Source organism: Castanea sativa, chromosome 1 (assembly GCF_040712315.1).
Source record: "Castanea sativa cultivar Marrone di Chiusa Pesio chromosome 1, ASM4071231v1".
Taxonomy (NCBI): domain Eukaryota; kingdom Viridiplantae; phylum Streptophyta; class Magnoliopsida; order Fagales; family Fagaceae; genus Castanea; species Castanea sativa.
In genome coordinates this window covers 63,205,415-63,327,310 of record NC_134013.1, presented here as the reverse complement: position 1 = coordinate 63,327,310, position 121,896 = coordinate 63,205,415, and the positions used below count along the sequence as shown (strand labels likewise).

Genomic DNA, 121,896 nt, shown 5'->3' with positions numbered 1-121,896 from the left:
CAAGGGAATCTGGTGATAACCCTGGAAGGCGTCCAAAAAACTCATCCGAGGATGTCCGACAGTGGCATCCACCAATTGATCAATACGTGGCATTGGGAACGAATCTTTAGGGCAGGCCTTGTTCAGATCAGTAAAGTCCACACATACCCTCCACGTTCCATTTTTCTTTTTAACGACAACTGTATGGGCCAACCACTCGGGGTAGAAAACTTCTTTGATAGCCCCAGCCCTCTTGAGTTTAAGCACCTCTTTCTTCACAGCCTCGGAATGTTCTCTGGAGGAGCGCCGAGGTGGCTGCCTTCTCGGAACAATAGTTGGGTTGACATTTAAATGATGACAAATGAAGCTCGGATCGATGCCTGGAGCTTCATAAGGATCCCACGCAAAAACATCAATATTGTCCTTCAGAAATTCTAACAATTCGATCTTCTCTTGGTGTGGCAAAAGTATGCCGACCTGGAAGAACCTCTCTGGATTATCAGCTACTGGGAACTTCTCTAACTCCTCACAATGTGTCTCCTCTCCTGTCACCATCCTAGATGAACCAGGAGTTGTTAACTGCTATAAGTCTTTGGTGATTAAAGCCGAAGTCTCGGCTTTTGTCTGATGCAATACTGCAGCCGATATGCACTGTCTAGCTACCGATTGGCTGCCGAGGATTTCCTCAACACATTCCCCCGAGGGGAATTTAACTTTAACATGTAAGGTAGAGGAGACGGCTCCAAGCGCATGCAGCCAAGGCCTGGCGAGGATGGCCGTATATGGAGAGTACGCGTCAACCACAATGAAATCCACCTTAACCGTTTCTGAGCCGGATTGAACGGGCAAACGGATCTGTCCTTTCGGCACAACGGCTCTCCCCTCAAAGCTTATAAGCGGCGAACCATAAGGAGTAAGATCTTCCAATTTCAACCTTAACCCCTTAAATAGATCAGGGTACATGATATCTGCACCGCTGCCCTGATCTATCATCACCCTTCTCACATCATAGTTCCCTATTCTGAGGGTGACCACAAGAGCATCGTCATGGGGCTGGATAGTCCCTACCTTATCCTCCTCGGAGAAACCTAAGACGGGCAAAGTGCCCTTCAACCTCTTCGGCCTGCGACCCACATCCTCTGCCTGAGGATCGGAAACCGCCATCACCCTAGTGGGGCACGAGTCTGCCCCAGTGCGGCGAAGATAACATTAATTGTTCCCAATCTTTGGCCGAGATGTATTGTTCCTCTGGTTGTTTGAGCCAATTTGGTGACACCGCCCGCTAGGTTGGCACAGTGCTTCGGTTTTCCTTCAGCGACGGTCTGCTCCAAGTGGTTCCAAAGGGTCCCGCGGTTCTCGATAGTATAGCCCACATCCCGGTGGTCTTGGCAAAGAGGTTCGATTCCTCTTCGCGGGGTCTCCTGCCATCTTATCGAGGCCATTTAAAGAAGGGTTCCTTACGAACTTTCTCCGGCGGCTGATGTCTTGGTTCCGAGGAATACGGTGTTCACGGCACGAGGTGCCGCCGAGGCGATTTGTCAGACGTAATCTCTCCTCGGCTGTTATTGTGGTATCTGTCCCGACCACGAAATCCTTTCTCTCATGTGGGATAACATTCTCCTTTCCCTTTCCTTCTTGTTGGTCTTCCTCCACTCTATACTCGTCGATACGGTCCATGAGGCGACGTACACTGCGAACAAGCTTTTTAGTCAAAGACTTTCTCAGGTCGTGATCAGTAGGAAGGCCTACCTTAAAGGTATTAAGCACCACCTCATCAAAGTCGCCATCTATTTCATTAAACATCTCCCAGTAACGGTCGGAGTATGCTTTCAACGTCTCCCCTTCCCTCATGGTCATGGATAACAGCGAGTCCAATGGCCGTGGTATTCTGCTACACGTAATGAACCGTGAAGCGAATGCTCTAGTAAGCTCCCCAAACGAACTTATAGACCCCGACTTAAGGCCGTTGAACCACCTCATAGCAACAGGTCCCAGGCTAGAGGGGAAAACTTTACACATCAGGGTCTCGTTGTGAGAGTGCACCGCCATCCTCTGGTTAAAGTGACTCACATGCTCCACCGAATCAGTCCGGCCATTATAGATGGTGAAAGTGGGCTGGGTAAACCTTCTGGGAAGCCTTCCTTTTTCAATCCTCCGTATAAATGGAGATTTGGAGAGCTGGTGCAATGCCCTACTCATAGCATCGTTGCCTAAGCCCCTAGAATGAGGCTTCTTACGTCTGCGAGTTGGCTGGTCGTCCTCCTCACCGGAGGATGTTGCACTGGTGGGAGAGCGCGACCTTGAGCTGTAGCCAGCTCCCCTATCCTCCTCTGAGGAAGAGTTGGATGAGGACGGTGAAAACCTACGCTTGGCGCGGCGTAGCTTTCTCTTTAAACGGTTGATCTCCTTCTGCATGACTTTAGAACCGTCCTCCTAGGGGGCGCTACCCCCACCATGAGTATGGCTAGCGTCTGGGTATTCTGTATGGACACTCCCCTCACGATCCCTTAGATGTTCAAGATGTTCGAAATGATCTTCCGGCTGTGATCCATGTGACTCTGCATGGTGAGCACCTAAGCCTGCCATAGTATCCCTACCTCTTCTAGACTAGATTCCCCACAAACGGCGCCAATTGTAAGTACAGTGCACTTGGCCCCCAAGAACGATTACGGGCTCGGAGCCAATGAGCCTTAAACAATATGAATTTGTAGAGTGTGGGCTTGAAACCCAGGTTAGAAGGGTTTGAAGATTAAATGACAAGTCAAAGATTGCAAACACTTGAAAACAACAAGGAATATTGTAAATCAACCTGCTCGGACGTAAGCCGAGAGATGTTCTTATATTCTCTCTTTCTCTTTTTTCTTTTTTCTTTCTTAGATTACAAAGAAGGAGCCCCCCCTTTCTGTTCTAAGTTGCTCCTTAAATACTCCTCTTTTTGATACTTTGTACACGTGTTGCCCCAACTCCCCCTTAGCCTAGATATTTCTTTTCTCAGTGCCTTTGAATAGTAACCGAAGTTTCCACTTCCCTTCCACTGTTCAGGTGTCACTTCCCCATTAATGCGGCCAGGGTGGTAGGTGCAGGATCTTTAATGTGGAGGTGGCAGCCTTTATCTTTGGTATTTCCTTAACATCGGTGCTTCTAGGACATTCAAGGGTTTCCCCCCTTTAACCATCGATCTTGACCGTGTCATTCCCTAACCTTTATCATGAAGTCCCGGGTTCTCCGCTGTCCGTCCGAAGAGAAATTCACCCTCGGCTGGATCCTCGGATCCTCGGCGTATGGGCCGACCCGTAGTACTAACAAGTTCTAAACCCAAGAGCAAGTCGGCCTTCCTTAGTATGGCCCAAAGGCCCACATCTTCATCAGGGTCTTTTTACTCCCCACAATAATAACAACAACAATAATAATAATTAGAGTGATTTTTAAGATGGGAAAAGAAAGAAAAAGAGGAAGGGGTTTAATTTAAAACCATCCTTCAATTATAGGATTTTAAATGTAAAATCCCATCCTTTTTATTCAAGAAATGTGAGGAACCCGGTTAGGCCCTTAATTATATTTTTTATATAAAAATAAAATGTGAGGAACAAATATTTTTTACAATTTTTTTTCATAATATGTTAAGGTTATAAAGGACAAAACTTATGTATAGGACCTTAGGTGTTGTTCCTTAGGTTCTCTTTTTAAAATTCTATTATGTGGCTACTTAACTTAAAAAATACACTTTCATCTATAAGAAAAAAGCCACATAATAGAATCTTAAAAGAGAAACTTAAGGAACAACGTCTAGGTACTTTATTTAAGTCTTGCTCGGTTATAAATTATGATTGAAACAATATCACTCACATGGGTCTATATTAAATTATTAACAACATTTTATTATACACCAATCTCTTGGGGAAAAAAATGTAAACATTTTTGTGTATGTAAATTTTATTGTTGGCTAAAATGTTGTTTTCATACCTAAAATTTGTATAAATTTTGTTTTCTTCCTTGAAATTTTTAAATAGTTTTTTTTAAAATAATAATTTAGGGATAAAAAATGAAAAATAATAATAATAATTTAGAGACAAAAAAAGTTATTAAAAAATTTCGGATGAAAAGTGTAACATTTTAATAGTTTAAGGATAAAAAAAAATTAAGAAGGAATAATGAATCTAGTGTGCATTTGCCAACATCATTTTTGCGTTTTAAATCTTAGGTCCCATGACACTATTTATGGACCAGCCAACTTATGAAAAACGTAGCAATACTTTTGTTTTCTATTTTTAAAACCTTGTTTTTAGGAATATGAAGAAAAAAAAAATTTCTTGTATTTTTAAATTAAAAACATGTTTGGTTAGTTGAAATTAAAAAAAAATTATTTTAAAGAAAAAAATAAAAATACTAAAATATGTTATTATTAGGATTTGAACTCTAATGCTAACTCGTTATATGAGACAGATGCATTAAATCAAATGCATGTTTTCTTTGACTTTTGAAAAATAGAAACTGAAAACAGTCTTTTGCATGTTTTCAGTTTCGTTTACAAATTGAGTTTTTTTTTTCTGTCCATTTTAAGTTGTCAAACAAGTTTTTTACTTTCAAAAATAGAAAATTATTTTTGAAAACAGAAAACAAGGGGAAAAATTAGTAACCAAACATAAGCTAAGTTTGCTATAGTGTTTTGCATTTTAAAAATTATTTTGCTATAGTGTTTTCAGTAATAAATTTTCAGTTTTCGGTAAAATAAATGGTATCCAAACAGACCTCTAATATGAAAAGTCAAAATAAAAATGTTGGAGCACAAAGGGTTAAAATAAAAACACTCCCAATTTTTACGGGTCAAAACTATAAATTAATCTTTTACAAAGGAGTTCTTAATCTTAGATGAAATTATAAACGCCGCCGTTTAGTTAGAATATATTAGCTTCACTGTTTTTTTTTCTTCTTCTGTCTCTTCAGATCACTCCATCGACACTCACAGATTTCTCGCTTTTTGCGGTAGCTTGTAAACCATGTCAGTTCTCCAATCTTGACAGAGAATTCTCTTTGACCTGAAATATGTATTCATTTTTTTTTTCTCGGGAAAACTATTTCCTTTACATAGATTACATACATATATTTGATTAAATTATCTACCATGACTTGCTAATTTCTTGTAATTCTTGGTCAAGTGACACTATTTTTTTTTCTTTTTCTTCTTCTTTTTTTTTTAAAGGAGGCCATCGGTGAATCGTCCTCCAACGCCAGACGTACAAGAAAATCAAGAAAAAGAACCAACGCTTCAAGAAACTATTAATATCAAGGTCTGATTTTTTTTTTTTTTTGGGGTAAAACTTAGCATTATCGTAATCAAAGTTTGGAAATTGAACTACTATATTCATGGGTTTTCATTTACTGGGCTTTAAATTTTGTTTGTATTGAGGAATTGAAGTTTTATGAAACAGTTGATTGAGAGCGGAGAAAAGGAGCGATTAATGGAGCTTTTGAGGGAAAGGCTTGTAGAGTGTGGTTGGAAGGATGAAATGAAAGCTATTTGCAGGTGGGTTTTTGCTTCTGCTCTGATTTCTGCTTCACCTTTTTTTTTTTTTTTTATTCCTCAAATTACTATCTATTTAAAGCATTACTTTTTCATGGTGAAGTTTTGAAGATTTTATTTTGTGGAAGTCTAAAGGTTAAATATTACTAATCAAAAGTGTATCCAGTGCTGTTAAATGACGCAATATACAGAAAATAAAATGTTGACCATGATGTTAGTGGTATTTTGTATTGGGTCTTACTGATAGTAACTCTGTTCACTTCTTCTTAGTGTCAATTCATATCCCATTTGTAATTTTTTAGGCTACTTCATGTTTATTTTCGCGAAGTAATCTCGTTTCGATAATATCACTTTCACCTATAAAAAAAAATGTTAACCATGATATGAACTCTAGGGATCCTGTTCCAAGCTGTATATAGTACCATGTTGTTTAAAATTAGATGACATTGCCTCTTGTATGCCTTTACATTCTTGAAAAACTGTATGTTCTTTATGAAATGGTCCCTTTTCATTTCAAAACAAATGGAGAGCTTTCTACTTTTAAACAGATAAAATGTAGATTATGAGATGGGAAAATTGGTGTGTTGTACAATTTAAACATTGACTTAGCCTAAGGGATGGTGGAAATCACTTTTCTTTTTTATATTGTGATAGGGAAAGGACTTCATTGAAAGAATATAAGAGCATCAATTACAAAATTGGTAAACCTACAATACCTAATAGAGGGTTTCCATGTACGCTAAAATTTTGAGCACTGGGAATGAAATGGGATTGTTGATTATTGGCACAATTTCATTAAGCAACACGACCTGGCTTAGAATCAAGGAGGTCTATAAGTCTTTACTCTCTTAAACCCCGGGAACATGTTATCACTTATCAGTTATCACTGATAAAAGATGATCCTCACATCAAGGTACTGATGGTCCTCACTGATGGTCATTTTTGAGTCTCTGCTAGTTGGGACATTGTTTGGGTGGTCTCGTATTTGGGGTTTTACGCCATGTATTTCTGCAATTGATTTCTTGCAATCTATTTCTGTTTCTTTGTGATTTTGTTTTTTTTTTTTTTGGTATTTGTTTCAAGTACAGTCTGTTCATCATCATGAACATGATGTACTGTTTTATTAGTGAAATATCTATTACCTATAAAAAAATTAAAAAGAATAAAAAATAAAAAAAAGGTACTGATGGTCATTACAAGTTTATTACTTGATTCATTGATGTAGCACAAAATGAAAGAAAATTGCAGGAAACAACATAAAGAACAAAAAATAAACCCCAGGAGATAGCACCAAGTGGGGGAAAAGGGATTTAAAAATTAAAAAAAAAAAAAATTAAAACACACACACTAGAAGTCAGTACCTAAGGTTGCCTGGAGTTAGCCCCAAGCCATTGGAGAATTTCAAAAAGAATTGTATTCATCCAATCATAACTACTAGGACTAAACCCTAATCTTAATTGATTTGGGCTAAAACCTAATTATAGAATTAATGTTATGAAAAAAAAAAAAACCTTGACTTGAGAAAATTAAATAAAATACTAATAAGCTGATTAGTTAAGAAGAGTTAAATTAGAATCCAATGGACCATTAGTAAGAATACGATTGACTTCAAAATTAAATAAAAGTGTTTTCATACTCCCTGCATCATTCGTATTGATCATAGAATGGAAATTTGATAGGTGACATATATTGACTGGAAACTGCTGAAGTAAAATATTAATTCATTAAAAGGAAATAGTGTCTTTGTTGAATAGGAAACCCCACAATTAACGCATGCATGTGGGGTGATGTCTCACTTGCTAAGTTCAAATCTCATGAAGAGTAAGGAATAGGTATTCTTTGAGATTTCACAGAAGTAATTTAATCCTATGTGGTAGAGATAAGGACCAGACTGTAGTCCATTTAGCACCGGATAAATTGTCTTGAGCTCAAGTTAGGATTAATTTGTTGGCTTAACCTTGATAATAGGAAACAGAACTATATTGAAATTCTGTTGAGTAGATTTCTGACATCAGAATTGTTTTATTCTCAAAGTTTTGGAGAGAAACTGGGACGGATTGGATAGGATATGTTTAGCTACGGGCTGACCAGATGTTCCGCTTTTCAAATCCTTCCTGTCAATGCACGCATCGTTTAATTTTTTTTCTTTTGGCAGAAGATCAGTAAGATCTAATACATTTGGTAATCTCAGATCTGCTTGAGAAAGAGGGCCATAAAAGTCTTAGTAGATTAATAGATTTGAATTTAGTTTGCATAATGCCAAAAACATAGCTTGATTAGGCAGAAGTCCAGTTAATCCATTAAAAATGGTTTTGCATGTGTTCTTATGGCATCTTTAGTAGAGGCCTTTTATTCATGTATGGACTCTATGATTGATGACATATGAGTTGAACCAATAACATTTGCTAATAGCCTGATAGGAAGCTTCCTAGTAGATATGACATACAAGTGGACAACAGAGAGGACTGACATTACTACATTGACCCTTCTGTAGATTAGAAGCCTACTTACCTTGCAGTTTAGATGCAACTTTATTAGTAAAAGGAGAAAAGTGCTAATCGGGTGTGCATGCTGCACATTATTGTTGCTGTTACTTCAAGTGTATGTTTTTTTGGTAATTTGTCAATTGTGTTCATCCTAGTGCTGGATGAGATGGGTAAATTGAGGTTCCTCTTAAGCATGGTGTATATATTATGTCAAGAATGCTCTCTTTTCACTTGGTGATGTTTCTATGTTTTAAGACCATAAACTTGGTTTTTGGCTTAGCATCACTAACATAGTTGTAGTCGTTTTACTTCCTCATACACAGGTTCTAAGGTCCTTTTACTATTCAAGAAATTTGAACTATTGGAACAAAAAGACAAAAATTATTTTAGTAATGGTATCTAGTTATCCTAATCAAGTTTTTTATTTATCATTTTAACATTTAGGAATCCATCTCATTCTTCTTATTAACCTCAGGGCATTTATAAAGAAGAAAGGGAGAAATAATGTAACAGTGGATGACCTTGTGCATGTAATTACTCCAAAGGGCAGAGGTAAAGATTGTCATTTTTCTTTCCTATGGTTCCCTTTTTTTTTTAAATTGTAATTGTCTATAATAAGGAACCAACTTAATCATGACTGCTTGGAACACTTATTCTTATTGGATCTTGGGCATTCTTAGTTTTAAGTTAAGCAATTTGCTCATGCTTATAAGAAATTTCTCTGTCTTCTTTTATAAACTCTTATTTATAAATAAAAAATAAATAAATGTATTCTTTTATAAATTCTCTCTCAGTTTTATATCTTTTATGAATAACCTAGTGGATAAACAATGCATGCATGATATGTGCATAATGCAATGTTAGTGGTGAGACACAGAATATCAAGAGATTCTTATAAAATAGAAATAGGCAAATAGCAGATGAACAGTGTCCACACGGTGTGTAAATAAAGCGCTGATATTCTCAATTAGGGTGTGAGAAGCATCTGGGATGGGTGCAGAATGCAGTGATAGTATCAACTAGGGTGTAGGAAGTGGCAGACAATGTTGTTGGCATGGATTGGTAGTGTAGTGGACTGCTTGCAAAGGGTTGCTTCTTGCAAATTTAATTTGTTCCAATCCGATGTTACCCTTTTACTTCTGAATCTTTGTACAGTGAGGCTAAGCTTAATTTAAAAAGCACAACTGTTTTATCTCATTATAAGCATTGATTCAAAATTTATACTGGAGTTGTATGAAAATCCAGGCAATTGGCTGGCTATTAGATGGTCATGGACATTAATTTATACAAATGCCAAGATTTGATTTTCATGGTGTTCAATGCTTCAAATTAGTTTGTGGTTTCCATTGAACACTTGTGTATATGACTCCTTAACATCTCCCTCTGTCCATACAGCCTCCGTTCCTGATTCTATAAAGGCCGAACTGTTGCAAAGAATTCGTAAATTCCTTGTGTCGGCAGCTCTCTGATGTCCAGCATGAGCTATGTGAAAGTTACAAAAGTTGAATGGCACTCATTGGAAGCTTTTGTTCAGCAAGCAGATACTAGGTTTCTAGGGGTTGAGACAGCTGTAATTTCTGGAAGAGGTAGCTCAATGCTTGTGAAAAGTTTCATCATTTTATTGCTGTTATTGTAGGAAGTGGTTCCTTTTGCTTGTAATAATACTTCTTAATGACAAATACTTTCATTGGTCCACTGTTGGATCTTTGTATGTCCTCTATTCTATGTTCAGCTTGCGAATTTGTGTAAGGGAGACTGCTAACTCTGGTTCATTGGTTATTGAATACAATCCCATACCATTAGATGATTAAAAGAAGTTCCCCTACCTGAACTAAACTCGTAATTTTGACACTGAAAAGTTCTGGCCAGTCCAGAGTGTATCACAAGACAGATATATACGGGATTTAACAGTGAATAATAAAACTCCTTTTTTTTCCAAAAAATAATAATAATAATAATAATAATAAAACTCGAGCAATTCTTACTAAAAAAAAAGTAATTTTTATGTCATGTGTGGTCTTTTGTTATTGAAGTTTGATAGTATATAGTTACTTTTTCTAAAGAAAGAGGTTGAATGTTGCAATTGAAATGGAGGAAGGCAGTGCTAACGGATATGTTCAGTTGGTTAGGTTGTTGTATTTGAGTAATGCTTAGAGTTCTAGTCTACGTCTTTGGCTTTGGATTTTATCTGCCTTATATAATGAAAGGTTAGGATATTTATGTCAATTTGTGATTATTTTCAGATCTTTGTCTCAGGTTTATTCAAACAATTCTATCCTCTCATCTGAAAAAAGAGGGAAAATTTTTAAAAATAAAGAAGAGGTTATTTGATTTTCACTAGTACTTTGTCTATGTACGAGTTTTTGTCCGCCACCTCGATAAGGATTAGGATTTAAAGTTTTGAACCCCCCACTTTTTTTTCTTTCTTTGATAATTAAATCCCAATTCCCAACCATTAAAGATGGAGATTTATGCCATAGAGAGTAGAGATAAATGAAAGAGGCTTGACACTTGGCTTATCTAGAAGGGAAAATATCTTATAGCCGAACTAGGCTTTCTGAATAAATGACTAGGCTTAGCTGAAGGCTGGAATCTAATTTCCTAAATATACTAGGTGTTATACACTGTTGATAAACATTTGAGTCTTAACTGGTTATATAAACGCAATTATTTCCGACTTTATCAAATGAATAACAAGGTGATATTTGCCATTGGCATTTTCTGGTGCTTTCGAGTACTTTCAATCTCAATTGACATTTTCTAGTATTTTTAAGCTCAATTGACATTTTCTAGTATTTTGAAGAAATATAGGCATAGCTCAAATGGTATGGAGAAACATAGGCAGGCACACTTCTAAAAATCTTAGAGAGCTTGACTAATCTCTAGGGGACTATAATCTCACCATCCCACACATCAGATAATTACATAAACAAATTCCTTAGGAGTGACACCAAATACATTGAATTGAAGAGTCATGGATCATGTAAGACATGGAAATCATTGAACCAACTCCTTGGAATGACGATCATTTCATATTATTTATGAATACTTTGTTTTATTAATTTCCATATTGAATGAGCATGCAAGTTTCAGGACTAGCGAAATAGCATTGGACCAACTCCTTGGCAATAACGATCATTTCTATTATATATGAATACATTTTGTCCGATTATTTTCATATTGAACGAGCTTATGGTAAGCTTCTATTGCTTGTCAAGAAAAGGTGAAAAAAATAAATAAAAGGGGCATTCTAATATGCCAAATTGCCAATCATAGTTCACACTAAACAAAGTTAAGGGGCCGGCCTCTAAATGCTAGTAGATCGATGCTGCCACACCAATAGGATTTGAATTCGATAACTAGCCACCACCACAAGGTCGAGAATGCTGTCCATTTTTAACCAAACACATAAAAAAACAGAAAATAGTTTTATGGAACTGTGTTCATAATCACAAATGATAAACACGTCAAGCCCTTTATATTTAGAGGACTTTTTAGCATTACACACAGAGGTTGTTCTCTTTTACATCTTGCAACTCTGTCTGTAACATTTATAATGCTATCAAATGTCATGCAACTTAACAAGTATCCTCACAAGATACAAAGACTATTTATTCAGCTGGCTCACACACACTTTAACCTATTTTTTATCAAAAGAACATTTGCCCAACCAGACTTTATCCCCGAAGCTTGCGCTCTATGGAAAATCTGTGAAAAGCACACAGCTGACATGCACCATAAAAACCTACTACACTGCATAATTCTGCTTACATATTGCTTATGCAACAGTGCCTGCTTGTTCGCAGAGGTCTAATAGATCCAGGGTCTGCAAAATCATGGAATAAAAATTTTACGGTCATCAGAATGACATGAAAATAAAAAAGAAGGAAGATGAATATGATAATCAAGGATATCCAATATACCTCTGGAACTGAGAGCTCAAGACGGAATTTGGGACCATCATAGTGATGCAAGACTGGCCTAAAGGCATCTTCTTCCAAAGCCTTGCAGATTTTTCTAACACGGATTCTCACCTATTTAAATGGGTTAAACCGTTCCATCAGCTATTGATATCTCCCATATACACCAAAATAACAAAGCTTTACAATTCATAAATCTAAATTATACCTGAGCAGGAAACCTTGACTCGCCTTTGCATTTTTTATCTTCCCAAGCAGTTGGATCAATGTTAGATCCCCCAAAACTTGTTGCCTAACCATTATCAAAAAAAGCGTAATCAATCTCAAAGTTGAGCATAAAACTAATTCACCTCATAATTTCTCTAGGGAAAGAAACTTTGCCTATGCGTGACATATTGTAAAGAAGAAAGGAGGAAAGAAAACAGGAAAAGGAAACAAAAAGAGGTAACTAAATAAACATGGATTCCAGATATCTAACAATCTCGGATGAAAATAGTAATATAGTGAACAATTAACTCCTACTGCCCATTGGCCATCCACCCCCTAGACCTTGTTCAACAACTGCTAATGTGCTCTTTTCACAAGCTCGTGTCCATTGAAAGGCAGGAGAAATACAAAAGCAGATGACCAATACAACACTTGCCAGTTTTTTTTTTTTTTAATAAGATAACAATGATCAGTTATTACCCCAACTATCAAAAGAATGAAAATAAAACAATCTAAAGCCAAACTGCGGTCTCTTGATCAAATAATGGGGAAAATAATGATATGATAATCAATTTTGCAGAAAATCTGACTGAGAATACTCCCTGTACTACCAAGAGGATTTCAAAGGAAATAAATGCAATATATAGAAACAAGTGAGAAACAAACCTCAAAGATTCCATGCAACTGGTGAGTAGTGTAATTATAGAGAAACAGAGGTAAGCCTGGGGTTATTGCCCGAACAGAATCCCGATATCTTGGAGGCAAACCTATAAAATGAATGCAATAATAATATACACAAGTCATTCACCTGATATGATCAATAACTGAAAAAAAAAATACTAAACTTAAACAGCCACTATAATAAGACTCTAATATGAATACGTGCAATCATCTTTCTCAAATATGTGGCACTCCATCTTATAGTATTAAATACTCGGTTTTGGACCATTGAACTGCTGATTATAATTTCAAAATCCCTCTTCAATCACCAGCAAAAACATACAAACTCCTTTTAATTAATGAGTATGTTCACAACATTATATAAAAGATGCCTAGATACATGTCAGAACTACTCATGCCTAGTACTTCTGTTTAAGTCCAGGAAAAGGTATAAAAGAGAAGATTACCAAATAGCTGTCGCTTTAAATCTTCCTGCATTGTGTCATTATTACACACAAAGATGTATCCTCCCAACACCTCATTCCGCGGGAGTGTCTCTGTTGCTGGCAAGGTCTTGAACCTTTTGTCAACTGCATTGTTGGAGTTGGCATTTTCATTGTTGTTGTTGGTGGCGGAGTTGTTGGTGTTATTGTTACTGATATTATCGTTGGATGCTTTGCTGATGAGGTTATTGCCACTATACTTGGTACCCATTATGTTTCCCATAAGGGTTGTGTTGTTTTTCTGATACACTGCATTCATATTATAAATACCGTTCCTGAGGGAAGAACTTTTGTTCACACTTTCAGTTAATTTAGAGTCCAAGTTCAACATGTTGAAGTTGAGGCTTTCAAATCTGTTGTCTTCCTGGAACCCAAACTTCTCCCTTGTCCTCATTTCAGTTGGGCCCTTGGAGAGATCAAGGTTATTCATGCGCTCACCCTTTATCCTTGTCTGCTCAGCCAATTTTGAAGCAGCCACTAACCATTTGTGATCCTCTGAGACTTTTGATTGTCCTCGAAGCTCATCACCCAATTGCCAAAAGCTATGCATGCTCTCCATCTCTGCAAACCTAATTTCATTGACACAAAGTACAAATCATTTTAAAGTAAGAGAAGAAAATGCTTATTTCACCCAAGAAGTATGACCAAAGAATCCAATGCATAAAAAGAAACAAAACAAAAACAATTTTAACCGTAAAATAAAAATAAATAAATAAAAAGAAGAAGCATCATTTGGGCTTCTCATGATCTAAAAAAGGATAAATTAACTCATATTTAACAAACAACAACAACAACAAAACCTTAGTCCCAAAATTTGGTACCAAAAATAACTGCCAAACAAGGTAGAAAAAAATTGGATGTTCATAATCAAGTTACTTGGTTTTATTATATTAAGCTTCGAGGATCAGCATCAGAGAAGAGACATATGTTATGAAAATCATGCATATCATTCTAGCAGTACACGAAGAAATCACAAGTCCCAACACTTCAAAAAGTGACAAACATCAAAGATTACACTATAAATCAGATCCTTGAAAAGATCATTCATTTCTTTAAACGTGTCATGACCAAAAGATGCACACACCATAACAGCAACTGGGTTATTGTGGAAATATAATTAATTTTTCAGAACTACTTACAAAGAACCGATTGAAGCCTTATTTTTTGAAGGCATTCAAAACGAACTCAGACACCTGACCTTAACCAAAAAATCAGCTTTAGTATTTTCCATTCCTACCTAGCCATTCATCAACTTATGAAGCAACTCCTCAACGCAAATTGAAAAAGACACCCACATTCCAAAACCCACATTACTCCATTTATATTATATTTTATTACCCAAATTTAAAAAAAAAAAAAAATTATATCAGATCACATTTTCCTACACTTTACCACTCTTTCTCGGCAAGCAAACAAGGGAAATGGGAGACCCAAAACCACAAAAAAAAAAAAAAAAAAAAAAAAAAACTCAAAGTCAAACCTAATTCCCCAAACCCAGAAACAAAAACAGAAATTTCGAACTCCAACATCATTTGACCCAGGAAAGACCAACATTACTCCAAATCTGGACTTAAATTGAGCTAATAAACTCAAAAAATCCACATAAAGCAAACAAATTTTTCCACTACATCAAGATCCAACACATGCAGCTAAAATAAAAATATATATATTTTTACAAAAAAATAAAAATAAATGCAGAGTATGAGAAAAATCTAGAAGAGAAAAATGCAATATTGGAAAGTAAATTACCAAGCGAAAGTAAAAGGTGAAGTAAGCAGAGAGTTTAGTAGTAGTAAAGGACGAGAATTAAGGAAGTTAATAATGTAGAGAGTGAGATTCTGAGATGAGAAGTGAGAGAAGAGTAAAGAGAAAGCCCTAGATTTTTGGGTGGGGATTCAAAGAATGAGATAAAAATAAATAAATAAATAAAAGAGCTCACCTTTTATCTTTTATCTATCTTCTATCTAAAGCTTTAGCTTGCTTTGCTTGGCTGTGAGACCCGAAGGACACGACAGACAGCGTGTGTGTGTGTGAGAGAGAGAGAGAGAAAGGAAGTAGGAGCTGGATTTTTATGCAGATCTATTTAGTTCAGTTTGCCCGTAATGCCCTTTTCTAGTTTACTTAATTACGGGGCTGCCATTTCTTTTTAAGATAAAAAGTTTTCTATATCTTCTAGTATTTAATAATTAATATAATTGAAAATGTTAATAAAAAAAAATTAATGGTTAAAAAAATTCACATTAAAATGTTGGAAGACCGTTTGTTTTTTTGACAAATAAGATATTTATAGCTCTTCGAGTATTGACTATTTTTTTAGGTATGTGTAATCATCCCATCTCACACATAGTGAATTATTATATGAAAAAATTCGTTGGAGATGACCTTAAGATATTGACGGTTTCTAAAGTACCTTGATTGTGTTTTATTTTTCTGCTCTTGCAACCTTCAACTCTTATATGTTGTTATTATTACTTTCTTTTGTTATCTAAGTTTGTAGTTATTAGCCTAGCCACTATCACTAGTTGTCGAACGACTATCGACCACCATTAGCTTTCACTTGAATTACCCATTGTTGTCGTTCATCAACTACCATCATTGAACCTATCGGTCATTATAATTGCCACCGACCACCACTAGTTCGCTGTCACAACTATTATAATTACTCAACGCTATAAATTATTTTCAAGCTGACAAAAAAACAACAAAAAGCTAATCACTTTTTTGAAATTATTTTGTGTTGAAAAATATTTTTCAAGATCCAATGTCCCATCACTAGCTAACAATATTTTTATTAAAAAAAACCATGTTAAAACAAAATGTACCTTCTTAAATTGCATAAAGTTATTGACTTCTTTTCAAATACTTTAGTGGCAATTGTCAAGGTTTGTGGTCGGAATAATTTGTCATCCCTACACTTTTTTTGTAAATGATATGGATAAGATTTGTTGCCAAAAGCTGTTGATACGTCTTTGCTTTTAGTTTTTCAAATCTGTATTTGTCACCTAAAATAGTTCAAAACTCATATTTTGAAAAGATTATTAATTTGCAATCTTTTTTTTGAGGTGTAATTATTTATTTTATATAAATTTTTAAATTTTGACATCAAAGCATAAGTTTAAATTTAAGATTTTGCATTGATAGTAATAATTTTTAAAATTAAAATTTTAGTTAGATATATTTTTTTTAATTTGTAAATTACACACATAAAACACACTTTGAATCCACAACTTCATTATTTACGTTTCTTTTATCAAGATAATGAAATGTCATTTAGTTTAGACTCATTTGCAATCTACTTAAATGTTCAACTACTTACCTGTCATTAGCATTTTTTTTTTTGTTAGATAAATATTTAACATTAAAATTTAAAACAATATATACCTTATTTATTTATGAGAAACAACTAAAATATACCTTTTTTTTTAGAATGATAAAATATACCTTCTTAAATTGCGTAAAGTCATTGACTTTAGTTTTTAGGTATACTGTAGTGGCAACTGTCACGGGTTGTAGTAGAAAAAAATTGCCATCTTTACACTTTCTTGTAAATGTTATGGATAAGATTTGTTACCAAGAGCTGTTGATACGTGATACGTCCATGCATTTTGTTTTTTTTAGATCTATACTTGTCTTTAGATTTAGTTCAAAACGCATATTATGAAAAGATTATTATTTTGTTTGTTTGAGACTTTGAGGTGAAATTTTTTATTTTATACTATTCAATCTAAAAAAATAAGTTAAAATTTAACAAAATTAGATTAATAGTAATAATATTTTAAAGTTCTTCCAAAAGGTTTACTTAGATAATTTCTTATTGATAAACTACACATATTCAACAAATTTTGAATCCACCACAACCTCATCAATCATCATTTACCTTTAATTATTTTTCAATAAGATAGTGATTTACCTTTCTTTTATAAGACAATGAAATGTTACTAATTAAAACTCATTTGCAAAGTTCTTAATTCCATATTACTTTATTTTTGCACCTTTTTTAAACCAATGCTGTGAATTCTTAATTGGTCCAGTTAAGTACTTTCTATAGAAAATAAAAAAAAAATTAAAAAATTTAATCACATGCATTTTTTTTTAATAAAAAGTTTTTTAAAATAGTTTATTAATATATACTATAAGTACATATAAAACCCTTTATAATTTTCCACTCACGATAAGATTTTGTTATGCTCAAGTCTGGTATTCTTGGGGGCAAGGCAATCACAAATCACAAGAATTGGCAAACAGGCACAAGCAAGTTGCATTGACATTTAACAATATTGGTCAAAAACTTAAAGCCACATGAAATGCCTCGCAAATTAGTGGAGCTGCCTCCTATTGGTGTCATAAATGGGTCCACGAGAAACAGAAGAGTACTTGTAAAGTTGTAATTTGAGCTCTTTGTCACTGGCCAGGTGATCTGAATAGTACCAGTAATCTGTCGAGTCTACGAAGTAGTACTAGAACTCTCTCGAGTCTACAACTTTTTCGTATTTTTAAAAGCTACCACTTTAGCTGCATTTTCAAACTCGAATTTGAACACCTTTTCCTAACATAGACGACTCGGTCAGCTTTGCTGGTCATTCTTAATTGGAATTCCACCACTTAAAAGGTAAGTAAAGCCCTCAACAAAATGCCAAAATCAGTGAGCTTCAAATTTAAAACATGGAACCACATGCACATCCACTTTCAGTTCTCCACCCACCAATAAATATAAAAAAAAACAAAGCTGAGTTTGGATACAGCTTATGCGTTTTGCATTTTTTTTTTTTTTTTCTTCTTCTGCTACTGTACGGGTTAGGGGACAAAGGCTACTGTTCATGCACTGTGCATAAACAGTAACCCGCTTTTGCTGACTTTTCAGCACATTTGTGGGTCCCGTGTACTGTTCACGGGACTCACAAACTTCACTTTACAGAATTTTTTTTATTAAAAATGGGTCCCACGACACTATTCACACATTTAAAAATTATTTTGATATAGTGTTTTCAGTTTTCAATTTTCAATTTTCAGCAATAAACTCTATCCAAACGGACCCTTTGAATGCATCTTTCACGGGTTACTGGTTGATGTCATGCTATGAACGTGCTGCCAATGCCATCTTACCTGTGACAGGTTCTCTCTGTTTTTTTTTTAAAGCAATTTATATTCTAGTTTTCAAACACTCGTTGCACCATCTTATTTGCTAATCTTATATATGGATAGTTTGAGCCAAAAATGAGTTTTCTAAGTACATAAAAAAATGATCTGTCAAACCACCATAGGTTAGAATAACATAAAATTAAAAAAATTATACTTAAATCAACCAAAATTCAGAACAAGAGTGTTGTCAAAATATTGTGAGATTATGTTACGTCTCTTATGTAATAATAAGGCCCAATTTATGACTAACTCAACCATGGACAGAATCAAGATTCAAACTTAGGGGGGCAAAGTTCTTTGTTCAAAGATTTTAAAAAATTGAAATATCAATACTAGAGGTTGACATTGATGCATTATTAGCATTCATTTTTTTAATTATTTTTATTTTTATTTTGAAAAAAAAAATATATAAATGACAATTTATAATCAAGAGTTTTTGTAAGTTAATTAGCATGTCCTAATATTTTCAAGGTCTGACCAAGAGTAGTCCGATTCTTTATTCTATCAACATTATAAATTAAAAAATATATATGTATTCTTTTCACATCATTCTATGACTAATAACTTCAAAATGCTATATATATAGTTAAAAGATTCTTAAAAAAAAAAACAAAAAACTGTAGTTAAAAGTTCAAATCTATGTCAAGCATTATATTAATAAAACAACTAAAATAATGATTAATAAATATCTTGCATTAATATTCAGTGAAAAAAATGGTAAGACAATTATGGGTGTCTTGGTAAGGTTGAGATTTTTTTTTTTCCTTTGAAAAATTGCAAGTTTGAAAAAAATAGTAAAAAAAATTAAAAGAGATCTATTAAACGATCACATGATAATGGACGGTAACTTTGAGTCTTTAACTAAGTAAATAATAAAGCTTTTCCCATCATTACATTAATTTAGTTAAGTCACAAAATTTATTACCAATAGACTAATCTCACACATGTTTTGGAGGCAGTTTAGGTAAGGCAAAAAACAATAGATTGTTATTGTTTCACACATGTATTATCATTTATGCATGCATGCCAAGTGTGTCCCAAAATTAATGAAATATTACAAAAAAAAAAAAAATTCTACCATTCAAAAAATAGATAAATTTTTTCCACTGGTTGAGTTAAAGACACCAACTGATCCAAGCTGTTGGTGATTAACTGGTGTGTGGATGGAGCGATCAGCGATATAAGAGTTGTTTCAGTGGTTATGAGGCGGAGTCATTTGAGAGGAGCATAGACCTCTCGAATGAAAGGGAGAAATTGGGTAAAAGTTATTGGGTTTATGTGATTTGCTTTGCTAGGATTTGTAATTGATTTGTTGTTATTGTTTTTGCTTAGACCAGATTTATGATTTGTTCAAAGATTTTTCTTATTATCCGGATATGTGTTTTTTAAAAAACGATTTTTCTTGTTATCTATTTTTGAGATTTATGGGTCAGCTTGTCAATTTTTGGGAGGAGGAGGGCCAAGTATATAAATTTTAGAGTTAAGAGTAAATTTTTTGTGTGTAAATATATATACTATAGGATTTTTTTTTTCAAAGGCTGAGAGGGGGGAGGGGGGAGGGGGGAAGGCATGGCCCCCCTCAGCCCTAAGGTAGTTCCGTCCCTAAACTCAACACATTTTGAATGTTCTTTTATTTGTTAAATATTAATTTAATAATATTTATGTTTTGATATTTATTTCATTTAAAAATATATTTCTATCACTTTTTGAGATGCAAGAATGCTATTAATTATGTATCGTGTTAAAGGTCCGCTAAGATTTCCTTTTTAACTAATAATGTCACTAATTCACTTAATCTTTCTTGTGAGATAAGCAATCTTAAATATGTTGTTGTCAATTTTAATTTTGAATAACTTCTTTTTGTATGTGCAAATGTAGACTGTATTGTTAATTAATATTTTATAAGCAATGCATGGACAATTTACATTTTATACCTGTATTGTTAATAAATATTCATCAAAGTGAGTCATTAAGTGCAAAAACCAAAGAGTCTAGAATAAAAAAATCGTAAAAAAAAAGTGCTTCACAATAATTTTTTTTTTAAAATGGACAATTTACATTTTATACGTAATAATATCCTTATAAAATTTTTTAAACAGTTAACAAAATATAAAAATGACTATCAATAATATTTAAATTATATATATAAGAATTATATTATATATCTTATTGTATATCTTTAAGTGTACCTATCCATATGTATAAGGTTACAAGCAAATTCTATAGTTAATAGAATGCACACCATTTAAAAAGAATAAATTATTTTAAAAAATAATTTGTATTCATTACACCGCACCTTAATTAAAATTTAAACACCGTAAGTAAGATAGATAGACAAAGCATTACATTGGCCAATAAAAAGGTTTTTTTTTTTTTTGGGCTAGATGAGAGGCCGTACTTAAAAAAAAAAAATCTTTTCTTGCAATACTACAATACAAGTCAATACATCATATATATTTTATTTGAATAAGCCTTCTGTCTTAGGCCATTAGGCCAAATGGTTGAGCCACCTTCGATTGGATCTTTTTTTTTTTGTTGAGAAATCGATTGGATCTTTTTAAGTGGCTTACAATGTACTCTCATCGAAATGGTGGAACACGCGTAACTCTTGAAATGTGTAACTTATCACCTAAACTTGGGAGGATATCTTCACATGTACTAAAAGGAGTATAGGACACACGTTTAAAATTCCATTCGGTACATTGGGATAAAAGCATTGCGCTTCTTGCTTTATCTCGCAGTTTCGCATATGCTTTCTGATAATAGAATGTAATTTGCCTTTAATCATAACCAGATAAGTCTCTTTTTTATAGTATTAAATAAACAAGTAAAGAATTGAATCTGAGACTCCTATTGCAATTTCTAAATCTTTCAAGGGACAATTTTGTAACTCCAAATTCATTACAGAATGTGAACCTCGTCTGATATTAGCTGGCAAATCACTTTCTTTATGAAGCTACAAGGTCCATATCCATTGTTTTCTCAAAAAAAAAAAAAGGTCCATATCCATTGTTCCACGAGAGAAAGTGTACAATTCTAGTAATCCAAAAAATTGTTCTTTAACTAGAAAACTAAACAAGGCTTTTATGTCCCATGAGCTGCAGACCAAAACCCTTTTTAATATCATCAACTTGTAATCATATTTCGCATTGATGAATTGTCTTTTTAATGATTTTCATGGAGTTGGTGGGGATTGGTTGTAGTGTAACTTATAGGGTATGGAATCACATCACCAGGGCTTTCTTGCACTTTTAAGTGAAGCTGACCAATTTGCTAACTTGGTAGATAGCCAATGGGTCCAGCTTCTGCCACAGGCATACATGCATAACAGGCTAAGTTTCAAACCTATGACCAATATGTTCTGGAGAAGAATAAATACTCCATCTTGAAGAATTAAGTTATTTTAATTATTGATAGTTATTGTGATAGAGGCCCAAAAAAATTAAAAGAAATCAGCATCTACTGTACTCCATCATATTAATTGGCAGTACTTGAAAAGTTTGCCTTCCATTACACAAAACAACATTGGTTGTGTTCAAAAAAGAAAGAAAGATCACATGGGCTGAAACCCACAACAATCAACCCATAGCCCAAAAATAAAATTGGCCCATTTACGAAGCAAATAAAGCCTTAAAATGGGTCCAAGATGGATTTTCAAAAGAGCATATAAGTCATGGAATAAAGCCCACAATTTCCCAAGCTATCAATCAACCCCTGAGATTCAGGCCAGGTCACTGAAGTAGCCCATGTAAACATACAAATTGTGTAAAGAGCAGACTGTGAATTTTAATCTGTATGATTGATCAAATGGGCAGTAAGCGTTTAATCTAAATTGGGCCAGCAAAGTCCAGCCATTAACATAGCCCATGGAATTAGCATGACCAGCAATTATCATTATTTTTGAGCAGAGCAAGACCAGCAATTGTGATTTGTGATAGCAAAAAAAAAAAAAAAAAACCAAGGCTGGAGTAAAAGAAGTTCAGAACTTCAAATCCAAATAGCAAAGGCTTCTCAAAAATTAAAAAAAAAAGAAAAAAAAAAAAGAAAGAAAGCATAGGGAAATAGAAATGAGCAATGGATTGGAGGGCAAAAAAGGTTATTCCACGTCAATATAGGTCTATCTAAAGTTTCTCTCCAAAAAAAAGAAAAAGAAAAGGTCTATCTCTAAAATCTAAAGGATGAGATTGGAACATTTGTGAAACCATTGAACTCATGAATGATGTCATGTGAAAGTATAAGAACTCATAAAAACAAAACTTTTCCTGTTGTATAATGAGGTTCCACCCTATATCATTTTTTTTTTTTTTAAATTTCTTATATCAAAGATCATATCACAGCTAATGAGGGGTTTCTACAGCCAAGGCACCAGTAAAATTTAAGGAAGATCTTTCTTGTCATGGAAATTAGCCAATAACCATGATTTGCTCAGTACCATTGTTAACAAAATATTTGTTATTCGTTACAATGGAAAACAAAAAAAAGTATAAACATTAAATTTTTTGAATTAGAACACAAAAATAAATGTAAAATTGTAAGAAATATCATCCATAAAACAGTAGGATTCTATTTATTTATTATTTTTTATAAGCGAGAAAGGGATATCAATATAATTACAAAAATAAAGGGAATGTTTTGGTATAGTTGTTTAAATACATGTTTTCAGTTTTTAAACAACATTATACATATTTCTACACTTTTTCATCCACACGTATTTTCAAAAAATACAAATAACGTTACTAGAATAACGTTACCAAACGGCTCCTAATATTTTATATTTTAGAACATAATTACATTATCTCCAATATCTCAAATTCAAATGATCATTAGTCATTTCAAATTCAAATAATTAGAAGCACAATCAAATTTTTTTTTAATATGAAGCAAAATCAAAATTGAACAGAAGGTTGAGCCTAGAAGGTTGGTAATAAATTGAAATAATTAAGGGAGTATTTATTATTGTTGTTTAAACAACTACTTTTAGTATTTAAATAATATTACATGTATTTTTATTTTTTATACATTTGTTTACTCACATCTATATTCACAAAGGGAGAGTACGGACCAAGAAACCGGCTTACGGAAACCGATTCGTGGAGGTCGTGCCCAGTTCGGTTTCTCTCTTTCTCGTTGTATTCAAAATCAAAATAGCCTTCCCCACAGTCCAAAATCTTACTGGCAGTTCTCTTCTCCTCTCTGCCCCCAAATTCCCAAAACCCTAAAAAAAAAAAAAAACTTAGCTTGCTGCCATGGATATGCAGCAAGGTGATCTCGATCGAATCTTTTTCTTCGAGCATGCCCGTAAGACCGCCGAGGCTGCCTACGCTAAGGACCCTCTCGATGCCGATGTTCGTTTTTTTTTTTCTGAATAGTCTGTTTGGTTCCTGGGAAACTGTGGGAAATAGATGGAATAGTTTATTTATTTATTTTTTGGATTGCTTATTGTAATTTGGTTGATTATGCAGAACTTGACAAGGTGGGGAGGAGCGCTATTAGAGTTGTCTCAGTTTCAGAACATGGCTGAGTCAAAAAAGATGATTCAAGGTGCTTTATATTTATTTTCTTCTTAATAACTTTGTTTTGAATTTTACTGGTTTACCAAACTATAGCTTCACATAAGATTTTTGGTACTATTGGTTTTATGGTTGATATATGGTTATGGATTCTTCATTGAATGAGTTAGACTTGAAGGCAACCCATGTAGTAGTGTTTTGTTGCAGTTAATATTGGAATGACACTATAAATTTATTGTCAGCATAATTCTTTGCTTCTATTTCATGCAAGTCCACTATGGGTTATTGGGTTTGTTTTGATTAATTTTTGTGATGGGTATCAAAGTTCAGAATTATTTCACAACTGGGTTCAAGATTTATGATTAGGGGTTGGTGTGTTTTTTTGACTTATAGAGGCAATTTCAAAGCTAGAGGAGGCATTGTTGGTTAATCCCAAGAAGCATGATACTCTATGGTGCCTGGGAAATGCTCATACTTCTCAAGCTTTTATGACCCCGGACCAGGATGAGGCAAAGGAGTATTTTGACAAGTCAGCTATCTACTTTCAGCAAGCTCTCGATGAGGTATTTTTTGCAAAATCTCTCAGGGAATTAAGCATATGCTTGTGTATTGTGTTTGTAAATACCGCGCTGTCGTAGATTTATTAACAGTGTAGTTCTGCCTTTTGGTAGGATCCGGGGAATGATCTTTATCGCAAGTCCTTGGAAGTTGCTGCAAAGGTAATATACTCTTTCTTATTCTGGGAAATGTCCGTATGCATTATGTTGTATACTATCATGTAAGTGTTCCAGAAAGAAACTATTTATCTTAAATCTGACCTGTTCAGATTGGTTTGTTAGAAATTATTGCTTTTCTTAGCATGTCCAGGTGTAAAATGAGATGCCATTGATTGTTGCATTAGTAGAGATTTCATTTCTTGGATTACTAAATTTCTCTTGCTTTTAAATGGGTACCCACAACAGTAGCTAATGAAGTATGAGGGCCGGATCACATGGTTTGGTATTCATGACTTTTACCTTGGTGTGGTTTTTATAGTTTTTCAGTTTCAGCCACAAGAGGTTGCACTAGTGGAGATGGAACACACGCTTTAAGTCTTAAAAAAGAATGAATGATGACTTATAATGCTTGAATGTAATGTTAAAAACACTTTTTTTTTTAAGAAGTAATAACAATTTTGTTTAAAGAAAAAGGGCAAAGCGCAAGTACATGGGGAGAATGCAAGATCCATGCAACAAATTAAACCTAAAATTACAAAGATAATGGAATTCCAAAAGAGAAGAACAGTTAAAATCAATAATGAGTTTTAGCCAATCAAACAACGATCTAGGAAAGAGGAATTTTAGTTGAAGCAATAGGGTTTCTGATTCAGGACAACCTAGGCTTCCCACCTTGATTAATCCCATGATTCCTGCATCAGTTTCAATATGTTCAATAATGACCTTGGATTACGTTTCTTCCAAATGCACCATGTAAGACATCGAGGAATAGCATTCCACATGACGGCACTTTGATGGCCCTTGAAGTCACCTGTCAAACAAGCCAGAAGATCTTTCACCAAAGAATGCATGACCCAAGATGCATCAAATAAAGAGAGAACAATAGACCAAAGGTCCCTATCTATATCAGAATTTAGGAGAAGTTAAATAGTATCCCCATCCATTTTGCACATACAATGCCAATCTACAATGATGATCTTTTGCTTTTGAAGATTATCCATGGTAAGAATGACATCCTTCCTGGGAACTTTAGTCTCCTAATGGCTCACCAAGGAAATACCACTCTATGGTCTTCTTGAAAAGCCCCATAGAAGGATTTCACATTAAATCTGTGGTTCTTGTCTCTCCACTTCCCCATATTAAGCCCCCATAACCCTTCTCTTCATAGAATTTCTTTTTGTGGCATAACACCAAAATTATTTTCTCTAAAAGATTTTGGTTGTAGATTCTGAGCCTTCAAATGCCCTCCCAATTAAATTGTGGAATAAATTGTGTTTCTTTCACCTAGTGGAATTTCCTTTCTTCCCTGAAACCAACCCATAGGAACCTGTCTCCTTTCTTTACTGTAAATGATTTGGCCCTTTAGGTCTGTTGGATGGGAGGTTCAGATGTGATTGTTAGGTATGTGGAGGAAAATAAAGGAAGTAGTTTGTGCCTGCTGATGTAGAACCTCAGATTTGGTTAATGTCTTGGACTAGCTCATCCTCATGCAATTTCAGTGAGCTTACAAATATCATGGAGGGAGTGTATGCTCAAAGGAGTACAAGTTGAACTATTTTGTAATTTTTTATGGTAATTCTTGCTTGAGTCCCGTCTTTTTTTTAAAAAAGAAAAAGCTAGAAAACTGTATTGTTGCTTGGCAACAATTGTCTAGGTGCATGTTGTGGGCATAAGAAGAAGGATGTGGCTATATCCTGTCTGTGCATCTTGTTTCATAACCTTGAGGAGCTATCTAGGCTTCTTAATGTTTTGAGTGTTTCGCTAGACAATTATGAGTTATAAATTTTCTATGAAGAAAGTGTCAGTGATGCAACCCAGTTATACAGTGAGTATGCAAAAGGAATCCCTCCCAAGGTTTTGAATTCCATTTTGTTCTGGCCAGAAGGGGCGGAATTTTCTGTTCTGGTGCTTGGACTGGTGCAGCTACCCCCCTCTCCCTAATTCCGTTTCACATCAAATTCTAGCCTGTGCCGGACTGTTCAGCAGTGCTGCCCGAAATTCCATTGTTCCGGCCAAAAATCCTGTTCTGGACTGGAATTTAAGAGAAACTGAGTACATCTTAAAATCTTACTATACCATCATTTGAAGAGAAACTGAGTCTAGCTTTTCTGGAACAGAAACTGCACTGGACATTTTCAGAGTTGGACCAAAGTTCAAATGAGAGAAAAAGAAGCTGAGAGATTCTATGAAAGAGAAAAACTAACTGGAATAGAAAAGAAAGAGATGTTTTAAATATGGGGTTGGGACTTGGGGATTTGGTTACAGATAAGAGAGAAGACAAGATAAGCTAAAGCTGACATGTTTAAAACTTAAAAAAGTGATGATATGAAATGAAAAGAATGAAGAAATAGAATAGTCTGGAACAAGAGTTTGACAGGTTAGAAATAAAAAGATAGATTTTAAAAACCATTAATGAAAATAACTTTGTGGGCCTTAATTTTGGGTTGTCATGGATTTGAATGGTTGGACAAGTTTATTAGTTTTATCATTCATGGGCTATATATATGGTGTGTAATTCCGAAACGGTACACTGGTACCTTGATCTCTCCCAGCTGTCGAAAAAAAAAAACTAGGTCTAAAGGAACATCTATTAAGTCACAAGAAAGATTTGGTGTGGTGAACTTTTTTGACTGACATGTCTTCTTTGTTGAAGCGAATTCTTTAAAATGTTGGCTGTTTATATTTTTCCTTTAATTTATCGTTTATAGAATGCACTTGGTCTCACATATCCATGGTATACTTGTTTTGATGTCAATTTTCAATCCATTTCTAAAAATTTGAATTACTCTACTCTTAGGCTCCTGAATTGCACAAGGAAATCCATGCCCATGGTTTAGCACAACAAGCAATGGGGTCAGCAGGACCTTCTACCTCATCAGGTTCAAAGGTGAGATCCTGAAAGTTAAACTTCTCTTACATTTGCTGTTTCTCTGTTCACTTTGTTGTGGTTTTGTTGTTCTTCTTGTCTTAGTTCTGTTTTACATAATGATAACAAGAATTTAGATTATTAGTCCTGCTCTTGGAATATTGTTGATTTAATTTTTATTGAATGGATTGTATATGGCATCATTCGTTACTTGATTCTCTGCTGCTGACAGATAAATAAATTACAGGGCATTCAATTTGTCTTCCAGTGGTTAAGCTTCAGCCATCCATTGGAATATTAGTTTATAAGCTAGACCAACATCACTTTTAAATTTCTCATCCACAGGCTTGTAGAGTGTCACAGGACAGATTTTCATCCATATTTTCTGCCTTGTGATGGCATTAAACAAACCCTACTTAGTCTCAACCAATAACCCAACACCAATACAAGGAAACCTAGAAACAAGTATTTTTTTGCTAGATAAATAGTGGGGGACAGGGAAGGTAATGTTCAAATCCTAGACATCAATCACCACAAAGGGTGCCTACACAATTGGGCTATAACTTGAACCCAAAAAACCTGGAAACTTTTTGTGTATCAAAACATGCACAACACAAATTATTTTATGATAATTCGATTGTTACAACGGGGGAGGGGGCATTTGAACCTTGAATGTCTTCATTGAGGTGCCAACTAGTTGAGCTACAAGGCTATTGAAATGCACAGCATAAACTATAGCAGAAAACTTGTAAATGTTATTATTTTAGCACAACATTTAAATGATACAGAGGTTTCACTTACGCAAAACACTGACTTGAGATATGTCTTAGTCCAATTCAGCCACCGAGGCTTACAAGCTCATACAAACACGGAATACGCTGCTTTCCCACATAGCACATGCTGTTTTCCCCCTCAGCAGCTTTAAGGATCGAGTGGGAAAACTGTCACAGCACACTCTGTTTCCCCCTCTAGACTTGCTGCACAAATTTGAGGCAGTAATACAACTGCTTGCTTTCTTTAGAGCCTTTTCACGTTGCTAGCACATCAACAAGGTTGTTTTTGACATGCAACTGCTTGGCAATCTCTCTACCATGTTATTGCCACCTGTTTAACACGTTTGCTGCCTGTGTACATGTTTCAGCTCACCACAGGCAATGCAAACCAACCTGACAGCCCAAGTAAATTGCCCGATACTCAGTCTTGGTCCATGCACACCAAGTGGAGGGCTTGACCAATGTCAATGTCATCTCCCAAATTCAGCCACACTGCACATTACATCATCACCACCCATATTCCACCCAGTTGTGCTTTTTCAAGCAAGCCACAACCCAAACTCGTTTTTAACACATGAACCAACATACAACACAGGCTGTCCAACCTTTGTCTTGCACCCAAGTAGCCCACTGAATTCTCATCAACTTGTCCATGGTCAAGCCCATACAAGGCTGCCACGACGCACACTGCACATGTAGTCCACAACACACATAGCCTGTGACCTCCCAGGCCAAGACCTTGGTTCTAACACAATCACGACGACAACATCACGCTGCCAACTTTAGCCAACACAAGTATGCATGCACTAGAATGAGGCTGCACAGCCTGGTGCTGCCCAAAACACCTTGATCAGGCCATGATATGCCTCCTTCATGCCCATGGGTTTGTTTGGTTGGCATAAGTGCAGGTACCACCAGGGTTGGAACTGTGTATAACAGGGGGGCCATGGTCTCTACAAAAAAGTTTATTGTAGGTAAAAATGTGACTCAATGCCATTTTTTACGACCCCCCCAAAACAAAGCATGGCCCCACCTGTCCATGTCCCTTTCAAGCCTCAAATTGATAATTTCCATTTCCAAGTACTTTACTTTTTAGCCATGAACCACTCAATTCTAAAAAAAGTCTCATCTTGGTGCAATTTTTCTAGTCTCGCTCTTCATTGGCTTCCATCCATTTAGTAGTCTCATAGTCACATTCTTATTCAATTACTTTTTTTATTTATTTTAAATAAAGAGTTTTCTTACTTGAAGTTAAGGGAAAATAGTTTTAAATCTAGAGATGTACAAAATTTTCTTTTTGTTTTTATTTATATTACAGTTCAATTTCTATTTATATATCTTGTAGCTTATGATTTTCGTTTTTTTCTTTTTAATTTATTGAGCCAATTGATCATCGTTGATGAATACATTTTCTTGTTATATTGGTATGTTTAGTCATTCAATTATTTAAAGAGGAGTTAAATTTGATGCCAAATGTTTTACTCTTGTAGCATAATGCTACATTGCCACATTAAGGTCAAGATGCCGAGTCTCTTTTTTATGAATATTATTTATACATGTTCATTGTAAACTAGAAAATTTGTGTATACTCAGAAGGATTTAGAAAGATATAATGATCTCATAGTGCTTTGAGTTTTTACTTGAATGGTGATTCAAAATAATAGTTTAGTCTTGGCCCCTCCAAACAAAAAGTTCTGGTTCCGTCCCTGGGTACCACTATATGCAGCCACCCATTTTCAAGGATCAAGTGTCTGACATACAGGTAGGCACAGGCATACTGGCACTTCCTGTCAAGAGAGTTACATACCACACTCACAAATTTTGTGTAATAGTTACAGTAGAAACTGTCTATGACTCTAAGCTATACATTCTGTATCCATGCTGTATGCCTTTAGTTATTGTAAGTACGAAGCTTTTTTATGAGGATACTGTCTTAACATATCTTTTGGTATTTAAGATTTAAACTATATATTGGGATCTATACGGGATGGTTTGGTGAAATGAAGACCAGTTGCCAACCAAATGCAACCTTTTGTCTGACAAGCATGCTTCTTGCACTCATAATTATCAGGATCCTTAATCAGTGTGTTTGTTTGGGATGCTTCTTGAATGCTTCATTATGTGTTTGTTAGAGTGCAGTGCAGTGTAGGTTGCTCAGTTCATAATAGGGTTGTACCCCTTTTGACATTCAATTCTGCATATCCGGTTTTAGATTTCTGTAATGTGTTGATTTCCAATACTTTGCATTATTGTTAATATTCTTGATCAGTTTACACATCTGTAATTCCGGCTTATCTTTTTCCCTTCTATTGCAGACAACTTTAAAGAAAAAGAAGAGCAGTGATCTCAAGTATGACATATTTGGATGGATAATTCTTGCTGTTGGAATTGTTGCATGGGTGGGATTTGCAAAATCCCAGTTACCTCCACCTCCACCTCCACCAAGATGAGTTAGGCATTTGGTTGTCTCAGGCGGAGATTGAACATTTTTCATGAGATTCAAGCTGATTATGTAGAAAATTGAGCATCACATCTGATTCATCGTCCATTAGTTATTTTTTTTTTCACCCTAGTAATGTTTTCTTAGTGCAAGTGATAAATAAGTTTTCTATATGAAATATGGATTTTTCTCCCAATGGCAGCTGCTTTCTGGATGCAATTATTGTTTGTATTGTGATACAACTGTAACTTCTCCATTTTTTCTTGGTTTGTTTCACTGGAGGGAAAATGTTTCAGTGCAAAATGACACTTTCCTGGTGGTTGGTTGTGTAAAAGAAAGAAACCAAGAAAATTTTTAGGTCAAGAAGCAGTTTTTGGTGCAAATGGCAATATACAATTTTTAAGGGATGACTTTTGCATGGTTCCTTTAAATGGCCGCCAGATGGCACGTCTTATGGTTGAAGTAATAATTGTTGCATGGTATAATTGAAGTGATAAATATTGAATGTTTGGAGCAATTTTTTCCAACTCAAAACATGACAATTTATAAGACTAATTCATGTATATTATTTAAAAAGTTACATTACTTATTAAATGGTCTCTTTAATCGTCACAGAATAAGTTAGAATTGGATTTCAAACAAGTTTGGAGCCAAACATTCTTTATGTTGTATAATATGATCAAAGTTTCAATCTTTTGAAACGTATTGGTTGTTTAAACATTGGGTGGTTTTGGTTGATTTTGTTTGGTACAAAATCATATTAAAAAATAAAAAAACTTGAAGAACAATTATTGGACAATTCGTGATGGGTGCCTTCCACAGAAAGTGATAGGTTGCGATATTGAATTGGGAAATAGTCTCTCCAGTAAATTAGGGATAAGGCTACCTATCATACTCTCTCGTTGCTCTTCAAAAATTGATGTTGTGTGTATTGAGTATGACATTTTTAAGTAGGAAGTCCAAAGTTCTTTGAACATTGAGGTATTTAATAATTTGAAAATTCTTACTTTTTAGCCAACCAACCAAGGTAACTCATGATTTTCTTTTCTTTTTTTTTTTTTTTGGTTAAAATGCAAAACTGACCCTCTAACTTTTTTTTCAGATTTCATTTCAGTCCTCTAACTTTACTTTCATTCATTTCAGTCCTCTAAGTTTCAAATTTATTTAATTAAGTCCTTTCTATTAACTTTTGTTAAAATTTTTTGAAAAAAAAATCTGGAAAATATTTTTCAATCATTAATTGAATTTTTTAATTTAAAAAATTTGAAGAAAAATTTATAAAATTGAAAAATTAACCACAACATATAACGGAAGTTGATGAAAAAGTCTTAATTGAATAAACTTGAAAGTTAAAGGACTGAAATGAATAAAACCAAAATTAGAGGACTGAAATGAAATTTGAAGAAACTTAGAAGGTTAATTTTGCATTTTACCATTTTTTTCTATATATTTTTTATTATCATTATTCCACGTTTCTTCATTTAGTCATAGAGATAAATTGTCTTTTTACCAAGCATTGGCACTGGCACCCCTACCTATGTGTTTTGCAATGTTCATGAACTCTTCTCTTGACAATGTATTTTGACTTATTTTCTTTACCTATACTAATTTTGGTCTTTTTTCTATACTCATTTTCACTTATAAAAAAAATCATGGAGCACACCAGAAACGGGCATAAAAAAATGCTCACATTTTTTGAAGACAAGGTTGAAGTGATAGAATCAGTGGTGGTTCTAGCAATTCTTTTTAGGGTGCTCATTATAAAACTTAGATTATATAATTTAATAAAAAATTTTAAATATATCAACATCTCAAAAAAAAAAAAAAAAGCAAATACATTAAGTTTTACAATTTTCTTCTACAAACAAAATTAAAAAGCAAAAAGGGAGATGAGAAATTAAGTGAGAATTGAGAATGTTGAGATGAGAGTAATATAATGTAAAAGGCCCAAAATGATGATAGAGAAAAGAAAAAGAGAGAAAGTGAAATAGAGGAGCGAATGATATATGTTGTGATTGCCAGCCAATCCACTGAGGAGTAGAGCCCATGATGTCAATGACGAGAACTCACGGCCGCAATTTCTTTTTTCGTACCGTTTTTTAGGAAAATGAAATTATGAATTATTTAATTATTTTTTTGGAATGGGTTGAGAGAGTTACAAATCTGAATGATAGAGGTTTTTATTTTGTTTTTGAATGAGCTAGCTTTTATTGAAAATTTCGTTTATTTGTTGTTGTTTGGTCTAATGGTTATATCCAACAATTCATCAAAAATAAATAAATAAATAAATAGAATCCAACAAAGCGTAAAAGCTATGAGCTTTGCAAGTGATCAGCAACGTACACTGTGTATTAATTTATTAGGCATTTAAGCATGTTAGTTATGGTTGAGTGGCAAGCAAAATACCGTTTAGTATTTGCCAATACCAATTAAAAGAATGGTGAGAAGAAAATACAAATTTTAATCTTGAGGAAAATGATTGCCTAGAATCATTTAGTGGCAATCTAATTATATATCCTGTTCAAATGCAAAAAGGTCTTTTCAAATATCTCTTATTAGTTTTCCAAATAGGAGAGGGTGGATAACTAGATATATAATAATAATAATAATAATAATAATATATTAAATATTATTACCTATCTATCTATATCTATATCTATATCTATATCTATATATATATATATATATATATATATATATATATATATATATTAAAATGCCCACTTACTATTTAGAAAAATAACTATAAATATGTGGATTCTATAAACAAGAAAGAGATTAGCAACAGTTAAAATCATCTTCATTTTAGTTTTTATTTAACCTGGTTAAATTGCAAAAATTCAAATGATAGCATTAATATAAGCTTCTATTAAACAATAAATTTTATGGAATTGATAGCATAGATTCAAATCATTATTATAGCAGTTGTTACTAGGACCAATATGTCAAAAATTGATTTGTGCCATAGGTATTAAAAGATCTAGTTAGCATAGGTGTGGGCTTGCATGGTTAGACCCAGTGTCGACTCCATGATTTTTTTTAAGGGGTCAGCAAAAAGAAATATCTTGGGTAAGAAATGAATCTTGTGCTTTACGATAATTTCTAATTACAAAATTATCTATAATATGTACTAGCAAAAGAAAAAAAAAGATAAACTATAAGTTCATTTGACATATTTTTTCTTAATACAATGAACATATTAATTATTTTTATTAAGTGAACTGTAATCATTATTAATTAAAATACTTTTATCTATTAGTTTAGAACAATTAAATGTTTACGTTGTACTATTAATATAAGATTTATATTATAAATTAAACAAATGTGTACAATATTATACAAATTTGTAAAAAATGTACCATACACATTTGTTTAGAAAAATTGTAAATCTTATATCGATAGTACAATTTAAACTAATAATTTTCTATTATTTTATTTCAAATTTGTTAAGATCTAAATAGGTTTTTTTTAGGTTTGAGATGAACAAATTTCACTTTTGTTGTTGGGCCTTTTTTTTTTGTGCGTGTGTTTAAAAAGACTAAAATATTTTTAAGAAGATTATATTTAAACTTATTTTAATTGGATTTAAAAAAAAAAGGATTAGAGTATTCAAATTTTCATTTTAAGAGGGACAAATAAAAAAAAAATTATATAAAAAAATGCCAACTCAAGTGGTTTATTTGAACCCTAAACTCTACATAAAGCCGCCCCTGGCCTAGACCTCATAAACCCTCTCTTTCATTTATTAATAGGGCCTTGGTTGATTGCTTTTCCAGGCTAGATCAGTAAGAGAAAGTCATAAAAATTCAATTAAAAAAATGATAATAATCATCACGATTCTTAAGAAATTTAAGTAAAATATGTAGTAGTTAATTATCACACTTATGAAAGAGTTAATAATTACACACTTACAATAAAATAAAAAATTTCGTGTACAGCACGGATCAGCAACAGCTAGTGTTTCAATATAAAAACAAAATACGAAATCAGCAAATACCAACCCATTAAACTACATTTTAAGTTTTTAACCCATATGCAGTTATGCACTCAACATTCATGACAGGTTGTATGCACTTTACCAACCAAATCACGTTGGTGAGGTCAAAGTTTAAAATTAATGGCTTCTTACTTTCAATCCAGGGACGGAACGAGGATTCAAATTTAAGAAGGATCGAAGTTCTTTGTTCAACGATTTTTAAAAATTGGAATATCAATACTAAAAGTTGACAAAGTTGCATTATTAGCATTAATTTATTAATTATTATTTGTATTTTTTCTTTTGAAAAAAATTTAATAATAGGATTTTATAATCAAGAGTTTTGTAAGTTAATTGACATGTCTTAATATTTTTAAGGTCTAACTAATGTGTGAATAAAACGATCAATATGTGGCATATGAGTTGTCTCTATGACTGTGAGGGTGGAGTCAATTGAGAGGGGCATAGAGCTCTCAAGTGAGACGGAGAAATTGGGTAAATTTTATTAGGTTTTTGTGATTTTTTTTTTTGCTAGGATTTATTATTGATTTATTGTTATTGTTTTTGCTTAGACCAAATTTATAATTTGTCCAAAGATTTTTCTTATTATTTGGATATGAGCATTATCATTTTATAGATTTTTCTTGTTGTCTATTTGTTGGATTTCTTGGGTCAATTTGTAAATTTTTTGGGGAAGGGAACCAAGTATATAAATTTAAGAGCCAGAATTAAAAGTCTTTTTGTTACGTACTAGTATTTTTTTTTTCAAAGGTTGAGAAGGGGGGGGGGGGGGGGCGGGGGGGGGGCCCCCCTCAGCCCTTGAGTAGTTCCGTCCCTGTTTCAATCACTAAAAAGAATATAGAATTCGATGAATCATTCTCGCCCACCAGTTTACAGCTATTTTTTACCTTTTAAAATCATTCTCCTTAGTTTTAAAATCATGATCCTGAAGACTGTATATATACCCTCAATATTTAATTCTTGGATTGCAAATTCTAATGATTTTTCATAACATATACTTTTTGTTTTTTTGGATAGGATTATATTTTAAAATTATGATGTTTTCTTTATAATGATTGTTTTTTTATCATTAGTTCAAGACATCAATTGATTTTTTTTTTGTACGTGTAGGAAAATATTGGACCACATGTCTTTTATTTGACAATAAAATACTTTATCCGTCGAGCTTTTTTAAAAAAAAAAAAAATTATGAATTGACCATTTTCCTTTTGATATTTTTTATGAAATGGTCAACACTACATAAAAGAAGTAGCCCGTGGGATGCACAGGTTAGATAAGAATTATATATAAATTATTATTATTATTTTTTTATTGATATCAATAGAATTGAATGATAAAAAAAAAATAGTAAAGATATATGAAGAAAATTATCTTAGTCAAGAGATGGAAGCTTATTTTGCAAGATTTTTAAACCAATATATGTTAAATGATTAAAAATCATTCAAAGTTAACAATACAATTTCTTTTAAAACTCGTAAAACTTTGATAATAAAATTTTAATTGAAGTAGTATTTAATTTTTTTTAATTTCTATAATAGAGTTTCAATTAGAATAAACTATCTTAATAATTATTGAGTCACAAGATACAAGCATGATGTGACCATGATTATTAAAAATATAGTAGATGAATAAAATGATTTAAAATAAACAACAATTTTTTAAAAAACATGTTAATACTTTTGGCAACATGATTTTAATTTGAAAAATTAAATACCTTTATAACTTCAATATACTTATTCTCAGCCATATATGAAAGCACGTTGTATATTGGTATTGTGAGGACTAAAAAAGAAAGCCCAAGTCCACTTAGAATAGTGGCTCCCAGTCCTTCAAACCAAACTCAATACAATGAATTTTTAAGAGAGTGGACTTCCGAATCAATTGCAATGCTTTGAAAATCACAAGCATAAGACCAATAGAACCGAGGCAATCAACATGAATGAAAAAAATGACAATTCAGTATAAACTCTTCTTCAGGCAGGTTTGAGGATAGATCTCTCATTAATAAGTAAGGATTATCTTTGTCACAGAGTGATCCTTTGTTCTCTCTCTCTTTATGTCTTTTTTCTTGGAAAATATTCATCCCTTCTTTCTAGAATGTTCCTCTCCTTGTATAGTCTCTTCCATTGCATCTCAACCCTCCATCTGTATGTCTCAGGGGAACAATTTAGATGTTTGTCCCATCAGGACCCTTCTAGAGGTGGTAGAAAGAGCTGTGAGCTATGAAGTCACTGTTCAGGTGTCATTTCCTCATTAATGCAGCCAGCTAAGTTGTTGCAGAGCATTGAATGCGAATGTGGAAGGTGTCTCCCTTAGGAAACTTCCTTCCTCCACCCCTACATGTCTTGTACTCTTCATTTGTCATTTACTCCCTTACCTTAGGCTTTTTGAGGTACCGGCTGCCATTTGGTCTCTTTGTCCTCCTTAGGTAAGTGAGATCCTCGAGATTTGGTTTTGTTTTTATGCTTGGGCTAGCAAGTTCATCTTCGAGGACGGTACCTTAGTCCTCAGCCCTCCCATAGGTATTAAATACAACAACAATAACAATATTCCAGAAAATGCTTAATTTCCACCATATTAGCTTTATTTTCCATTATGGTTCGTTTGGGAAGAGGGAAATGAATGAAAAGAATATTTTTATAATATTATTTTCCTTCTCTTGTTGGGGGAGTTTTAATGGAGGAAATGAAAAGTCTACTTTCTTATTCAGTTATTTGGGGGGTTTAAGTGTGAGATAATGGAATGGGTAGTAAGGAACACTCATTCTTCTCTATTTTCTCAAAATTTCAAATTTTCATTCCCACCAAAATTGGAAGTAATTAGAATTAGATTTAATGAATTTTTTATTATTAAAACTCCCAAAATGGCTCTATATATTCAACAATTTATTTTAAAATAGGGGTTTAATAGTAATATTTTCACAATATTCTATTTTTTATTCCCTTTATGTTACTCTCAAATAAGGTTAATTATTTATCTTATATTCCTTTCAATTCCTTTATTTTAAAATATCCAATCAAGATTACTTAATTCCATTGCATTGATTTATTTTATATTCATTTCCATTACTTAAATACATTTCATTTCATTCTATTAATTTCCATTCTTTTATGATCATTGCATTCTATTCTTTTATAAACTCTCATACGAAGGCTTATTCACGAAAAACATTTATCATTAACATGCGTTTTCCTCCAAAGCAAATGGAGAGTAAAGTTATTGTAACATGTAAGATGTCATTTAAAACAAAATCATTAATGGAAAACATTTTTTACATTTTTAGTAGGTGGTCGTCTGCTTTTTTTTTTTTTTTTTTTAATGGGAATATTATGAATTTAATTAAGAACAAGAATGAGCATATGCATCATGGAGAAGAACTCATTCAATGAAACAAGTCTCTTCAATTCAAACAAAAAGACCAACAATGCCTAAAACATGTTTAGCTAACAAATAGACTAGCTTATTATTCCCTTTTCGAAGAACATGAGAGATTTTGATCCTTTTAACATCCTAAATGGAATTACAAATGTTGGTTGTCCACAGTGATGTACATCAAAATCCACATTATGTGTATATATTGTACATTTTGATTTTGTACGGTAAGTACCCGACCCTATTCCACATTGTTAGCTGTTGTTCCTTCTTGTTGTTCGTCCACATTGTTCTTTATTTGTATATATATATATATATTAAGGTCGTTGCTCTCTCTCTTTCGCCCTCTTACTCTCTCTCTCTCTCTCTCTCTCAAAGGTGAGGACTAATAGATAGCCTTGCGCAAGGCGCAAGCATATCCATCATAACCCGTTCGGACTCTCTCTCTCAGGTGAGGAGTATGGGATCTGTGTGCCTCCGTACTCTCTCTCTTTCTCTCTCTCATTATTCCAACAAAGTTATTGCTTGCTTTATTATTTTTATTTTTTGGATGGGCCTGCTTATTGGTTTCTTGGTGACAAGAAAGGGAACGAGGGAATGTTTCTTTCTTTCTTTTATATCTTCTTCTTGCTTTCTTTTTATTTATTTATTTTTTTAAGTTTAGTATTTTTAGAACATTTATTAATTAATTAATTATTTTAGAAAAACATTTTATACCATTTTTACGAGAAATAAAACCGAGTGTATTTTTTTTTCCTTATAAGAGTTTTCTTAAAATCATTCGTTAATAAAATCCTTATAATCCATGATAATTACTCATTTTATCAAGCTAAGATATTAATTAATTTTTTATATAAGTAGGATTCGAGTTTTAGATCTTTTATTTGAGTTAATAGGATAAAATGGGGTAATGTTTATAATCTAGCTAGCAATACGTGAGTGTTTTTTTTTTTAAAGGATTAAGATAGAAATCTATGTGGGATGTTTTGGTCAACTCAAAAAATTAAGAAATACTTCGGTGCTTTGGGAGCAATGCTCCCTCCTGCTCAAGGAACATGTAAGAATTTCCCCAAAAATACCAGCTGCCAGCCTTAAATCTTAATGCAACTTACCCAAAAGTAAAGACGGTGTCTTCTTTCTCTTATAATTTTCAGGGACGACGTAATAGATTGTACAGTTGTACCCCGTTTTCATTTTTCAGTTCTTTAATACTTTTCAGTTTTTTTTTTTTGTTTTTTGAGAAAACTACTTTTCTGTTTTAATATTAAACATTTGATTTTATTTGTCTATTATATGTTGATTTCCTATTTAGTTTTCGGCACTAGTTAACGCATCTGTAATTTGATTTACTTTTTTCCTCAATTGCAGATCTTGTGGATATGGAAGGTTTTTCTTTGACAAAGATTATAATTGACGCGATCGTTGGGTGTTTAGTATGTTCTCTTATATTTTTCTCACAATAATTAAGACTATTTATTTTATTTTATTCTTTCTCAATGAGTGTTTACTAGCTTGTAACTTGGAGCATATCACTTGCAATTGAGAGATATGCAATTCTTGAAATTTGGCCAGTGTTGGGAAATTTTCTCATACAAAATGGAAAGAACAAGAAAATAATTGACGAACAAAGGCTTAGAAGCACTAAGCTTAGTTGTCTTTAAACAATACTTGCCCCTATTAAGGATAATGCTAAAGGTTATTGTAAATTTGTCTTTAGGATACAACTAAGCTAAGAATTCTTCAAGTAGCATTCTTGAGAATTTCTACGTAATGTTGAAAAGTTATCTCTAAAAATGAGTATAAATTGCTATTTATTAAAGTGGGCGATTTTGTATCGTATTAGCCAGCACAACCTATATTTACCATGCCAGAATGTAGTCCGGTACAAAAACACCCCTGAATCATACCAGCTTAAATGTTGGCATGTACTGAGGTGTTTCGACAACTTCAGCTTTTGTTCTTCCTCTAACTTCCCACTTAATCATTTGAAAAACACAGTTACTTCGTAACCAGTTCTACATTGATGAAGCACATCATTTCTTTAGGGTTTAGAAAAGTAAATTTACATTCTCATAGTTTAGGGGGATAATTGTAAAAGGGGTATAGTTTAAGGGGATAAGTGTAAATGTGCATTCTTATAGTTTAGGTCTTTAGGGGGGTAAGTGTAAAAAATGGTATAGTTTATGAAGTGTAAGTACGCATTCTCATAATTTAGAGAGATAAGTGTAAAAAGGGATATAGTTTAAGGGAGTAAGTGCAATTTCCCCAATTATTTTGTTGTGCAGCAGTCCGATAAAAATTCTTGTCTATTTTAGTATAAGAACCTATTTTTCTATTTTACATAGCCACTTTTTAAAACTACCCACATTAGCTTATCAATTATACTCTCTATTTGTCAATGGCCTTGTAGCCGAATTGGCCTCTCCCCATTTACAAAGTACTTGGGGGTTTAGGGGGGAAAGGGTTCAAACTGCAGCGTTAGCAGCATGTTGAAATTATTTCTAAAAAAAAAAAAAAATTATACTCTCTATTCTATTTAAATATTAATTTTTATTCTTTTTTTATTATTAATTTCTTCTCCTCTCCTTTCTCTTAATTAATTATACAGTACACCTCTTTTTAGCTCTCTCTCTAGTCTCCTTTCAACTCTCAAAGTATCTCTTCTCTTAGTTCTCACTCATCCTAAACCACAATCACTCACATAGTTTTCCTCTTATCTCTCTCTTTCCCATTTCATCCATTCACACAAAATAACTTTCTCTCTTTCTCTTAAGAATTTGCCTTATATTCTCTCTCCTTTGAGCTCTCTCTCACATAGAGCTACAACCTCCACCTCTCTATTCCTTACCGGATCACCGATTCCTTTTTGAAACGGACATTCAAGGGAATAAGAACAACATACTTGGCGACAATGACGATTTGCGTTTGAGCTTGATTTTGGGTTTAAGTTGATGAGTTTTCCATTTAAGGGTTGATGGGTTTTCCATTGATGTGTTTGGATTGATTTTTAATTTGATTTTCTATTGATTTTGGATTTGATTTTCCTTTGATTTTTGGTTGATTTTTTTGATTTGATTATCATGTAATATAATGGGTTGTGGTGGTGGTTGGACCATGTGGGTGGATTTGTAGAAAATTTCTCTATTATTTAGATGAAGAGAAGGAGAGAGATGGAGAAAGAAGAGAGAGAGAGATGAAGGGAAGAGACAGACATATAAGAGAGAGAAAGAGAAAAATTAATAAAATATAAAATACAAAACTACAGTAAACGTGTATATTTACACGGTCACAGTAGCAATGAAGTAAATTTACATGATTTTAACCTATTTGATGTCAGGAATTTTTAGAATAAATTGTGTAAAACTTGTTACTTTTTGTATTTTACCAAGGCTGATGTGATTGAACTTATATGGTAAACAACAAACCATAAGGCATTAAGGCTATTCTAAACACATTAGATCAAAGTTTATTGCCCTTTAAAATGCATTTCACTATGTGCTATGATCTCATCCCAACAGAAATTAGGATGTCTCACTAAGCCCAAATTCATGACATTCCTCCCAATTCTTCTAGAAAAATAAAAATAAAAAGAAGAGATGATCTATTTGTAATTTGTTTAAACTTGTTTCTATATATAATATACATTAGCATGTAACTCATACATATGCATGTATGTATTTAAAAATAAACACTTTTATTAATCATAAAAATATACACAATTGATTGAATTATTAGAAAAAATATACATAATTAGATACATATTAAAATTCCTACCTAAGTTAAATATAATTATGATCATTTTTATTATAATTTTTAATAAGATAGAAAGTGTAATGATTCTTGTTGGGAAGATATATGATTGGTTTTTATTTTTATTTTTATTTTATTTCATTACTATTGGACTATTAGTATCATTATTTTGCACTCATTCACGTACTTGACACAAAAATTAAAAAACTTTAGTGGACACATGACCTAAAATTAGTCCACAATTGAAATCAATTTGGAATCCAATTGAATTTTCTATATATATATATATATATATATATATATATATTAATGTCACCATTAAATCCCTAGTGCAACACTCTTTCCTTCGTAGGAAATCTATTCAATATGGCTAGCCATCTAATGAAGGCATGATTGACGATGGCTCTTTGAAACCAAATGAGAAATAATATGTTCACAACATTTTTACAACAAATCATAAGTGGCAGGGTGACAGGTTGTTACTGGTTATTATTGTTGGGGCAAAAAAGTAATCTTAATGTTAGGTTCAAATTTGAACCAGTAACAACTAACCACCTATGATTTATTATGAAAATATTGTAAAAATGTTGTGGACGTAGTATCTCTCAAACCAAATTAATTTCCACCAGCTAACCTCAACTCTTTTCTCCTTAATGACCTCAACAGTAATGGCACAATTTATTCTCTCATATTAATAATGGGTCATAGCAGAAAATTATTAGATACTCTAGGAGTACCATAAATGCGTGCTCTCCCTCTTACATGAATTGTGAGTTCCACCATAAATTTAATTAGTAGGACTCACAATTATGTGAAAGGGGGGAGTACGCATTTATGATATTTTAGGAGTACCCAATAATTACCACTGCACACCCTTAGTGCAATGGTCACTCCACAAGTATATGTGCTTGTGGGGTGTGGGGGGCAAGGGCCGATGTTTAAGTCTCTAGAAGGGAGCTTCACATACATATATACTTAGATTAGGCTAGAGTAGAATTCTATCTTGTATAAAAAAGGACTACCCAATAATTACCCGGTCATAGCATGAATTTAATTAATGAGACTTCGTTATTATGTAATAAGAGAGAGTACTCCACTATTGGTTTCCAAAGTATTGTAAGATTGACCTATCGTTCTTAATACATCCACAAGTCATTTTCTTTGAATATAAACTAAATTTTCTGATATTATCTTTCAATTATAAAATATTCCTTTGTTTAATTTCCCCCCAAAATATTGCATATCTTTTTTTTTTTTTTTTTCTTTCTTTAATATTGCATATCTAGTACATCTGTTCATGTCTATTATGTAATGACTAGTTATAATGCATTATGCTTAGTTTTTTCCTCCAATATATATATATAGGAATTTTTTTACACATACACTAATACATACAAAAAATAATTGAAATCGTGACTTAAAGATCATGATTTCTAAGTTGAAAATTGTAATTTGAAGTCATAATTTCAGTTCCATTTTATTTATTTATTTAATGTATTTGTGAGTTTGTAAGAGCATTTACATTAGTGTAGCTATTTTAATATTTCAACAAATATATATCTAAAGATTAAAAAAAAAAAAAACCCACACATCAATCTCATCAAACTAGTCCAAAAATTTTAACAAGGAGCAGTCACACGCTACTTGTGGCGTGTTACTACTCCTCGCTAGTTATAACCAAAAAAAAAAAAAAAAAAAAAATCATATCTTAACATTTATGTTTATTCAAAAGTTAGGCTCTTTTGGATATACACCACTGTCAGTTTTTTTTTTTAAGATCTTATCCCCTCCCCCTATGTGTGTGTGTGTGTGTGTGTGTTTTGTTGGCTTGGGTTTATTGGGTTTTTGATGGTGGTGTCGTGGTGGTTCTGTCATGGTGGTGCTGTGGTGGTGGTGGTGGTGGTTGGGTTTGTTTGGTTTTGATGGGTTCTTCATGTGGGTTTTGGGTTTGTTGGATTTTTTATGGTGGTTTCATGGCGGTGGTGTGTGGTGGTTGGGTTTGATTTTGATGGGGTTTTTTTATGTGGCTTTTATGGTTTTGGTGGGATTTTTTTGTGGGTTTTGTGGTTTTGCTGGGTCTTTGATGTGGGTTTTGTTGGGATTTTGATGGGTGGTGTTGTGGCAAATTCTAATGGTGGTGCTGTTGTGGCGGTGCTTTAGTGGTTGGGTATGTGTTTGTTCAATTTTTTTTTATGAAGTTTTTGATGTGGGTTTTGTGATTGTAATGAGATTTTCAACGTGGGTTTTGTCGGGTATTCTGATGGTGGTACTGTAGTGTTGATATATGGTTGTGCCATGGATTTGTTGTATATGGTGGGGCTGTGGTGGTATACTACCATACAGTGGTCTATGTTAAGAGAAGAGAAAAAATATATTATTGAGGCTGATGTATGAACGTAAAAAACATGGATAGCTAAATTAGAAACAATAGAGTTTTTTGGGTTAGTTAGCTAAAAATTTGAGGAGGCTAATGTGAATGCTCTATTAGACATACATGCTACACTATTTTTGTTTTATAAAAAAAATAAACATATACACAAGAAAGAGAGAATGATATTTTAATATAGAGGCACCTCATAAACTCTACTATAAAACCAATAAACCATATATGGTAGTTTTCATGATTATTTGACATGAGCAATATGAGTTTAATATGGGTTTACTTTTTCCCCTTTATATCTTTTGCAGACTGACTGGACGAAGAGCTTCTTAGGGAAAATCATTTTTGGAGGAAATGCAAAAGTGGTTTGTCTTCTTTGTCTATACTATTTTTGGAAATTTAATTAGAGTACACCATCATGCTATTTTATTCACACCACCATGCATCTTTGGTTTGATGATCACTCCACAAGTATAAATACTTGTGGAGTGAGAGAAGGGGGGGGGGGGGGGGAAGGCCAGAGTTCAACTCTCCCAAAGGGACCTTCATATACATTTATACTTAGATTATGTTAAAGTAGAATTAAAATCTTCTATAAAAAAAAGCTCATTTATTTACTTTATACTTTATAGTACTAACTTTATTTAAAGTTCTACATATTTGATTTTCTATTGGATATTTTTGTGTGTGTGTGTGTGTATGTGTGTACATATTTTTAATGAAAGAAAAACTTTATTAACCAAAGAAAAAAGAAGAGCTATACAAAGGAACAAGCTTCAATCGTGATTACAGACTCAAAGCAGGAGGGCTAGTTATCCACATCAAAAGAGCAAAAAAACATTACATTTGAGAGACCACTTAACTAATATATGGACTGCTACATTGGCAAGCTTAGACACCTGAAAAATAGAAACATTAGGAGAGTTAGAAAACAAGCCTGTATGTCTGAGCAAATAGAACGAATCCTCCATGGAGAAGTCGAGGTAGAATTAACAAGGGCATCACAGCATACCTAAGAATCTGTCTCAATGAGGATGGACGAGGCCTCTAAATTAGATGATAGCAACTGATGAGTCGAAAATAACACGGGATCTTCATTCCGTGTCTATGACGATCCAAACAAGCGTTACGCATTTATTGCGTACGTTGATGATAAAAAGTAATGGACTGAGCAACGGTAACGCGTGAGCTGTGTACTTCAGAGCTCCCATTCATGAAACACTAGCCGTTGCCCATAAATGCCAGAATTCATTATCCATAAAGATGGGAAAGCAACTATAAAAGAAGGGGACAACATAATCCAAAGGTACACACAAATACTTACCCAAAAACTGCTCCAAGCCATCTTTCTCTCTGCATCATCCAGTTCTTTTCTAACTTAAGCATCGAAGTGTTTTTGGAAAACACCACATCGATGTATTACACTTCTTTCTCAAGTTTTCTTGCAAGCTTGGACCATAAACACAACACATTGCGGGATCGTCCATCTAGTGAGATAAGGTCCTCAACTTGGTGATTTTTCGCATCATTAGTTTGGCACCGTCTGTGGGATTGCTGATCATTCAAATCCATCTTCCCTAAGTGACAAAAGAGAACCTCGTAGCAGGAGACGGATGCTGAATAAGTTGCATAAGAAATCCAAGCCCTGACTGCCACCTTGGAAGAAGTGACTCGCTAGAATAAAGAGCTGGGGAGAGCTGCCAAATCCTAGAATGAGGAATGATAGCGGATCATGGGGAACCAGAATGAAGAAGAGCGTTGGAGGATCGAAGGAAACCATAATGAGGAAGGATCGGATAGCCAAGCGAACAAGAGGACGAGAACGCCAGAAGAAAACTCGTCCAGAATGGAGAGTGAGCTTTGCAATATGAGAAGGGAGATGGATGAACTTAGAAATGCGGTAAAAGACAGAGTCGGGGAGAACTTGGACGGAATGATCCGAAGGACGAATTCATTATTCACCACAAAAGTATTGAACCGTCCACTTCCATCGATGTTTCGTCTTCCCCAATTGGAGTCCTTTGATGGCTCAAAAGATCCCTTGGATCACATTGAGTCGTTCAAGACTTTAATGCTTTTACAGATGACTCCAGATGAAGTAATGTGTAAGGCCTTCCCAACAATGCTGAGGGGTGCAACCAGGGTGTGGTTCGACAAACTGCCTTTAGGCACCATTGCAAACTTCGATCAATTTAGCAAAGGCTTTTTTCGCCATTTTATTGGCGGACAACGACACAAGAAACCAACTGGGCACCTTTTCAACATACGCCAGGCGGAAGGAGAATCACTGAGACAGTACGTGATGCGCTTTAATAAAGAGTTGTTGCAGGCGGACGAAGCGGAAGACCAAGTGATCCTGACGACCTTCCAAGCAGGATTGCTACTAGGAGTTTCTTCTTCTCAATCACCAAGAGTCCATCGAAACAATAGCAAAATTACTTCACAAGGCCCAGAAGTATATGAATGCAGAGGATGCAGTAATAGCCAAAGGAGTGATGACTAAAAGGAAAAGAGATGAAGGAACCAGTCACAACCTTGATAGAAAAAAGGAAACACGAGGTATTGGACATGCACTGAACAAAAAGAAGAACCTCCTAGATCAATGACCTAAGTTTACTAGTTTCAATCCTCTAGTGATGCCTATCGAGCAAGTATTGATGCAGATAAAGGAAAAACCAGCTCTACAATGGCCTAGACCCATTCACGCCCCAGCAGAAGTAAGAGACAAAAGTAAGTACTGCAGATTCCACTAGGATCACGGGCATCACACTAATGAATGCAGGCATTTGAAGGACCAAGTAGAAAAACTAACCCGTTAGTGAAAGTTGTAGAAGTTTGTACAAAGAGTGGAGCCGTATAGAAGATAACAGAGGGATGAGAAGGGAAATGAGCCAGAAACGGGGGGAAATAAGGCACCCATAGGAGAAATAAGGATGATCTTAGGAGATTGGTGCCAGGAGGATCCTCCAAATCACTGAAGAAGGCGTATGCCCGAGAAGTAAACAATGTACGCTCACTGTTCCCACCTTAAAAAATGCCTAGATACAGCGAACCAAAAATCGTCTTTTTTGAGAAGGATGCTTGTGGCATTAGACAGCACCATAACGATCCGCTAGTTCTAATGCTCAGGATGGAAGAGTTCAACATGCATCGGGTACTGATAAATAATGGAAGCTCAGCAGACATCATCTATTTACCAACCTTCCAACAAATGAAGTTGAACAAGGAAAGGTTACGACCATTCACTTTCCCATTGGTAAGTTTCACCGGGGACTAGGTTATTCCCAAAGGTGTTGTTAAGCTAACCATAATTGCGGGCACTTACTCAGCACAAGTCTCCAAGGAGATTGACTTTCTCATGGTAGATTGATCATTAACATACAACGTCATCTTTGGACGACCAACGCTTAACAAGTTGAAAGCGGCAACGTCGACCTATTACCTAAAGGTCGAATTCCCTACAGCCCATGGCATAGGAGAAATTAGAGGAGACCAAGTCTTAGCAAGAGAATACTATCAAACTGCCCTAACATCAGGGGAAAACCACACATGGATGATAGACAAACCTAAACCAGTACCTGAATCATTAGAAGTACCATAGGAAATTGAGGTCGTATTTGGGGATCCGTCCAAAGTCTTGAAAATAGGATCAGCCCTCTCAGCTCCAGAGAAGACGAAGATAACAAAGTTCCTGAGAGAGAACTAAGAAATTTTCATTTGGAAGCACGAAGATATGCCAGGAATCAACAGAGGAGTCATCTAGCATCGTCTTAATGTTAATCCGGAGTGTAGACTAGTGCAGCAAAGACGAAGAATATTCACACCTAAACACAATAAGGCAGTAGCAGAGGAGGTTGAAAAACTCTTAGAGGCTGGCTTCATAAGGGAAGTATTCTACCCTGAGTGGCTAGCCAATGTAGTGATGGTAAAGAAGAACAACGGCAAGTGGTGAATGTGTGTCGATTTCACAGATCTCAACAAAGCATGCTGAAAGGATAGCTTCCCTTTACCCAGGATCGACCAACTAGTGGATTCAACTATTGGACACAAACTTTTAAGCTCATGGACACCTTCTCTGGCTACAATCAGATCATGATGAATGAGGAAGATCAAGAGAAGACCTCATTCATCATTAGCCAAGGGTTATACAACTACAAAGTGATGCCTTTCGAATTGAAGAACGCGGGGGTCACATACCAGAGGTTGGTGAACTGCATGTTCTCTCATTAGATAGGAAGAAATGTGAAAGTGTACATAGATGATATGTTGGTGAAGAGCAATGATGAAGCGGATCACTTGGATGACGTGAAGGAAACCTTTGACACACTGCGTAAGTACAAGATGAAACTAAACCCTTCAAAGTGTGTTTTTGCTATCTCATCAGGGAAATTCTTGGGATTCAGGGTATCTCTACAGGGCATAGAGGTAAATCTAATCAAGATAAATGCAATAATGGAGGTAAAGTCCCCTAAAATCGTAAAAGAAGTACAAAGTTTAACAGGAAAAGTTGCAGCGTTAAACAGATTCACCTCTCGAGCGACATACAAGTGCCTACCCTTCTTCAAGGTCTTGAAGAAGGCCTTTTGGTGGACAGACAAATGTGAGGAAGTCTTGACGAAGTTAAAAGAGTACCTAACACAGCCACCATTGTTAAGCCCTTTAATAACAGGAGAAAAGCTACAACTCTATTTGGCAGTATCTAACACAGCAGTAAGCTCGGCACTGATCAAAGAAGAGGAAGACGTGCAAAGGTCGGTATACTACACCAGCCAAGCATTTTAGTGAGTTGAAGCAAATTACCCAAGGTTAGAAAAGATTGCTTTTGCCTTAGTAACCGCTTCCAGAAAACTGCGCCACTACTTTCGGGCACATCCAATCGTCATCATGATAGACCAATCGATAAGGAAGACAATGAACAAGATAGACGCAGTAGGGCACCTCGTCCAATGAGCTATAGAGCTTGGCCAGTTTAACATAGAATATTAGCCTTAAGTAGCAATCAAAGCCTAGGTCTTGGCTAATTTTATTGCAGAATTCACTTATCCTCAAGAAGAAGAAGAGCCCCAAAAGAAGACATGGACGGTCCAGATAGATGGGTCCGCCACTAAGAAGGCCGGAGGAGCAAGTGTGGTCCTCATATCACTTGAAGGAGAAATTCTGATGTAAGTGGTTAGAATGTAGTTCATAACAACCAACAATGAAGCTGAGTATGAAGCACTTCTAACAAGATTGAGTCTTTCAAGAGTCCTTAAAGCCAAGACCTTCATCGTCCAAGCCGATTCTCATCTTCTAGTTGGCCAAGTAAAAGGAGATTATGAAGCGAAGGAGGAAAGAATGTAGAAGTATCTGAAGATCATCAAAGAACTCCTACAACACTTCAACAGTGTCGAGTTCCACCAAATCCCTTGTGCAAAGAATATTAAAGCTAATTTCTTAGCATGTCTAACCTCATCAAATGAACATGGCATATCTCCAGAGTTGTGCATGGAAATAAGGGGGCAGCTCAACACAAAGGGAGAACAAGTGATGAAGATAAAAGAACATGACATATGGATGACCCCCATCATCTGTTACTTGAAAGAAGGTCAACTCCCAAAAGACAGGAACGAAGCACAAAAGGTACAAATCAGAGCTACTCACTTTGTCCTTATTGACGATGCCCTATACAGATGAGGATACTTTCTCCCCTATCTCTGTTGTGTCAACAAGGAAAAAGCCAACTACGTACTTCGAGAGATACACAAAGATGTCTGTGGTAACTGCGTAGGAGCGAGATCTTTGGCGGGAAAAGCACTTAGAGCAGGATATTACTGGTCAATGCTACAGAAGGATGCATATGACCTCGTCAAAGCATGTGACTAGTGCCAACGCTTCGGCAATGTCCAAATGAGACCAAGTGAGCCAATGATGCCGATAATTGCTCCATGGCCTTTCGCTTAATGAGGAATCGACATAATGGGACCGTTTCCCATAGGAAGAAAGTAGTACAAGTTCCTCATCGTCGCAATCGATTACTTTACGAAGTGTGTCGAAGTCAAACCAACAAAGATGATCACAGAAGCCAAGATTACCAACTTTTTATGGAAGAAACTTCCGTAATGGGCTATGCCACCCAAACCAACTGAGGGAAGTCACATCCGTCCCATCGCAAACACCTACAATGTCATGATCACATTGGTTTACCCTTTTTCTTTGGTAGTTCAACAGACGGTCGCCCCTCGAACAAGAAAAGGTATAAATATGGAAACTTCTTTGCCATTTGGATCGGAGAATTTATGGAGGAAATCGGGTTTTAAATTTCCAAAAACCACACGATTATATAGCCAAAGGGAACATGCCGCGCCTAAAATCATCTCTCTATTCAAAAAATCTCTCTTCCCGGAACTGGTAAATAAAATATACTTACAATGTAGGCACACGTTGGCACAGTTTTGTAAATAAGAGATGTCTCATCCGGTTAAGTTGTTGCAATCCGTCTTTCTCATGTTTCACCATATGGATTACCTATCTTTCGATTTTCTCCCGCAAGTCCCTTCGGTCTCCTTAAGCTCTGGTGGGCATGGTTCTGTAGTTTTTCTGGCCTTCCTTCATGTCGTAGCCTTAGTTTATCGACAGGTCTTGCATTAGATACATACATCACTTTCTTTTACTTATGCCTTGGAGAAGAACGTTCTTTGTTTGAGTTTGAAGTCGTTACCTAGCGGGAGCCACCTGGGTGAGACCCTTTTCTCCTTTATTATTTCCATATGGTATGTTGAATCACTTGTGAAGTCGACTTCACTTGACTGTGTTTGCTTCAACTTCACCCTAGACTCGTGTCGTGTAGTGTATGTAGCAAGACTTACAAGTGGTCGAGTGAATTTATGAACGAGCAACTATTATAAGCAATACCTTTCTATTTTTTGATTCTTCCTCCACTCACCTCCACGAGCGAATGAAGTCTACTACACTAGCCAAGAAAGAGTGTAGTAGACTCCATTATAGGTATAGGTTATTCGGAAGGGCTCCGTATAGTTCTATTTTGGGGCGTAACGTTGTGGTTGTTCCCTCGACTGACCGAGAAAAACAAGTTCCAGAGGCATCTTCCATTCATATCGATTTGGGTTTTTCCGCACCATATTTTGATCTGCCTCTTCTTCGATCTAGAATTCCTAGCAAATCCTTGACTCCTCGAATACAATGGGATTTCACACCTGGCAAATCTTTCACTCTACCTCCTCTTATTAAGACCATAGAATGTTCCTGCAAATTATGACCTTCGCCTGGAATGTGAGCAAATATATCATGTCGATTGCTCAACCGTACTTTGGCTATCTTACGTGGAGCTGAATTAGGTTTTTTCGGTGTTCTCGTTGAAACACGCGGGCACACTCCTTGCTTCTGAGGACATTGATCCGAAGCTCAAGTACGGTCCATGCGCCGTATTCTCGTAGCGAACTACGAAATGGGAAGCATAGGGTGGATCCCATCGTTCCCTTGGAGGAAGAAGGGCCCGACTGTATGGAGTAAGTGCCCGGGTGCTAATAAAGTAAGAAATTCCTCTGTCTCCCTTTGTCTATGTCTCAAAGGCCTCCTCCCCTATGGCTGGTTGCCTACCCTATGGATCCCGTTGATGCCCCAAAGCTTCCTCCCTTCCCCTTGCGCTTGTAGCTGCCTAAGTGAGTTTGCTTGTCCGGCCTGACTAGCCGAATTCTCTTCTATTGAGAGATGTCCCTACGGCGAATTTTTCCTATATGAATAAAGAAAAGAGAGGGTCAAGGGGGATTGTCTCCTAGGTCCTAGCTCTTCTACATCCCGGTGAGTTCAGTCTCCGAGACCTCCGATCGGCGTATGGAAGTAGCAGCTATGGAAGAGTACCTGCTTTTAACAAATAAAGACAGGTTGGTTTTTTTTCCGTCTACTAGACTATGCTCACCCTTTCGTGTACTGCAAGTGTATAATAAGGTATCTGTTGAAGGCCGGTTGCCTGCAAGATTTAGGCATCAAAAACCACTATTTTTTTCCAAGACACCCTCAAGCTAATGGTCAAATAGAAGTGACCAACAGAATTCTACTCAAAATTATCAAAACTCGACTTGAGGGGGCAAAAAGGGTATGGCCAGAAGAGCTGTCTAAAGTTTGATGGGCATACAGGACGACCACAAGAGTGCCAACGAGAGAAACACCATTCAGACTGACATTTGGAACTGAAGTTGTCATACCGATAGAAATAGGATTGACGAACATCTGGGTCAAAGCATACGAAGAGTAGAGGAATCACCAAGAACTTAACAATAATTTGGATTTGGTTGTCGGGGTGAGAGACGAAGCTTCGAAATGGATGGAAAAGTACAGGAGAACAATGGCCAAATACTACAACAAGAAGGTGAAGGTGAGAAGATTTAACATAGGTGATCTCATCCTTAGGAAAGTCTCGCAGGCAACAAAGGACTTGTCCTAAGGGAAGCTAAGCTCAGCATGGGAAGGACCCTACCAAGTCATTCGTCACTCTAGAGAGGGATCATATTACTTGAAGACCCTGGACGGCCAAGAACTACCTCGTCCATGGAGCAGAGAACACTTAAAGAGATACTACCAGTAAGAATAGTCCCCAAGTATTCCAAAATGTTTACAATATTTATTTTTATTTTTTTATTTTTATTGTTATCTGCTTTACATAGACGAATGAATGTTTTGTCTCTCTATCAATAAAACATATGCAGAAGTATTATTCAGGAATTATACATAGCAGATTCTTCCATTACGAACCATTGGCGAAATTGTCATTAATACATGACGTTGAAAAGTATTAATACGTATTAACAAACACCACTCATGCATGAAATAAAGTTATTAACACATAACAAGATCGTCATTCATACATGACTTAAAATAATTTTATTAATACATAACAAGACCGTCATTCATACATGACTTAAAATAATGTTATTAATACATAATAAGACCGTCATTCATACATGACTTAGCATAATGTTATTAATACATAACAAGATTGTCATTCACACAAGACTTTGAATATTGTTATTAATCATAACAAGATCGTCATTCACACATGACTTAGACTAATGTTATTAAACACAACAAGATCGTCACTCATTTGTGGCCAAAAAAAATATCATCATTCATACATGACCTACAACAATGTTATTAAAATGTCATTCATACATGAGTTAGAAGAATGTTTTTAGAAAATAACATCATCACTCATATGTGACCTAAAAGAGAAGATAAAAATATATGACCCTTTCATGCGACTTGGAAATGGCTTCAGCAACATTCAACAGGATCGTCGTAAAAATAATTTCCAAACAAATTCATAAATTGTGCACTCAAAATAGACAAGCTCAAGAGGTTCTTCAAAATATTGCTAAAAAAAAAAAGGAGGAAAAAGGCAAGTAGATATGCTCAAAACAACAAGCGCCAAAAGAAGGGGGATATAATGTCTTTGCCTTGCAAAAATAAGGAAAATCGTCAAGGAAGACTAGGGAGGGAAGGATCTGTAGGGATGCTTTTAGCTACATCTGTTAGGATCTCGCCCTCCATCGCCACTCTAGAAGGATGACCCTCCAAAAGTTCTTCCATGGTAGCCTTAAAAGGATGATCCTTTAAAACTTCCTTCTCCACCTCTTCCATGTCGAGTTGAGATAAGTCCATCTCAGGATGATGCTTCACCAGATACTTACGAAAGAGCTCGAAACCATCCACATAGTAGTCGTAGAGCCTATTCAAAAACTCGTCAAAAGCCTTAAACTTCTCCACTGCTTCAAAACCTGCCTTGTTGACCTCCATGAGGGCTTCATCCATTTGTCTATCCTTAAATTTTGAAGATGCCTTCTCAGTGTCAATATTCTCCTCCAAAGTCTTTAGACGATCCTTGCCCTTCTTAACCTTGTCAGTAAGAGCGGAGATCTGGATTGTCAATGACTCGTTCTCGGTAGAAAGTGAAGCAATCCTAGATTGGGCCTCAATTAACTTCTTATCATAGTCCAACTACTTTTCAGAGATGTACAAGGACTCTCCTAGCACCTACGACGACAAATAGGTGACAAATTAAAAAAAATGTGCGCATAAGAAGAACGCATACATGCATGAGCTTATGAACGTGTGATGACATCAACTCGGGAGAAGGTCTTCCCATCAAAGGCTCTAGATCCTCCACGGAGATCACATCATGAGCCTTCTACGTAGCAGCCCCTCCGTCTTCCCAAAAAGAAGCAATCGAGACCTTACTCATGGCTTTGGTCTTAAAGCCTCCCCAGGTGAGACGATCAGCTCCAAGGAAGAAGAAGGTGAGGCAGAGTGGCGGTCTTGAAACTTAGCCACAGGGGAAGTCACCATAACATCATCCTTGGATGGTTCGCTCTTTCTTTGGCATTTCCTTAACAGAAGGCCACCAGACAGACTAGTCATGGCCTTCTTCTCCTGAACCTTGGCAAGTTTTGCTTTGTTGAATTTGGTTGTCATTCCTATTTGAAAAAAAAAATGGAATATATATATATATATATATATATATATATATATAAATATAAAGAGAGAGAGAGAGAGAGAGAGAGAGAGAGAGAAGAAGAAGAAGAAGAAGAAGAAGAAGAAGAAAATATCATTGGCGTACTCACTTATCCTGACGGTCTCAATATCCTTTCGAACCTTGCTGGAGGGTTTCAAACCAAGAAAATGAAAATATAAAAATTGGGGGGAGATGAGATCGTCAAAATCCTTGACGATCTCCAAATACTTTCTAACCTTCTCTAGACGAGCGTGATATTGCCTTTTCAGCTTAGGATGAACTTTACCTACAAAAAGACATAGTGGATTTATAAAACAACACGAGCATAGAAACACGCAAACACGAGAATGAATAAGGGACGCATTAGACACAGGGGTCCCCCAACTATGAAGCAACTTGGGAGCTTCACTCGGATCCTTACCAAGAACAGTCTCCCAACCTTCACCAAAGATGAAGAAAAAGTTCGTCTTCCAATTTCAGAGAGAAGACGGGGATTCAAGAATCAGCCTTGAACTCTTATCCTAGGGTTTGAACTCCTAATAACCAAGATCCCTAGAGTGTCTCAGGTGATATAGATGCAAAAATTCATCCATCCTAATGGTGTCACCGTCATTAATTGACATCCACACCACCATGCAGGAAATAACTATCCTCCATGAGTTGGGGACTAGTTAGGCGGGAGCAAGCGACAAATGGTTGAATAGCTCCCTGAGAAAGGGATGGATGGGAAAATGAAGACCACTGACAAAGTTTGCCTCAAAGAAGCACACCTCGTTAGCATAAGAACGACAAGCCCTATCATTGCCACTAGGAATCTTAACCTTGACTAATGAAGGGAATTGAAACCTACTCTTAATCCCACCCTTATCTTTCCCCCTCAAAACACAGCGGACGTTCCAAGCATTATAGAAAGTTGAGGGAGAAGTGACCTCAAAAGCCTTACGATCCTTGGATGAAGATAAACCTGTTTCAAGTTCACTAGACCTAACCTCACCCTCCCTAGACATCATCAAAGGTCGGGCAATCCCCATAGAATGATGAACCAAAGGAAGGAGGGAATGCAAGGTGAACCTAAAAGAGCAATCCTTATCTACAAAAAGCCCAACCTCGGGGCCTTGTTTACCTACAACCTCAAACAAACCACGCAAACGAGCAAAGAGAAAAGAGATTGAAGGACAGTCCACAAAATAGTCTACCATTAAAAAATGAAAACAGAAAGAGAAACGTGAAAGACTTACCAGAAGATGAGGAGGAAACGAGGAAGGCTCAATGAAAAAGGAGGCTCTAGAGCAGCTGAAATGTTGTAAATAAGGAAAACAAGAAGCAAAAAATGGTAAAAGAGAAAAGGAGGGAAAGAGGAAAAATAAACTGAAGAATGTGCGCAGGAAGGTCGAGATTCGCTAACACGAAGGAGACATCCTAACCATACACGTGGCGTGCAGCGAATAAGACGTTGATTTGCAATAAATGCGCCAAACACATAACACGAAGCGATGGACGAATATGTTCTTGCCTCGTCTTAAAGACAAGAATACGAACAGGGGGCAGCTGATGAGTCGAAAATAACACGGGATTGTCATTCCGTGTCTATGACGATCCAAACAAGCGTTACGCATTTATTGTGTGCGTTGATGATAAAAAGTAACAGACAGAGCAACGGTAATGAGTGAGCTGTGTACTTCAGAGCCCCCATTCATGACACACTAGCCGTTGCCTATAAATGCCAAAATTCATTATCCATAAAGACGGGAAAACAACTACAAAAGAAGGGGAGTCCAAAGGTACACACAAATACTTACCCAAAAACTGCTCCAAGCCATCTTTCTCTCTACATCATTCAGTTCTTTTTTGACTTAAGCATCGAAGTGTTTTTGGCAAACACCACACCAGTGTATTACACTTCTTTATCAAGTTTTCTTGCAGGCTTGGACCATAGACACGACACACCGCAGGATCATCCATCCAGTGAGACGAGATTGTCAACTTGGTGATTTTTCGCATCATCGGCAACAAAATCCATTTAATTGCATTAGCTTCAACCGGGAGAGGGAAGGTGGTGTTCAACTTTTGAGAGCAAGCAAACACTAACTCCCCTCTCCAATTTCTAACTACTACAGGCATAGATGAATAATGAGGGCCAACAACACCATCCACATTGATTTTAATAGATAAACAATTTGGAGGGACCCAATTTTGAGGACCACTCACCACCAAGGAAGCTAGGGAATCCAAAGGAACTCTAGAATTTTTGTGCTCTGCAACTGCTTTCATGATCCTAGGGACTAAATCCTCCTGTCTAACTTTCAAACCTTTAAACTGAACCTACTTTCTCAATCTCCAAATTAAATCACATAGAATAGCACCAAACAGCAAGAATTCCTCCCTTTGACTTCGATTTGAATTATCTATAAAAGGGGGAGCAAATAAGAATTGAATAAAATCTGAGGTTGAGGCTATGCTTAGAAATTATGTTCTCAATCCCCACTGGCTATTGAACCAGATAGCTTTGGCAACAGGACACATAGTAAACAAATGAACTATGGATTCAGTCTCTGAGTTACATAAAGGATAGATCAATTCACCGATCAATTCACCTTCATCAAGAAATCTGCACAGATTGTCCTTAGTAGGCAAAAAATTAGTTGCTACTCTCCATAACAACATTTTGTATCTATCAAGAATTTTTGATTTCCAAATGCTGCCTTTCATGGGATCAAATGATGGTAATGGAATAAAGCCTCTACTAATCCAGTAAGCTGATTTAACTGCAATCATCCCTAAGCTTGTCATAATCCAAGAACAACAATCCTAAAAAAAAACCAGAAGAAATTGGGATACGAAGAATATAATTAATAGTTTAATCATCAAACAAACACCTTAGTTTATGCATATCCCAACTTGCATGATTTTGATTCAAAACTTGAGAAACCAACAAGAATTCCTTCGAGCACACCCTAGCTTTAGGAGTAGGAATAAAGTTTGGAAGATCAAGCACCCATAGATCTTCCCAAATCTTGATAGAGTTCCCATTACCCACCAAAAAAACAAGCAGCATTAGAGATAAGTTGTTTTGTGCCAACTAAACTTCTCCAAATGAGAGAAGATCTGCTAGAGGCATGATAATTAAGCCAATTATGACAAACTTTGTATTTATCTCAAAGAAGGTTGATACAAAGGCAATCTTTTCCAAAAAGCACCCACCAGGCAAGTTTGGAGAGGAGAACTTAATTGAAATCCTAGAACATCCAAAAACCCAAGCCGCCCTCCTTTATCGGCTTGCATAAAGATGACCAAGAGATTGGGATCCAGTAAGCCCCAGTCTCCTATTTAGGATCAGCAATATGTGAAATACAACATTGAGTTGATCACACATATTTTTCAGAAATTGAATGGCAGACATTGAGTGAGCTGGAATTGATTGAGCCACGTATTTTATAAGAGTAGCCCTCCTAGCCCAAGATAAATTCTTCCTCTTCCAATTGCTAAGCTTGCTCTCTAGCTTCTCCTTCACATATGTTAGATCCTGGGACCTATTTTTGGAGAAGAATAGCAGAACTCCAAGAGAAGTGGTGTATTGGGGAAGAATGTTAAGACCCCAAAAAAATTTGATCTGATTGAGAAATTGATTGCCAACTCCTTTGGAAGGAAACATTCCTAATTTCTCCACACTAATTTGACCAGACCATGAATAATATTTAACTAGATAGTTCTTAAGCATAAACAGGTCTAATGATTTGGCCTTACAAAATACAATCACATCATGTGTGTAACAAAGCTTAGAAATAAGAGGGGTCATACTGGTGACTTTAACTTTAGACAAATTGTTTTGGCTAATCTCCCTCTTAATAAGTCTCATGAGGACTTACTGCTGAGAATAAAGAGATATGGGGATATAGGTTCTCCCTGTCTAAGACCATGAGAAGGGGTAAAACTTGAGCAAACACCCCCATTAAAAAGCAAGGAGAACTGGATAGTAGAGATGCATTGGTAAATTAAATTGGAGAATTTCTCATTAAACCCAAAGGCTTTGAGAACTAAAATAAGAAACCTCCACTCCATTCTATCATAAGCTTTATGAAAGTTTAGCTTGACACTCAAATAAGCTTTTTTCTTACCTGTCTGTTTGAAGCTATGAACAATCTCTTGAGCCAGAACCACATTTTCAATAATCCATCTGTTAGGCACAAAGGTCACTTGAGCAGGGTCAACTTTTAATCTATTTTACTAAGATTTTGGAAATGACTTCATAGCATACATTGCAAAGTCTAATTGGCCTAAAATGATTGAAACTACAAGCACCATTTTTATTGGGGATGAGAGAGATATATGCCTGGTTGAGGTTTTTCAAGAGCCAGCCATTTCATAAAAAGCTTTGTGTTGCTAAGACAACTAGATCCCCCGGGATATCCCAATAGTGTTTATAAAATAGGACTGGAAACCCATCATGACCTTGGGCTTTCAAAAATTTCATCCCAAAAAAAACCTTTCTTATTTCTTCCCTAGAGGTAATTCTACATAGCTCATTATTTTCCTTCTCTAAGATGCCTGGCTCTATTAGGTTCTCCAAATTTTTTAGACCATTTGGATGACTGGACTGGTATGAAAGTTTGAAATTCTCCACAAAATAGTTTTGGATATCTTCACTTTTATTAATCCAAGAGCTGCTTTATAGTTTTATTTCAGAAATTCGATTCCTTCTTCTTCTAACAAGAGTGGAGAGATGAAAAAATCGAGTGTTCCTATCCCTCTCTCTAAGCCACTTCAGGGGGTTTTGTTGTATCTCATATATCGCTGACTGGAGAGCTTTAGTTCTTTCCCTGACCATGCCAAATACTTTTTTATTCCACACCTTTAGATCTTTACTAGTTTTTTTTTATAGATAGTTTGAACCCATGAGAGTCCTCCACCTGCACCCACCAAGCATTTTGAACATCTCTACTTCCTTCATCTTTGGTCCACATAGCTTCAAAACGGAATGGCCGAGTTAGATTATCTAGCTTAAAGTGGGTATCAAGTAAAATTGGATTATGATTTGAATTGGCATTGCACAAATGTTTGGCATCGGGCTTGGGAAAGAGAAGCTTTCATTATTGATCACAAAGGCACTGGTCCAGTTATTCCTTTATGTTGGCTAGTCCATCTCGACGATTAAACCAAGTAAAGGATGGCCCTATGAAATCTAGGTCAATTAGCCCTGTATTAGATATGAAGTCTCTGAGACAGTTGATAAAACTTTCAGATACAAATTTGCCTCCTTTTTTTTCTCCTTAGCTCTTTTGATGCAATTTAGGTCACTAATAATCACCCAAGGACCTAAATAGGCTTTTGTCAAGTTTTTGAGCATGTCCCAGAATCTAGACCTTCTATTTTTCCTATATGCATCGTAGACTGCAAATAACATCCACGGAGAATCTGGAGGATCAGAATACACAAGATCAACAATCACATTCTTATCTAAACACAATTTCTAATTCAACCCCATCTTTCCAAAAGAGAGCAAGTCCGGCCATTAGAATCCACACAATGAGAATCTAGAAAAATATAATCTATTTTTAATTTTGTTTATTCTTGGAGACTTTGATTTTGCGCCGGATTGGGATCTGGTGCAATAATTAAGGCTATTGTACCATGCAATTCTTCTCACATCATCTTCACTTTTTCAAAATCATTAACTTTATTTTTTTTTACTTTCAACTTTTAAACTTTTTTTTAACTTCATTGATCCAGCGGTTTATATCTAAAGTTAACTCTTTAACTTCCGATCTAGACTGTTGAGAATGTATTGCATACCTCAATCCATTTTGGAACCATCGAGGAACTTCCCTCAAGTTGGCCGAATGCTCCACCTTCACCTTGTCACTACTAAAACTAGCCACTAAGCACTAAGCCATGGTGAATTAGACCTTCCAAATTGAATCCAGGTTTGAATTCCTCATTGTCAGCTTGGAGCCACTTCCCATAAAAGCCGAGCTTAATTCCTTCTTTTTGTACCAATTAAACCTTATCGTTGCATTCCTTTATATCGTGCCCCAATAATCCACACCCAAAACAGAAGTTACCAAGTTTTTCATACTTAAATGGAATCCATAGATCGGGGAGACGATCCCTCTCAATTTCTACCTTTACCCTTACATGTTTCCTCCAGACCCCAACATTAGGACTAATGAAATCCATTTCTAGAGCTCGGCCTGCTGTGCTTCCTGTTTTGAGGAGATTTCCTTTGCTCCTCCTGTCTAGAGGGAGACCAAAGACATGAATCCAAAATTTAGTGGTTGTAAAATTGACCTTGGCAGATCAATCGTTTGAGAACCAAATGTTCTCCTTTGACGATCCATGGCCTCCTATCCCAAGCTCGTCTGACATCAGCTTCATGCTTAAAAGAAAACATAAAAACATTTTTATCTACTGTAAAAACTTCCACTCTGTTGACCACATTCCAGGCTTTTGAAAGAATATCTTTGAACCACCGCACACCCTTGGTGCGATGGTCACTCCACAAGTATAAGTGCTTGTAGGATGTGAGGGGTAAGAGCCGGAGTTCAAGTCTCTAGGAGGGAGCTTCACACATATATACATTTAGATTAGGCTAGAGTGGAAATTCTATCTTGTATAAAAAAAAAAAAAAAAATCTCTTTGACAAGGGTCTTAGGGAAAGATTTTTTGGAAAGGATCTTCCTAATAAGTAGAAGCTTAGAAGATTCTTTGGAAGAAGGAACTACATCTAGGCTGATTTTATTTTTTAGCCAGATAAGCTTAGATGCCTGAGCAGTGATTGAATCAATTGGATCTTCTTCCATAGTGGGATATCTTCATAGAATGACTATTTAAGATAACATTCAGGCCGATAAGAAATAAGAGTAGATCTTGAAAATAGAAGAAGGAATGGGAATTGATGAGAAAAAGGAATTAGAGGGAGAACGAGTTGAGAGAAAAGGAGAGAACGTCCGCAGTCTCTTCACTAAGAAGAAAGAGACAACACTAAGATGAAATGATGTTTAATCCCAATTTTTATGTGAAAAGTTTTAATTCCCCTTTAGAAGGTAGATTGATAGAAGCAATGGTAATCAAGTGAAAAATAAAGTTTAGACAATCTTGGATTATACGGGAGTTCTATGCAAGACTTACAAGATTTCAAGGTTCTTTTACATCAAAATTTCTTGAAAGTTAATTTGTACAACACTTGGACGAATGAGTGCTATATGAGATTATGTAGAATTTACGAATTTGGCAGTTATTAAGCCAAAAGTTGTACCACTTGAAATAAAAACATTTATGTAAACATTGGAAACTATTTTTTGACGGATATAACACTTTACCCATAGTATACAAATGCTTGTAACTCTCATTTTCAATATCTTTAATTCCTAAAACTTTCTTAAGAAACACTATAAATCGTGTAAGTCTTTTCTAAAATTGCTATTTGTAGAACTCAATAAATTTGGTTGTATCTTGGGGACAAATTTCTTGTTACCTTTTAGCAATTCTTGGGTGAGGGAAAATTTTGTCTGAGGATAGATTGTGCCTCCAAGTCATTAGTTTTTTTGTTGACTTACTGAATCACTTTGTTCTTTCATTGTATTACCCCCTTAATTTATTTTCCAACATTTTCTACATCTGTTATTTTTTGATGCATTATACTACATAGTTAGTATTCTTGAACAATTCACATCTTTAATCCGGGTTGACTTTTTTTTTTCCAGGCCCCTTCGAAAAAAAAACATACTACGTCTATCTTGGATATCGTAGTATATATATTTTTTATTTATATGTTTATACTTGTGCTACAAAATGTATGTAACCGCAATCGTGTTCCTCCTCCCCCACGAGATGGAGGCTTTCCTTGTGGTCAAAATGGAGGTGGAGGCAACCGTCAACGGGTTCCTCCTCCACAAGGTGGAGGCTTACCTCGTGGTCAAAATGGAGGAGGTGGAGGCAACCGTCAACGGGTTCCTCCTCCACAAGGTGGAGGCTTTCCTCGTGGTCAAAATGGAGGAGGTGGAGGCAACCGTCAACGGCGAAATGGATGAGGTGGAGGACATCCTTGGCAATAAGCTAGGTGTTTGGTTGAGTCTTAGAAGAAGGTTTTCGAAAAACTATCAAAGTTTCGTGTTTGTGTAGTACCTGTTGCTTAGAAAATTAAGCATCACATCTAATGTAGCATCCTTGGTTATCTTTTTTTTTGTTGTTGATGAATTTGTCCTTGGTATGTAAGAATAAATTGTCTCATTTGATAATGTATTCATTTGATAATTTCGTATACGTTATGGTTTAATAAGATGTTACATGTCCTTAAAATATTGGTTAATGAAGAAGTAAATTTCCTAAGTTAACTCCAACTTTGATGGGCAAGTGGAGGTTATAGATACAAAGAATTTGATCATTTCTCTACCTACAAAGAGACATTCATCTACCTCATTAGACACACTGAATAGTTAAAGAGAAAAGAAGGTCAAGAGAGAGAAACCAATTCTATAAGAATTAAGTGCCTTTTACACTAAGACTTGATATTAAGAAAATTTCAGCAATGGATCAAGGTAAGCTTTATAATTAATTTGTGTAATTGTGAAATCATGATAATTCAAGATCTTAGAATTTATATTATGGTTGTTGATAATCTAACAACCAAAAGAAAACATTTACGTGTCGTATCAAAGCTTGTGTTGTAGAATCATCAAGAATTTCCTTTCGTGTTCCTCACTTTGATGAGTGTCATACGTTTTAAACTAACTAGTCGCAAACCCATGCAATGCGTGAGAATAGTAGTATAATGTAAGATTTATTCTCTAAAATGTATTGGAGATATTATTTCTAAAATTATTTTTCATCTCTCCATCTCTACAAATATATATCATTCTATTATTTTGAGTTTGTTTTTTTTGGGAAAAACTTAGGTGCATTTGATTGATATTATTCCATTTTTTTTAGATAAAAGATAGAAATACTATCATTTTTTCAAGTGATCTATATTATTCAAAATTCTGTATAGTGTGTCATGGTTTTTTTTCTACAACTAAAATTTTTAAGTTCCAAAATTAATTATTTGAATTTCTCATTCTCTTTAAGAAGATTGTCATGATAACCAAACCTCAAAACAAATTTACAATTGATATTACTCAATTGATTTATAGAGACATTGAAATACATAATCATCTCACTTCTAAAATATCTAAAAATTAACTCAAACCAAAACTATAAGAGGGATAGAGAGTACATGTGATAAATAACTCAAAAAACACACCACCAAAGTGAATCATCCAAAAGTATAGACACATAAAAAAAATCATCAATCTAAAATAGAGTTGCAAGAGAGAGAGAGAGAGAGAGAGAGAGAGAGAGAGAGAGAACAATTACCTTTTTTGAAGAGAATGTGGGACAAATAACAAAATTATATAAAAGAAGATGAGTAGAAGAATATTCAAAAGAAAATGTATAATTGTAAACACCAACTTATCCAAATCATGCTATATAATAGAATAACATTAAATCATTCTGTAATTTCATAGGATAACATGTAACAAACAAAGAAAATAAAATTTAAAAGATTAAAAAAACTAAAATATAACCAAATCATATCAACCTAAATTAGAATTAAACATAAAAATTAATTAATCTAAAGAGAGAGAGAGTATTCACATGTTTATGTGAGCAAAATATGGATTGAATGAAAGAGAAAATAACAAATTTTTATTGCAAAAAAAAAGGGGAGAAGAAGAGTCAAAATAAAAGGAAGATGAAGGGATGAAGAAAATGTAAGGTTAAGGTATAGAATAGTGGGGAGATAAAAAGGTAAAAGTAAGTAAATGTTAGAAAATGTGTAATTGTAAAGTGTCAAATTAATAAAGAGAAAAATAATTAAAAAGGAAAAAGAAAATATTGAAAAAAAGTTGATGATACGGCACTGATGTGGCTCAATAGTAGTGCATCAACACTAAACATTACGCTTTAGCTTTTAGATATATAATTATATATAGAATATAGATTGGTTTCTTTAGCCGAAAATATAGCATATCGATGAATTTAACTTTGATGTTTTTGATTACTTTCCCGTATTGTTCGTTCAAATTGATATAAGTAGTTTTTTCAACAATATTGACTGATTTAGCACCGTATATAAATCCTGAATCAATTTAGGAACACATCCTTTTGCTTGTATTTCATAAGCCGCAAAACAAAATAATGGTCAGAATGTTTTTAATGATCTAACAGTTTTACAAGGACCAAATTATAATGGAATTTAACCAATTATTTTATTTCACTAATGCTACATCACTTCATTGTAAATTAGTGCTGATATATATAAATGATATTAACGTGTTTAATTGGTGTGGCAGAATGTTATACTTGGTCACTTAGCCATTTAAATAGTCAAAACATAACTTTGGTATATATTGGTTTCTAGTATAAAGCAACAGTGATACTATTTTCTTTCTATGAGATTTTATGTGATTATAATTGTTTATATTAGTATGAATATATCACTGTTAATTTAACGTTCACGCAAGGTCATTAATTTTGATTTGGTGTCTATATTTTGATACGTTTTGGTAGTCACCAAAGTGGCCTAATTGAAATGACGCATAGATAACAACTCGAAATAATTAAAATTTAACACATATTCCCTAGTGTTAAAAAAATAGTGACTTTGCAAATCACAATTCTTTAATACAAGAATATTAGGTTGGCCCAAAGGTGCACCACTTTTAAGTGATTAATTAATTGGAATAGGATAATTGGTAAATATTCATGGTTGAGATTAGAACGGATACCCAGAGGTAACTGACCAACTTAATTATGAATATTTTATTAATTAGTTCTATTAGGTGAAAGGGAATCACCATAACTATTTAATAGTTTACCATAAGAATAGCCCAAGGGTAATTGCCGTAATGCTATTTATCATTGTTTAAACATATGTTTCATTTTGGTTTATTGTTCCTTAATCGACAACTCTTAGCACTAATGTAGTGAGCATATATTATTACTTTGTTTGTAGTATCAGTCCCTGTTTCACTACATTCACATGCTTTTTCTATTCCCATGTTAAATGGAACAAACTTCTCATATTGGAAAGAATAGGTTCAATTTCCCCTCGATATACTGGATCATGATATAACACTTGGATTTAAGAAACCGCACTGATATAAGCAATGCGGAAGAAAAGGCTTTGTACAAGGCATGGGAAAAATCAAATAGACTAAGTATTATGTTTATGCGAATGACCATAGCGAACAATATCAAGACAACACTTCCTAAAACTGACAGTGCAAAAGAATTCCTTTCAAATGTGGAAGACTGTTTCAAAAAAGCTGACAAGTCCCTTGCAGGTACATTAATGGATAAACTTACCACCATGAAATTTGACGGTAAGCATGGGATTCAAAAGCATGATTGAAATGACAAATTTGGCTGCTCAATTAAAGACTTTAGGGATGAATGTGGATGAGTTTTTTCTTCATTCAATTTATATTGAATTCCTCACCTCCTCAGTATGGGCCATTTCAAATTAATTGCAACACTATGAAAGATAAGTGGAATGTAAATCAATTGGCTATTATGCTTAATCAAGAAGAAGCAAGACTCAAGCAACTTGAACAACAGTCAATTCATCTCATAAATCAAGGAGTTGAAAGAAAATTGAGGAAGCCTAAAAAAGGCTTAAACCATGGGTCACACATGGCAAGTGATCCTAATCCAACTGGTCAACCTCAAAAGATGAAAAATAATGATTATAAATGTCACTTTTGTAAAAGGTCGGGACATTTTAAGAAAGATTGTCCAAAACAAAGGCAATGGTTTGAAAGAAAAGGTAAATCTTTAATTAAAGGTTATATTTCTGTATGTTTCGAATCAAACTAACTAAATTCCTTTTAATACTTGGTGGCTTGATTCTAGGGCTACTATTCATATTTCAAATACGATGCAGGGATTTCTTTCAATCTAGACCATAAATCCAAATGAGAATTTTGTATTGATGGGAAATCAGGTGAAAGCACCAATTGAAGCGATTGGTACTTATAATTTATTTCTAGATACCAATAAACACATAGATTTGTTTCAAACATTTTATGTTCCTTCTCTTTATAGAAATTTAGTCTTTTTGCCTAAACTTGGATATTTCATAAAATTTGGGAATAAAAGTTTTAATTTATTTAAGAATACCTCTTTTGTTGGTTTTGGTATTCTTTCTAATGGTTTGTACAAATTTAACCTTCATAATGAATTTGCTGAAACACTTTTCACTTTGCATCATAGTATTGGTACTAAACGTAGCCTAATTAATGAATATTCCTCAAATTTGTGGCATAAAAGGTTGGGACACATTTCTAGAGAAAGGTTAGAGAGACTAGTAAAAGATGAGATTCTCCCAAACCTAGATTTTACTGATCTTGGTGCGTGTGTGGATTGTATAAAGGTGCCACAAGAAGTATAGAGTCTCTTGAAAATATCCATACAGACATTTGTGGGCCTTTTGATGCTCCATCTTTTGGTAAAGAAAAATATTTTATCAAATTTATAGATGATTTTTCATGTTATACTTATATTATTTATTACATGAAAAATCTCAAGTAGTGGAAGCCCTTGCGGTGTACGTTATTGAGGTAGAAAGACAATTAGAAAGAAAGGTGAAAATTATCACATCAGATAGAGGTGGTGAATATTATGAAAAATATGATGAATCAGGGCAATGCCTAGGCTGATTTGTTAAAATCCTTGAAAAGCATGGCATTTGTACACAATACACTATGCCAGTAATACCATAGCAAAATGGCATAGCTGAAAGACGCAATCGTACTCTAATGGATATGGTTAGGAGTATGTTAAGTAATTCCACATTACCCTTATCATTGTGGATATGCTCTTAAGACCGCTGTATACTTATTAAATTGGGTTCCTAGTAAGGCAGTTCCAAAAACCCCTTTTGAACTGTGAACAGGAAGGCAATCGAGTTTAAGACATCTGCATGTTTGGGGTTTTCCAGTGGAGGCTAGAATTTATAATTAACATGAAAAGAAATTAGACTCAAGAACAATCAACGGTTACTTTATAGGTTACCCTAAAAAGTGTAAAAGGTATAGGTTCTGATGAACCAAGAATTTATGGTCGTCATTATACAAAGGTCGTCATTCACCCAGAGAAGACGTTACTCATTTATTACGATCATTGATGACAAAATGTAACTGACGGACTAACAGTTACAGAATGAACTGTGGCCTCCAGACAAAGATTCTGTAACGCACTAGCCGTTGAGCATAAATGCAGCACATCATTGCCCATTAATGAGGCATACAACTATAAATGAGAAGATGACAGAAACCTAGGGTACACCTAATTACACACAAATACTCTACGAAATCATCCTCCACTCTTTTTCTCTCTAGAATCTTTCTCCCTTACTGACTTAGGCATTGGAGGCAGTTTGGCTGACACCACACCGGCGTGTTACTCTTCCACCCAATTCATTTTGTAGGTTTCTCATCTACAGAGATGACCCCATTCACTGCATCGTCCATCCGCTACAACGAAGAGCTCAACTGTTGATTTTTTGCATCATCAGGTTCTACTATCCTAACCATAGTACGAGAATTGCGGAAACCGATAATGCTAGATTCATTGAAAATGGTGAAATCAGTAGGAGCGATAATCTACAAAATGTGGATTTTGAAAAAGTTAGGGTACAAGTTCCACTACCCATAACTTCAAATGAAATTGTTGTTCCAACAATTGTTGAACAACCAGACAATGTTGAACAACAAATTTATGAATCACTACCCCATAATGAGATGTTCACCAATGAAAATGTGGTAGAAGAACTACAAGAAGTAGCATTAAGAAGATCTCAAAGAGAAAGAAAGTCTGCTATTTCTAATAATTATATGGTTTATCTACATGAATTTGATTTTGATATAGGAACAAGTAAGGATCCAGTTTCGTTTTCACAAGTCATAAAAAGTGTTGATTCTATTAAATGGATGGATGCCATGAAAGATGAAATGAAATTAATGGACCAAAATAAAGTCTGGGATCTTGTAGAATTGCATGAAGGAGACAAGAAAGTTGGTAGTAAGATGGTCTTTAAGACCAAGCGTGACTCTAATGGCAATATCGAATGATTTAAAGCTAAACTTGTGGCCAAAAATTTCACTTAGAAAGAAGGCATTGATTATCGAGAGACCTTCTCTGCTGTATCCAAGAAGGACTCACTTTGAATAATTTTGGCATTGGTAGCTCATTATGATTTGGAATTGAATCAGATGAATGTGAAAACTACTTTCCTGAATGGAAGTTTAGAAGAGGATGTCTATATGGATCAACCTAAAGGTTTCTCTATTAAGGGTAAGGAACACTTAGCTTGCAAACTTAAGAAGTCAATATACAGACTTAAACAAGCTTCCTGACAATGGTATCTTAAGTTTAATGATATCATTATATTTTTTGGATTTAAGGAAAACACTGTTGATCGGTGTATTTATCTGAAGGTTAGTGGGAGTAAGTTTATATTTTTAATTTTGTATGTTGATGATATTTTGCTTGTTGGTAGTGATCTTGGCTTATTGCATGAAACCAAGAAGTTTCTCTCTAAGAACTTTGAAATGAAAGATATGGATGAGGCAACTTATGTGATAGGAATTGAAATATTCCGAGATAGATCACGTAAACTGTTAGAGTTGTCCCCAAAAGCATATATTGAATGAGTTCTACAGAGATTAAATATGGAGAAATGCTCTGCTGAGGTTGCCTCAATTCAAAAAGGGGACAAATTCAACCATATGCAATGCCCACAAAATGAATGGGAACAAAAACAAATGGAAGGAATTTCTTATACATCTCAGTAGGAAGTTTAATGTATGCCCAAACATGTACAAGGTCTGACATCGGCTTTGCTGTTGGTATGCTAGGAAGATACCAAAACAGTCCAAGATTGGATCATCAAAAAGCTACAAAGAAAGTGATAAGGTACTTACATGGCACAAAGGATTACATGCTCACATTTAAGAGGTCTAATAATCTTGAGGTCATTGGTTAGCAGATTTAGATTTTGCTGGATGCGTTGATGGTAGAAAGTCCACTTTTGGTTATTTGTTCATGTTAGCTGGGGGGGCAATATCATGGAAAAGTCAAAGCAAATTATCATTGCTACATCCACTATGAAAGCCGAATTTGTGGCATGTTTTGAGGCCACAGTTCATGGATTGTGGTTGCACAATTTTATCTTGAGACTTGGAATTGTTAACTTTATTTCCAAGCCACTGAGAATTTATTGTGATAATTTTGCAGCTGTGTTTTTCTCTAAAAATGATAAGTATTCTAATGGTACGAAACACATGAAATTGAGATAATGAGTGTCAATAGAACACATAAGCACACAACTTATGATTGCAAATTCATTGACAAAGGGGTTACCTCCTAAGACATTTAAGGAACATGTTGATCAAATATGTCTTGAACGTAGAACATGATGGTTGTTATTTTTAATGTTGCTTTATGATTTTGACACTTGGAGATCTCATTAAATGTGTTTCTGATTATTCATATTTTATTTTATGTACGTACATATATGATAATGAATGAATAATAACATGAGTAGTCTCTAACAAAAGAGACATTATTATTGGACCTTTTAAGTCACTTCTCATTGATAGGCTATATTAAACAGTTTGCTAGTATTGTAGTACATGTAAGGAACTATGTCGTATAACTTCCGTCAAGAAATTTGGTCCTCTCTCTACCTATAAAAGAGACATTTAGCTACCTCATCACACACATTGAATAGTTAAAGAGAAAAAAATGGTCAAGAGAGAGAAGCCAATTCTATAAGAATTGTCTTTTATACTAAGACTTGGTCTTAAGAAAATTTCAGCAATGGATCGAGGTAAGCTTTATAATTTTTTTTTTGAGTGAATTATAATTAATTTGTGTAGTTGTGAAATCATGATAATTTAATATCCTAGAATTTATATTATGGTTGTTTATAATCTAACAACAAAAAGAAAACATTTACATGGTAATCTTTATACCCTGCCATAGCTAACTATTAAATTAATTAAGACTCTTCTTCTTATACTGTAAAATTTTGATTTTCTTCTTATACAGTAAAATATTGATTTTATGTGTTGAAGGTCCACCTGTAATTGTAAAGAAGAACCATAGCTGCATGCACGTACACTTCACTTCTTTTATGTGGTAAAAAACTGCCAGTGAAGATTGCAATTACGGGAAAAATACACTAATGAAAAAATTAGGAACGATAATTGGTTGAGTTATATACAAAGGAGTTAATACCATACTGGAAGTTGTTTCAATTTGTTCAGGAGAAACGAAATATTTTGGTACCGATTAATATTGGCGTATAGTTTCAGAATTATTGCTAATTTTATAAATTTATAGGTGAAAATGCAAAATTGACCCTCTAAGTTTCACATTTTGTTATTTAAGTCCTCTAAGTTTCAAGTATAGTTAATTCAATAATTTAGCAGTCTTCTGTTAGGTGTTGCCATCTGCTAACCAAAATGACGCTGTTTTGGATGATTTTTTATTATTATTTCTAAATTAAAAAAAAAACTAAAAAACGTTACTTACCAAAAAAAAAAAAAAAGCAAAGGACTCAAGGAACGATGTCATTCCCCTAGCCACTAAAAATAAAAAATTAGGCTAAAATGCAAAATTGATACTCTATGTTTTTTAAGATTTTATTTCAATGCTCCAACTTTGCTTTTGTTCATTTTAGTCCTCTAAGTTTCAAGTTTATTTAATTAAGGCTTTTCCATTGTTATATGTTGTGGTTAATTTTTCAATTTTTTTATATTTATCTTCAAATTTTTATAATTAAAAAATTCAATTAATGATTGAAATATATTTTTCAGATTTTTTTTTTCAGAAAAACTTAACAAAAGTTTTACGGAAGGCCTTAATTGAATAAATATGAAACTTAGAGGACTGAAATGAACGAAAGCAAAGTTAGAAAACTGAAATAAAATCTTAAAAAACTTAGAATGTCAGTTTTTCATTTTAGCCAAAAAAATTACTACCACCCCCACCAATACCCTAGAACCCGATTAACTGAGAAATTTGAGGGAGAAAGAAAGGCTGCAAAAAAATGGCCTGAAAGTGGTTTTATCACCAAGAAAATCCCAATCCCAATCCCAATACCAATCCCAGGTATGGGCCTTTAAACTAAACATCTTCCAGTTGGTTTGGAGAACCATGTTCGTGATGTTAACCACCATCATATCAATATTGCTTCCCTTCTTCAATGATGTTGTGGGACTTCTTGGGGCACTTGGTTTTGGCCTTTAACGGTGTACTTTTCCGGTTGAGATGCACATTGTCCAGAGGAGAATACCGAAGTGGAGCACTAGATGGATATGCCTCCAAATGCTCAGCATTTCTTGCCTTATAATATCAATAGCCGCTGCTGCTGGTTCAGTTGCTGGTGTCACTCTCGCCCTTAAGTCCTACAAGCTATTCTAGGCCAGCGCTTAAAAACTATCTGAGCTAGGGTATCGTATCAATGGGTGGGGGTGGAGATTTGTTTTGGTTTTTAGTGGGCTGAGGAACGACGTTGTTCCCCTTGTATTATTGTTTTTAATTAATGTTTTTCATTTTTTTTTTCTAATTAAGGAATTAAAAAAAAAAAATCCAAAACGGCTTTGTTTTGGTTTGGTAGACAGCAACAATTAATGGCCTATTTGGAAGTTAAAAAAAGGAGGGGGAGTAGAGTAAAGGGAGGGAGAATAATTCAATTTCCTTGTTTGGAAGTTTTTTAAGGAAGGAGGGGGAGGGGTTTGTAGGAGTTTCAACTACCTCTAACCCCTCATTTTTAATTTCCCCAAATTGGAGAGATTTGGAGGGAGAGTAGAGTAGATAAATTATTGATCAAATGAATTCTCCAATTTACCCTTTCTAAATTAACAAAATTACAAACCGATTATATAAATAATCTTTGTTTGTTTCCTGAGAAAATTTAAGGTGAATGAAAAAAAAAATGAATCTTACTATTTCATTGACATTGAGAAGCTAAACAGCCATGTCATTTTCGCTAAAAACCAATGAAAAACCACGAAAATGAAAAAATAGTTAGTAGGCAGATCAAGTAGGCTGGCGGCAGCGGCGACTGGAGGTGCGTGAACTCTAGGTCAGTCTTTGCCTCACTAGGTTGATTGGCTGCTCAGTGGGTGTGAGTCAATGGCAGTGAGGTCAATCTCGCATGGGCGGATGCCAGTTGTGGTGGCAGCGGCTTGGATGGCGGCAGCGTGATTGGTGGAGTCACTCATTCACATCACACACACTCTCTCTCTCTCTCTCTCTCTCTCTCTCTCTCTCTCTCTCTCTCTCTCTCTCTCTATGAATCCTATCTCTATCATAAATGGTAAAAAAAAAAAGGAATCTGATTCAGACTTTGATGGCTCTCACATCTCTGCCACTCCTCCACGAGACCCCTATCATCCTCCTCCACAACCATCGCCTCCTCCGCCGCCACGGCATTCTCCTATCTCCTCCAAAAAATCCAAACCTAGCCTTAAACCCAAAAAACCACCAATCCCAAACCCAAACCTTTGCTTTCACCTTCACCTCCAAATTCACCCACTCCTTCTCCCCTCTCTATTCTCCCCTTTCAAATCCTCTGCCGAACTCCAACCACCACCACCACGACCCAATCTCTGCCGCACAAACCCTCCCCGCCTGCCACTTCTCCAACTCCGCCTCTTTCTCCAAACTCAACAAACCCTCTCTCAATTTCAAGCCTCTCGAACCCAACACTATTGTCACCGATCATTTCCAGTCCAATTCGAAAGCCACGAAAATGAAAAAATTGATTCATACATTGGATTTTTATTTTTATTTTTATTATAATTTTTTTAAGGTAATAAAAATTATTTTATAATAGTTAATAGTAGTTTTATACTTTTATTAGTGGTATTTGATGGAATGAGAATGTTGATTAAATAATTATTTAATCTAACAAATTAATCATAGACCAATGTTGCAAGTCCATTTTCAAATAGGGATAAATTTGTCTATTTAAATCATTTTCTCTCCTTTCCATCCTAATTGTTAAAACATCCAAACAAGAGAAAGGGCTAATTACTCACTTCCCCCTTACTAATTTTAAAAACATCCAAACAGGGTGGAGGATAACCATTCCCCTCTACTCTCCTCTCAACTACTCTCCTCCCCTCTACTCCCCTATACTCTCCTCCCTCTCTAAACTTCCAAACAGGCCATAAGGGAAGACTAACAGAGGACTAAATTGACTATACTTGAAACTTAGAAGACTAAAACGACAAAATTGAAACTTAAAGGACTGAAATGGAAAAATGTGAAACTTAAAGGGTTAGGTTTTGCATTTTGGCCAAATTTATATATATACAAGTTGGTAAAAGTAATGTTATGAATACCGTTTCGAAACCCATTTTAGTATGTCTATTAGAATAGAATGTTTTGGTACAAGCCTATTTCAGCATACTGTTGCATACTGTTTTGGGTTATAGCTATTTTTATAAATACATATATATATATGTGTGTGTGTGTGTGTGTGTGTGTGTGTGTGTGTATTATTAATAATAAAATAAACATTTACTAATTGTTATTATAGAGCCAAGTGAAATAAAATAAATGAATGTAGTTAATATAGTGGTTTAAAAAGAAATTCATAATAAAAAGGGAATTAGATTGGTTATTTTAAAAAATATTCAAATTTGGGTTTCCTTTTGTGAATAAGTGAATGTGTTCGGATACTTTGAAATTAGAATCATGAAGCTTCTAGGAAGCTCCACTCCCACCAACAATCTGTTTGTTTAGGCAAGATATTTTCTAGAAAATGAGTCATTTTCTAAAAGGTATTTTTCGTAAAACTATTTCATTTTCCTATGTTTGGTAATTACCTTAAATGAGTTGAAAAAAAAATCTTCTAACTTTCCTTATTTAACTTACTGTGAGATAGAGTTGTTTTCCAAAAAAAATTAATGGAAAACAATCTTTAAAAATAATCCATACTTTTTTTGTTGACCGAAAATGGGTTTCCTTTGACTTATTTTTTTTATACTACCAAACAATAGAAAACACGGAAAACTATCTTTACAGAAGGTTTTCCATAAAAACAAACAGAGCGCAAGTACCAACTACCCACGTGCAATGGACTCACAAATATTTAGATAACACATTCCAAAGTTTTTTTATTCAAAGCCTCATAAAAGTCTCACACTCTCACTTTTTCTCTCTGGAAGTGGTAGAGACACAAGCTTGAAGAAGTGAGTTTTAATGGCAGCACTTGAGCTTTGTCCATGACTTAGAATTTCTTTTTTCTTCTTCTTCGATTTGATGTGAATCTTGTCTTTCTTCTTCTTTGTCTTTTTTTTTTCAATCTCTATGAAGTGTGAAGCAAACCCAAAACACATATTGGCCGAATCTTTAGTTTCGGCTGGTATTGGCCGAAACACACCGAAATGACCGAAATGCCCTAAAACTGGCTGGATTTTGACCCGAGGTGGAACAAAGGGTATTCCGGTTTCGGATTGTACACCAGTACGAGAAATTTCATTTGTTCTAGCTAGAACGGAACGAAATTCATAACATTAAAAGTCAAAACCCACACAATTCATCAAAAATATTTATAAATTATAAAATATCTCATTTTAATAGTTTTGATTCGTAAGTTTTAGTTAAGATGTTAATTTTTTCAAATTCATTATACATTTATATTTATAATACAAAACTTTTTTAGATGACACAAAACGAAAAATTGAAAAAAAAAATGAAGTTTGAATTGATCTTCACGTTAGTGGGTGTTAGACACACACAAAAAAATAAAGCAAAATATAAAATTATTTTATTCAAATAAATTAATAAAGAGGCTGAAGTTGGAACTTGAAACTTTGGAAGAAGTAACGTTGGGTTAAGCACATAAATATAAAGGACAAAATCAAAAGAAACTTAAAAGCGAAATGAGAACAAAACTAAAGAAAGATGTTTTCTGGCCCTTCAGGGTCTTAATGAAGAAGAGGAAGAGGGAGGAGATCAGCAAAATGTGACTCCAGCAACGTGGCGGTGATGTTCTGGCAATGGCAGCAGAGTGAGAGACATTGTCTTTTTCATCAGATCTAAAACATTTTTTAAAAAAATCTAAAAGTCTTGATCTATTTCAGTCCAGTATGATTTTTCCAACCGAAATATGATATTTCGTCTGGTATAGTCGGAACAAACCGGTATGACCAGTATTTGAACCAGAACAAAACATGTGTTTTTGTATCGTTTTAAGCTCCAGTAGAGAAAATACCGGTCGTATCGGCCAGTATGGTACGATATTGACTCCCTTGGTTATATATCAAGTTGGGGTTGTGTCAAGAGTATGATTGGCTTCACTTTTAGAAATATAATAACAAATTTGGTCACTACTGTTATCCATCATAATGTGTGCGTTAATTTGAAAAGTTTACGTAATAAAATGGATAAATTGCAAACTACACCCTTAAAATTTGAAGGTGTTTGAATTTTACACTTTGCTATTTCAGAATTTGAATTTCGTCTCTTAAAGTTTGAGAGTGTTTGGATTTTACACCCCAAAATTCTGAAACTTTAGGGTGTAAAATCTAAACCCCTAGCTTTAGGGAGTAAAATCCAAACATTCCTAAAATTTAGGAGGTGAAATCCAAATTCTGAAACATTATGGTGTAAATATCCAAACATTTCCAAACTTGAGAGGGTAAAATTCAAATTTTGAAACTTTTAGGGGCGTAATTTGCAATTTACCCTAATAAAATTTAAAGTATTCCTAGTGCAATTCTTTTAGTTTTACAATGTTTGAACAAATTTATCATGTTGTGAAGGAAATGATCCCTGGTCAACAAACATTACCAAGTTAGTGTGGTGGTAGGGGAACAAGATCCTCTCCATTTCATTTAAAATAGAGAGTTTATTTCAAGGTTAAAACATTATTTTATAAATTTTAGTGTATAGATTCAGCAACAACAAAAAAAAAAGAGTGTATAAAGCGTTATGTCTTCTAAAATTTAAAATGATATGATATTAAATATGTTTTTAGATTTAGAATATTTAATTTGAATCATGAAATGAATCAATTTTTAATGAAAATAATCTTAACTAGCCTTGGAGCATGCGCATGCTCTGAGACTCCTCTATTTTTTTGGGTAAATGTTAATGTGAGGATAGGTAAACCGAGCACACTCATTGGGTTATGGGCCATGCCCGAGGATGAAAAATCACCCAAGGGTGGTTAATTGGTCTATATAGGCCCAAGATGGTGGACCGAGGAGAAAGAAGAGGGTGATGATGCAACTAAGGCCCCCGATGAGCCAAGCCACCTCGGGAGTGGTTTAGGGAGTTAGCTATACTAGGGAAGATAAGCTCCATGAAAAATGGAAGAGCTGAACTAGCCAGAAAAGAAAAAGTGTTTGATAAGGAGACTGTCACTACCGCATTAAATGCATCGCACCAAAAGAATTGGTTGCATTTATGAAGAAATGATACATAAACAGTGCCCTCATAGCTCACAGCTACTCCCAAAGCTACCAGGAAATCCTGATGAAAAAAGTATCCAAGAGATCTCCCAAGAAATCAACAAGCGGAGGACTAAGATGAAGAAATGAAGGATTATTAAAGGAAACAATGCACATTGTATTAAAAGGAAAACTTGTTTGAATATAAGAACATCTGATCCTTAAACTTGACTGAGGAGCATTATTACATCCAATTCTTGTTTCTTTTCCCATTTGCTTGACTCCTATCTACTATGGCCAATGTCTAATTTTTCCAAGATGTTTTCCTATATAAACCCTTCTTTAACAAATATCTTTGTTTTGGGCTCTCTTTTGGACTTTTTGTCACGTTCCTTGTGGGTTGAAGTTCAAACCAATTTCTTTCCCTTACAGCTAATAATTTGCATTCTTTATAATTTGGGATTACTACATTTTCATACCACAAAAATACTTAGGGGTGTGATGAGTATTATGCATTTGTGGGTGAATTTTTTTCTTCACATCCTCTAGGTTTTTTTGTGCTTGAAAAATATAATAACCCTAAATTATAATATATGCAAATTATTAACTTTTACTCAAAAAAATAGAGGAGTCTCTGAGCATGTGTATGAATGTGTGCTCAGATGCTAGTATAATTTAATAAAGTACATTTTGTTTTATAAAAGAGATGCCTCGTTCCCCCAATTCTATCAAACATGAATACCTTATATTTGAAGAATTCATTTAATTGTTAATTGAGTTATAATTCCCAAAAAACTATATTTAATTTACTTTGTCAATAATAATACTTTTTTTAGCGTGTTTTTTTCTACCCTAACACAGGTTCAATGAAACAAATTGGTATAAAAAATCAAATTCTTGGAATAATTCATTTAATTATTAATTGAGTTTTAATTCCCAAACAAACATATTTGTAAATGCACAATTGCACCTGGACCCAAAAATATACGTGGGCTCAGGCCCAATGAGCCTTAAACAATTCAATTTGTAGAGTGTGGGTTCTCAATCTAATTCGATGGTGCTCGAAACTTGATGAACGGGCCAAAATATTACAATATTTATAAACAATGGACAAATAGAGAAAAATGAGCCTCCTCGGACGTAGGCCGAGGACCCTTTGTATTATTTCCCTTTTTTCTTATAAAGGTTACAGCTTCTAGTCCTTCTTAAGTTCCTTTTCAAAAAAACCCCCTCTCTCTGCTACCCCATTTTCCCCTTATATACTTCCTTTCCTTCTCCGTTGATCCACGTGTCACCCAAAATTTCCTTCTACCACCTTCTTGAAATATTTAAATACTAGCCAAAAGGCTGAACTCCACTGTTCAGGGGTCACTTTCCCATTAATGCGGCCAGGGAGGTAGGTGCAGGGTCTTTAATATGGAGGCAGCAGCCTTTTCCTGAGATATTTCTCTTACAATGAAATGTCTAGAGGGTATTTGGACTCCCTCCGTAACCTATAGTCTTTCCAGAACTCTGCCCTGATCTTTCTAGTGAACCTCCAAGTAGTCACTGGTCTGTCCGAGGAGTGACTCTTCCTCGGATGAATCCTCAGGCCCTCGGCTTGTGAGCCAACTCATGGCCCTAAAGGCCTTTAGTCAAGAACGAACTAGCGCCCATTGATAAAGCCCAAGGCCCAAATACCCACTTAGGTTCTTTCACTCCCCACAATAGCCCCTCAAAACTTTATTTTTCCCTATCCGAGGAGAAAAATGGAGTTTTGATCCGACCTAAACTTCCCCCACATGTTTCATACCTCACCACGTATGTGGAAATCGTTCCACTTCCCAGAAAATACCGTCTGGCGCTTCAAATTTCAAAAACGCGCGCATTTATGACCGCAAGTTACACCTTGTTTCCCACGTTCAACGGTGAGATGAACATCCAACAATCCATATTGCCCCCTGAAAATTTGGCGGGATGAATCCAATTTCGAGGCCACTTTACGCACGTCATAACGCTTTGGAAATATGCGCCTTCATTTATTTCTTCAGAAATTAATCATATCAAAACATCAGTCATTGCCTTTTCTCTCAAGAAATCCGTGGAAACTTGCATAACTACGAACTCGTAAGTTCCTACTTTTTTCTTTTACTCCTTTCTCCTCAGATTCTATCCTCGGCTCCCTTCCTAACCATTTTCCTTCTTAAAACTTTCCTTTTTCTTTCTCATAGATGGGTAGATTTAAGTGTTTAGTTGACACCGCCGCTGGGATGGAAGGTTTTAGGGCCAAATACCAGATTCCCAGCGATGTAGGCTTGAGATACTGTCCGGCGGAAGCCGTAGGTAGTTCTAGGAATACGGGAGAGGTCATTATCCCTATGATTGCCTTCATAGAAGGTGGGATGACCCTCCCTATGAGAAGCGTAACTAGGGAATATCTTCGCAATCACCGGTTGTGCCCTGACCAGTGTGCCCCCAATGTATTTAGGGTCTTAGGAAGCGTCGATGCCCTAAACGAGCAGATGGGCTTAAACCTCACTTGGCATGACGTTGTCTTCATGTACGAATGCCACAAACTTAGGAACGTAGGCTATTACATTAAATCCTGGTCTAGTGTAGTTAGGTTAATTTCCTGTTTGCCCAAGTCTAATAAAGGCATGAAGGACGACTACCTCATCGCCTCAGGCAACTGGCACGACGGCCCACTTGCCCGCCTAGTATGGGAGATCCAGGTGTGACTCCTTAGGATCTAATTTCCCAACCCCGTAACTCCATCTAAAAATCCTTAAATACTTATTTACTTTCACAAACTGTCTAACTCTAATTTGTTATATGCATTACTAATCTGACCACATTTGCCCTTTTGGGTGTCTTTTTCTTTAGACAAACAACTCGTGCGCCCACGCTTGAGCCATTGCAACGTCGCTGACCTCAACTGCGTGCTGCGCTCAGAAGTTTTCGTGAGTGAAGATTTACAGCTGAGAGCGGCTCACCTAATACTGGGGTTCAACCCAATATCCTCGAACTTCCAGGAGATAGAGAACGCGATTATCGCGGGAGATAGGAGGCGCAAGAGAATAAACGTAGCCAAACCAAAATTTCTTGCTGACTACGACATCCCCGACGACCCCAACACCATTCTGTACACGCGTCCCATTGCGGCGATCCCTCTATCGACGCACTCTCAAGCAACTGCTGTCCCGGAGGAGAAAGTGTCCTCTTCGCACACATTAGACGACGAGATAGACAGGTTTCAGCTTGAGGACGTCGAAAGACCCCGAGGAAACCAATTCGTCGTGCTTTCTGACGAGGAAGAAGAGCCCACTGAGGCCTCCAGAGTTGCAGGGTTAGTAGTTGCCCATCCAGAAGACGATTCCGAGGAGGAAGAAATGGACAAGCTTCAAGGCCTTCTAACTAAGAGAGGTGAGAAAGTTGCCTAAAAGAGAGCGGGAGGGTCCCAAGTTCCTCCGTCTTTGCCACCTCCCCCTCCTCCAGTCGAACCCAAACTTCCAGTTAAGGAGCCCAAGAAGAAAAGAAAGGGGAAGGCCGAGGAGACTAGTGGCGAAAAACAAAAGAAGCCACGGCAACAGCCACAGCCAGCTCAGCAGCAGAAGTTAGACAAGGGCAAAGGACGGGCTCGTTCAGTTGAGAGTGGGGAGATCAGAGACATGGCCGAAGTGCGTCGAGCACCGGCTGCCTGGTCTCCTGACTTAAGATTGGACGGAGCACCAATTTCTTGCCAGTCCAGCATTAGGGCAGTCCAACAAGGCCACGCCCACCACCTGGCCGACGCGTTGGAACGCCCTCTTCTGCTGCCTAAGGATATGGAAACCTTGGAAAAAATGAGCCAACCTCAGCTATTCCTGTCTTTAAAAAGGGAATTAGCCCTTGTAAGTTTAACTTTTTATGAATATTTCATTTTTCATAATATCGGATTATTAGTGAGTGTTTTGCTATATCTAATTCTCTAACACTTTGTCGTAGGCTGTTCAAGAAGTCTTTATAGCCGAGAAGTTTGTAGAGGACTCTCGAAAGAAGGCCAGAATGGAGGCTGACATTCGGATGGAGACTGAGAAGTCCCTAGGCCAGGCCCTCGCAGAAAATGAGAAACTCACCTCTCAGCTGGCTGATCTGAAAAGAGAAAGAGACGGTGCCGAGGCCAGCCTGAGAACTATGAGGACCCAAGTAGAAGGGCAGCACAAGCTTCTCCACCAAAAGAATGATGAGCTCTCCCAGGCCCAGAAGGAACGCTCGGACTTGGAGAAGGAGCTCGCGCAAATGAAGGAGGAAGCTGGCACCTTCAAGCGTTCTCTGGAGGCCGCCAAGCAAGCGAGTTATGAGGAAGGGGTAGCTGCAACAGAAGACCAGCTGACAGAGGCTTTCGCGGCCTTGTGCCGAGAATACTGTCAGCAGGTCTGGGGGGAAGCCCTAAACGTAGCAGGGGTTCCTTCAGCTTCCGAGCTGAGGAAATCCGAGAACGTTTGGCTTCCTCTTGACATACAGGAGATAGAAGAGGCTCCTGCTGTTGCTCCTACCCCTGAGGCAGCTCCTCCTGCTCTTCCTCCTACAGTCCCAGAGCTCATTCCAGATCCTACAGAACCTTCAGGTTCCAATAAAGAGAAGGAAGGGAGTGGGGATGCCGAGAAGGGCCTAAGCCAACGTATGGAGCCTATCATCCCTCCAATCACTACAACAGACAAAGGGAAAAAAGTCCTATCTGCCTTTGAATTGGAACTAAAAAGCACCGAGGCTAGCAGTACTTCTCAGCAAGACCCCCCTCCACGAGCTTAGGGCCGAGCTTAGGGCTTCTTTTTCTCTATACTTGAAATTTTCCATGTAATGATATATATTGACATAATTAATGGAAGACAATTTTATTTGATTTTCATCTGAGTTATGTTTATTTCATCTTTTCATCTTTTATGTTTACCATAAAGTTCTCATTAGCACACAGCGAACAGAAAGAACGAGATAAATAGGTCCACTTTTAGCAGTTTGGAACGATTAAAACTTATGAAATAAATAAGTTCACTTTCAGCAGTTTGGAACAATTAAAACTTGTGAAATAAATAAGTTCACTTTCAGCAGTTTGGAACAATTAAAACTTGTGAAATGAATAAGTTCACTTTCAGCAGTCTGGAACAATTAAAACTTGTGAAATAAATAAGTTCACTTTCAGCAGTCCGAGAACCCTACCTTATCAAATTTCTGCCTAACACTTAAAGATATATAACTTAAGTCTCAATTTGACCACAGTTCTGTTCCACAAAAAATCAAACATCAATCTTAACAAGGCATGTGGTCGGAGGACCTTACAAAACCAAGTTTCTATTTGATACTTAGTAATAGTAACTTAAGATGTTAATTTCCCCAAAGTGGAAGGCCCAAGGACCCGACATAACTAAGGTTCTGTTTAACAAATAATAAGATATCAATTTCCACAAGGTATGTAGTCCGAGGACCGTGCATAACCAAGTTTCTGTTTGATACTTAGTAATAGTAACTTAAGATGTTAATTTCCCCAAAGTAGAAGGCCTGAGGACCCGGCATAACTAAGGTTCTGTTTAACAAATAATAAGATATCAATTTCCACAAGGTATGTAGTCCGAGGACCGTGCATAACCAAGTTTCTGTTTGATACTTAGTAATAGTAACTTAAGATGTTAATTTTCCCAAAGTAGAAGGCCCAAGGACCCGGCATAACTAAGGTTTTGTTTAACAAATAATAAGATATCAATTTCCACAAGGTATGTAGTCTGAGGACCGTGCATAACCAAGTTTCTGTTTGATACTTAGTAATAGTAACTTAAGATGTTAATTTCCCCAAAGTAGAAGGCCCGAGAACCCGGCATAACTAAGGTTTTGTTTAACAAATAATAAGATATCAATTTTCACAAGGTATGTAGTCCGAGGACCGTGCATAACCAAGTTTCTGTTTGATATTACGAGCGTTGTAATTGATAAGTTCATATACATTTATAACTTAAACCACAGATGACAAAAGTGCCTTTTATTAATAATAATACCTTCGAAGGTTGTTTACATTCCATGGACGTTGTACAACTTTTTCATCTAAATTAGCTAGTTGATATGACCCTATGCCTGCTACAGAAATAATCCGATATGGTCCTTCCCAGTTCGGTCCTAATTTTCCCTAAGTTGGGTTTCTTGTAATACCCACGACTTTTCTCAGAATCAGATCCCCAGGCGCTAGGGGCTTGAGCTTCACACGGGCATCATACCCTCGTTTAAGCTTCTGCTGATAATAAGCTATTTGGACCATAGCTGTCTCTCGCCGTTCCTCCACTAGATCTAGGCCCTTCTCCAGGAGGCCGTTGTTGGTTTCTGGGCTAAAAGTACTCGTCCTTAGTGTGGGGAAACCAGACTCTAAAGGGATTACTGCCTCGGCCCCATAAGTCATAGAGAATGGTGTTTCTCCTGTGGATCTACGCGGCGTAGTTCGATACGTCCATAAGACATGCGGCAATTCTTCCACCCATCTGCCCTTCGCATCGTCCAGTCTTTTTTTGAGTCCACTAACTATAACCTTGTTGACGGCCTCGGCCTGCCCATTTCCCTGAGGATAAGCTGGAGTGGAGTACCTATTTGTGATGCCCATGTCACTACAATATTTCCTAAAAGCTCTACCGTCAAATTGAACCCCATTGTCCGAAATGAGTGTATGTGGTACGCCAAATCTAGTGACGATATTTTTCCAGATGAACCTCTTGGAATCGACGTCCCTAATATTTGCCAAGGGCTTAGCCTCTACCCATTTGGTGAAGTAGTCGGTCCCCACAAGCAACCACCTTTTGTTTCCTATAGCCCTCGAAAATGGTCCTACTATGTCCAATCCCCATTGAGCGAAAGGCCACGGACTGGAGAGAGGGTTAAGGGTTCCTCCAGGCTGATGAATGTTGGGAGCGAACCTTTGGCACTGATCACACTTTCTTGCATAATCCTGAGCTTCCTTCTGCATATTGGGCCACCAATATCCTTGAGTCAGGGCCTTATGGGCTAGGGACCTTCCTCTAGTGTGGCTTCCACAAATCCCCTCGTGCAGTTCTTCCAAAAGTGCCTCCGTTGACTCAGGGTGCACGCATAACAGATATGGTCCGGAGAATGATCGTTTATACAGCTTCTGATCCTCGGATAACCAGAAATGCGTTGCCTTTCGACGGATCTTGTCCGCTTCAGACTTGTCATTGGGCAGAATGTCATTTTTCAGAAAAGATACCATAGGGTCAATCCAACTAGGTCCAGGCCTTATTAAGTGGATCCGAACTGCAGAAACAGTAGTAAGAGCTGGCTCTAGCAAATCTTCAACAAGGATAGTCCTAGGTAAACTCTGAACCGAGGATGTCGCTAAGGTAGCCAAGGAGTCTGCATGTGTATTTCCACTTCTAGAAATGTGTGATAGGATAAAGGAATCGAAGCTAGATTGTAAACGTTTGACCTAGGCCAAGTATTCTTACATTCTTGGGTCCCTAGCCTCCATGGTCCCAGTTACCTGACCGACCACTAATTGAGAATCCGAGCGCATATGAACTCCCTTTCCACCCATCTTATACACCATGTTCATGCCGACCAGGACTGCTTCGTACTCGGCCTCATTATTGGTAGCCGAGAACGCCAACCTCAGAGATTTTTCAAAGATAATTCCCTTGAGGGATACCAGGATAAGTCCGATTCCGGACCCTTTCTGGTTAACGGCCCCATCTACATACACCTCCCAAGTCGGGGTTCCTATACCCGTGATCACGCCTACTGATTTTTCATCCATGTGTAATTCTTTTACAGCTTCTTCCAACAATGGTTAGGCGAACTCCGCCATCAAATCCGCAAGAACCTGGCCTTGTACTGAGGTGCGCGGCATGTATTTTTGATGTCAAAAGCTCCTAAAATAGTTCCCCATTTAGCCACCCTTCCAGAGTAGTCAGCGCTACGCAAAACTGACTTGAGAGGCAGTTGGGTCAGAACTACAACGGTGTGGGACTGGAAGTAATGAGGAAGCCTCCGCGTGGCATGAACTATGGCTAAGAGTGCTTTCTCCAAAAGTAAGTAACGCACCTCGGCGTCATTCAGCGTCTTACTGACGTAATAGACCGGTCTTTGCACCCCACCGTCGTCCCTTATGAGGACCAGGCTGACCGCATGGACGGCCACTGCCAGATACGCAAACAGGACCTCATCCACTTCAGGCCGAGACATAATAGGTGGCCGGGAAAGATATTCCTTAAGTTGTTGGAAGGCTACAACGCACTCCTCGGACCATTGGAACCCCCTCCACTTATTCAGAAGTTGGAAGAAAGGCTTGCATCGGTTAGCTGACCGAGAGATGAACCTGCTGAGAGCAGCGATCATTCCGGTTAATTTCTGAACTTCTTTAGGATTTCGAGGTGGCTGTAAGGTCTGAATAGCTATGACTTGCGCTGGATTCACCTCTATACCTCTATGAGTAACCATATAACCCAAGAACTTCCTAGAACTCACGCCAAAAGAACACTTCGAGGCGTTAAGACGCAACTTGTACTTTCTAAGTACCTGAAAGGTGTCGTCTAAATCCTTCACGTGTGCAGATATCATCTTACTCTTCACTACCATGTCATCCACGTATATCTTAATGGTCTTTCCAAGCTGCAACTTAAACATTCTAGTCATCATCCTCTGGTAAGTAGCCCCAGCATTCTTCAATCCGAACGGCATCACTTTATAGTGATAATTCCCTGTTGGAGTAATAAAGGTAGTTTTCTCCTGATCTTCTGCTGCCAGTGGAATTTGGTGATAACCCTGGAAGGCATCCAAAAAGCTCATCCGAGGATGTCCGACGGTGGCATCCACTAGCTGGTCAATGCGCGGCATTAGGAATGAGTCCTTTGGGCAGGCTTTGTTTAAATCTGTGAAGTCTACACATACTCACCATTTCCCACTTTTCTTTTTGACTACAACCGTGTGCGCCAACCACTCCAGATATAAAACTTCCTTAATAGCCCCAGCCCTCTTGAGCTTGAGCACCTCTTCCTTAACGGCTTCAGAGTGCTCCCTGGAGGAACGCCGAGGGGGCTGCCTTCTAGGAGGAATAGCAGGATTGATGTTCAAATGATGACAAATGAAGCTTGGATCAACCCCCGGAGCCTCATAAGGGTCCCAGGCAAAAACATCGACGTTGTTCTTTAGAAACTCCACCAATTCCATCTTCTCTTGGTGTGGTAAACATACCCCAACCTGGAAGAACCTTTCGGGATCATCCGATATCAAAAACTTCTCAAGGTCTTCGCATATGGCCTCCTCTACTATCACCACATCAGGCGCATCCAAAGTCGTTAATTGCTATAAGTCTTTCACAGCCGAGGTCGAGGACTGCGTTTCGGTCTGATGCAGCACTGCGGCCGATATGCATTACCGGGCCATCAATTGGCTGCCGAGAATCTCTTCGATGCACTCCCCCGAAGGGAACTTAACCTTAACATGCAAGGAGGAGGAAACGACTCCTAGAGCGTGCAGCCAGGGCCGGGCAAGGATGGCTGTGTATGGGGAATATGCATCGACCACGATAAAATCCACCTCGACCGTCTCGGAGCCAGATTGCACGGGCAACCGAATCTGTCCCTTTGGTATAACGGCTCTCCCTTCAAAACTTATTAACGACGAGTCGTAAGGGGTCAGGTCCTCCAATTTCAACTTTAGCCCCTTAAATAAGTCAGGATACATGATATCCGCGCCGTTGCCTTGATCAATCAATACCCTTTTCACATCATAATTCCCTATCCTCAGAGTAACCACTAGGGCGTCGTCATGGGGTTGGATGGTCCCAACCTTATCCTCCTCTGAAAATCCCAAGACGGGTACACTTAGCTTCAGTCTCTTCGGCTTGGAGCCCCCCTCCTCGGCTTGGGAGTCGGAAACGGCCATCACCCTAGTAGGACATGATCTAGTCCTGCCCGGCCCAGCAAAGATAACGTTGATCGTTCCCAAAGGAGGCTGAGATGAGTTATTCCTCTGATTATTCGAGCCAGACTGACTGCCCTGCCTGCTAGGTTGGTACATGTGCTGCTTTAACTTTCCTTCGCTAACAAGCTGCTCCAAGTGATTCCAGAGAGTCCGACAGCTCTCGGTAGTATGACCCACGTCTTGATGGTACTGACAAAAGAGATTTTGATTCCTCTTGGCAGGATCCCCCGCCATCTTACTGGGCCATCTGAAGTAGGGTTCCTTATGGACCTTCTCGAGTAGCTGGTGCACCGGCTCTCGGAATACAGTATTAACTATCTGAGGTGCCGCCGAGCCAGACTGACTGGAGTAATCTCTTCTCGGCTTGTTGTTGTGATACCTGTCCGACCTGAAATCCCTTCTCTCCTGCGGGATAACCTTTTCCTTACCCTTCCCCTGCTGTTGGTCTTCCTGGACCCTTTTGTATTCGTCAATACGGTCCATGAGGCGACGTACACTCCGTACGGGTTTTTTGGTCAAGGACATCCTCAAGTCATGATCAGTTGGAAGGCCCACCTTAAAAGTATTGATCGCCACCTCATCAAAATCACCATCTATCTCATTAAACATCTCCCAATACCTGTCGGAGTATGCTTTCAACATCTCGCCCTCCTTCATAGCCATAGACAACAGTGAGTCCAACGGTCGAGGAACTCTGCTGCATGTAATAAACCTTGACGCAAATGCTCTGGTCAGTTCCCCGAACGAACTTATAAACCCTGATTTGAGACCGTTGAACCACCTCATAGCAACAGGTCCTAAGCTAGAAGGGAAGACTTTGCACATCAAGGTCTCATTGTGAGAATGCACAGTCATTCTCTGGTTAAAGTGGCTCACATGTTCCACCGGGTCAGTCCGGCTGTTATAAATGGTGAAAGTGGGCTGGGTGAACCTCCTGGGGAGCCTCCCATTCTCAATCCTGCGTGAGAATGGCGATCTGGAGAGCTGGTACAACGCCCGGCTCATGGCATCGTTCCCTAAGCCCCTGGAGGGGAGCTTCCTGCTCCTACGACCCGATAGGCTATCCTCTTCGCAAGAGGATGTTCTGCTAGGGGGCGACCATGACCTCGAACTGTAACTACTTCCCGGGATTTCCCTGAAGAGGTACTGGATAAGGGTGAGCACGCCTCCGCCTAACGCGACGCAGCTTCTTCTTAAGGTGATCAATCTCCTTATGCATGGCTTTAGCACCATCTTCATGGGCGGTACTGGCCCCTCCACTGTGAGTATGACTTGCTCTAGGATACTCGGTATGAACGCTACCCTCTCGATTCCTCTGGCGCTCAAGACGCTCAAAAAGATTCTCAGGTTGCGATCCCTGTGATTCTGCATGGTGTGAGCCTAAGCCTGCCATGGTGTTCGAGTTCTCCCACCTTAGATTCCCACAGACGGCACCAATTGTAAGTGCACAATTGCACCTGGACCCAAAAATATACGTGGGCTCAAGCCCAATGAGCCTTAAACAATTCAATTTGTAGAGTGTGGGTTCTCAATCTAATTCGATGGTGCTCGAAACTTGATGAACGGGCCAAAATATTACAATATTTATAAACAATGGACAAATAGAGAAAAATGAGCCTCCTCGGACGTAGACCGAGGACCCTTTGTATATTATTTCCCTTTTTTCTTATAAAGGTTACAGCTTCTAGTCCTTCTTAAGTTCCTTTTCAAAAAAACCCCCTCTCTCTGCTACCCCCTTTTCCCCTTATATACTTCCTTTCCTTCTCCGTTGATCCACGTGTCACCCAAAATTTCCTTCTACCACCTTCTTGAAATATTTAAATACTAGCCAGAAGGCTGAACTCTACTGTTCAGGGGTCACTTCCCCATTAATGCGGCCAGGGAGGTAGGTGCATGATCTTTAATGTGGAGGCAGCAGCCATTTCCTGAGATATTTCTCTTACAACGAAATGTCTAGAGGGTATTTGGACTCCCTCCGTAACCTACAGTCTTTCCAGAACTCTGCCCTGATCTTTCTAGTGAACCTCCAAGTAGTCACTGGTCTGTCCGAGGAGTGACTCTTCCTCGGATGAATCCTCGGGCCCTCGGCTTGTGAGCCAACTCATGGCCCTAAAGGCCTTTAGTCAAGAACAAACTAGCGCCCATTGATAAAGCCCAAGGCCCAAATACCCACTTAGGTTCTTTCACTCCCCACAATATTCATTTTACTTCGTCAATAAAACTTTATTTAGTAGGGGTGGCTCTACATAGTGTCCAGGGTGGTCACAAGACCACCCTGACCTGGAAAAAAAATACAAGTGTTATGTATAAATTTTAGAAACTTTTGATTTTTTTTTTTTATCTTTAAAAAAACTTTGTGACCACCCTAAATTTTTTTAGGCCCAACATAATTAAATTTTGGACAAAATTTGGCAACAAGCTTGGTTGTAAATTAAGGCTACAAGTTTATTCAATATTTTTTTTATTGAATGTAAATTTTAACAAATCTACCGTTTAATTACATTTGCTTCTTAAATCCTCTATAGTTGCAAAATTTCAAGAAGATAAAATATCAATAGCTATGTTGTCAATTAAATATTTAAATTTCAAGTTTTTGCAGTCTAAAATTATACATAAAAATGGTAAATAATATCCGATTGGCATGAAATTTTGACGTGTTTTAAGAACATAGAAAATAAACAATTCATCAATTAGATTTTCAAAATATGTAACAATGTTAATTCATTTAGTGAGAGTGACTACAACTAAGTTTGTAGCCAAATTTTGTTCTTAAATTTTTATCCCCTTAACAATATATTAGGTCCTTACAAATAAAAAGAAAAAGTCCAAGAAAAATTTTATTTAACTAAACTTTTGAAGAGATGTAGTTTGGAACATTGATAATGAGATTATCATGTAATGATTTCAAAATTAATTCAAAAAAAATGTAGAAGGAAATTGTAAGATTTTATGTATTTGCATGTGTGTGTGTTTTTTTTGGTCAATGTATGAAGTTCTCTTTTTATTAGATTTTGTATAATTTAAGTTTCTTAATGACCACCCTCAAAAAAATTCATGGAGCCACCATTGCTCTTTAGCATGTTTTTCATTCTTTAACCCATAGGCTCAACGAAACAAAATGGTATAAAAAATCAAAATATTTTATTTTATTTTTTTAAATCTCTTTCTTCCCTATTTGAAAAGTATATTTTCTATTTGAATTCGGTTACTCCTTAGTCCTTCCTTTCTTTTCTATTTTATTTTATTTTTAAACTCAAATACTCTTAATTGTTTAGTTACTCCTTTTTTTTAAAAATCTTTTTTAGGGAAGTATGTTGGGTTACTATAAAGAAAAGAAAGAAAAAAATTGTCAAAAAAATATTCTCCTCTCAAAATCAAGGTTTTTTTAAATCTCAAAAAAAAAAATTAAAACAAATTGATAAACTTCTCAGATTCAAACCCTCTAAAAAGAGTTTGTGTTTGAGTGAAAAGTTTGAAAATATCCACACAAAAAAAGAAAAAGATAAGAAAAAAAATTGATACATGTTGTTGCAAATGACAAAGGTATACAACAAACACTCAACTCAAATAGAGGTTTCTCAAAAAAAAAAAAAAAAAAACTCAAATAGAGGCTTATGCCAAAGTGATTGCTTTTGGGCTTTATTATTCATATAGACAACTTTAAAAAATAGGAGTTTGTGTGAGTTAAAACTTAAAACTGAAAAGTTTGAAAATATTTGCACAAAAAATGGAAAAGATAAGGAAAAAAAGAAAAACAGACACACGTTGGTGCAAAGGAACAAAAAAGAAGAAGGAAGATAGAAAATTTGGACATTGTTAAAAACGTAGTGACCCCAAAATCTTCCAACCCCCCAAATAAAAAATTTAGAAGACGCATCAAAAAATGACAAAATCGATTCCCCAATTTTTACCATCTTCAAAGGATAGCAACTTCTCAAACATTGAATTAAGAAATGGAAATGATTTTGAGTAATCATAATTAAGGGAAAACAAAATTCTGGAAGCAAAGTAACTAAAAATTTTGTCTAAATAAATACAACAAAGCATTAAAAAAAAAAAAAAAATATCTTTGAAAAGTAACTAAAGCTTACAAAAGAGAGTGGAAACTGAACTAAGTGATCATAGGATTTTTTAGCCAGCATATTTCTCAATGTAAACAGTATTTATCAGCGCAAATAGACAAAATATAAACACATTTTGATAAAGACAAAATATGAACAATTTTGATAAGTAAATGAGCAACTTACGTATTACATCTTATGCACAACAATTAAAAAAATCCCACACATCAATAAACCCATCTTGAGACATAACTTGTTAATAGAATCAAAGAAAAAAAAAAATAAACCCATCACTTTGCCGATGGGATAAGAGAAGAGTCCTAGAACTCCATAAAATCAAAGAATGAAACTGGTGATTGCCATCGAATTGCGATTCCTCAATCAATCCATGCCCATCTCTTAGAAACAAAACTTATACACCCTTTCCACTGCCCATTAATCATTACTATGAGGAATAGCATTGGCCTTCGCCTATCCTTTGGCGCTAGTGGTAGAAGCAATGTATAAAAGTTCGATGAACTAAAACTCAAGTGGTGGTAATGCTCCTTCGACAAAGAATCTGTAACTCTGTTTTGGGTGGTTGCCTCCTCCTCGCCGGTCCCCACTCTTAACAAAATGCAAAAATGGTTACTGCTTTGAGTAACATAGCAAGATTGGCCTCTTCATGTGTGTGTGTTTTCTTTTTTTTTAGTAACTTTCAGGAGATTTGAGGATAGAAATGGATTGACTATTGTGCATTGAAAGTCTGTAGTGAATTTGAGTTTGTTGAAAGGCTGTAGAGATATTTTCTGTTCAAAATGAAAGATGATAGTGACGTTTTTAAGAAGGCTGACGAGAATACACAACCCGTCAGCCAGTCTCATTAGGATGCCGCCTTTCTGGCATTCAAGGCCATGCCCCTTACGTAGCGACGTTAAGCTGACGGATCATGCTAACGAGTCAGGGCTGACGACCTTGGCTGTAAGGTCCTTGGCTGACGTTCTTTGTGGAGACATACATAAGCTGACGATAGTGTAGGAGGCACACGTGGGCTGACGACCTTGGCAGGGGAAAGCTGAAGGAGTAATCCAACCTTCATTTTTAGCCTATCTTGACTTCTGCTTATGTGAATACAAGGAAAGTTCTTGCGCTACACGTTCGACTTTACTAAAAAAGATTCCTATAAGGAAAGGGCTCAATACAATAGGCAAAGATCCACGAATTACTCTTTTAAAAGGAAAGTACTTCTTCACCAAGGCGCTTATTTCGGCCACATACCATTATATATACCCCAAAACCCTCATGACCCAAAGGTACGCACAATTATCCCAGCTCTGGCACTCTAGGGTTGTTTGAAAGACTCTAACTTGATCGTCGAAGGGTTTTTGGCCGGCACCACACCGGTGCTCTCTGTTCGATCATCTATTTTCTCTTCGCAGGTGTTGCTTCGAGTTGAGGAGTATTCGCAGCTTACTGGTGATTTCTTCGGCATCATCAGTTGGCGCCGTCTGTGGGAAAGAAGTGATTTTCGAGTATCTCAACCGTGCTCTATCCCTGAGACAAAAAGTTGCATGGTACTCACTCGATCGATGGCAACGAATAACAACCAAGGCGACGAACCGCATGCTACAGCGCTAGAGAGGCAAGTTCAGACGCTTGCTGCTGCTGTTGAGCGCCTTACTAAACAGAATCACGACTTAGAAGAGCAACTATGGCAGATGACTGCGCACCAAAGTGCGCCAGGGGAGGACCAGGAAGTAGCGAGCCCGGAGGGGAGGAATGCCGTCAGGCCTGAAGGTAGCACTGCACCGACTAGGCTGGAGCGGCCGGAGACAAACCCGTCATCCGCCTCGGACTCCCTGCCACCTCATATCACAGCCGAGATGCAGGAGATGAGGGAACGCATGGATGTGATGATGAACGCCCTCAGAGGACGGGTATCCAGCAATCTAGACGAGCTAGTTCATAGAACGGATTCGCCTTTCACAGCGTTGGTGAATTCATGCCCCGTTGCTCCAAAGTTTCGCATGCCCCATGTGGAAAACTACGACGGATCCAAAGACCCGTTGGACCACCTGGAGTCTTTTAGAACCCTAATGCATCTTCAGGGTGTACCGGATGAAATCATGTGCAGGGCTTTTCTTACCACCTTGAAGGGGCCTGCGAGGGATTGGTACACCAGGCTGACGCCTAATTCTATCGGCACTTTTAAGGAACTAGGCGCACAGTTTGTGTCACACTTTATTGGAAGTCATCGACACAAGAGGTCTATTGCGTGTATACTGGGCATTAAGCAGCGAGAAGACGAGACATTAAGGTCCTATATAGCCCGCTTTAACAAGGAATCCCTTTCGATAGACGAAGCAGATGACAAGATACTTGTGGCAGCATTCACGAACGGGCTACGAGAGGGTAAGTTCTTGTTCTCTCTATGCAAGAATGACCCAAAGACTATGTCCGACGTATATTACAGGGCGACGAAGTATATGAACGCGGAGGATGCCTTGTTGGCTAGAGACGACTATAAACCAAGAAAAAGGGAGAGACAGGAAGATACGAAACCCGATAATGGACGAAAAAGGGGGAGAACCAGAGAGGGACGAGATGACCGACGACCCAAGGCGCCTACAGGAAGGTACACGAACTTCACTCCCCTGAATGCGCCCATCGACCAGGTGTTGATGCAGATTAAAGATGAGGAAACTTTGGCCTTTCCTGGAAAATTGAAGGGAGATCCCAACAGGAGACCAAGGGATAAATACTGCCGATTTCATCAAGACCACGGCCATGACACCGCCGATTACTACGACCTGAAACAGCAAATAGAAGCTCTCATTAGGCGAGGGAGGTTACAGAGGTTCGTCAACAAAGAGAGGGCGGACCCGCCACAAAATCAAGCCCCTCGGCGAGATAATGATCGCCCCAGGCAACCTGTAGGAGACATAAGGATGATTGTAGGAGGCACCACGAGGGCCGGATCTTCCAAGAAAGCCCGAAAGACATACATCAGAACGGTCCAGAACGTCCAGTCGGCAAGTCCTGCGCTTGGAAGGTCACGGATTGGAAATCCCCCCATTAAATTCTCGGAAGTAGACGCCCAGCGCCTTCACCATCCCCACGACGACGCTTTGGTCGTCACCATACGGGCAGGAGACTACAACATACACCGAGTTCTCGTAGACAACGGTAGTTCAGCAGACATCCTTTACTATCCCACTTTCCAACAGATGCGAATTGAAAAGGAGCGACTAATTCCGGTTAATGCCCCACTCATTGGCTTTGGAGGGGCGAGGGTACATCCACTTGGCACTGTCACTTTAGCGGTAACCGTCCACTTTAGCGGCTGCGTCGGACATCATAGTCACGGAAAGCCGAACCCGAACATTTGATGACATTCTGGTAGTCGATGTCATGGCCATGATGGAGATGGACTTACAATGCCATCATAGGACGTCCAACCCTCGGCTCATGGAAAGCCGTAACCTCGACATACCATTTGATGATAAAATTCCCCACCGATCATGGAATTGGAGAATTGAGAGGAAATCAGGTGTCCGAGTCGATGGCCATGATGGAGATGGACAATCACATTCAAGCCATGAACATAGAGGAACGTTCGGGTGGCGATAGAGCCGTCGAGAGGCTCGAAGACGTACATCTCGACGAAGCCACCGGAGCGAACGACAAAGTCGGAACCACCGGACTCGGAGATACGTCGGAAGAACTCACAACTTTTTTGAAAGAAAACAAGCATGCCCAGAATAACATGCCACCGTCGTCATCGTGGTGCACGGAGTTGAACGTGTCGCCATCTTTTCGCCCATCCGACGAAGAAAAAGAACCTTTGCCCAAGAAAGAGACCAAGCAATAGCGAAGAAGTCCGTAACAAAGTCTCCGGGATTTATTAGGGAAGTGTATTACACGATTGGTTAGCGAACGTCGTGATGGTCAAAAAGAACAACGGGAAATGGAGGATGTGCGTCAGACTCCGGACTTAAACAAGCGTACCCCAAAGATAGCTACCCCCTCCCGCGGGTCGACATTCGGTGGATTCTACGGCCAAACATTTGGCTAAGCTTCATGGATGCATTCTCCATGGATAACCCGCATCCGAATGGATGAAGGCCTATCAAGACTTCGTCATGAAAACCTCTTTTGCTACAAGGTCATGGCATGGCTGAAAAATCATTGCAACCTATCGAGGCTCATGAACAAGATGTTTGCACGACACGTGTCGACGACATGCCGGTCAAAAGCCAAAGGGAAGAAACTCATCCGGAGGATCTTAAGGAAACATTTGATACTCTTCGCTCCCTACAACATGAGGCTCGAGGCTCAACCCAAGCAAGTGTGCCTTTGGAGTGACGGCGGGGAAAGTTCTGGGTACATGGTATCCCGAAAGAGGGATCGAGGCCAACCCGGACAAGATTCAGGCCATTATGGTTCCAAAAAATATTAAGGAAGTACAAAGCCTCAATGAGTAGGGTCGCCGCGCTTAAGATTTGTGTCGAAGGCTGCGGATAGATGTCTACCTTTTTTCGAACATTGAAAAAATCCTTTGAATGGACCGTCGAGTGTCAACAAGCGTTCGAAGATTTAAAGGTCTACCTCTCTTCACCGCCATTGCTAAGCCCCTCGCAAAGGAGAGGAACTGCTCCTTGATTTGCCGTTTCCCCAGCTGGTTGCGGCCTTAATTAGGGAAGACGATAAGGTTCGTGTACGACCGTGTACTACGCGAGCAAGGCATTGCACGGTGCAGAAGAGAGATATCCCCCCATGGAGAAACTTGCCTTCGCTTTGGTTACAGCGGCCCGTAAGCTCAAGCCATATTTTCAAGCCCATACAATAGTCGTCCTAACTGACAACCCTTTGCGGCGAGCAATGGGCAGCCCTGCGGCTGCCGGACGAATGGCGTTATGGTCGGTAGAACTAAGTGAATTTGATATACAATATCGCCCCCGCGTTGCCATCAAGGGGCAAGCGGTGGCCGACTTCATTGCCGAGTTCACCAGCGCGGAAGGCGAAGAGGAAAAAAATCCCCAATGGAGTATTTTCACTGACGGGTCATCCAACAAGAAGGCTGGCGGGGTAGGGGTCGTGCTTAACTCTCCGGAAGGCGACGAGCTCAAATGTATGATTCGCCTCGATTTTCCTACAACTAACAATGAAGCTGAGTATGAAGCCCTGATAGCAGGTTTAGACCTTGCTCAAATTGTAGGGGCCACGAACGTGGTTGTTCATTGCGACTCCCAAGTCGTCACAAGCCAGGTAAACAGCGAGTACGAGTGCAAGGGTGAAAGAATGAAGAGGTACTGGGAGCAAGCAAAAAAGAGGATGGACGGGCTACAAGCCAAAATAGTCCAAATTCCAAGAGGAGAAAACGAACATGCCGACCGACTTTCCAAAGCCACATCTGCGGAACCTATGACCACCATCGACAAGGTACTTTCTTTTATTCAGTCCTCACCGTTAATTGACGTTGTTTGCATACAGGAAATTGGTTCCGAAACAATTGGACCACGCCCTTGATCTCCTACCTAAAAGATGGCACGTTGCCTGATGAGAAGGAGGCTGCCAGGAAGCTGAAGGTCCGGTCTGCACGGTTTGTCTTGATAAAGGACGTCCTCTACAAAAGGGGATTTTCCCGACCATACCTAAGGTGCGTAGACCCTGAAGAAGCAAGCTATGTTATGAGAGAAGTACACGAGGGGATATGCGGCAACCACTCTGGATCACGGTCATTAGTACAAAAGTTGATTCGGGCCGGATACTATTGGCCGACAATGCAAAATGACGCCCAGGTTTATGTGAGAGCTTGCGACAAGTGTCAAAGGTTCAGCAACATCATTCGGCAACCGGCAGAAGAATTGACCCCCATAACTGCCCATGGCCATTCGCCCAATGGGGGTTGGATATCATGGGACCATTCCCGATGGCGGTAAGGCAGCTAAAGTTCCTCGTCGTCGGCATCGATTACTTCACCAAATGGGTTGAGGCTGAAGCCCTAGCCACAATCACTGAAAAGAATATAAGGGGTTTTGTATGGAGAAACATCGTTTGTAGGTATGGAATTCCAAGAGTCTTGATTTCGGACAACGGTAAACAATTTGACAATGACTCCTTCCGAGCCTTCTGTTCAGAATTAGGAATCAAGAACCATTATTCCTCCCCAGCCCATCCTCAGGCAAACGGACAAGTGGAAGTCACCAACCGATCCTTGCTTCGAATCATCAAGACTCGGCTCGAGGGGGCAAAGGGCGTATGGCCCGAGATGCTACCCAGCGTGTTATGGGCATACAGGACGACAGTACGAACCCCTACAGGAGAAACCCCTTTCTAGCTGACATACGGAAGTGAAGCGGTCATTCCAGCCGAGATAGGACTCACAAGTTATAGGGTGGACAATCACGACGAGGGAAGAAATGATCAAGAGCTCTGTTTACAACTGGATCTAATTGACAAAGTAAGGGCGGTGGCCGAGCAGAGACTCGCAAGATACCAGGACCTCTTAAGCAAGCACTACAACTCCCGAGTCAAGCACCGAGACTTCAAAGTCGGAGATCTTGTTTTAAGGAAAGTAATGGGCGCAGCCAGAGATCCCACACAAGGAAAGCTCGGCCCGAACTGGGAAGGACCCTACAAGATCGTATCATGGCGAAGAAAGGGCACCTATCACCTAGAGACTCTTGACGGGCAGAAACTACGACACCCATGGAACGCCGAACATCTCAGAAAGTACTACCAGTAGAAGATAGCAAGCAGAACGTTACTCCTCATTACCAGTTTATGATCCTTAATTATTTGTCTTAGCTTATTCCTGTCTACAGTATATTTTAAGTCCAAAGGGCTGAAAGTTTTTCCTATTTTTGAACAAAATTTTGCTTATGCATTCATCATAATAAGAGGAGGTTCATTCAGAAACGACTAATAAATTTTTTATGTCTTGAAGAAAACAGCAAGTCCTCTACAACTAAGTCCACAAAGTGGACGACCTACTTCTAAGTCCACAAAGTGGACGACCTACTTCTAAGTCCACAAAGTGGACGGCCTACTTCTAAATCCACAAAGTGGACGACCTACTTCTAAGTCCACAAAGTGGACGGCCTACTTTTAAGTCCACAAAGTGGACGACCTACTAATAAGTTCATAAAGTGGACGATCTACTTCTAAGTCCACAAAATGGACGGCCTATTTTCAAGTCCACACAGTGGACGATCTATTTCTAAGTCCACAAAGTGGACGATCTATTTCTAAGTCCACTTTCTAAGTCCACAAAGTGGACGATCTATTTCTAAGTCCACAAAGTGGACGGCCTATCTCTAAGTCCAACAAAGTGTATGACCTACTTTTAGGTCCACAAGATGGACGACCTTACACCTAAAATCCACAGGGTGGACGACCTCATTGCTAGGTAGGGGGCCTCATCACTAAGTACACGAGATGCACAAGGGCAATGAAGTGCTGATCTTTTCCCTCCTGAACTCGTCATCTTGCCATGATGCAACAAAGTGACGGCGTTATGTTAAAAGTGACGGCATAATAAGTTAGCTAAACTGACGGCCTTTTTCGTGGAAATGATGGACGTATAGCCAAATAGATTAAGCTAACAAAAGAAGAGCTGACGCCGTTAGGGAGTTAACTGGCATACGATTAAGTTTTATCCAAACGACGTCGCCCACGAAACTGACGGAATAATCATAAACAGTTTTTATGAAAAGAAACTGACGCTGTCATCAGTTCAACAAATTGGATTGAAAGAAAAAACGCCGTCACAAATAAACTGACGAGCTCATATAACTTTGACTTGGAATAAAAAACACATACTTGAAGTATAAAATGACATTAAAATTAACATGGACGATGTCTTTACAGAAACCCAGAAAAATGGGTGTCAAATACTACAAGTTCGTCTACACTTTTTCTTAAACAAAAAAGAGGACAGAAATAGAAAAATGAGTTCATAGAGCGGTCTCAAGGTCCTCCATCGTCTTTAACAGTAAAAGGCTGGGCACAGGAGAGAGAGGGGCTGACGGCATTTTGGTCGTCACCGCGGGGATTTGCTGGAGTCAGAGTAACGGATTGATCCGCAGCTGGTTGAGCTAGGACGACGCTGTTGTCTCTCTGGATGTTGTCGTCAGCTTCTTCATTAACGATGTCACCTGCAGGGGTTGACGGGACGGACTCGTCCATTGAAATCCTTGACAAATCCAAGTCAGGGTAGGCAGATTTTACTTGCTTTAAGTAGTCCTCGAACCCGTCACCATAGTAGGCGGCACAATCGTCTATAAAGGCTGACGAATCCTTAAACTCCGTCACAGCATCGTTCCTAGCCGTCTCCACTTGGACTAGGATGGACCTCAACTCCTTCTCCGCCGTCACTTTGGCCTCCGTTTCCAGCTCCCGTCGGCGAGTCTCCTCTGTCAGCTTTTCCTTGTAATCCTTCAGCTCCTCGCCCAAGATGCGGTTCACATCCCTGTACTGCACCTGACCGTCAGTTAGGTACTTGACGCGCTCGCGCAGACGGGTAATCACCCCTTCCTTGGTAGAGCACCTGCTTGACAGAGCCTTCATGCGAACCATAGCCTGGATGAAAAAGGGGACAAGACAACGTCAGGGTATAAAAAATTGGTCGGGCACCAAAGTAGAAAGCGAGACTCACTCTGGTAAGGTCGAAAAGGCCTGACGCCTTTATCTCGTCAATAGTCTGCTCGGCACAAGGGTCCATTTCCTCATCCTTCAAAATGGACTCCGTCACCTCTACAGCGTAGTCTTTATGGGTCAGCAGGCGACGTGCAGACTCCTGGGAGATAGGGCCTGACGAGGTCATGGGCCCCTTACCTGCCCCATGAACGGGCCTGGGAGGTGACGGTCTTCGTGAAGACTTATCCCCAGGAGTTGGGGCAGCTTTCTTCCTTGGACGGTCTTCTCTACCGTCAGGTTTTCTCTTGGCCGCGACCTTCCCGACGGGCCTGGGGACTGACGGTGGGGTTGACCCACCCCCAGCCTTCTCTTGCTGTTTCTTCTTGGCCGCAGCGGCAGCTCGAACCCTCTGTTTAGCTGACTCCATTTCTGCAAAAAATAAGGGTTAGAAAGAGACAGCGTCAGGATAAAGACAAGAAGTTAAGACACTCACGACGACGGGAATAAGCGTTCAATTTGCAAGCTTCCTCCGTCGGTTCAGGACCCCCACAATATAAGTGAAGAGTATCTAACGTGATTAGATCCCGACACTTCCTCTCGTCCAAAGGAATGGCCGTCACTCAACGGATGAAATCCTCTTGCTCCTCGGTAATACGTGGACGATTGTTAGCTGCAACAAAAGGTGACGGGTCAGGATAGCAAAAAAGTAGACAAGGCGAGAAGGGTCGACGGGATTAACCTGAATCTTTAACGTAAGCCCATGTGTTATCAAAACCATTGGGCATTGACTCCCACTCCTCTTGACGACATACCCAATTTGTTCCTTCTACAAAGAAGTATCTGCCCTTCCACTTCCTATTGGAGTCAGGCATATCTGACACTAGCTTCAACTCCTTTTCCCTCACCGTAAAATGATACACTCCTTTTGACGAGGAAATGTGCTGAGGACGATAACACCAAAAGAACTCGTCCAAGGTCAGCTGACGGTTCCCACCACTCAGACGGCCCCACAAGATCTCGGCACCAATGAAGGTTCGCCAAGCATTGGGGGCAATCTGGCTGACGGATATCCCGAGGAAGTTAGCCAGCTGACGGTGTAATGCCGTCAGCGGCAGCCTTAGCCCTGCCGCGAACATGGCATCATACATGCCGACGTCTGCGGTTCGTCCCGAGTAACACCTCTCACCTTCCTCAGGAAGACGGATGGGAATGTCGTCTGGTATTTGATAACGGGACCGCAAACTTTTGAAAACATTCTCCGACATCGTCGGGAGAAAATTTTTGACAGACCACTCTGAGGGTAAGACGAAGGGACGGTCATCACCAGAGGATCCCGAGGTGCTCTCTAAGGCTTCCTCATCGCCGTCACTCTCACCCCCGTCACCGATACTTGCTTTTTCATGAACCCCCTGGTCTTCATCGTCTACCCCTTCTTCATCACCACTCACCTCACCTCCTCTAGAACTCTCTACTTCACCGTCAGAAGGAGTTGACGATTCTCTTTCTGACGACCAGGATAGGCCCTCCGCGGGCTCACGACCTGATGGGAAAACTTCGTCGTAACCCGCTCCGTTGCGGATTGACGATTGGTCACTCGGCGTCTCCCTAGACATCTGACTACCTACAAACGATGGGATTTTCTAAGATCCTAGGCAGACGACTTCACTAAAGGGCGTCACTAGATAAAGTAAAAAGGTAAAGGAAAACTTACGTGTAGGAGGACGGTCTCAAGAAGTTGACGGTTGCACGATTAACGGTGTGGTAAAATTGGCAGTGACGAATTCCTTCTCTCAAGATGAACAAGGCGAAAAAAGTGGGAAAAAGGTAAATAGTGAGGTATATATAGGAGAGAGGAAGCGCGAAAGACGAAGTGACACACCCGTCCAGACACGGAGCCAATCATTCTACGCCATGTGTCCCACCATTTAATGAAGATGGCACAAACTACCATGCACGAACCATTTCCCCAATAACGAGAACTCCATGACCCGTCACTCATAACTGACGGGGCAATGGAGTGGGGGGCAGTTGATAGTGACGTTTTTAAGAAGGCTGACAGGAATACACAACCCGTCAGCCAGTCTCATTAGGATGCCGCCTTTCTGGCATTCAAGGCCATGCCCCTTATGTAGCGACGTTAAGCTGACGGATCATGCTGACGAGTTAGGGCTGACGACCTTGGCTGTAAGGTCCTTGGCTGACGTTCTTTGTGGAGACATACATAAGCTGACGATAGTGTAGGAGGCACACGTGGGCTGACGACCTTGGCAGGGGAAAGCTGAAGGAGTAATCCAACCTTCATTTTTAGCCTATCTTGACTTCTGCTTATGTGAATACAAGGAAAGTTTTTGCCTACACGTTCGACTTTAGTCAAAAAGATTCCTATAAGGAAAGGGCTCAATACAATAGGCAAAGATCCACGAATTACTCTTTTAAAAGGAAAGTACTTCTTCACCAAGGCGCTTATTTCGGCCACATACCACTATATATACCCCAAAACCCTCATGACCCAAAGGTACGCACAATTATCCCAGCTCTGGCACTCTAGGGTTGTTTGAAAGACTCCAACTTGATCGTCGGAGGGTTTTTGGCCGGCACCACACCGGTGCTCTCTGTTCGATCATCTATTTTCTCTTCGCAGGTGTTGCTTCGAGTTGAGGAGTATTCGCAGCTTACTGGTGATTTCTTCGGCATCATCAAAAGAAAAAAAAAATAGAAGAAGCAAGAGGAGGATGTAACTGAAACTATGTCTATTTTTGTTTTCAATTTGATGGAGGATGAGAGATCAGACAGTTTTTGGGTTGTAAACTGTCGAAGAAGAGGTGGAAAAAACTTTTTTTTTCTATACTACGGCAAAATTTGGTAAAAGTGCTTCTTTAATTCCTACATAAAACACTATCTACAAAATAGAACCACACTCCTAATACACTCACATTGATTTTCAAACTGAAATTGCTTCTTCTTCAGTTCTCCAATTCTCCAATTCTCTCAATTTTGTGTTAATCTTCTTTTCACCATTATCATCATTTTTTGTATTTGCTCTGCTCAAATTTGCTCCTGCTCAACGGTACGTGCATGTTAATGTACATTGGTTTTTTCTATTTTGGTTTTTTAATTCATGAACAACTTCTTATATTCTACAAAGAATAAAATATTTCAACCTCACCTGTAATTTCTTTCACATATTTCTTCAAGGAACGTGCAATGGGGTGTCTATCTTAAAAATTTTCGTATCTAAACTTCAAGAAACGTGCACTGAGGTGTTAATTTTCAAGATTTTCGTGTGCTCTGTCCTCCAACTCCAACGGACTGTTTGGACTTTGGATTTGAAGTGTAGTCAATGGCCAAAATGTAAGTATCTTTGATCACCTCTATCTTGGATGCCTCAAGCGTTTTGGGTTCTCTGTGTTGGTTTATATTTGCTTTCACGTTTTCTTATATTCCTATTGTTTTCTTCACAACTCATATTACAACTCTTCAACTTGGATTGAATTCGAATGATGCCAAAAATCGTCAGTGAGTCACATGGTCCTCCCATGCTCCCGATAGAAGACCTGCACAACACAAAAGCTGAAGACCTTAAGAGGAGTACCGGTGTGCTACCGGTCAAATACCCTCTAACGGTCAAATTAGAGAAAATCTCTTATTCGCAACTCTAAAGTGCTAGAGCTGAGGTGAATTATGCGTACCTTACTTTGTGAGGGTTTTGGGGTATTTATAGTAGCGTAGGGCTGAAATTCATGCCTTGGTCAAGAAGTTCTTTCCTTCTAGGAGAGTAACTCGTGGATTTTGTGTATCTCCTAGAGTTCTTTTCCTTATAGGAGTCTTCTTAATTAGGGTTACGTGTGTAGCGCAAGAACTCACCTTATATACGTATGCGTGGAGATCAAGTAAAGTTATGGATGGAGGTTTAATTGACCTCTTCAGCTTATTCCCGTCAGCCTACAGCATTGTCCCTTTTCAGGGTCGTCAGCTTATAATTAAAGTCGTCAGCTCTGTTATGAAGCTATAGACTTCGAGATGCAGTCCCTCGCGACAAGCAAGCCTAACGGAATCATTGGGCTCGACACCAGACTCATCGGAGATTCATGTATCCCCTTCAGCTTACTAGCTTCAGCTTGCTGTCGTCAGCTTACTAGCTTCACCTTACTGTCGTCACCTTACTCTCTTCAGCTTACTGTCGTCACCTTACTCTCTTCAGCTTACTGTCGTCACCTTACTCTCTTCAGCTTACTGTCGTCAGCTTACTATCTTCAGTTTACTCTCTTTAGCTTACTACCTTGACTTGCGTCTGATTGCGTCGTCGGCTTGCGTCGTCGGCTTACTATCTTCGGCTTCGTCGCCGCCACTCTATTCAACTTACTACCTTTAGCTTACTACCTTCAGCTTACTGTCTTCATTGCGTCGGCTTACTTTTCTTCAGCTTACTGTCGTCAGCTTACTGTCTTTAGCATACTGTCTTCAGCTTACTGTCTTTAGCTTACTACATCTAGCTTACTGTCTTCAGCTTACTACTTTGAGCTTACTGTCGTAAGCTTATTGTGCCCAAGATGCAACTGTCAAGCATGAGGTGAAGCTATAGACTTTGCAAGAAGGTGGTTTCATATGAGTGAAGCTGACGACCTTATTATATCCATCGCTCTTTGTTTCGTCATGGGCTAATTACAAAATTATCCTTATCAGTTGCCCCCTACTCCATGGCCTCGTCAGCTTTAGCTGACGGGTTGTGGAGTTAACATCGTCGAAAGGTCATTCATGCGTGGTGCCTCGAGCCGCCTTCTTTAAATGCTAAAACACGTGGCACGGACTGATTAGTTTCGTGTTTGGACGAGCATGTTGCTTCATCTTCCGTGCCCTCTTTGCCCATATACATCTCACTTCCTCTCTCATTTCCAACTTTTCATCCTTTGCTGATTTTGAGAGAGAGACCGTCACCTTTCTAATTTATTACGTTCGTCACTCTTAGTTATATGTGTTGCTTTATATTTAATGTATATGTCTGATAGGGGACTGATTTAGCCTATCTTCGAGTCGTCCATACAGGTCGTCCATAACCCACCTACTATTGCAAACACCCTCAGAAACTTACCTACAATTACCTCGTCCAGGGGAGAAGAGCTCTGGACGAGGTAAGCACCACCAGTGCCGACAACCTTGTCTTGAAGGAATTTGCCTGTTAGACGAGACAGCCCCTGCGCGTGTACCAAAGCACACTCAACTAAGGAACTCCAGGACGAGGGTATCATACTTAGGAAAATCTTCGAATATGACGTGATAATCCCTTATCCCACGCATAACCGCCAGGTATTCGTTGTGGAACAGAAGCATAACTTCTAAACGGTTATGCAAGTTACGTTTGATTTCTACCTCTCCTTGAATCCAGGAGAAGTTCCAATTTTGATAACCGCCTATAAGAACACTATATAAAGGCTGTTTCAGACAAGGCCAAGGTATGTTCATTTTTTACTCCAAAAAAGTTGGAACTCAGATAACATAGAGAGAAAAACTAACTTTGCCATCGGAGGGTTTTTGGCCGGCAGCCCCGGTCGCCTTTGATTCGCTTTTCTTTCTTTTTTCAGGCCGCAGAGAGAACCAATAGTCCTTTCAAGTCCGAAGCATCCAGCCTACTGATCTTCTTTGCATCATCAATGTCTTTCCCCTGCACTTTTATGCCATGGTACTTAGTGAAATAAGGCGAAGCCATCTACTTAGGTTATCCTTAGGCTCGTCTTTTCGACTGTTTTCAACCCGTTATTTTAGGTACTAGTCATGGATCCGTCAGCTTACGGATAACGACGTCATCTTTCTTTTAGTTGAGTACTTGTCCACTTTATGGTTTTATTCATTTTTGTGGGCTTTGTAATGAACTCGTCCACTTAGTGGACGTTATACTGAACCCGTCAACTTTTGTGGACTTTAGCAAACTCAACCATTTTTGGATTTAATGATAAGGCCGTCCATTTTGTGGACTTGGTGACAAATTCGTCCACTTTGTGGACCTTAGCAGTAGACTCGTCCACTTTATGGACTTAACAATAAGGTCGTCCACTTTGTGGACTTTGTGATAAACATGTCCACTTTGTGGACTTAGTAATAAATCCGTCCACTTTGTGGACTAAATAACAAATTCCTCCACTTTGTGGATGTAGCTGTAGACTCGTCCACTCTGTGGACTTAGTAATAAATATGCCCACTTTGTGGACGTAGCTGTCGACTCGTCCACTGTGGACTTAGTAATAAATCTGTCCACTTTGTGGACGTAGTTGTCGACTCATCCACTCTGTGGACTTAGTAATAAATTCGTCCACTTCGTGGACTTAGTAATAAATCCGTCCACTTTGTGGACGTAGCTGTAGACTCATCCACTTTGTGGACGTAGTTGTAGACTCGTCCACTTTGTGGACGTAGCTATCGACTCGTCCACTTTGTGGACTTAGTAATAAGTCCGTCCACTTTGTGGACATAGCTGTAGACTCGTCCACTCTGTGGACTTAGTAAAAAATTCGTCCACTTTGTGGACGTAGCTGTAGACTCGTCCACTTTGTGGACTTAGTAATAAGTCTGTCCACTTTTTGGACGTAACTGTAGACTCGTCCACTCTGTGGACTTAGTAATAAATCCATCCACTTTGTGGACGTAGCTGTCGACTCGTCCACTCTGTGGACTTAGTAATAAATCTGTCCACTTTGTAGACTTAGTAATAAGTCCGTCCACTTTGTGGACGTAGCTGTAGGCTCGTTCACTCTGTGGACTTAGTAATAAATCCGTCCACTTTGTAGACGTAGCCGTAGAATCGTCCACTTTGTGGACTTAGTAATAAGTCCGTCCACTTTGTGGACGTAGCTGTATACTCATCCACTCTGTGGACTTAGTAATAAATCCGTCCACTTTGTGGACGTAGCTGTAGACTCGTCCACTCTGCGGACTTAATAATAAGTCCGTCCACTTTGTGGACGTAGCTGTAGACTCGTCCACTCTGTGGACTTAGTAATAAATTCGTCCACTTTGTGGACGTAGCTCTCGACTCGTTCACTCTGTGGACTTAGTAATAAATCCGTCCACTTTGTAGACGTCGCTGTCGACTCGTCCACTTTGTGGACTTAGTAATAAATCTGTCCACTTTGTGAACTTAGTAATAAATCTGTCCACTTTGTGGACGTAGCTGTAGACTCGTCCACTCTGTGGACTTAGTAATAAGTCCGTCCACTTTGTGGACGTAGCTATAGACTCGTCCACTCTGTGGACTTAGTAATAAATCCGTCCACTTTGTGGACGTAGCTGTAGACTCGTTCACTTTGTGGACTTAGTAATAAGTCCGTCCACTTTGTGGACGTAGCTGTAGACTCGTCCACTCTGTGGACTTAGTAATAAACTTGTCCACTTTGTGGACTTAATAATAAGGTCGTCCACTTTGTGGACTTAGCTGTAGACTCGTCCACTTGACAAATACACCAGTCGTTTCTGAATAAACTCCTCTTATTATGATGAATGCATATATAAGTAGAAAATTGTTCCAAAAAGAATAAACTTCAGCCCTTTGGGCTTTAAATGTGTTGTAGTCAAAAGTAAACTAAGATAAACGACTAAAAGAAATGAACTGGGAATGAGGAGTAGCGTTCTTCAAGCTATCTTCTACTGGTAGTACTTCCTGAGATGCTTGGCATCCTATGGGTGGCGTAACTTCTACCCGTTAAGTGTCTTTAAGTGGTAGGTGCCCTCCCCTAGCCGTGATGTTATTCTGTAGGGTCCTTCCTAGTTTGGGTCGAGCTTTCCTTGTGCGGGGTCTCTGGCGGCGCCCATCACTTTCCTCAAGATGAGGTCTCCAACTTTGAAGTCCCGGTGTTTGACTCGGGAGTTGTCAAGAAGTATATCTTCGAGTCTTTCAGCGGGCTCCGTTATTGTTCGATGTTCTATGCTTATGGCCTGGAGGTGGTCATTCATTTCCATCATGGCTACATAGCACTCGCGTGTAGCCACCTGATCTCCCCGCAATTCCCCTACTCCATAGTCAGTAGGGAATTTGATCATCAAATGATAGGTTGAGGTTATAGCCTTCCACGAATTGAGGGTAGGTCGTCCTATGATGGCGTTGTAAGCGGAAGAGCAATCGACCACGAGGAATGTTACATTCTTAGTGATCTACTGGGGGTAGTCGCCTATGATTATAGCTAAAGTGACGACTCTAAGGGGGAATACCCTCGTCCCTCCAAAGCCAACGAGCGGAGCGTTAGTTGGAACTAACCGCTCCCTACCAATCCCCATTTGCTGGAGTGTGGGATAGTAGAGGATGTCAGCCGAGCTGCCGTTGTCAACCAGAACCCAGTGCATGTTATAGTCTCCTGCTTGTATGCTAACGACGAGTGCATTGTCATGTGGGTGTTTAAGACGCCGTGCATCTTCTTCTGAGAATCCAATGAGGGGGTTGTCGATCCGTGCCATCTTGGGTACGGAACTCGTCAGCTGGACGTTCTGAACCATCCTGAGGTAAGTTTTACGGGCCTTTTTCGATGACCCAACTATCGCAGTGCCTCCTGTGATCATTCTTATATCTCCTATGGGTGGTCTGGGGCACTCGTACTCCCGTCGGGGAGCTTGTTCGTGCTGTGGGTCCGTTTTTTCCTTACTGACGAGCCTCTGTAGCCCTCCTTGCCTAATAAGAGCTTTTATTTGTTGCTTCAATTCATAGCAGTCAGCTCGTGGCCATGGTCACGATGAAAACGGCAATATTTGTCTATTGACCTCTTATTAAGATCTCCCTTCAGCTTGCCGGGAAAAGTCAGGGCTCCTTCATCCTTGATTTGCATCAACACTTGGTCAATTGGGGCAGTCAGCGGGGTGAAGCTTGTGAATTTTCCCGCGGGTGATTTGGAGCGTTGGTCCTCCCATCGTTCTCCAATTCTAACCATCTTCTGCCCCCTGTTCGATCTTGCATCTTCCTGCCTTTCCCTTTTTTGGGCTTCTCTTCTCGGGCCAGTAATGCATCTTCCGCGTTCATGCACTTGGTCGCCCTGTAAAGCACATCTGACATGGTCTTCGGGTCATTCTTATATAGGAAAAATAGGAACTTACCCTTCCGCAGCCCATTGGTGAAAGTCGCCACGAGTATCTTGTCGTCTGCTTCATCGATCGAGAAGGCCTCCTTGTTAAAACGAGTTATGTAAGACCTCAGCGTCTCGTCTTCCCGCTGCTTAATGTTCATCAGGCACGCGGTAGATTTCTTATACCTATGCCCCCCCCCCCGATGAAGTGCGAGGCAAATTGGGCGCTTAACTCTTTGAAGGTACCAATGGAGTTGGGCATCAGCCTACTGAACCAGATCCTTGCGAGTCTCTTCAGCGTGGTAGGGAAGGCTCTACACATGATCGCGTCCGGCACCCCTTGAAGGTGTATTAGGGTCTTGAAAGACTCCAAGTGATCTAAGGGATCCTTGGACCTGTCGTAGCTTTCTACCTGGGGCATGCGAAACTTTTATGGAAGGGGGAATGAACTAACGGACGCTATGAATGTCGAGTATGTTCGCTGGACCAAGTCGTCAAGATCGCTGGACACCCGTCCTCTAAGGGCGTTCATCATGCAGTCCATTTGCTCCTTCATTATCTGCATCCCAGCAACTATGTGAGGTGGGACGGTATCAGTGACAGATGGCCAATTCGTGTCCTATCGTTCCGGCCTGCTTAGGGCGTTGCTACCTTCCAGCCCTTCCTGGTTCCTTCTCTCCGCGCTAGTTCCTTCTTGATCTTCCTCCTGGGTGTTAGCGCCCACGTTCCTTTGGCGCAATTGTTCTTCCAAATCCTGGTTCTGTTTTATGAGGCATTCCATAGCGGTGACCAGAGTTTGGACTTGTCTCTCAAGTGTCATCGTGCGTGGTTCATCTCCTTGAACGTTATTGGTGGTCATCATCGAGCGAGTACCATGCAACTCTTTGTTCGGGAAGCGATAGCACGGCTTTACAAGTCGCTAAAGTTCCTACAAACAACGCCAACTAATGATGCCAAAAATCGTCAGTGAGCCACACGGTCCTCCCGTGCTCCCGATAGAAGACCTGCATAACACAAAAACTGAAGACCTTAAGAGGAGTACCAGTCAAATACCCTCTGACGGTCAAGTTAGAGAAAATCTCTTATTCGCAACTCTAAAGTGCTAGAGCTGAGGTGAATTATGCGTACCTTGCTTTGTGAGGGTTTTAGGGTATTTATAGTAGCATAGGGCCGAAATTCATGCCTTGGTCAAGAAGTTCTTTCCTTCTAGGAGAGTAACTTGTGGCTTTTGCGTATCTTCTAGAGTTCTTTTCCTTATAGGAGTCTTCTTAATTAGGGTTAGGCGTGTAGCGCAAGAACTCTCCTTATATACGTATGCATGGAGATCAAGTAAAGTTATGGATGGAGGTTTAATTAACCTCTTCAGCTTATTCCCGTCAGCTTACAGCATTGTCCCTTTTCAGGGTCGTCAGCTTATAATTAAAGTCGTCAGCTCTGTTATGAAGCTATAGACTTCGAGATGCAGTCCCTCGCGACAAGCAAGCCCAACGGAATCATTGGGCTCGACGCCAGACTCATCGGAGATTCATGTATCCCCTTCAGCTTACTAGCTTCAGCTTGCTGTCATCAGCTTACTACCTTTAGCTTACTACCTTCAGCTTACTGTCGTCACCTTACTCTCTTCAGCTTACTCTCTTCAGCTTACTACCTTCAGCTTACTATCTTCAGCTTACTGTCGTCAGCTTACTATCGTCAGCTTACTCTCTTCAACTTACTGTCATCACCTTACTCTCTTCAGCTTACTGTCGTCAGCCTACTCTCTTCAGCATACTATCGTCAGCCTACTCTTTACTCTCTTCAGCTTACTGTCGTCAGCCTACTCTCTTCAACTTATTACCTTCAGCTTATTGTCTTCAGCTTACTCTCTTCAGCTTACTACCTTCAGCTTACTACTTTCAACTTACTAACTTCAGCTTACTACTTTCAGCTTACTATCGTAAGCTTATTGTGCCCAAGATGCAACTGTCAGGCATGAGGTGAAGCTGTAGACTTTGCAAGAAGGTGGTTTCATATGAGTGAAGCTGACGACCTTATTATATCCATCGCTATTTGTTTCGTCATGGGCTAATTACAAAATTATCCTTATCAAATTCCATTGCCAATAGTATACTCTACTATATAAAACTCTCATTAACTAGTTTTTCGTTATTAAGATAGTTTACAGTAAACGTTCTTAGCCACCTGCAAGGATCCTAATGAAAAGAAATTGTAGATGATTTTAATCTTGAATACAACAAGAATCCTAGATGATCTTAATTTTCTAAGCGTGTAAACTGTAGATAAACTTCTTTTTTACCCGATAAGCATAAATCAAGTTTGGAGTCCACAAAAAAGGAAACTCATTGATTCCCTATGAAACAAAATTATACTTTGTCCCGGATTCATTGGATAGCAAATATCTAGCCCTTACTCTACTACTGAAGTGACAGGATGGTTGTTGTTGCAGCTTGCAATACATAGATCAAGATCAAAGTATTTAGTTTTCTCCCAAAAAAAAAAAACAACGTATTACAGATAAATAATAAAAAGTAATTCTATTATCCGTCCATATCATTATCTTATCTTTTTTAATATTTTCTTTAATTAATGACTATTTTTAAAGAATGGGAATGATATATATATATTGATTTGTCCTTTTTTTTTTTTTTGTGGTTATCGGGCTTGACCCATTATTTTAGTGTATGTGTTTTAAGTGGTGCACTCTCTTCCTCCTATTATTTTTGTCTGTTGTTTTTCTTACATTTAAGCCTTACTCTCTATTTTTTTTGTATTTTTTTAAGGTGACATATCAAAAATATGGTTAGATTGCATAACAAGCACATTTGATGAATTCCGGTGGGCGAAGTGGTACTCAATCTATCACGTAGTTGTTAAAAAACATTTTTTGTATATATCCTACCATATGAAATTTAATATTTTCCTTTTTTGTGTCTTTCATTGCACATTTGATGATTCTGTAAGCAATTGCCATATACGCAAATTTGCTATAACAAGAATGATACCGGAGAAATTATCATTAAAGATAAAATATAAAAATTGTGATGAAAATTGCTTCTAAATAATAGACTAACTTTTGTGTCAAAAAAAAAATTAGACTAACTTTTAAATATATCTTATATTTAATAGTTTAAAATGTTACGTAATTTTAAATTTTAATGTACATACATTTTAAAAATTGGTAAAATTTAATCCGATTTAAAATAACTTACCAAAATACTTCAAACAATCATGCCTTTTGAGTTGGCGTTTATTAGATACCAAAACGCTGTCGTTTATTCTAGAAAGAGACCTCGAAGTTTCTCTTCAGGTGGTGGTTCTCTTTATGATTGCTCTGATTTGAACTTTGAAGTATCTCCGAAGCAAACAATCAAAACCAAAACCAAGATCAAAATCAGAATCAAAATGGGTTCGCAAGTGAAACTGTACGGACACAACACAGCAGCAGCGTTATCACTCTCTTTACATTTCCCGCTTCCGCCACGTGTCCGTACGTTACTGGCGATTCCCAAACCCCAGCGACTAGTAGTCTTAGCCATGGCCGTTAAGCGCAGCCCTAAGCGTCTCAAATACTCTTCTCCTCGCTTCACCAAGGTCTCTCTCTCTCCCCCCTCGTAAAGACTTTGTTTGGTTGCCTAGAAATTGGTGTCAAAGGATGAGAAAATTGCAATTCCGTTTTGCTCAAATTTTATTCTTATTCTTATTATTATTATTTCTTTTACCCTTTTTTTTCTCATTAATTAGAAGAATATAATAAAAAAGAACGGGCGCAACATGAGTTTGTAAAAGATAACAATTTCCAGAGAATTGTAAAGAGCCTGAAATTTTCTATTATCCATTTGTTGGCATTGCCTTAGAGTCTTAGAGGTAGTGGAGCCTTTTTAGACAATGTAGCTGCTGGGATGCAAAAAAAAAAAAAAAAGGTGTTATGTTTTAATTGCACCAGATTGACTAACTGACATAACTCTCAACAGAATCTGGTGTATAATGTTTGTGCCAAATAATTACAAAACCCGTGAGAAATAAATTTATGTGATTTTCAGTTTTCAGTTATATATACTTTTTGGGAATTGAATGGGAGCCATATGTTCTATTGACACTTGCATTGGAGAATTGTAATTAAAAAGTGACCTTATACATATGCAATTTTGATGACTATGTTGATTGTGGGCAGCAATTTGTATCGTTTATGTTAAAATGTCATGCATTGCAAGGTGGTCTGCTGAATTCACAGGGCATATTTGTTCCCTAAGTTCTGATGGGCCAAGGAAGCATCCCAACCCCCCCCCCCCCCCCCCCAATTTTTTCAAAATGAATCAAGTGTTTTTTTAATTGTTGCATTGCGAGATGGGTCATTACTTACAAGATAGGCTTAGTTGTTGTTGGAATGAAAATATCAGGAGGGTGGCTTGCTTTATGTTGAAGCCGATTCATCAGGAGCAGACAGCTGGAAATTGGAGCCGATTGTCGATCTTTTGAAACAGGGAGCTGTTGGGGTCATTCCGACAGACACTTTGTATGTTGCACTTCATCCTCTCACCATCTCCTCTCTTCTTCGGTTTTGCCTCAGCTATTTCAAGGCTGCATCAAGTGTCATGGCTTAATATATTTGACAGATATTTATGATTGGTAGGCTATGATTATGTTTCTAGAATAACCTAAGCTGTTGTGCTTGTTCTGTACCCTCTGATGTGTCTTATTGCTGTAATATTAGTTGTGGTTGTATGGTCAACTTAATTTTGAAGGAGATTTTCTTTCTGTAATTATTCGTTTTGACCTTTCCTTAGTGCCCTTTTCTTTTTATCTTTTTATTTATAACTAGTTATTAATTGAAGTCAATGAAAAGCATTTTGTTGATATTTACTATCCTTTCTAAACAATTTTTTGCTCACATTTGGTTATTCTCTTTTTTCCCATTCCTATTTGATGAGTATAGAAGTTTTCTTTGTTTATAGGTATGCTATAGTTTGTGATTTGAAAAGCCCACTAGCAATTGAACGTCTTCGGAGGTAGACACTATGCTGATTTTAAGGATTTTTATCACTAGATACTTCATATTTCGCCTCCTGTTGACAAGAGCGTTATATGTTTTTCCATTGCAGGATCAAGAATATAGAAGCTTCAAAGGCATGACTCTGTTTTTCTTGTTTAATATGGAGTGATTTGGGTAAATATTGTTATATTATAAACTTTTTGCTGTAGTGTGAGTGAAGCTATTTGGGGAATCAAGGATAGAGAATGGATTTGGCATGGGAAGTGCCATATTCAGGTTGAATTTGACGTTCTTGATGCCAAAGTACATGAATATGATGTTAAGATTGCCAAAACTGCTAGCTATTATTGCCTTTTAATGTGCTGGATCATATTTTTTTCTCAATGCTGAATTCATATCAGCTCTTGGACTTTGCTGGCACTGAGATCCTAACTTAATGTTAATGACAAAGCATGCCAAAATCTGCACTGAAGTCCAACACAATGATAATGCCAAAATCAGCTTCTTGATTTGGTATGATTTGTCATTAAACATTCCTATTTGTTATTTTCTTGGAATCCAAATAATTTAAAGTCTAACCATCAAGATCTCTTTTTTTTTTCTTTTTTTCTTTTTGAAAGCATAAACTTTCTCAGCAACAGAAACAAGAACTCTGGTCCAAAACAGATAAAAATTAAGACTCAAAACTTCAATTCCTTTATTCCCATACAATTTTCTCTGCACACAAAAAGTTCTTTTTTTTGGGCAACCAATGAGTTCCAAACTCTCATAAAGTAGTAATTTCAGTAAAACAAAATGATTTCCACTAGAGTTTTCAACAATGAAAGTATCAGTTTCTAGTCCCTCTAAAGCACACAGAATGCCAAAACAATTTTGGGTCGAGTAGACTAATCTAAGTGCAAGCTTTTGTCTTCTGATCCTACATTTGTCATTATCATTATGTTCTGAGCTCAGTGCCATCAAAGTCCAAATGTTTGATTTCAGCATTCGAAAAGAACGAAATGAGCCAGCACATTAAAAGAAGTGTGTAAGTGTGCATTGGGGGGGAGCTAGCAATTCTGACACTCTCAACACCAAATTCACGTTGACTTTGGCATTAAGAATGTCAAATTCAACTTGATTTCGGCACTCCCCATGCCAAATTCACATTCTCCTCAATTCCTCAAATAACTTTCATGCTTCAGCAAAAGGTTAAAAAAGTTATAATATAATAATACTTACCCAAATCACTCCTTTATTACACTTTAGAAAGTGAGAAAACTAGCCACTGGAGAAAATATGCTGATACTGAATATTATAATCTAGTTGGATGGTGCATGGTCTCAACATGTTGAAGCCATTGATTACAATATCTGTATTCTTGTGTTTTGACAATTCTTTTTTGCTTTTTGAGAACTTGTGTATGCATGTTTTTATTTATCTTCATCTAATGAGTGCAGCCTCTTAGCATCTTATGCCACTCTTTCCGGGACATTGATACATATACAACAGGGTTTCCTCGTGGTGATAGCCGAGGGCATACTAATATATTCCGAGCTGTTAAGCATTGCTTACCTGGGCCTGTAAGTATGTTTTCTGGATCACATGATTATTGCTGGGAAAAACCTGAGGTACCCATTGGGTCCTGATTCAACTATCTTTTCTTACATGTACCTTGTAGCTATTGCTCAAGGATGGACCCATCATCCACTGTTATACCTAGCTGTCTATTGTCTATACAAAAGATCACATAGATTTAAGTATTTGCAGCATCCCTCCTGTTACTCTCCCTCTCTCTTCCTGGATAAATAGAGTCAGAGAGAGAGAATGGTGAATTTTCAAAAAGAAATCTTCAAATTTATGAATTTATATGGCCTGAAGATTTTTTGGGGGTCATAGGACAATGCACGGGATACAATTTAGGTTCACTTTATGTGAATATTTTGATCCCTGACACATCTTCTATGCAAAATTGCAACAGTATACTTTCATCCTAACTGCAAGTAAAGAACTACCTAAACAGTGTATAAGGAATAGAACTGCAGCTGCCAAATATGCAGTGAGGAAAAACGTGGGTGTTCGTATGCCTGATGATGCCATATGTCAAGCAATACTCGAGAAGACAGATGCACCTTTAATTTCCACGAGGTTGGTTTTATTTTTCTATTCAATTTCTTTTAATGGGAGGGATAGCATTTGTTGGAAGTGATGTGTGCCTTAAACTTTGTTTTCTTTATTGATACAGATAACTCTAAATGGATAAGAAAACTCTTTTTCTTCAATCAATCATTGATGTTTAAGCAGGAAAAAAATATTATACCAACTGTTTGATTTTCCCATATACTCTAACTCTATGATGTTATTTCTGAATGTATGTCCCATTTTTTCAGTGTCAAGTGCCCAAAGGAGAATGAGTGGCTGATCGATCCGGTTGTAATAGCTGATATGTATGGACCAGAGGTAAGAGTCTATCATCTGAGGGTGCTTTAGTATAAATTCTAAGGTTAAAATGACTTTGCAGGTTATTATTTCGCCCCCATATTTATGCAAAATGGAAAAAAGAAATTAAAGTGGATGCGTTATGGAAGTTATGTCATTACGTTCCATTTATATAATTCTTGCTTTTGGGTATGATTTATAGGCTGCAAAGAAAAAGAAAGTGTATAAATTTATGACAGCTTTCTGTATAATTGCAGGTTCTTTTATATATATATATATATGTGTGTGTGTGTGTGTGTGTGTGTGTGTGTGTGTATTATTAGTGTATATATATATATATATATATATATATATATAAAAGTTAGTACCTGACTTAAGTAGTTTAATCTATTTTAGGGTCTTGACTTTGTTGTTGATGGTGGGGTAAGAGTGGCAGATCCGTCCACTGTAATTGACATGACAGTGATGCCTCCAAAAATTATACGGCAGGGAAAGGTAATGAAGTCCATAATATTGATGAAGTATATTCTCTACAGTATGGAGTTAGTTACTTCATTTACATAATATGATATAGCATTTAGTGTTTAACATAAGGGCTCTATTGCTTTTTTGTAACTAAACGGGAAAGAGTTCTGTTGTTGCCAAAGCTATTTTCTTTAACAAATCCCTAAAAGCTTGTCCAGAATAAATAAAAATGCCTAAAGCTGGATACAAAAAAGAACATAAGCCCTAAGTGATCCAGAGGTGTCATGACTGCCACCTATTGCCACTTGCTAGCTCATCTACCGTGGACCATTGACCTCAAGTCGTACAACCAAGGAGAGAATCTACTGCAAAGACTATTGGCTCTTGCCTCCTCCCTCCATGGGCCATGGCTCCATCATTTCACCTCCACAGATTCTCTCTCCTATTTGTGACTTTTTTGTTTGGGACCCAATCTTTGAGTACTAATATAATTTAGATTTTAGAACAAATTAACAAAATTAAGTTTGTTTGCTCCTGTAGAAATTGTCATTTGGGTTTTTTTTGGTATTTTTTTTCACTTGGCAATATTAATAGGTTTTATAGTTAAAATAATATTGGACATATTAATGGAACATAAAGCTGAGCTTGAGCAGTTTCCAACTTTCAATTATTGGACTTCTAACTGTCTTGGTATCTGTTTTTGTTGTTTTGTCTATGTGTTCCCATTTTTAAAAAAATTTTATAAAAACATTGGCAAGAGTAATTGGTTTTTTTATTAGAAGAATATATGACAAATAATGAGATGATAAAATGTTGAGTTCCATTTTAATAAATGATTGTGTTAAAATATACGACAAAGTTATTATTGTCGTGTGTATATATATATATTGAATCTTGGTATATTTCTCATTTGGAAAGGTGAAAATGTTATGGTTAATGACTTCATGCTTTGGCCTTCCAAAAATAAAATCTTGATTTTATCACTAATGTCACTAATGTGAAGCATGCCTTATTCTCACATGTGATATTTTCTGAAGAAACAAAGGTTCTCTAGATATAACACATACCAAGTTCACTTTCATAGTGCTTGCATTTTATAAACATGGTTCCCTATTTAATAAGAGATGAATGCTTTCATTTACAATGTTATGGGCCACTGACAGCCTTGTCCCTGCATCTGCTTTAGCCATTTCACTGAAATTTGCTAGTTCTATGAGCATTTCACTGCCATCGTAGTTTAGACTTTAGACTAGATGGGACATTCAAGTTCTTGCGTGCTCAACATACTAGAATGCATTATTGGCTGACTTCGAGTTTGTTGTTGTACTTATATTTGATTCAGGGACCTAAATTACACTGGATGGTCGCTGAAGATGATAATGAATCTGATGCTGTGCATGAAGCAAATCTCGTCGCTGCTTTTGCAACTTAAAAATAATTGGAAACCCTGTAGAGAACCTTTATTTGTATACCTTTGAAGTTGTACAGTGGTTTTGGTTTCTCTTGCAGATAGATGATTAATGCTTTAGTACCACACTTATAGGATACCAAAGAAATGTATCTTCCGTAAATGTTCGGTCAAAAAATGGTAATAGTGTAAAAGGTTATAGGAAAGATCCTAGAGGGAGAATTATAATATACTTTTGAGTACGTACCTACTTATTGGGCAACTATTTGGTGATTTGTTTTGCAATCAAGTTGCATTATGTATAGAACTGGCCATTGAAAAGCCATTCTAGTTTGACATGATTATGCCTTATGTACTTTTTTTTTTTTTTTTTTTTTTGTGTGGAAAATTACACTTTATCCCCTGTATTATACCCCCATGTTATACTTTGCCCTCTCTTGTCTATTTGGCTGTTGAGTTGGATGAAAAACGAAGTCACATGAACCCATAACGACCCATGAGAACGGCGATCAACCAACCCACTCTGACAGATTTATCACTGATTTGGCCCGCAACTATAAGACCGTCGATGAATTTGACTTGAAACTCAAGAAGCAAGGAGTTGAGATGCCTGATTACTTTGTCCGACCCATGACTCATGCCTGGTTGGTGTGACTCTTTTTTCTTGAAGCTTCAATATTTTTAGTCTTCAATAACGCATCTACGCATTATGGCGTTTTATGGGTTGTTTATTTTATATGCTTGTTCATGTTTATCCCAAGCTTATGTTAATCGGTTGATCACTTTAATTTGGACCAAATTGTTATATTAGACTAAAATTGTCTTAAGTCATAATTTAAAGAGAGGTGCTACGTCCACAACATTTTTACAACAATTTTACAACAAATCATAGGTGGTTAGTTGTTATAGGTTCAAATTTGAATCTAACACTAAGATTACTTTTTTGCCTCAACAATAATAACCAGTAACAACCTGCCACGTAGGATTTGTTGTAAAAATATTGTAAAAATGTTGTGGACATATCATTTCTCTAATTTAAAACTTAGGGTTTAGAGCATAATTAAGTCAAATTTGATTGTTACTAAAATATTTATCCTTCATCTTTGTTTATTTCCAAGAAAATTAAAGAAAAGAAAGAAAATAAAGTAGGTAACAGTAGCACCATTCTTCACCAGATTGAAAAACAAATTTACCGAATAAACCAAAGTTAACATTAAAATTAAAATTTATATTATAATTAATCCTCAAATCTCCACATTATTTATAACATCCTCTATCCAATACTTCTTCTTAACTAAATATGAGAGAGAGACCAATAGTAATTTAGCCCTAAATTATAAAATACAAAATTTAATTTTTTACTTTCTTTCTTTCTTTGTCTTCCACTCTAGAAAACCGGAACCCCCAACTTGCCGGTTGCCAATCCGGTAGCCGGTATGCTTGCGAGGAAGGGGGTCTTACCGGTAAAAGCCTCTGCTTTATCTTCTACATCATCGTCAGCAGTGGTGGAGGAAGGAGATTCCTCCATGGTCCATACAAATTAAGTAAGCAATTTTAATTGTGTGTTGCCAATTCATCATCATAAAACACCAAAAAAAGCAAATACCGGTTACTTTCTCCCTTTTACACATGCTGCCCAGTACCCACCCAAAAAATGTCTTTTACACTGAACATTTTACCTACAATGATTTTATAGTGAAAGAATAAGTTAAAAGCGCAACATTAACTAGTGCTTCTACAAAGTAGCTGCTCAACCAAAATTTATTGGAAAATTTTCAATATTCCATACCAAAAAAGAAAAAAACCCTTTTATTCATTAATTACACATCGAAAATATTGGAGGATAAAAAGATTAACTTATGGACAACGGATCAATCGTGAGGGGGAGAAGCAATGCAACAATTTTTACACCACAATTGTTGCAATAGTTGAATTGATAACTACTTTTTATTTGAACTCACCACTATTTTCATATAGTTCAACCGGCAAAGCCTCTTATTGTTGAATGTCGAATAATAGATTTGAGTTTGACCTCGCTTACACCAAAGATTAATCGGCATTTTTAGTTTGAAGGTGCTCCCATCTCCCAAGCTGCAGGTTGAAGGAGGTAAAGAGTGTTTTAATTTGATAATAAAGTGTAATCATTTTGAAGGTGCTCCCTTCTCCTAAAGTGAGTTGGAGGAGGTGAAGAGAGTTTTGATCATGATAAGAAGCAATAATTAAGAGCGGACACTGTAGATTAAACTATCTCTAATAATAATAAAAAAATACTTGTCTTACCCCAATTTTGTAGGTTTCTTTATGACTTTTTCTGAAGGTAGAGGTACTCCCTTCTCTCGAGGCGAGTTAAAGAAGGTGGAGGGGGACGAATAACCCCTTGAGACGCTGAATAAATTATCCCAAGGCGAGTTAGAGGAGGTGGAGGGGGATGAATAACCCCCTGCGAGACTGGATAAACGTTTCGCAAACCTGATAGATTTTTCCGTTGTCTGGGATGAAGAGTGGGACGAAGCATGGTATCAGTTGTAGTATGCGCAATCGAACGAGATGAAGCTGAGAGGGTGGATACATCTTGTAGAGACATGATAGATTTTCCCCTTGTTTGTTGTGAATGTGAAGTATGGGACGAAGTGACGGCACCGATTGTTGTTTTATCTTTATTTTTTGATCGGACAGCACCAGTTGTTGTGTGCACAATTCGGCTCGAATGAAACGGATGATTAATTACAGCAACATTAGATTTTTGTGAATGTGAAGTATGCGCAATCGAACGAGGTGAAGTTGAGAGGGTGGATACATCTTGTAGAGACATGATAGATCTTCCCCTTGTTTGTTGTGAATGTGAAGTATGGGACGAAGTGACGGCACCGATTGTTCCATCTTTATTTTTTGATCGGACAGCACCAGTTGAAGTATGGGACGAAGTGACGGCACCGATTGTTTTATCTTTATTTTTTGATCGGACAGCACCAGTTGTTTGGCTCGAATGAGACAGATGATTAATTACAACAACATTAAAGGTATTAACTGTGATATTATTGACGTAAGTTTGGTTCGGTAAGTCCTGCAATTGAGAAAGGATTAAAGATTTGTCAACTGATCAAGAAAAGTAAGCATAAGGTAGTATAAAGAATCAAGAGTCAAGACATATTAGACAAGTCAAATCAGACATGCACCACTTAAAAGGAAGCTGTGGTAATTAGGTTCTTGAGAATAATAGAGAAAAAAAAACATCCTACCCGGTCGACAATTGCTTCATATATTTTCTCCAGTGCGAACCCCTGCAATAAAGGGAATCCAAAAAACAAAGAAAAAGATAAAAAGCAAACCCAAATTACAAAAGAGTCAACCCATCAAAAAAAGAACAGAAAAACAAAATGTTAATAAATGCTCTAAACCCATTTGTTAGTAAATAATTTTAGGAAAATTTTTATGAGATGAAGAAAAAAAAAATAATATTTTAACAATTTTTTTTTATTTCTTACAAAAATTGTATCAAAATTTTTCTAAAAATAATTTATTAACAATTGCCTTAAAGATACTTTTAACGGAACAAAAAAAAAACATTATAGACATCTAAATTCAGCTATGAAGATTCAAAATATAAATTTTATGTATAAAGAATAGGAAAAATGAAAAAAAAAAAAAAAAAGTATAAAACCCAATTACAAAATGAGCGCAATCTAAACCGTGCTTCTCTGAGTCCTCTAGGACAACAAACACACGAAACAGACATTCAAGTCACCTTTCTCCTCTCACTCCATTTTAACCATAACAAATTATTGTTTCT

The 121,896-nt window shown here is 37.5% G+C and overlaps 6 protein-coding genes and 1 long non-coding RNA gene across 11 annotated transcripts in view; 5 read left to right on the top strand and 2 right to left on the bottom strand.

Moving 5' to 3' along the window:
- Positions 1-4,848: 4,848 nt before the first annotated feature.
- On the top strand, positions 4,849-9,799 carry LOC142629571 (transcription and mRNA export factor ENY2). Of its 2 annotated transcripts, none has more exons than XM_075803608.1 (5): positions 4,849-4,978; positions 5,180-5,267; positions 5,409-5,503; positions 8,462-8,538; positions 9,382-9,799. In XM_075803608.1, coding segments are annotated over exons 1-5 (336 nt in total). In that variant the 5' UTR covers positions 4,849-4,976; the 3' UTR covers positions 9,456-9,799. The 2 variants fall into 2 exon arrangements, with proteins under 2 accessions (XP_075659723.1, XP_075659794.1); XM_075803679.1 differs by having other exon boundaries at positions 4,905-5,024.
- Positions 9,800-11,398: 1,599 nt separating this feature from the next.
- Positions 11,399-15,345, bottom strand: LOC142642427 (uncharacterized). Of its 2 annotated transcripts, none has more exons than XM_075816779.1 (6): positions 15,216-15,345; positions 13,241-13,845; positions 12,780-12,880; positions 12,115-12,198; positions 11,910-12,020; positions 11,399-11,812 (listed from the first exon to the last, which is right to left on the bottom strand). In XM_075816779.1, the coding sequence occupies exons 2-6, from the start codon at positions 13,833-13,835 to the stop codon at positions 11,765-11,767; spliced, it is 939 nt and encodes a 312-aa protein (XP_075672894.1). In that variant the 5' UTR covers positions 13,836-13,845; positions 15,216-15,345; the 3' UTR covers positions 11,399-11,764. The 2 variants fall into 2 exon arrangements, with proteins under 2 accessions (XP_075672894.1, XP_075672901.1); XM_075816786.1 differs by lacking the exon at positions 15,216-15,345 and adding an exon at positions 15,026-15,213.
- An 8,085-nt stretch (positions 15,346-23,430) lies between these two features.
- LOC142622573 (mitochondrial import receptor subunit TOM20) lies at positions 23,431-31,151 on the top strand. Its single transcript, XM_075796086.1, has 6 exons — positions 23,431-23,760; positions 23,878-23,956; positions 24,319-24,488; positions 24,597-24,644; positions 27,439-27,528; positions 30,596-31,151. The coding sequence occupies exons 1-6, from the start codon at positions 23,662-23,664 to the stop codon at positions 30,728-30,730; spliced, it is 621 nt and encodes a 206-aa protein (XP_075652201.1). The 5' UTR covers positions 23,431-23,661; the 3' UTR covers positions 30,731-31,151.
- Positions 24,833-25,091, top strand: LOC142622574 (uncharacterized). The gene is made up of 2 exons (XR_012841926.1): positions 24,833-24,947; positions 24,999-25,091. It is a non-coding gene; the product is annotated as an uncharacterized LOC142622574 (long non-coding RNA).
- A 7,250-nt stretch (positions 31,152-38,401) lies between the features above and the next one.
- LOC142622662 (uncharacterized) lies at positions 38,402-63,045 on the top strand. 3 transcript variants are annotated; one of them, XR_012841941.1, is made up of 5 exons: positions 38,402-38,540; positions 39,458-39,522; positions 44,528-44,584; positions 62,424-62,600; positions 62,692-63,028. XR_012841941.1 is itself a non-coding variant. In XM_075796183.1 (4 exons), exons 1-4 carry the CDS (start codon positions 39,071-39,073, stop codon positions 62,748-62,750), a joined length of 525 nt encoding a protein of 174 aa, XP_075652298.1. In that variant the 5' UTR covers positions 39,014-39,070; the 3' UTR covers positions 62,751-62,895. The 3 variants fall into 3 exon arrangements, 1 of the variants encoding a protein (XP_075652298.1); XR_012841942.1 differs by lacking the exon at positions 38,402-38,540 and adding an exon at positions 39,069-39,146 and having other exon boundaries at positions 62,692-63,045; XM_075796183.1 differs by lacking the exon at positions 38,402-38,540 and adding an exon at positions 39,014-39,146 and having other exon boundaries at positions 62,424-62,895.
- A 49,065-nt stretch (positions 63,046-112,110) lies between these two features.
- Positions 112,111-118,447, top strand: LOC142622900 (uncharacterized). Its single transcript, XM_075796460.1, has 9 exons — positions 112,111-112,416; positions 113,223-113,338; positions 113,778-113,831; positions 113,925-113,949; positions 115,255-115,377; positions 115,776-115,942; positions 116,185-116,254; positions 116,630-116,728; positions 118,041-118,447. Exons 1-9 carry the CDS (start codon positions 112,228-112,230, stop codon positions 118,128-118,130), a joined length of 933 nt encoding a protein of 310 aa, XP_075652575.1. The 5' UTR covers positions 112,111-112,227; the 3' UTR covers positions 118,131-118,447.
- Positions 118,448-119,858: 1,411 nt separating this feature from the next.
- The window catches only part of LOC142622901 (uncharacterized), a 2,387-nt gene continuing 349 nt past the window's right edge, over positions 119,859-121,896 (bottom strand). Inside the window, exons 2-4 of the mRNA XM_075796461.1 lie at positions 121,346-121,387; positions 120,387-121,170; positions 119,859-120,197 (exon numbers count right to left, since the gene is read on the bottom strand). Of these exons, the coding sequence (XP_075652576.1) occupies positions 120,406-121,170; positions 121,346-121,387 (807 nt within the window). The 3' untranslated portion in view covers positions 119,859-120,197; positions 120,387-120,405. The remainder of the gene's footprint in view (positions 120,198-120,386; positions 121,171-121,345; positions 121,388-121,896) is intronic.

What these genes read in the sequence shown, in the direction of transcription:
- LOC142629571 (XM_075803608.1), top strand. An exon ending in GAAATGAAAGCTATTTGCAG is followed by an intron (nt 5,504 to 8,461) that starts GTGGGTTTTTGC and finishes TATTAACCTCAG; the next exon opens with GGCATTTATAAAGAAGAAAG. An exon ending in AATTACTCCAAAGGGCAGAG is followed by an intron (nt 8,539 to 9,381) that starts GTAAAGATTGTC and finishes CTGTCCATACAG; the next exon opens with CCTCCGTTCCTGATTCTATA.
- LOC142642427 (XM_075816779.1), bottom strand. Translation starts at nt 13,835, where the DNA reads ATGGAGAGCATGCATAGCTTTTGGCAATTGGGTGATGAGCTTCGAGGA. An exon ending in TTTAAAGCGACAGCTATTTG is followed by an intron (nt 12,881 to 13,240) that starts GTAATCTTCTCT and finishes TTCATTTTATAG; the next exon opens with GTTTGCCTCCAAGATATCGG. An exon ending in AGTCAAGGTTTCCTGCTCAG is followed by an intron (nt 12,021 to 12,114) that starts GTATAATTTAGA and finishes CCATTTAAATAG; the next exon opens with GTGAGAATCCGTGTTAGAAA.
- LOC142622573 (XM_075796086.1), top strand. Translation starts at nt 23,662, where the DNA reads ATGGATATGCAGCAAGGTGATCTCGATCGAATCTTTTTCTTCGAGCAT. An exon ending in TTCAGCAAGCTCTCGATGAG is followed by an intron (nt 24,489 to 24,596) that starts GTATTTTTTGCA and finishes GCCTTTTGGTAG; the next exon opens with GATCCGGGGAATGATCTTTA. An exon ending in CTACCTCATCAGGTTCAAAG is followed by an intron (nt 27,529 to 30,595) that starts GTGAGATCCTGA and finishes CTTCTATTGCAG; the next exon opens with ACAACTTTAAAGAAAAAGAA.
- LOC142622662 (XM_075796183.1), top strand. Translation starts at nt 39,071, where the DNA reads ATGTTTTGGTCAACTCAAAAAATTAAGAAATACTTCGGTGCTTTGGGA. An exon ending in ACGCGATCGTTGGGTGTTTA is followed by an intron (nt 39,523 to 44,527) that starts GTATGTTCTCTT and finishes TATCTTTTGCAG; the next exon opens with ACTGACTGGACGAAGAGCTT. An exon ending in TTGGAGGAAATGCAAAAGTG is followed by an intron (nt 44,585 to 62,423) that starts GTTTGTCTTCTT and finishes TTTTTTTTCCAG; the next exon opens with GCCCCTTCGAAAAAAAAACA.
- LOC142622900 (XM_075796460.1), top strand. Translation starts at nt 112,228, where the DNA reads ATGGGTTCGCAAGTGAAACTGTACGGACACAACACAGCAGCAGCGTTA. An exon ending in GTCATTCCGACAGACACTTT is followed by an intron (nt 113,339 to 113,777) that starts GTATGTTGCACT and finishes CTTTGTTTATAG; the next exon opens with GTATGCTATAGTTTGTGATT. An exon ending in AGAATATAGAAGCTTCAAAG is followed by an intron (nt 113,950 to 115,254) that starts GCATGACTCTGT and finishes TAATGAGTGCAG; the next exon opens with CCTCTTAGCATCTTATGCCA.